General features: G+C 33.6%; 12 protein-coding genes, 1 long non-coding RNA gene and 2 pseudogenes across 16 annotated transcripts; 8 read left to right on the top strand and 7 right to left on the bottom strand.

Moving 5' to 3' along the window:
• Positions 1-344: 344 nt before the first annotated feature.
• Positions 345-8336, bottom strand: LOC111210995. Of its 2 annotated transcripts, none has more exons than XM_048750990.1 (2): positions 7923-8336; positions 345-6327 (listed from the first exon to the last, which is right to left on the bottom strand). In XM_048750990.1, the coding sequence occupies exon 2, from the start codon at positions 2551-2553 to the stop codon at positions 1528-1530; it is 1026 nt and encodes a 341-aa protein (XP_048606947.1). In that variant the 5' UTR covers positions 2554-6327; positions 7923-8336; the 3' UTR covers positions 345-1527. The 2 variants fall into 2 exon arrangements, with proteins under 2 accessions (XP_048606947.1, XP_048606946.1); XM_048750989.1 differs by having other exon boundaries at positions 7923-8306.
• Positions 8337-12197: 3861 nt separating this feature from the next.
• Positions 12198-12890, top strand: LOC125583665 (lipid transfer protein EARLI 1-like). Its single transcript, XM_048750993.1, has one exon. The coding sequence runs from the start codon at positions 12304-12306 to the stop codon at positions 12703-12705; it is 402 nt and encodes a 133-aa protein (XP_048606950.1). The 5' UTR covers positions 12198-12303; the 3' UTR covers positions 12706-12890.
• Positions 12891-16598: 3708 nt separating this feature from the next.
• LOC125583664 (lipid transfer protein EARLI 1-like) lies at positions 16599-17427 on the top strand. The gene has a single exon (XM_048750992.1). The coding sequence runs from the start codon at positions 16724-16726 to the stop codon at positions 17222-17224; it is 501 nt and encodes a 166-aa protein (XP_048606949.1). The 5' UTR covers positions 16599-16723; the 3' UTR covers positions 17225-17427.
• A 26028-nt stretch (positions 17428-43455) lies between these two features.
• On the bottom strand, positions 43456-48726 carry LOC106388587 (oxysterol-binding protein-related protein 2B). 3 transcript variants are annotated; one of them, XM_048750986.1, is made up of 10 exons: positions 48190-48726; positions 46631-46996; positions 46072-46168; positions 45579-45904; positions 45243-45398; positions 44868-45035; positions 44420-44770; positions 44216-44329; positions 43947-44123; positions 43456-43806 (listed from the first exon to the last, which is right to left on the bottom strand). In XM_048750986.1, the coding sequence occupies exons 1-9, from the start codon at positions 48526-48528 to the stop codon at positions 43953-43955; spliced, it is 2088 nt and encodes a 695-aa protein (XP_048606943.1). In that variant the 5' UTR covers positions 48529-48726; the 3' UTR covers positions 43456-43806; positions 43947-43952. The 3 variants fall into 3 exon arrangements, with proteins under 3 accessions (XP_048606943.1, XP_048606944.1, XP_048606945.1); XM_048750987.1 differs by having other exon boundaries at positions 46631-46993; XM_048750988.1 differs by lacking the exon at positions 48190-48726 and having other exon boundaries at positions 45579-45897; positions 46631-46993.
• Positions 47509-48868, top strand: LOC125583663. The gene is made up of 2 exons (XR_007320700.1): positions 47509-47827; positions 48057-48868. It is a non-coding gene; the product is annotated as an uncharacterized LOC125583663 (long non-coding RNA).
• Positions 48869-55552: 6684 nt separating this feature from the next.
• Positions 55553-56428, bottom strand: LOC111203649 (sodium/proton antiporter 1-like). Its single transcript, XM_048750985.1, has 2 exons — positions 56071-56428; positions 55553-55867 (listed from the first exon to the last, which is right to left on the bottom strand). Exons 1-2 carry the CDS (start codon positions 56115-56117, stop codon positions 55672-55674), a joined length of 243 nt encoding a protein of 80 aa, XP_048606942.1. The 5' UTR covers positions 56118-56428; the 3' UTR covers positions 55553-55671.
• Positions 56429-70266: 13838 nt separating this feature from the next.
• LOC106388585 (monocopper oxidase-like protein SKU5) lies at positions 70267-73505 on the top strand. The gene is made up of 8 exons (XM_013828690.3): positions 70267-70562; positions 71228-71337; positions 71407-71677; positions 71748-71886; positions 71978-72710; positions 72788-72866; positions 72952-73151; positions 73233-73505. The coding sequence occupies exons 1-8, from the start codon at positions 70431-70433 to the stop codon at positions 73324-73326; spliced, it is 1758 nt and encodes a 585-aa protein (XP_013684144.1). The 5' UTR covers positions 70267-70430; the 3' UTR covers positions 73327-73505.
• Positions 73506-74531: 1026 nt separating this feature from the next.
• On the top strand, positions 74532-76082 carry LOC106384102. Its single transcript, XM_013824119.2, has one exon. The coding sequence runs from the start codon at positions 74532-74534 to the stop codon at positions 76080-76082; it is 1551 nt and encodes a 516-aa protein (XP_013679573.2).
• Positions 76083-102463: 26381 nt separating this feature from the next.
• Positions 102464-104394, top strand: LOC106385728 (auxin-responsive protein SAUR36-like). Its single transcript, XM_013825626.3, has one exon. It carries the CDS (start codon positions 103711-103713, stop codon positions 104206-104208), a length of 498 nt encoding a protein of 165 aa, XP_013681080.1. The 5' UTR covers positions 102464-103710; the 3' UTR covers positions 104209-104394.
• A 3421-nt stretch (positions 104395-107815) lies between these two features.
• Positions 107816-111797, bottom strand: LOC106384100 (F-box protein At4g00893-like). The gene has a single exon (XM_013824116.2). It carries the CDS (start codon positions 109170-109172, stop codon positions 108024-108026), a length of 1149 nt encoding a protein of 382 aa, XP_013679570.2. The 5' UTR covers positions 109173-111797; the 3' UTR covers positions 107816-108023.
• A 111-nt stretch (positions 111798-111908) lies between these two features.
• Positions 111909-113187, bottom strand: LOC125583662 (annotated as a pseudogene).
• A 4892-nt stretch (positions 113188-118079) lies between these two features.
• On the top strand, positions 118080-120907 carry LOC106388580 (flavonoid 3'-monooxygenase CYP75B137-like). Its single transcript, XM_048750984.1, has 3 exons — positions 118080-118315; positions 118490-119298; positions 120180-120907. The coding sequence occupies exons 1-3, from the start codon at positions 118198-118200 to the stop codon at positions 120801-120803; spliced, it is 1551 nt and encodes a 516-aa protein (XP_048606941.1). The 5' UTR covers positions 118080-118197; the 3' UTR covers positions 120804-120907.
• A 990-nt stretch (positions 120908-121897) lies between these two features.
• Positions 121898-124030, top strand: LOC106388578 (annotated as a pseudogene).
• A 319-nt stretch (positions 124031-124349) lies between these two features.
• On the bottom strand, positions 124350-126204 carry LOC106388579. Its single transcript, XM_013828683.3, has one exon. The coding sequence runs from the start codon at positions 126018-126020 to the stop codon at positions 124944-124946; it is 1077 nt and encodes a 358-aa protein (XP_013684137.2). The 5' UTR covers positions 126021-126204; the 3' UTR covers positions 124350-124943.
• A 604-nt stretch (positions 126205-126808) lies between these two features.
• Positions 126809-129559, bottom strand: LOC106388575 (maspardin). The gene is made up of 8 exons (XM_013828680.3): positions 129360-129559; positions 128652-128777; positions 128377-128475; positions 128145-128287; positions 127938-128046; positions 127712-127819; positions 127494-127634; positions 126809-127403 (listed from the first exon to the last, which is right to left on the bottom strand). The coding sequence occupies exons 1-8, from the start codon at positions 129429-129431 to the stop codon at positions 127029-127031; spliced, it is 1173 nt and encodes a 390-aa protein (XP_013684134.2). The 5' UTR covers positions 129432-129559; the 3' UTR covers positions 126809-127028.
• Positions 129560-134667: the final 5108 nt, after the last annotated feature.

The raw sequence follows: 134667 nt of genomic DNA, 5'->3' as shown, positions 1-134667 counted from the left end.
AAGACGGCAACAGAACCCACCTACGGTTTGCCACTTCCAGATGAATTAGTATTGAGTTGCTTAGCCCGCGCCTCGAGATTGCACTACCCTATTCTCACACTCGTCTCCAAGACCTTTGGATCACTCACTGCTTCACCGGAGCTTTACCAGAATCGATCTCTCTTAAACCGCAGCGAGAAGTGTCTCTATGTGTGCTTACAGTTCCCTACTGAACCCAACCTTCGTTGGTTCACTCTCTGTCGGAAACCAGACAAAACCGTTAACAAGACAGAGTCATTAAGTGGTAATATTTTGGTTCCTGATTCGCTACTCTCCTCCCATAGAATTGTCCAATCTCGTAGCTGTTGATCATAAACTCTACGCCATCAACAAAGAAGATGACGTCACCTCCTGCTCGTCTAACGTATTCTTCCTCGACTGCCGAACGCACACGTGGGTGGTCGAAGGACTTGTTGATTCAGCGTCTGGTAGGAGTGTTTTCCTTACAAAGGACTTGGTAGAGTTTGGTAGTGCTTGTTTGATAGAGAAAATATACTATTGTTATGGATCTACTGGAGAGTTTCTTTGGTCTAACAATAGCGCCGAGGTAGATGGTTGGAAGAAAGTTGAAGGTTTGGAAGGACTGTCTAAGCTTGCCCGTTATAGCAATGTTAATTTGGTTGATTGTAGTGGTAAGATGGTGGTGTTTTGGGATAAGTATGTGCCTGCTGGGAATAAGGAGAAGATGATTTGGTGTGCTGAGATTTCTCTGGAAATGCGCAGCAGCGGTGAACAGGTTTGGGGGAAGGTCGAGTGGTTCGATGCTCTGCTTAAAGTACCCAAGTCTTACAAATTCGTGTATTCCATTGCTGCTACCGTTTGATTAACGACTCACGATGCGTGCGTTTGTCTTGTGTGTGAATATGATGTGTGCGTTTGTCTTGTGTTTTTAGGGGACAATGGTTCCCTTATAGACATATGTATTCACTAGCTTGCTTACTCTGTGTCTTTGAAAACACTTTTTGTTTGTGTTGATGTTGCATTAGTTGCTACGGTTCTCTTTACAACCATGCGAATAGTCCAAAGCCTATGAAACTTTTTATAAGAACTTTTTTTTTTTAATATTATTAACCTATTACAAGCCATGACCGTAGTCATACAGTGTTTTGACAAGTGATAACAAGAAAATGGAACATATGATGAACCAGAAACAATCAAAGATCGATCTTGGACTGACTTAAAATACTATGAAGGAGATACTTCTAGCCACGTCCACCTCGATCCACGACCTCGGTTTCCCCTTCCACGAACCGTTGACTGCAAATGCATCTCTTTAGCTTTTATGGATGGTTTAACCGGTCTCTCTCTGAGAATCCTCTTTCCTAAAGGTGTCAAATCATTCATCGGATCAATCTCTTTGTCTGAATCTGATGAGTCTTCTTCTTCCTCAAGAGTAATCAATGAGGCAAACTTGTTGGAACCAAGGTCGGCTCATCTATTCTACTACTTTCCCTCTGGACCATAGAGGTTGCATGAGCAATATGAGTGTCAATAACTGGTAAAATCTGGGCAGACTCCACAACTGGACTCAATGGTTTCTTTGATGTTGGTTAGTGCAGACTGAGCTGTTATGGAAACATACATGTCTTCAAGAACAGAGATTGTAGCTAGTGGTATGAGATTGTCAACTTTGGCAACAGTATTTGAATCAACCAAGTTGGATTCATTGTGTACATCCAGAAGAATGTCAGGAGATACAACAATCTCTGAAACTGGAACTAAAGTAGTGTTAGGTTGAGGAGATTCAAAGGCAGTGACAGAAGTGGTCGTAACCACATCACTAATGTTGGAGGCCATCTCAATATCCTTGGGAGCAGCAATATGGGACTCATCGACCTTTTGCAAGCAACGCTTGACCTTATGCCCAAGCTGACCACATCTACTACATTTCGAAGGCAACCAAGCATATTCTACATCAACCATGGAAATGAAACCATTTTCATCATTAGCAGCGATTTTTGAAGGAAATGCTTTGCTTAACTTTACCTCAACCAAAATCTTAGCTTCACCCATTAAAATGGGATCTAACCGGGGTTTGTGAGTTGCCATCGGAGCACATAAACCAGAAGCTATATGACTTATTCCAGGAATAGAGTAGAAGATGTTAGGAATTTTCTTCAAAGTTACCCACACCGGAACAGTTTTGATCTCCGGGATAGCTAAAGATGCTTCCGGTTTCCATGGAGCAACAAACATTAAGCAGTCATCAACATGCCAAAGCCCTCTTTGAAGAACCCACATTCTAGTCGATTCATCGGGAATATGGAACAAGTAATTAGATTCCCCAAGCTTCATTATAGTGATTCTACATTTCCTTCCCCATAACTTATTGAAAACTGCATAGATTAAACCACCAGGCGGAGGCAAGCATCTATAGAACTGAACCAAGATATATTCTTTTTGATTCTCTAATCCTTGTAAGAGAACATGCCTTGGTATATCTAACTTAGGAGTACCATCTTCCAGGTACTCAGGTTCTGTTGCTCGGTAAAGATTCCTAGAAGCAGGATTCATCTTTGCTGCCCATGGAAATCAAATAGCATCTTCTTTCCTGTTTAGCGAATTTTGAGCTTGTGCCACTGCTGGGAAAGATTTAGTGACTGAGGAGCCTTAAATATTTCCCCTCTCATTTGACCCTTCTGAGATTCCTGTACAGACGGCCAGAGTTCAATTTTTATAAGAACTTTATTTGTTAACCAAGTAAAATGATCAAAAAGAAATCAGTTACCGGTCCTACAATGTGATTCGGTTCAAATATACTAATAAGAATCATCATTTCAAAAAAGTATGTTGAGATTCCATATTTAATATTTATAGAAAAACAAAACTAATATATAAATTTTTGTGTCAATATCCCCTTTTGTAAGTTTATGTTGGAGGTCAATAAAACTTGCGAAGGTATGTGATTTTTCCGTACCGACTAATCTCTAGGGCCTGCCCATCAATGCCATCAAAATCATGTTTCTCGCAGTGAGAATTAGATATCTATTTCACCTGACTACACAAACAAACATATCTGAAATGATAGGGTTTCGAACCAGGAGTCCTTAACATCTTTCCAATCTCACCGTACCACTCGACCATATTTGTATTGTAGATTTTTCCTTTAGCTTCCGTCAGATCTGCTACGGTTTACATTCATTTTAAAATCGGAATTAATGAGAATTGTTGAACATTTTAGCACTAATGATATTATGATCAAGACAGTTACAATAAAACACGAAGTACAAGCCAATACACATATGAAAAGCCAGACTGTGGGTCATAAAATTCCAAATTACCAATCTTCAAAGATAATCGCCAGCGCCAGCTACATATAGGAATCGAGTGATTATCAACACCTGTGCATGGATTCCAATTTAAATCTTGTTTTTGGGAAGTTTTACCTTTAACCATTTAATTTTAAAAGTATATATAATTTAATAATATTATTTGTGAATTAAAATTTTAAAGACAATAATAGCATTAAGTTTTACAAAAACAATTTTTCTCTTTAGAAATAAAAACTAATATCTAATTATTACTATTAGTAAAAAATTACCATATTGAAATAAAAAACGATTTATCTTAACTATTTAATAAAATAACGATCCACTTTTAGTAAAAAAAAACGGCCAGGATCAACGAGTTATCCTTCAATAAAATTGACATATTCAAACTACGACAGCACAACAGTGTGTTGATATTTATATATCCTTCAGTTTTTCACTACTAAATAAGAGCCATGATTGTCAGTTAAAAATATAATAATAATAAGAGCCATGATTGTACACATTTCTGAATGATATGAAAAAAAACGATTTATTGTAACCACTTAATAAAACAATGTTCTACTCTCACTAAAATATCAAAGAAGTTAATAATTGCTCAAAATGATTTAGTAAGACAGCTTTATTTAACTGTCCAAACCCTTGAAATCCTAATATATATACACACATCCTCTCTTCATTTTACTTCACCACTCTCTAGAGCAACACTTCCATCTTAAGATTGCTCAATTTGAAGTATATCTTTGGAAAGATGGCTTCAAAAATCTCAGCCTCCCTTATCATTTTCCTCACATTCAACATTCTCTTTTTCACGCTAACTACTGCTTGTGGCGGTGGCTGCGGTTCTATTCCCAAACCTAAACCCAAGCCCACCCCAACTCCATATATCCTCCTCAAGAAGTTGCCCTAGAAAAACTCTCAAACTTGGAGTTTGTGCCAAAATCCTCAAGGATCTTCTCAAAATCGAATTGGGCACGCCACCAGTTAAGCCTTGTTGTTCACTCCTTAGAGCACCTCCATCCATAAGAACTTGGGTTCTTTAGATTAATTTAAGAGTTAAAAAGGTGATTTAACAGGTTAAGAACTTTGGTTAGTGCTAATTAATATTTAGATCTCCATTGGGAGAACCTCATAGGGGTTCTTATTTTTTTTTTTTTTAATTAGAATGATTTAAATAAAAACATACATAAAAGTTTTAATAAAAATGACATAAAAGCATATTACAAATACAAATACAAATCGTAAATGAAAAAAAACCGATTAGTTGAAATCTTGATTTGTTCCAAATTTTTGCCATATATGCTCAACCAAATCGGCTTTCAACTGTTGATGTATTTTATTATCACGAACTCGATTCCGAATGCTCATCATATTGCCGAGATTTGAAGGCATATCAGTAGAATACGTGAAATACACTTGTGAACTTCGGTTTGATTCCGGTTGTGCAAAAACTGATACATCAAACTGAGTGTACCCATCTCGTTCGTCTTCTACGATCATATTGTGTAGATTGATACATGCTCTCATTATCTTTCCAATTTTTATTTTATCCCACAAAAGAGCGGGATTTTTGACTATGGCAAATCGAGCTTGCAAGACCCCAAAAGCATGCTCGACATCTTTACGTACATCCTCTTGATGTGTAGCGAATAAGGATGCTTTCGGACCTTGCGGAAGTGGAATAGATTGGACAAAAGCAGCCCATTTTGGATATATATCATCTGTGAGATAGTAAGCCAAATGGTACTCGTGTCCGTTGACACTGTAATTAACTTTTGGAGCTCGACCTTGTAAGATATCATCAAAAACCGGTGATCGATCAAGAACATTGATATCGTTTAATGTACCTGGAGGTCCGAGAAACGCATGCCATATCCAGAGATCTTGTGAAGCTACAGCCTCTAAAACAATGGTTGGCTTTCCTGATCCACGTGTATATTGACCTTTCCATGCGGTCGGACAATTCTTCCACTCCCAATGCATACAATCAATGCTCCCTATCATCCCGGGAAATCCGCGTATCTCTCCAATATTGAGTAGTCGTTGAAGATCTTCTGGCGTGGGTCTTCTTAGATACTCATCTCCAAATAGATTTATGATTGCTTCAACAAAATGTTCTAAGCATAAAAGCGCGGTGGTCTCACCAAGTCGGAGGTATTCGTCGACTGCATCAGCTGGGCAACGATATGCCATCATACGAATTGATGTAGTTGCCTTTTGTAACAGAGAGTGACCGAACCTTCCAGTAGCATCTCTTCTTTGTTGAAAGTATGAGATTTCAGCGGATAGTCGATCAACAATACGCATGAACAAGGGCTTGTTCATTCGAAACCGGCGTCGAAACATGTGAGAAGGATATGTTGCATCTTCACTAAAATAATCGTTCCATAACTGCATGTGTCCTTGTTCTCGTTGTCTTTCAATGTAGGCTCGTTTCTTTTTTGACCTTGATGGTTCTTGGCGATTTTCGTGATGAATGAGGAGCTTTTCGAATTGTTGATCGAAAATTTGATCGAATTTTTCATCTATTTCATCATCGAAATTAGTAGAAGAAGAAGATGCCATTAAAAGGATTTGATTATTTGGAAAGAAATGTGAAAAGGATTTGATTATTTAGAAACAAAGAAATGTGAAACGGATTTGATTATTTGGAAAGAAATGTGAAAAGGATTTGATAAGAAAGAAGGTAGATGTTCGAAAATAAGAAGGAAGCTATGCGATTGTGTTGGAAATAAGGAAGAAGGTAGATGTTGGAAAATAAGAAAGAAGGTAGATCGAAAGAAGCTATGCGATTGTGTTTCAACAATTTATAAAGAAACATATACATAAAGGTACAACTCATAATGGTGATTGTTGTGTCACCAGATACAACTCATAAAGATACAACACAAGGTCACGAGATACAACTCATAATACAATAACAATTTTTTCTTTATTACTACAACATGTCTTGTTGTGTCACGAGAACTCCAATACACAAGGTTACTGTCTTGTTGTGTCACGAGATATACCACACCACCTGCAATAAAGCCAAAAACACAACAGAAACATCAACAAGACAAAGACACAACAGAAACAGCAACAAGACAATAACAAGTGAGCTTCATTACTAGAGTTTCAAGGACTGAAAGCATTACATAGTGATCACACGAGACAACAAACTTGAGACCCGACTCGATACCAAACTAGAAACCAAACTAGAAACCAAACTACAGACCCGACTCGAGACCAAACTAACTTGTCAACTAGACTCGAAATTAAGTTGCAATACTAACTTGACAACATGTCAGTTATTAGTTTATTCTTCAAAGCGATTTCAAGCTCACTTAGAGGCTCTGACTTGGCAATTAAGCTATCAAGCAATTTTTGCTTGTTAAGCTTCTCCTTCAAGACAAAGTCATTTTGCCTTATCTCCCACATGGTCTGAAGCTCCACTGCCTCTTCCGAAGTCTTTCCCTTGCTTTTTCCTTTGGCCTTAGCTGCTTTTACACCAATCGGCCGAGCCATAGCTTCATCTTCTCCAAGGCAACCTTGCACAGAGGTCGATGATTGTGCAGTCTGGTCATCCAGCTTTCTTCTTTTGGAGCTTACCTTGTCTTTGGTTGAACAAGCACCACACCATTTTTGATCATGGCTAAGCTCCAACCAGGCATGCTCGAGTGTAAATTTTAGCTTGTAGTCATTGAAGAATATCTCATGCGCCATCTTCAAAACATCATCCTCATTCATCCCACTGGATTTAGCTTTAGTTGCAGCTTCATAACACCCAACAAACTTACATACACCCTCGTTGATCTTCCCCCACCTTTGTTTACAGTACTTGGCTCCCTCTTTTGCAAAGCAGAAAGCTTTGGGCTTGATGCAACATAGGATGCAATCTGTTTCCGAAATGCGATTGCCTTCTGCTCATTCGCCACCACGGGATCCTTGGAGGTGTTCAACCAAGCACTGATGAGAATGAGATCTTCAGTTGGTGACCACTTCCTCCTTTCTTTACGGTTAGAGACGACGTGTTTTTCGTTTGCATCGTCAGCCCATTGTGTACCGAAGACAGAGGCATCTGATGAAGAGAGTTCTATACTAGGAATGACAAAGGAGAAAGAGGTGTTTGGTTGTTGACTGTTTAAGAGGTTTTGAAAACTACCAGCTTGACTAAATGGATCCATAGCGAAGAAGAAGTACATATGAATTACAGAGGAAGAAGGAGATACGAAGAAGGATGTCTTACAGAAGAAGGAGATACGAAGAAGAAGGAGAAGGAGATAAGAAGTTGTATCTTCTTATCAAAGGAGAAGGAGATACAGAGGAAGAAGGAGATACAGAGGAAAAAGAGATACAGAGGAAGAAGGAGATACGAAGAAGAAGGAGATACAGAGGAAGAAGGAGTTGTTCGGTTTTAAATGCAACGTTAAGCTTGAGTTTAGTAGGTGTTAGTTATAAATGGCAATCAATATATCTACCTAAAACTAAAACAACCAAGACAGACAATGTATTTACCTAAAACTAAACCAACCCACAAACGAAAGTTCATTTACCTAAAAATAAACCAATCAATGCTCGGTTCTTTCAACTCAACTAACAAGTACAATGATATTAAAAGGATTGTATATTTACCTCTTCCCAACTGAAATGACAGACGGCTGCATTGATGATGCAACTTCAATGCTACCATCTACACCCAAACTCTCCAGGACAGGAGCTGGAACACCTTCCCCTTCATGAGCTTTCCAACAGAAGATGCTATGTCCCGATGTAGTTATGTCCTCAAAGTCAAAGAAGAACAACATATCAATTTTGATAAATAATCAACAAACCTATGGCAAGAGAACGAGACAAAGAGTTATCATTATGGATAAACAGAGAGACTTTGGTAATTAATCAACTTTTGTTTCTTATCAGAGAGTTATAATTATGGATAAATAGAGAGACTTTGATAATTAAACAGAGAGAACGAGACAAAGAGTTATCATTTTTGATTTTTTAGTCCGGATATTCGGATCCATAAGTTTTACTAATAACTATTTCAAAATAGTAATATCTATATATAAAAACTAATTTTATTTATTATATTTTCATTTTTATAATAGTATATATAAATTTTATGTAAATTATTGTTAATATTTTATATATATTAGTATTATTATTTTTATATATTTTAAGGATCTAGATCGGAATCCGGATATCCGCCGGATATTACAATTTTTAGAAAGATATCCGACGCCTGGATATCCGAGAACCCCGGATCCGGATAAGGATAGTACAATTATGGATCTGGATCCGGATATCTTAAAATTGCTCGGATACCCGATCCGTCTCACGCCTAGTAATGATATTATGATCAGGACAGCTACAATAAAACAAGAAGTATAAGCCAATACACATATGAAAACCCAGACTGTGTGGTCATAAACTTCCAAATTACCAATCTACAAACACAATTGCCAGACGCCAGCTACAATACGAGTGATTATTCTACACATGTGCAGGGATTCCAATTTAAATCTAGTTTTTTTTTTGAACTAAAAGAAAAACAGTTAGGCCACAAGGAATTCCAATTTGTTTACTAAATCTAGTTTTTGGCAAGCAAGTTTAACTGTGACACAAAATACCGTTTTACCTTTAACCATTTAATATTAATATATATATTATTTGGGAAGTCAAATTTTTTTAAAAAAAATATTAGCATTAATTTTTTACAAAATAAAATAATTTTTTTTAAAAAATAAAAAGCTATAATATCTATTTATTACCAGGAAAAATTTTTTGTTTACCACTTTCATGGTACCACTTTTCATATTTACCAGTACCACCACTAAAGGAACATTTTCAAAAATATATTCTTCATTAAGTGGCAAAAGACTCTTACACACTTGTTATCTATATATATATATAATAAATCATTATTTAAATAAATAAATAAATAAATTATGTTTTCGAATTATACTTTTTCAAATTTGAACTTTTTTATAATTTTTTTTTTTAATTTTTTTTCAAAATTTTGTTTTTTTTTTCAAAATTTTGTTTTTTTTTTCAAAATTTCTTTTTGAAAATCGAAAATTATGTTTGAAACTATTTTTTATTTTTTTAAAAAAATTTTAAGTATTTATTTATATATTTATTAGAATCCTAAATTTCACATTCCAAAAACCCTAACCCACCCCTCAACTCTAAACCCCAAGCCTAGATTAGTTAAAGGGGTATAAGTGTCTTTTACCATTCATTAAAAGTGATGGTGAAAGTGATTAGTGTAAACATGAAAAGTGGTACTATGAATGTGGTATTTGTGGTAATTTCCCTTATTACTATTAATAAAAATAAACATATCTTTTTAATATTATTTGAGAAATCAGTTTCTTATGTGTTGCTCTCACGTTGATTCTTATTATTTAATTAAAATGATAATATTAATGAAGTAAGTTTATTATTAAAATGTCATTACTAATTTTTTTATTTAACCTTTTTTAAAAAAATTATTTCCCAATCCCCTTATTATAGAAAAAGCATTATCTTTAGTATACATATATGTTTTTTATATTTAAAACATGTAATTTAATAAACAATATTATTTATAATTTTTTCACGTTCATTAGAAACATAATTTACTATTTAATTTTATATTAATCAATTTTTAATATCTAAATAAAAAATAAAAATTTACAATCTTAATAATATATGAATGTTCATATCTCTACATAAATACAAATTATTTTTCAAGTTTGAACTACCAAGAAAAGTATTTCAATATATAAATTCTACTTTATTCATAAAAAGTTGTATTTTCTCCATAAAAAAATCACAATCATTATTTTTTTAAAGAAATTCATTCATCTTTGAATACATGAAATATCAAAATGAATATCATAAAGTCAATTTATAATGGAAGAATACTTCAAATCATTCAGCTGGCTACACATTTTATCGAGACAATGATTATAACATGTAATAGAATTAGTTAAAAAGTTTTAATACCTATCATGTTTGCTACTCTGCTAGAAGCAAGATTTTAATTTAGAATGCGGCACATTTTATTTTTACTTAGTGTTGACTTCACATTAGAAAACTAATTCTGTTGTTTACTAGAAAGATTTCTAAAATTAATTAGTTTTAATTGAATTCTGTGTTTTTAAAAATAACATCTGAATGTTTTAAACCACCAATTTTGAATAAAATGATAAATCTTAACTTCAATTAATAAAATTTTAATGTGATGTTATATTTTAAATAATGCAATTTTAAACTGGTCTTAAGCCATATTTTCATTTTTGAAATTTTGTTAGTTTGAAATTTTAAACTGGTCTTAAACCATTTTTTTAATTTTGTTTATAAGTTATTTGTGATTTTTCATAATTCACAAACTCCAGTGATAAAACAAAATAAATAAAATACAAATTTAAAATTAATATAACCATACAAATAATACGAAACTAACTACACTAGATTAAAATTAGATTAAATTTGTTTAAAAATCAAACTAGAATTTTAGAAACAAATATCATAGGAAAGTTGAATATTCTGAAAAATCAAGTCATTAAAACATCACAACTCAATAACTCATAAATAACTGTCTTATCTAAAATAATATAAAATATCAAACTAAACGAAACACAAATAAAGTTTAATAACTAAATTTAGTTTTTTCGTAAATATTCATTCCTGCGTATAGAGGCGGATAACTCACCTAATTGAAATTAAAAAAAAAGATTTACATTAACCACTTAATAAAAAAAGATTCACTTTTTGTAAAACAACGATCTACCAGTTAAAACTTCAATAAAATCAATATTATTAAAACAGAAGTACAAAGTTGGATCCAACTTGCTTCTATGTAAAATATTTTTAAAATACTATACCCTATAATTAATTCCACTAAATCAATTTTAATGGTAAGATTCTAAACAATTGAAAAGAAATATTCGATGGATAAGGAAGTCTTACACAATAACAAAAGCCACCTCTGCTTCTCAAAACCAAAAAGGAATATTCAATATAAAGCTAAACAATTCTATCTCAACAAATTTCACAAACAAATAAATTAAACAAACAAACATTCGTTAATGACCATTAGTTTTATACACCATAGTTTAGTTTATATGATTATATCTTTATATATTAATCGTATTGCTTATGATAGATATCTTATGTGATTTTGTTATTGTGTATAATTTTTCAAAGGTTTCCAAATGTTAATCTAATTATGAAATAACTAAGTCTAGGTTCAATTTCTAAACAAGTTGGAGTTAAAAGAGATATAATAAAAATACAATAATATTAAAACTAATAGTTATTTAAATATCTAATGCAAATTTTAAAATTAACTTTCAAATTTTAAATTCTACAATTCAAATCAAATTGAATTTACATATTGGTCACCAATCGGTTCAACCGGTTAGCCTCAAGATTTACCGGGGTTTTACGAATTTTATTGGGTTTTAAATAAAAGATATTTCATAAAACTAAAATCGTATTACATATCGGATTACTGGCTTACCGGTTTGACTATGGATCCGGGTCGAGTTTAGAGACGATGATTTAAATAAAATAATGTTTTAAATAGACATAATTCTTACAAATTAACAAAATATTTATAATATTGTTTATTAAAGTTATATCATAAAATATTCTGCGCTTTGAAAGCATGGATCAAAATCTAGTTAGTTGACATATTAAAACTACTACAGCATTGATCAAAAAAAAAAAAAACTACTACAGCATAACATCACACTACTAAACCAGTTCCATGATTGTGCACATTTCTGAATGATATATAAAAAGCGAATTATTGTAACCACTTAATAAAACAATGTTCACTGTCACTAAAATATCAAAGAAGTTAATAATTGCTCAAGATGATTTATTAAGACAGCTTTTTTTAACTGTCCAAACCCTTGCAATCCTAATATATATACATACATCCACTCTTCATTTTACTTCACCATCCTCTAAAGCAACACTTCCATCTTAGAACTTGCTCAATTTGAAATTTATCTTTGGAAAGATGGCTTCCAAAAACTCAGCCTCCCTTATCATTTTCCTCACATTCAACATCCTCTTTTTCACGCTAACTACGGCTTGTGGCGGTGGCTGCGGTTCCATTCCCAAACCTAAACCTAAGCCCACCCCAACTCCATTTTCCTCAGGAAGCTGCCCTAGAAAAACTCTCAAACTTGGCGTTTGTGCCAATGTCCTAAAGGATCTTCTCAAAATTGAACTGGGCTCGCCACCGGTCAAGCCTTGTTGTTCACTCCTTAAGGGTTTGGTTGATCTTGAGGCTGCTGCTTGTCTCTGTACCGCCTTAAAGGCAAATGTTCTAGGAATTAAGCTTAATGTTCCCGTCTCTCTCAGTCTTCTTCTTAATGCTTGTGGCAGGAAGACCCCTCGTGGATTCATATGCGCTTGATCTACTATCAATGCTTCGATTGGAGAATATATATCCTCTCTTTTTCATATTCATCTCTCTTTATATCGTTCATTGAAATTACCTATTTTCAGTTTTTAATCCAATAAATGCTACTTCTATTTCTGTTATTGTATTCGCTTTAAAAAGTGTGTCCATGCATAATAAAAGTAATTAATCGGCTTCCAGTTTCCGCATTAGTTATAGAAAAATTATTCATGTAATAATTTTACTATGCAGATTAAAAAACAAATAAATTTATGTTGACCTGATATATCCGTTAAAATATATCGATTAGACTAAGAAAAACTCGAGATGTTTGTAAGAACTGCAAAACATAAGAAATTTACAATTTTATTAAAATATAGGAGATTTTAATTAGTATTAAAATATAAAAACACAACAATAATCCCAGAAACTAATCATACATACGAAATAAAACCAATCGAATCTTATTCTACAACTAAATAAAGAGGATTCCATTGTTTTTGATTGATCACTCAGCAATATGGATTTATTGAGAGTTGCCTGCACTGAAACCATAATGTATACACAAAACATTGTTCAGTAGAATTAAATCTGATAAACCTATTCTATCACGATATGTCCCGTATAATGATTACGCATATGTTGCCAACACAGTGTTGGTACATATATAGTATGGATCCCCAACAAATAAGCATTATAAGTAAATTATTGAACGTAGCAATACAACATACAGTGTTGGTACATTTAAACTAATAATCTTACTAATACAATAACAGTATTAGTATACAACATATCTTTAAAACATAGAACAACACGTAAGTCTACAGTTAGTGAAATATAGTCCATATAAAAATTGAATTACATTATATCTGTTTCTAATTTAAGGTATCTGAACAATTTTTAGATTCTAAAGAATATTGATAGAGTGTGAATTAATAGAACCAAACTGTTTCAATGCATCAGTGAGCTTCGAAAACCAGCATATATCTCGGGGCTTTTCAACCCATAATCGCCTTATCTAGTATGCAGACCTTGTTAGGATCAGCGTGTTGAAAGCCTTGAGGATGCTTCATATAGATTTTTTCAGTGGGATCACTATGCAAAAAAGCATTGTGAACATCTATCTGATGCATAATCCATCCCTTTCCTGCAATAACTTGCAGAGACTCCTCACCGTTGTCATTTTAGCTACCGGTGCGAAAGTTTCTTTGAAATCTTTTCTTTTGACTTGCATGTTCCCTATGGCAACCAACCTAGATTTATGCCTTTCAACAGTACCATCTGTATTATATTTGATCTTGTACACCCACATATTACCAATGGCCTTCTTACCAGGAAGTAAAACCGCAATACTGAATGTCTTGTTCACTTCAAAAGCGACAATGTCATCTTTCATAGAGTTTCACCATATTTCATGTTGAACCGCCTCTTTGTAACTCTTTGGTTCTACTCCACTTGTTATCGGAGCCAAGAAGGCTTTGTGAGCTGGAGAAAACCGTTTGTCAGAAATATAATTGACAAGAGGATATGATGTTTTACCTTGGACTGACGAGGACTCTGATTGTGTATTGGGCGCAGTGTGATTGTGATGGGGTTCTTCTTTGATACAGCGTGCATTGTAGTTAACATAATCACGCAATTTTAGGAGGGAATCTTCTCTTTGTGTCCTCTACCTAGCTCAGGTTCTGCTTCAATATTATTCAAGTAATTCAATTTTTCTAGAAAATTCAAATCATACAAATATAATCCCTTTAAACCTATGATTGTACTCATAAATCTTAACTAAAAAATAGAATCATTTATATAAAATTTGAATTATAGTTACATAAAACCATGTTTATCGCAGATTTTAAAAAATATAAAGTATTTTATTTTTTTAAATAATGAATGTAAGGTATCAAAATGTTGTCAGAAGATATTGTTATGCGTAAACAACCAATAACACAGTAAATTACTTACAAAATCATAAACCCTATTATATTATAATATTGTTGATCAATAAATATGAACAACATTTTATTGAGTTACAATATATATATATAAATGTAAACAATTCTTCAAAATATTTATTGCAAAATCAAAAGTAAACACATATAGAATTAAAATAAATGTTCTGTGAGACAAACAAAAACGTTTTAAATAACAATTGAGTTACATTCTATATCAATTTGGTTGTTTGAATATCGAAAGGAAATAGGAGCTAGCCACCAACGTATACAAAAACATTTTAAAGGATAACCATGTATTGAAACTAATCAATACAAATACAAATAAAAATTGGTTGTTCTATTTCGGTCTGATTCTCCAGACCACCTCAAGTTTGAGTAATAGATCAGCCGTTTGATGTCAAAAAAAAAAATCAATACAAATGAAAAAAATATTCGCGTGATTGTGCAGATCAAAATCTAGTGTTATTTTATATTGGTTAGACAATATTTTATTATCTTAAAAGTAGATAATCTCCAACCAAAACGATTATGGAATCAATCAATAGCACTCTTATTTGTATTTATATTTTTATTTATTATATTTTGAGAACTTCTCTAATTAAGGTCCTAATTTTTGGTCAAAAAACCGGAAAATATAATTACACAGATAAGTAATTAGAATAAGATGGATAGTACAAAGCGCAGACGACTTCCAGCAAATTCATCACTGGAATAGATTGATGTCCTATGTATTAATGATACGTTCCCTATCTAGTACGTTTCTTAAAAGCATTAGTTTTATCTCTCTACTTCTAGAAATACAGCCCAAGTTTTGCCGACGACAATGTATGAAAGTGCTTGATTCCGGATTCCCCTTACTTTTAGATATGATATGAGAAAGATGATATGTCAATAAGGAGCGGTTTTGACTTTTGAGGTATGATTATGTCCGATTCGAAAAATAAAAGGGACTAAGACATATATTTCTACCCAGCAATACTTTTTTTTTTTGAACATATACCCAGCAATACTTGCTTTCTGCTTTCAAAAAAAAAAAAAAAACTTGCTTTCTGCAGGCTAACTTACTTTAGATCCCAACCATATTAATTTGGGATGATGATATTTTGGCCAACTAAAATTTTGTTTGTTTAATGTTGAGAGATCGACTGATACTGATTTCAGTTCGTTGTTTCGGTCACTTACCCGCCCAAAATTATCAATGGTTTTTTTTTTTTAAATACATATTCTGTTTAGTATGTTTCATGCTTTAAGTTGGAGTCGGTTTAAACCAACGCTTAATACGTTTTAATTGTATGATGAAAATAATTCAGATAAAAATATATATATATACTGAACGAAATAATTAGAATGAGAAAAGAATACATACAAGTTTTTTTGGACCCGGCACAAGACTATGACTCATGATCCTCCGATTGACATAAAAAAAAAAGCTTCCAAGGCTTTTAGTTTTCTTTTGTCGATCTAATACTTGTATATCCAAAAATTAATACATATATAGCATATGAAGCACTCTGTGACAAATGAGATTCAAGCCCAACCCGAACCATTGATGTCCTCCAAATTAATAACATAAGATGATTATAAATATTCTTTTTTTAAAAAAAAGATGATTATAAATTTTATATTAAAATATATAGAGCATTTTGTATTGGCTGGGATTTTATCTACACATGTAAAGTTATAGAAGCTCTCATGTAATATGGCAATAGACTCTGAATAAATGTGCAATGGGGTCTTGAATTATAATCATGGTAGTGATAATAACAGCAGTTACAATTCAATAATACTATCATGAACGCACAAATGGAATTATTTATTTATAATTTTACAAAACCAACGTTCGGTTCTACGAATCTACACAACGGTGGTGGAGGGAACAAGTAATATTTGGTATATATGCTTTTGTAGAATGACAAATATATATAATATATAATCGATTATACTAAAACAAGTTGGTACTCTATTTTCACACCCTTGTAAAACCCTATAAATACCCACAACTTCTCTTCATTTCTCTTCATCTCTGTCTTAAACACACTTGACAATCCTTATAACTCTGAGTCTCTCATATTTTGAGAAAGAGAATGGCTTCAAGGAACTCGTCCTCTGTTGCTCTTTTCTTCGCCCTCAACATCCTCTTTTTCACCTTAACCGTTGCAACTGATTGTGGTTGCAGCCCAAGTCCCAAACCCAAGCCGGTCCCAAGTCCTAAGCCCCCCAAGCATGTCCCAAGTCCTTCAGTCCCAAGTCCCTCTGTCCCAAGTCCATCGGTCCCACACCCTAATCCTAGGCCGGCCACACCTCCGAGGACCCCTGGCTCATCAGGAAACTGTCCAATAGATGCTCTCAAGCTCGGTGTATGTGGAAATGTCCTAAGCGGCCTACTCAACATACAATTGGGTCAGCCATCAGCTCAACGATGCTGCTCGGTTATCCAAGGTTTGGTTGACCTCGAGGCTGCGGTTTGTCTCTGCACTGCTCTTAGGGCTAACGTTCTTGGGATCAACCTTAACGTTCCTATATCTCTCAGCGTTCTTCTCAACAAGTGTAACAAGAAGGTTCCGTCTGGTTTTGAATGCACTTGAATCAGCTATGCATACGACGCACACACAGTTTCCTCTGCGAAATATTTAAGTTTGAATAAATACATGCTATACAGTCTAATATTTAAATCTTAATTTTGTTTAAGTGATATAATAAATGTGTAAGAGTTTTATATATTCTCTTAAACGTTCCTCGTCGTTGGTTCTTGTATGTTTTTCTAGCCATCTATACCTATTTTCAAATACTTAACACTTGCATTCGGATTATTGTTACAATCTTCAGACTGACATAATACCACATTATGAAATCACCAAACGATTAAATATCTCGTTTAAAAATGTAATTGTTAAACACTAAACGATGATTAGACCCTTCTCGAGAATTGTGGTGTAGTTGAACATGATAGTATGTTCAGCTGAGAATAAAGGTTGCTAATTCAAATTAAAGTAGGATCAGTAAGACTTATGTATGTGGCCATTTTATTTTTGTGTCTCCGTAAGAAATGCGGTTGGATTACTAGTGTTTGATGCGTGATCATGTGTATTAAGGTTGAATGATATATATGCGATTTCATTACCTCACGACCCAGAGACATGGCCGCAGAATATGTGTGTTTATGAGTCTATGAGACCTTAATGGAAAGTTTATGTGATGATATTGAAATCTATTAAGGGTATGCTGAGAAGCCTTATTTCTTGGCAGAAGAAGTAATACCTTGCATGAAAATTTAATTTCCAAAACCACTTATTTCTCAAAAAAAAATTTCAAAACCACTCACTTTAAAAATGTTCCACTAATAATACAGTAATGTTTATGTGCTTTCAAGTGTAGTTTATTAAACTGAAAAGTATCAAAACCATAGGCTAGATGTCAGAAAATAATTGAAACCCTTGGAACGAAAAAAAAAATACTATATGGAATATTTTGGCTCTGGACCTGAAAAAGTTACAGTTTTCAGCCTAAAAATTCTTAGTCATAAAAGATAGTACAATTAATTAGTAATATAAATAACTACGTTTATATGCCAATAAAGAAATATTAACTCAAATTTGAAATAGGATTACCCAAATATAATTTAAATTTACTTAGGATAAAAATATGTTTATACTTATTTATTCTACTTTTTGAATAAGAACTAACTCTTACGATATTTTAGTCATTTCTCAAATTTAACAACTATAATTGCATTTGTTCAAAAAAAACAACCACTATAATTGCATAGCTTGAATGTTATAATAATTTTTTTTTGTTTTCTTTTTGGATCAAAAACATACAGTATCACTACAAGAAAACATCAAGGATTCTGAGGGAAAAAATCGTCGGAATTTCGTCGGAATATCGTTATTCCGACGACATACCGACGAAACACGTCGTCGGAAATAATTCCTCGGAACTTCTTTTTTCCTCGGAAATCCCTCGGAATTTTCCGACGGAATTCCGAGGAAATAAATTTCCGAGGAAATTCCGAGGATCACTAGTTTGTTGGAAATGTCCTCGGAATATACCGAGGGAGAACTTCGTCGGTATAATTCCTCGGAAGTTCATCGATCGATGCGTGTTTGGACATATATACATCGATCGATAGGAGTATACCGACGGACCTTTCCCTCGGAATTTCCTCGAAATATTCCGAGGAAATACCGAGGAACTAATGTTTGGGGTTTCAAAACATCAATTTTTTTTGCCGTATTTCATTTTTTATACAATTGTAATGCATACCATTGAGGATTCTTTGTATAGATGAGCATAAACCATGAAATAAAAAATTTCAAAACTAATTGAAAGTATTCCCTTTACCGTTCATTAAAAGGTATAAGTGTTTGTCTTATGTTGCGAGATTTCGTTCATACAATCGGAAAAGTGTTAATTATACGGTAAGGAACAAATTTTTGACTTCATAATGAACGTAAGACACTTAATAAGGGTTATATAGGTGTTATTCAAACGGCAAAACGTTATTTTCAGTTTAAAAACCCTATTTCCTCGGAATTTCCTCGGATTATTCCGAGGGAACTCCGAGGAAACCCTCTTCTTCCTCGGAATTTCCTCAGAATATTCCGAGGAAATTCCGAGGAACTAGTGTTTGGGGTTTCAAAACGTAATTTTTTTTTAATAAACGCATCGATCGATGCGTTTTTGAATAAAAACGAATCGATCGATTACTAAGATGGACCGGGCCGTAAGATTGTGATCGATCGATGAGAGTATCCCATCGATCGATGCGTTTTTGAATAAAAACGAATCGATCGATTACTAAGATGGACCGGGCCGTAAGATTGTGATCGATCGATGAGAGTATCCCATCGATCGATCGAGAATCTCAATTGTTCCTCGGAATGTCCTCGGAAAATCTTGTATGTTTTTTTAAAAACGCATCGATCGATGCGTTTCTGAACAAAAACAAATCGATCGATTACAAAGATGGACCGGACCGTAAGATTGTGATCGATCGATGAGAGTATCCCATCGATCGATCGAGAATCTCAATTGTTCCTCGGAATGTCCTCGGAAAATCTTGTATGTTTTTTAAAAACGCATCGATCGATGCGTTATAGAACAAAAACGCATCGATCGATGCGTGTTCGGAAAACAGAATTATAAGGCAAAACCCAACCTTTTCTGGATCTAAACCTTAGAACTCTCATCCCCTCCGATTTCCCCTATAATTCGCCCCCCCTTTCTCTCTCTATAATCATCCGATTTGAACAATTTTGGGCTCCATTCCACTTGATTTTTTGAGCTCTACCTGATTCCTACACTCGTCTTCACCCTAAGACAGGTATACTCCGCGAATCTCCACATTCTGAAATCGTGTTCTTGAGCAATTTTTTGGGTTTTGTGAATTTTTTATTTCCGTGTTGATTCCTTGATCAAATATGCATGAAACAGATGTTTAAACATGGAATAGAACACAATTGTCTGTGATCAACGAGTTTGGAACAGGATACAAGGGGAAAGTAACCAATTCCAAGAGCAATGCATGTGGATTTGGTGCAGTGATTACTCGGATCCTTAGACATGTGGGTGTAGACTGCAAGAACCAGCAGGTAGCACTGGACAGATCGAACAACATTGCTTGGAACTACCTGGATGTCATTTCTCTAGTAAGTAAGGAGTTCATAGCTGGTCCCCACTCGAGGATCCATCGGGATGGTCCTTACGTCTACGTATTCCAGGACCGAACGAAGAAAACACTCTACTGCCACCTGCCTCAGATCGGTCTGACTTCTCTACTTTCAGAGGCTGCAGTTGAGTTCCTACCCCCTGCTACCGCACTAGTAGACAAGCCATTCTTCTTCACGCCAAAATATCAGACCAAAGGCAAGGGCGTGGTTGATGAAGAAGGAGAAGATGAGGCTGCACAAGTCATTCCAGATGATTCACAACCCCATCAGCTACTCCCATCAGACTCCAGCCAGTACAAGCTGCAAGAGCTTCCACCGAACGCCACTTCGCGCCAGCAACAACATTGGAGAGATCAGAGCATAAAGACAAACAACGACATGCTACACAAGATCTGGGCTGCCATTTCACGTATCAGGCCGTGTCGTTGCCAAAAGGATGATGTAGTTCATCGGGACAACTCTCCATCCAGCTCTGGTTCGGGTTAGAGTGGTACACACAGGGTAAGAAAGAGGTCCAAGAGACCCAACGATGCAGGAACATCTGGAGCAGGAGACGAGGAGTAGGAGCTATCACCGGCTATTTTATTTTCTTTTCTATTCTAACGTTTTATGGTCTTATTTTCTGTTAATTTTGAACTGAGTTTTTTTTTGGGTTTCTTAATTATGAGTTCGTATTTCTTTTACATGGTTTCTTCGTTTTATTTGGTTGTGTTCTGAGTAGTTTTTAATTCGTATTCAGCTTTGCCTTGCTAGATAAACCAAATAACTATTATCCGAAGAAAGAGGTTATATCATGTGTTCCTCGGAATTTCCTCGGTATTTCTTAAAAAAATAATAATAATAAGTTCAATGGTAGTCTGTTTCCGAGTCATCATCACCAGATGAATCTGAATCTGGATCTTGGTGAAACTCTCCAATCACTGGTTCATCCTCTACGTGAACGACGGCTTCCTCTCCAAAGTCGGTTAAATCGATTACAAGGCCAACTCCAGCTAAATCTTCTGCTGCACTTAAGTTGCCGGATGTGCTTGGTTGTAGTGGGTCTTCCAGCTCAGAACTTCCCTGAACTCGGCCTCTCGGGTTGAGTCTTGTAACAGTAACCCATGGATCATCTCTGTTCCTTACCCGGGGGTACTTGATATAACAAACCTGTAACATTTAGAAAAATTACAAATTAATACACATGATGATGAATCATTCTGAATAATTAACATTTAATTACCTGATCGGCCTGAGAAGCAAGAATGAAAGGATCATAATATTGCAGCTTTCGCCTCGAATTTACTGATGTAACACCAAATGCATCTGTTCTCACACCTCGATCTGGGGTGTTGTCGTGCCAATCACAATAGAAAACAGTACAGCGCAATCCAACCATGCCCAAATACTTAATTTCCAAAATCTCATGTATGTGTCCGTAGTATACATCATCTCCTGATGCAGAACAAACGCCAGCATCATAAGTCGTACTCGAACGTCTCCTCTTCTGAGTTGTGAATGCATATCCTCGAGTACAAAATCTCGGATATGACTTCACAACAAAGTTTGGTCCAACGACCATCTCACGTATCCAATCGTCAAATGTTTCACCTCTGGCCAAACCAGCAGACACCTATTAATAGCACATATATATATATTATATCAATAAATGTGAATTAGTATAAATATGTGATAAAATATATTTTAATTTGTTTAAAGCACTCACATAAGTAAACATCCATCCACTAAATTCTCTCTGCTTCATTTCTTCTAGTTCGTCCTCTGTGGCGTATCTATACTCGAACCGCTTTTCTGCCATGAAAATTCTGTATATGATGACAATAATGTAATTAATTAAGATTTAAATTTCAACTTGTTAAAATAAAAATTTGTAAGCTCATTTATTTTTACCTCTCATATTGAAGAACGTCTTCGCAGTTGGTGAGCAAATATGTTTGCAAATGACTGCGCTCCTGCTCAGTAAGTCGACGGTCCTTTGGTTTTCCGCTAAGTCGTCCAACATCTGTGAAAATGTTTGGAACCGTAACATGATATGCTGCCCGTTCGCCTCTATCATCATGCCGAGCAGGTCTTCTGTTTTTGGTCTGAACTTCTGCTGGAAAGTAGTACTCGGCAAAGTTTGAAGTTTCTTCATTGATCATCTGTGCGACTATAGAACCTTCCACCCTACTTAAATTTTTCACCATCTTCTTCAAATGGAACATATACCGCTCATACAGATACATCCATCTATACTGCACAGGAACACCAAGTTCCAATTCTCTTGTCAGGTGAATAACAAGATGCTCCATAACATCAAAAAATGAGGGAGGAAATATCTTCTCAAGGTTGCACTGAATCACGGCTATGTTAGTCTTCAAATTTTCAATACCTTCAAGAGTCACTGATCTCGTGCATAAATCGCGGAAGAAACCACTTATCCCTGCAATTGCTTCATGAACATTTCGTGGTAATAGTTCCTTGAAGGCGAACGGAAGGAGGCGCTGCATCATTACATGGCAATCGTGGCTTTTCAAGCCAGTAAACTTTCCTTCCTTTCTGTCGATACAGTTACGCAAATTTGATGCGTAACCGTCTGGAAATTCCACATCGTTTGAAATCCAATCAAAGAACGCATCTTTTCCCGCTGCATCAAGTCGGTATATGGGAAAAGGAGCCCTACCATTCTCATCAACATGAAGTTCTGAACGAGCACATATATCGACTAAATCCAGTCTTGACTTCAAATTATCCTTTGTTTTACCTTGAACATTAAGGATCGTGTTCATGAGATTGTCAAAAAAGTTCTTCTCAATATGCATGACATCTAAATTATGCCTTAGCAGATGATCCTCCCAGTATGGCAGATCCCAGAAAATATTTTTTTTGTGCCAGTTATGTAGTTCTCCAACAGCATCTACCGGAAAACGCTCATGTCCACCGACTTCTGGCGTCCTTTCTGCACCAAAATATCTTAGTTGTATCTTCAAATCTTTCCCACAAATTTTGGGAGGTGGACTGTCAAACACCCTCTTGTTCTTCGTAAACAAATTCCTACTCCTACGATATGGATGATCAGGTGGTAGGAATCTCCTGTGACAGTCAAACCAACACGTTTTCCTTCCGTGTTTTAGTTGGAAAGCATCAGTGTTATCTTGACAATATGGACATGATAGCCTTCCATGCGTTGTCCATCCAGACAACATACCATATGCTGGAAAATCACTTATTGTCCACATTAGTACTGCCCGCATTTGAAAGTTTTCTTTACACGAAACATCGTATGTTTAAGCACCTTGAGCCCATAGTTGTTGCAACTCATATATTAGTGGCTGAAGAAACACATCAAGTGATCTCTTAGGATGCTCTGGTCCGGGAACGAGAATCGAGAGAAACAAAAACTCTCGTCGCAAGCACAAGTTTGGGGGTAGGTTGTATGGTGTAAAAATGACGGGCCATAGAGAATACTGTCTTCCACTCTTGCCAAACGGACTGAAACCATCAGTACATAATCCAAGGTAGACATTTCTTCTCTCATACGCAAAGTCGGGATACTTTGATTGGAAATGCTTCCACGCTTTTGCATCTGAAGGATGTCTGATCTCACCATCTGTTGAGTGCTCCGCATGCCATCTCATTGGTTGCGCTGTGCGTTCAGACAGATACAACCTCTGCAACCTTTCCGTCAAAGGTAAATACCACATCCTTTTATATGGCACTGGAACTCTTCCACTCGTATCTTTATAACGAGGCTTTCCACAAAATTTGCATGTAACCCGCTGTTCATCCGCCCTCCAATAAATCATGCAGTTGTCGCTGCATACATCTATTACCTGATACGATAAACCAAGACCAGCTACGAGTTTCTGAACCTCGTAGTATGAACCAGGAGCTACATTATCCTCGGGTATAATACCTTTTACAAAATCAGCAATCGCATCCACACAGTCTTCAGCCAAATTATAATCTGTTTTAATGCCCATCAATCTTGTAGCAGATGATAAAGCTGAATGACCATCTCTGCAACCTTCGTACAATGGTTGCTTTCCAGCATCCAACATATCATAAAATCTCCTAGCTTCTGCATTGGGTAAATCTTCCCCTCTAAAATGATCATTTACCATCTGCTCAGTACCTACACCATAATCTACATCCGTTCTAATTGGTTCTTCTAATCTAACCGCTGGCTGAGGTTCGCTAGTACTACCATGTTCATAATCAGTTTCCCCATGATGATACCAAATTTTGTAACTTCGTGTAAACCCACTCAAATATAGATGAGTCCAAACATCCCACTCTTTAATAACCTTTCTATTTTTACAATTAGAGCAAGGACATCTTAACATACCTGTTTTTGTTTCCCGTTGTCGGTGAACTAACCCCATGAATTCGGTTATACCTCGTTGGTATTCTTCCGTAAGCAATCTCGTGTTCGGATCCAAATGAGGTCGATCGATCCAAGAACGAAAATAATTTGAAGAAGACATATTTTTTATGAATCAAATTCGTGTGTAAATAGAGTAAGAGAGAGGATGAAGATATGGAGTGAAAGAAGAGGAAGAGGAGTGCTTGTATTTATAGTTTAAATCCTGCCGACATACCGAGGAAATTCCGACGGAAAAGGCTAGTTCGTCGGAATTTCCTCGGAATTTTGTAAAATCCCCCAACGGCTCTCCAACGGCTATAATATTTCCTCGGAATTCATCGATTTTTTCCGAGGAACACATTGTTCCTCGGAATATTCCGACGAACTGAGGTTTCCTCGGAATTCCGTCGGTATATTCCGAGGAAATTCCGAGGAACCCCAATTTTGTGTTTCCTCGGAAATTCCTCGGTATATTCCGAGGATTTCATTTTCCGTCGGAATGTCCGTCAGAATACCGCTGTTTTCTTGTAGTGTATATTAGAATTCGAATTCATATTTTTCAAAAAATAAAATATGAATTCAAATCTAATATTGGTGATACGGTTATGGCACAAAGGACAAACACAAACCACTATGATATATATCTTTGTCTGTGGATTTTGTATTTTATGATAACCGGTTTTAACATTCATACGAATGGAAATTTCATGCATGTTCGGGTTGTACGACTCGTGATGGTGTGAATCTGAGTAATATTAAGCTCAGTGCCAGAAGTAAGTTGACTTATGTGGGGACAGTGGGATATTTGGAGCCAGTCTTGCCAAGATATATGCAATTATAGTCGCAAATAAAGACTCAAAGAAATTAAAGACAATTATAGGGTTTTTAATAGTCGACTATGAAAATAAAATAACATGATTACATTGAATATTCAAACTACAGTTAAGGAAATGATTGATACTCCCTCTGTATCGATATAAGTGGTTTTTAAGGTTTTTGCACATGAATTAAGAAAATAAAAACTTTTTTACAATTTACATTGGTTACATAAAATATCATTAAATGAAACTAGTTTAACCAATAAAAAAAAAGACACTATTTTGTAATTGGTCACAAAATTCAAATGCTATTAAATTCTATCTAGAATAGTGAGAACATCAATTATTTTGAAACAAATTCTTTTTCTTTAAACATCAGGAGTATTACTTAACGCATCCCCTTATATATTAATTTAGAAGTCACTTAATTGATTTCTGCTGATGTGTCGCTCATAGGAGATCTTTCTAATTAATTGTTATAATTTGATTGGTTGATAGTTTTACATTTTTTATTTATTTAATTAAAAATTTTAAAAGGAATCTAACCCTAGAATTACCTAATCTAATATATGTTTCTAAACATACAATTAAGCATCTTAAATATAGATAAATTAATAATTATTATAGAAACAATTAAATATCATAGATTACATTATATAAATTGATAATATACATTTAAATACATATGATACTACATAAACAATTATAAAAATGGTTTTTAATATATTTATATTAGTAGTGAATACAATAATCATAGATTCCAGAAAACGAATTAATGTAAACCTAATAATATTAATTAAACTCACTCATTCACTCTATATATATTCTTAAATGTATCAAATGAATGCAAAACAATCAAATATATAATTATAAAACATTCTCATCATTTTCCAATGACAATGTGATATCATATATAAGTTATCACTTTTAGAAATGTATACACAAGATCCATCATTTTCTAACTTATGAATATACATATTACTGAAATATATACACAAGATCCGTACAGGTAATTAGTTATATCTGAAACTGAACCAAATCTAGTTTTTGGGGTCGGTTCGGTTCTTTTGGTTCTGACTTTTTTGACAAGTCCTACTTACCACCACGGTAGAAACATAAGTATCTGAAATATCTAGAATGAAAATGGAACTGAAATATACTTACTACAAAAATTATTGAAATAGCTACCTAATCTAGAACAAAAATAAACTGCCCAATCAAACTCCACATCACCCATATATGCATATTGAGACATCCATAATCAAAATGAAACTGAAGTTTACTCGTGTAGGTATTGAATAATAAATACCTCTGGTCAGTGTTCAAAACAATTGCGGCAACTGGCATTTACTGGCGACTAGGTGGATAATTCAGGTCTAGGTGGGTCTTAATAGTTGATGAATTAATAATTTATTTTTATTTATTTTAAATTTATATTATATATTCGAGTTTTAGGTTTAATTATCAAATTATTTTTATGAATTATAAAACCTAGATATACAAAATAAAATATTTAAACCAATTTGCATTAACATCATTGGTTAATTTAAAAGATTTACACCAATTTATATGGATCTAGACTAATATATGCTATTTTATCTAATTTAGAACTGTTACACAAATTGGATTTTAAGAAAAATATTTTGATTATAAGCGTCCACGCATACCCAAGTTTATTTTAGAACAATATTGCTTATGGCTAAATACTAATCTCTACGTTTCAAATTATATGATGTTTTAGAAGGTTTATGTTGTTTCAAAATATAAGATGTTTTTAGGTTTTAAGTTTAAATTAACTTTATTAGATATTGTTTAACCAGTTAGATTTTAATGTATTTTTATAACTGATTGAATAATTTTAAAACTATATCCTTAAAATTGCTTTAAGAGAGAAATATGTTTATGTTGTAAAACAAGAGAATAGAGTCGGTATGTTTCTATCTTATTCATAAACCTAAGAAGCTCTTTATATATAGGGAATTACACCGTCATATAATAATAGAAAGATTAAAGAAAGGAAATACAAATATGGAAAGAGTACAAATCATAATCTGATAAGGAAAAGGCAAGATGCCGATTCTCTCTCTCTCTCTCTCTCTCCTCACGGCCGATTCTCTCTCTCTCTCTCTCTCTCCTCACGGCCGATTCTCTCTCTCTCTCCTCACGGCCGAGTCTCTCTCTCTCTCTCTCTCTCTCTCTCTCTCTCTCTCTCTCTCTCTCCTCACGGCTGAGTCTCTCTCTCTCTCTCTCTCCTCACGGCCGAGTCTCTCTCTCTAGCATTGGGCCGGTTATGAACCGGGCCGGTTATGAACCGGGCCGGTTATGAACCGGGCCGGTTATGGACATCCACAATATGATTTATAACACTTTCCCTTGGATGCCATAACCATACAGGAATTGTAATACGCTTTAGATGTTGCCTCATTAAAACCTTACCAGGAAAACCCAGTGGGACAAAACCATAGTGAAGAAAAAAGAGTACAACACGTATTACTCCCCCTGTTCTGAACAACTAGCGGCTGGCCTCATGAACAGCCAAGATCTCCGAATGATTTGAAGATGTGGCCGCGATCGTCTGCTTCATGGAACGCCATGATATGGCCGTTCCACCATGTGTGAAAACATAGCATGTCTGTGATCGAGCATTGTGTGGATCCGAAAGATAACATGCATCAACAAAATCAATAAAACCTTCTTTGTTTTGGTTAGTATAAAATAAACCCAAGTCTTTCGTTCCTTGCAGGTAATGAAGAACATGTTTAATCCCGTTCCAGTGCCTTTGGGTTGGACAAGAGCTTAATCTAGACAATAGATTCACGGCAAAACATATATCTGGTCGTGTGACTAGCCATATACATCAAAGCTCCTATGGCACTGAGATATGACACTTCGGGACCAAGGACATCTTTATCGTCCATCTTAGGACGGAACAAATCAGTGTCCAGGCCGAGGGACCTCACGACCATGGGGATAGATAATGGGTGAGACTCGGCCATGTTGAATCTCTTGAGTACTTTTCTGTATATGTCATTTGATGCACAAAGATTCCATCTCTTATATACTCAAGCTGTAATCCCAAACAAAACTTTGTTTTTTGAAGATCTTTCATCTCGAATTCTTTCTTAAGATATTCAACTGTTTGGGAGATTTATCCAGAGGTTCCTAGGATATTTAAATCATCAACATACACTGCTATAATCACAAAGCCCTGGCCGAATTTCTTTATAAAAATACAAGGGCTTATTGGAACATTCTTGTATCCTTCTCTCTATAGGTATTCACTTAACCTATTGTACCACATTCGGCCTGATTGTTTCAATCCATAAAGTGACTTTATTCAACTTTATACAGTGTTGTTCTCGAGTACTCGATTTGTTTTTCAACTCTATACCCTCTGGTATTTTCATATATATTTCATTATCCAGTGGACCATATACGTATGAAGTTACAACATCCATTAACTGCAAGTCTAAGTTTTCTCTTATAGCCAGACTTATCAGGAATCTACAAGTAGTAGCATCCACCACAGGGGAGTATGTCTCCTCATAATCTATTCCTGGTCTTTGTGAGAATCCTTGTGCAACAAGCCGTGCTTTATATCTAACGACAATACAATGTTCATTTCTCTTCCTCACAAAGATCCACTTTTATCCAACTGGTATAACATCATAAGGTGTCCTTATTATTGGACCGAATACATCTCTCTTCTTTAAAGAGTTCAACTCCACGTTTATAGATTCTTTCCATTTGATCCAATCTGATCGTTGAGTGCACTCTAAGATAGACATGGGTTCATGATCCTCATTATCATCTATGATTTCAAGTGCTACATTGCATGCAAATATATCATCAATGTCGACATTCTTTCTGTTCCATTGTATCCCAGACAAGACAGTTTATTGAGATCTCATTATTATCAGGACCTTCAGTACCTTGAATCTTGGCGTCCCAAGAATACATCAGGGCCGGCCGCATCTAAGCATTCATGATCGGCCGCGATCGCTATTAGGGTTTTGGGATCGGTCGCGGCTAAGTCCCAGGATTTAGGAATGGCCGCGGTTGTGTCTAAGGTTTCAACCACCTCGGTTTCATTATCTGCACCTTTCTTAGTTTTCCGAGGGTTCTTATCTTTGGAACCTATTGGTCTACCACGTTTCAAACGTTGTCTAGACTCTGTAGCAACTTGATTGTGTCTCTCTTGAACATCAATTCTTATTGGTGCATTAGCAGTTGGTATATATGACTTAGTCACTCTTTTCGGGTCAGCAAAGGAATCTGGCAATTGATTAGCTAGCTTTTGTAAATGTATTATCTTTTGAACTTCTAAATCACATTCTTGAGTCCGAGGATCTTGCCAAGATAAGGATGTTTGATTCCATGTAATTTCTTTTACCAGTTTACTGCTATCTCCCCCTAATGTTGGATGTTCGGATTCATCAAAGTGACAATCCACATACCTGGCCTTAAATAAATCACCCGTAGTTGGCTCAAGATATTTTATAATCGTGGGAGAATCATATTTAACATATATCTTCATCCTCCTTTGAGGTCTCATCTTTGTTCTCTGTGGTGGTTCAATTGACACATAGACGGCACAACCAAATGTCTTAAGATGGGATATGTCTGGCTCATGACCCGTAAGCAATTGTAATGGGGAATATCTATGTTTACTAGACGGTCTTATACGAATCAGTTTGGCCCCGTGCAAGACCGCATGTTCCCAAGCTGTGGCCGGAAGCTTAGACCTCATAAGCAATGGTCTAGCTATTAGCTGAATTCTTTTTATGAATGATTCGGCCAAGCCATTCTGTGTATGTACATGTGCCACGGAGTGTTCCACACTTACCCCCATGGACATACAGTAATCATTAAACGCTTGGGACGTGAACTCACCAGCATTGGTCTTTATCATTCCGACCTTAGTATAGTAAAAGGCTAGTAGAGAGCGCATGTATAGACTCTAGGACTTTCTTATAGCCTTGGCCGATCTCTATGATCTCAAGGAACTCTTTGTTTCCTTCGCCCTTAGTCTCAATATGAAAGCCATTCCTTTGAATGTCTTTAAAGCTTAATCATTAATAAAACAAGTTCAAAGCAATCAAAACATAGAAAACACAAAGCAAAGAACAAAAACATAGATGGCCGAAATCAACTTTGATCTTTTAAACAATCTGAAGTTTCATAATCCATGAGATCATCTCGTTCATGATTGAAATCTTCTTCACCATCTTGATAAGTCATATGAGCTTCAGGATTCTTCCCTTTCAAACTCTCTTGATAGAGGTCAACGAGATGTTTAGGAGTCCTACATGGCTTAGCCCAATGATTACCCATACCACATCTATGACACACGGATTTGGTCGAGTTTTGTGGCTTGAAAGATGTACCACGGCCTCGGCCATGACCGCGGCCTCCATAAGAGTTTCCTTGGCCACGGCCATATGAGTTTCGGCCTCGACCACCACGTCCATGCCATTTTCCACGACCACGGCCGTGTTGGCTATCACCCTGGACATGGTTTGATTCTTTCTTAGCCTCTACGGCCGTATGTGCCTCAGGTAATGAGGTTGTTCCAGGAGGTCTCAATTCACTGTTCCTCATCAACAGTTCATTGTTCTGCTCAGCGAGCAAGAGACAAGAGATCAGATTAGCATAAGTAGAGAAGCCCTTCTCACGGTACTGTTGTTGTAACAACACATTGCTTGTGTAGAAGGTGGAAAAAGTTTTCTCAAGCATATCCTTATCCGTTATATCCTCACCACATAGTTTCAATTTCGAAACAATCTTAAATAGGGTTGAGTTATACTCGTCCACGGACTTATAGTCTTGGATCCTGAGATTCTTCCAATCATACATAACCTTTGGTAAGATCACCGTTCTCTGGTGATCATATCTTGCTTTCAATTCTGTCCAAAGGTCTAGAGGACTCTCAATAGTCAAATACTGATCTTTGAGACTCTCAATAAGATGATGGCGTATAATTAATATAGGTCCATATCTATCTTTCTCACTTGCATTATTGCCCTCGGTGATACATTCACCGAGATCTTAGCATCAAGTGCCCATTGCAAATAATTATCTCTAGAGAGATTTAGGGCGGCAAAATCCAAGTTGTTGATTTTCGACATCTGAAATCATATATTTCATTCTTAAGATTTATAATGTACTTATAATGCATGCAAGACAATCAGATATATAATGCAAATTGTTCACACGACCAAACGGATATGATGCATTTAGTTCATACGATTATGCATGCATGATATGCTAACAAGCCGCACGGCCAAACAATCCGAACATGCATAATGCAAGACAAGCCGCACGGCCAAGAGTATGAACAATCTTAGCAATCGGTTTCTATATGATCCAATCGATTATTCATCTTTAGCAAGAACGATTCTAAGTGATCATGAAACCTCAATAAAACAATCAAGCAATGCATCAAGGGGTTTAGTTACTATCAACCTAACGATCATATTCAATGAGATTAATGCAATTAGGGTTTCAATATGAACAAGCCGGTCGGTTTCAAGTTTTAAACAAGATGAGAACTAATCAACTTAGGCGATTTCTATCGCAAGATAACATTCAATTAGTTCATCAATTCAATCAACCAAATTCAAGTATGAGATTAATCAATCCTAGCAATCGGTTCTATGTGATGATAATCAGATTCAAAACATTCAATCACATAAACAATCAAATCTAATTTCGATTAGGGTTTGCATGGTATGCATGCGGCTAGGCTTTAGGGAATTAGGGTTTCGATTTTAATCAAGCAATAAGATTCAATTTAGGTTATTAGGGATTGGATCTATTGCCTTAGGGTTTGGTTCTTAGGTTTTAGTTTTACCTAAACCTCAAGTCGGGTTGAATGGACCACCGAATAGAGAAGAACGCGAGCTGATCGTTGCTGTCGGGTCGCGAACGGGTTGCTGTCTGTCGCGAACGGATTGAAGCTGAGACGAGTCGCGAACGGGAGCAAGCAGCTATCGGGTCGTGAACGTGCTGGCTATCGAACGGTATCGGGTCGCGTCAAGCAGGCTGAGATCGTGTCTCGTGAACAGGCTGAGGTCGCGAGCTGGTGAACAGATCGCGAACGGGAATCGGCTGAGTATCGTGATCGTCGGTAGGGTTTATCACCGGGGAATTAGGGTTTTAGGTCTCGGGATTTTAGCTTAGGGTTCTTAGAGTAATCGTGCTGATAACGTGTTGTAAAACAAGAGAATAAAATCTGTATGTTTCTATCTTATTCATAAACATAAGGAGCTTTTTATATATAGAGAATTACATTGCCATAAAATAATAAAAAGATTAAAAAAAGGAAATACAAATATGGTTATGAACCGGCCCGGTTATGGACCGGCCCGGTTATGGACCGGCCCGGTTATGGACATTCACAATATGATTTATAACAGTTTATTAATCTTTGTGTAATAATACAAAACATTATATAATATCAAACGAAAACGAGGGAGTTAAAGGTATTAAATAGCAGGCCAATCAAAATTTGTCCGCTCCTTAATAATTATTTTCCATATGTATATTCTGTGTCCACTTGACTTTATTAGTTTTTCTAGCTATTTGTTTCTTTTGAAGAAAGTCGAGATAATATCTTTATTAACGGGTTTTAACTATTTTGTGGTCTGCATTGCTGATTTAACAAGGTATACTTCTTTGAGGACAAATGCTTTTATTGACTATGAAAAAGTAAAGCAGCTTTTGGGGAAAGACCAATAATCTGCGTTACTCTAATTGTCTAACAGAAGAGTACGTGACGACGTTCACATCATAATTTCATGTCAATAATATAAATTCTTTTGTTTGTTGTTCTTACTAAACAAATATTGCATGTTCTGATAATTCCTTATATATTAATTGAGAAGCATTATAATATTTTTTATAGCAACTTGTCATCATTAGGATGATTCTAGAAATCTTAAAAAAAAATAAGTTGGTCCATTTAAACATATAATATATATTTTATCAAACTAACTATTAAATGATGTAAAAAAAAATTAACTATTAAATTAATTAGTTGTGTACAAAAAATATACTATATTATTTCCTTAAATAAAAATTACATAATTACCAAATATGATTAACATATTTATGATAATTAATAATTATGAATTATAAAGATTTGATAACAATTTTTGTATCATCTCTCTTTTTTGTTTAAAATTAGATTTTTCTTATATGTTATATTTTGAATTTCTTAAAACGACTATAAATTACTAAAAAATTTCGAAGTCTCACATTGAAAATTTTGTGATCAATGGTTTAACCTTTTTATTATAACAAGATAGCAAGCTGACAAAAAAAGTTATAACAAGATACAAATGATCATAAATCGTATGAATATATGAAGTTTCATTTAATAAATATCATATTATATATTTATATATATATGTCTAATTTAATATCGTTTTAGTTAAACTATATACCATATAAATAGACACAAATATGTTAACTTAAGAATTTGCATTGAAAACGTATTGAGACATTAATATTTGATTTTGAAATTTGCATCTAAAAAATCTCACTTTGAAAATCTTGTGATTAATGGTTTAAATTTTTTGTTACAACAAATATACAAATATTAATAAAATCATATGAGTAGGAAGTCTCAATAATAAATATTTGTATTAAAATATAATATATCTCTATCTCAATATCATTGAAATTTAATTATATACCATATAAAATAAATAAAATGACTGTTTTGATTTACTTACCAAAAACATAATGTCAATAAACAAGAGATATTATTTTTATTTATGTGCTTGCTCTAATTTAAATACGTATATGATACGTAAATGAACACAATATAAATTTTAATATTTAAAAATCATTTTTATACATAATCTCATCCCGTGCATAGTGCGGATTTTAACCTAGTATAAATATATTACACAACATATGTCCCATTAATTAGTTGTAAACTACTATTAATAACATGGATTAAGCTGCATTATTGCAGTGGTAAACTGGTAAAGAGGCGTTTGAGCCTAGTAAAAAAAGTTGGCACCGGGATTTGTATACTGGCGATTTATTTCGATGGTGATTGTGTTTAAAATATGAGGGTTTTTTAGTTTAAAAAGTAAAATTTTGGTAAAACTGAAATTGCTCCTAAAGCCTTGATTATTTGAGCAGATAATAAATCAGTAGCAGTATACTATATAAGCAATATGCTGCGACAGAAGTTGTATATTTTTACTAATCTATTTAATAGAATGATTGGTAAAACAGTATGAATATGTTATTTAAAATTATTATATAATATATTTATTTCTAATGAATATATTCCTAATATATTTTTTTTATCATCAACATTACAGACTCATACTGACTATGTAAACCAAACCCGGTGATCTGCATCCATGTGAACGACGAAAGACGATTGCTTTCTAGCACTGCGTGCTAGACTACCCGCCTTTGAATTTTGCGTCTGTGGTATATAGATAATCTCTGATCGGGTGAAACTCTCTTTCAGGATCTTGATATCTTCCAAATAATTTGCAAAAGCTGGTCATTCCTCTGGTTCCGAAACCATCTTCACCAATTGAGAACAATCTGTTGCAAACGTAACCTGAAATTAACGTAAATTCCTCATGCATTCCATTGCCCATAGTAGCGCTTCCATCTCCGCATGAAGAGGCGAGAGACATGCCCTAACATTCCTCGCCCCCAACAAGCCATCGAAACCTTCCAAAGTACTGAGCCAACTTTGTCCTGAAAAAATAACACCCTCTTTCCACGAGCCATCTGTAAAACACCATCTTCCTGGGATCGACGGCAATATCGTATCTATTATTGGTGGTGGCATCCTCTGGTCATTCACTACTTGTGCCTCAGCCCACAAAGTTGATTTTGTTTCAGCCAATTTAAGCGTATTCATAGGATCCATATCCAAATTACTGAAAACTTTATTATTCCTAGTTTTCCAGATGTACCATAGTATTCATGCAAACTGGTGATCCTCCATCTGCGGGAAAACTCTACAGAATAGATGATCCATGTCTGTGAAGAGTGAACTTGTTGGAAAAATAGCTGATTTGATGGTATCTTCGAAAGAGCCCAGACCTGAAGAGCTGGAAGACATTCAAAAAACACATGATTTATCGATTCCTCAGGAGCTCCACATCTTGCACAACAAATATCCCCTTGAATCCCCCTTGCTTGTAAATTCTTTTGCACTGCTATACACCCTGTCACTAATTGCCATATGAAATGTTTTAGCTTTGGTGGGCACCGTATTTTCCAGCAGTAAGCCTTCAAAACATCAACTGTGGGACCAATCAGTAATGGTGGTCTTTCTCTATCTGGATAAATTCGCTCTACCTGATATCCTGATTTGACCGTATATTTTCCATTTTTTGTAAAGTGCCATCCATCTCTATCCACCCGCTGAGTCCTGCTTAGTGGAATACTTTCTATAAGTTTCGCATCCTGAGGATCCACGAAAGCCCGAATTGCCTCTGAATTCCAAGTACGCGAGGTAGAGTCAATGAGGGACTCTACTGTAAGGTCCGGGTATAAATTGTGTTGATTTTTATTAGCTGGTCTCGGGCGAGTGGTTGGGAGCCAAGGGTCATTCCATACAGATATAGAAGACCCTGATCCCACCCTTTTGATTTGTCTTTTGCTAACCAGAGATCTAGCAGAAACAATGCTCCGCCAGCCGTATGACGGAGAATATGAACGAATCGGTTCCAAGGGTGAAGCATTCGTAAAATACCGACCTTTGAAAACTCGAGAAAATAAAGTGTTTGGCTTCTCTATCAGACGCCATAACTGTTTACCAAGCATCGTTGTGTTGAAATCAGTGATATCTGTAAACCCCAAACCTCCTTCCTCCTTATCTACACATATCTTGTCTCATGATTTCCAGTGCATGCCTCTTGTACTTCCCCCTAGACTCCACCAAAATCGTGATACCACGCTTGTCAGTTTTTTCACCGTTGCTTTAGACAAGCGATAACAGGACATCGTATGATTTGGTAATGCCGTAATCACTGACTTAATGATCACTTCCTTTCCACCTTCTCTGAAAAACTTGAAACTCCACCCATTAACTCTATTATTTAAACGATCCTGTACAAAGCTAAAAACTTGGATCTTTGATCCCCCAGATTTTCTGGTAGACCGAGGTATGATTTCATTCCTCCAAGATTCTGAATACCCAAAATATCTTTTAATTCCTGTCTGACAGATTTTTCGATCTTATATCCAAATTGAACGGAAGACTTATCGATTTTATATTCAATCTTATATTCCTAATATATATATTACTTCTCAATCTTTTTATTACGTGTATGATTTCCAAATTGTGCGATTCGGAGTAATTCAGTCGTTGTCATGTTGACTTTAACAGGAGCCACTAATAAAATCAGTAGAATAAAGATTCCTGCTTCCATTTAAACCACACAGCATCGATTCGCAGAAATGTAGAAATATAAGCCTACGAAATATTTACGTGAATTATTGTAAAAGAAAACAAAATTTTGGTCATCAACGTCTACATAAGAAGATCATTGTTGACAAATTAAAAGAAGACAATCCTTTAATATCAAGAAGATATGGACCTTTTCTTCAAAACAAAAGAGAAGATATGGACCAGTAAGCTTGAGATGGCCATTTACTTATTTTATATAAATGAAATATCGTATTTAGACATTAGCAAAAAAACAAAAAAAAAAAAGAAATATCGCATTTTGGATTTTACCAAAAAAATAATATCGTATTTTGGCCGACGACGTCTTTTTAATTAGGAAGAATTTAAACCTTAGTCTCTAATTTTTTTCCTAGCCTGAAATCAGTAGTATTTGTTAATATTAATGACGCGACCTAAAATATTTTTCCATTGAAATTTGAACTAAGAACACAACATGACTAATCCATGCGTTTAACTACTAGTTTTTTTTTCTAAAACTTATTTAACTACTAGTTTACACACCGGTTGTAACTTGTAACTAACAAGTCTTTGCGTTGAGCCAAAACGAAACACACGGCTTCAATTGAAAATCAAAGATATGCATAGAAAAAAACTAATAAGTCTTTGCGTTAAGCCAAAACGAAACACACGGCTTCAATTGAAAATCAAAGATATGCATAGAAAAAAGGACCGAATCAGAGTTGTAATATGTTGACTTTATTGTAAAGTAGTTATACAAGTCGATATAACTAGAACCGTGAGACACCAGATAATAGTGAGTCAACGCGTTGGAACATTTTATCTTTATTACACAATCCGTTCCCGAAAAAAAGATTTTATAGAGTTTATTCTTATTCCAAATAAAGAGATTTTCTATATTTTTTAGTACTTTTGTATTCTTTTGAAAAACATTAATTGTGAATATTTGAATTGATTAAATTTCATTGGTGAATAGTTATTGAAAAGTGTATTAAAAATAATTTTTAAATTAAATTGTAAACATTTATTGTATTCTTAATAAACGTGAAAACTCTAAAAAAATTTACTTTCGGAAACGAATTTCGGGAACGGAGGGAGTAAGAATCACTTGAACAAGTCCTTCAAACTTGTTTGTTAGATTTAAACACCGTCAAAGTAGCTCTTTGATTCCTCTCTGATCACTCTCTAACTCTACCAAAACTCCCCTTTTCCGACGATCAATGTTTCTTCTCCTCAAAACGGCCAACCCTAGCTAGGCGTAGGAGTAGCCATTGAATTTATTGCAGCCATGGGAAAACTATTTTATCTTAGAATAAATTTTTCAAAATTCAAAAGATGTGACTTGCGTAAATTATCTAGACTAGGCGGACTATCCAACTAATACAAAGAGAGACCAGAGATTTATAAGCTTTTTGTTGGAGAAAATGAGATATCATAGTTGTCATAACATCCCTAATTTTGTATTTGAAGCAATGTGGTTAACCACAATGAGTTAGTCTACCAGTTAAAACGTTAGATTATCTAATAAATATTTGGAGTTCATAAATTAATTAAAGTGTTTTTGGAAGGGTCATGCTTTCTAAACAATAATACAATTACCTACATAATTCAGACTTTGTCCTATGAAGATGTAAGGATCCAAGGGAGAAGCTATATTTCAGACTATGGGTGCACGTGACTATGGGTGCACGTGCACCCATTATTATTTAGATATCGGAATTTTTAAATTAGATATGCAATGTGGAAGTGGCTTAATTGGTTAAAGTGTACCAAGAATTTCTAAATAACCATATTTGTACTCTTATTTTAACATATACTAGAGATTTACCCGCACAGGTGTGCGGATGTTAGTTTTTACTTTTTTTTGAAATTGATATTTTTTTTTTCATAATTATTGTTATATATTTTATATGTATCATTATATAATTAATTGTATAAATATTTGAATATTTTTAGATTCCTATACATGAAAATCAAATCCAGATCAAATCGGGTAATATGGTTGTTTTTTATTTGGTTATTTTAAAGTTATTTTTAGTTTGAATTCAAGATACCCGAACCGAATCAGTTAATATGGTTACTTTTGATACAAATATCTGAACATGTTTTAGATACATTAGTTTTTGGAAATTTTAAAGTTTTTATACATCAAAAGCTAGTCCATCCGGACTTCGGAGGACCCGAATTTAAAACTCACACGAAAATTTATATTACCTGAATGAAGCCTAATTTCAAAACTCAAAAAAAAACGGGTACCTCAAAGAAATAACTTGTAGCTGAACAGGTATCTGAATGTCTATGCATAACTGATTATGTAACCAAATTAAAAATACTCTTTATTAACCATTTTGAATTTTTGTCACAAATAGAGTAATTTTATTCAAACATATCGAATTATTATGATATACACAATGAATGATGTCTAAATATTATTAGTAAAAACTATTATCGAAGTAGTTAAAAAGAGTGAGAAAAATAACGTAAAAGATAAAATAAAAAAGTTGAAAATAAATAGTTATGTTTTGTACTTCTGTAATACTTCTGTAATAAATGATGTTGAATTATTTAGAAAGGGTAATTGATAAAAAAATTATAATGAATGAATATAAGGTAAGAAAATATGTAATAGATCTGCTGAAAATATGAGTAGTTCTAATTGTACTTAAATTTTAATAATATAGATTATTATCTTTAGTTATTATTTCATTTATATGCACCCAGTAAAAATATGTCTGCCTTCGTCCCTAAGAGCATCTCCAAAAGAAGCTCTATAACTTCAAATATAGAATTTTTTCTTTCCAAAACGGAACTTCAAAACTTCAAATTTGAAGTTTCACTAATCAAAACTTCAAATTTGAAGTTCATATTTTTATTTGCATTTTGGTCCTTATAACTAATTACACATCACATTTATGATTTTTAAGTATTTTCTCATTTATCGTTTTAATCTTTATAATTTTTGTATATCACAAATATTTCAAAAAAATTTTTTATAAATTTAAATTTTACACATAAAATTAAAAAAAAAATTAAATAAGATTTATAATATGTTAAAGCTAGAATTAGACAACAAGAATATTACAAAAGAAATTAAAAAAAAAATATTTAAAAAAGATACATGAAGACATAATTATTACACAAATTTAAATATCACAACAACACTAATAGTCTAGTAAATTTTCTCTGGAACCTCCTAAATCTCTAAAATATTGTCCAAAAAAAATTGTGTAACCAAAGGTTGAGCATTACAGAAATAATTTTATGGAATAATGTAGTTTTTTGCTTGTAGTTTAATATTTAATTATTTATTTCTATTTATAATTTTATATTTTTGTATAAAATTTTATTAATATTACTGTAATATTTTTATATGTGTGCTTGTTATCTATAAAAGTTTTATGAATTTATATTAAGTATGAAAAATATAAGGGCCATAAGGTACAACACAAATAATTTTGAACACAAATAATTTTGAAATTAAATTTGAAGTTTTGTTTTTGGAGATTAACACCTTGAAATTTCAAATATAAAGTTTTGTAAACTATAAAGTAGAAATTTTTTTTGGAAATGCTCTGATGGATCTATCCTATTTTTTTTTTCCTACTGGATCTCTACTATCTTTTTTTTTCCTACTGGATCTATACTATCTTAGAACCTCTAACTTTATAAAGAAAAGTAACACATGATTATGACCTTCACGAACTCAAATGCCCCATCTCCCAAGCAACAACCTTATTTTATCACGGTAACATCAATGCAGTGTAAGTTAGCAAAAAACAAACATCAATGCAGTGTACCTCTTTCTGTGCGAAGGGCCGACTAATAAGAGGAAGAGGTATCGTGACGGCATTGGCCCCAACCTCGTATCCACTGTCTAATAATTAAGACCATAATTTATATATATATATATATATATATATAATCAAAATAGTAAAATATTTAAAATATATTGAATAAAATCTATAACTTTATATTTTTTTGTCAGCATCTATAACGCTATATAATATATATATCTTGAAAAATGTATAAAATATTTCTTATAAATTTTAAGAACAAATTTAGTAACCACCTTTATAGTATAAACATTAAGGATTAAAGACAAGCATGCATCGAGTTGACTGTCTTTTTATATTTTTTAGTCGAATATTTATAGTGCACTTAGGAAGAATTTTCGTGATTTTCATGATTTTAGTTTTTTCCTCGTTTATAAAATTCAAGGTCTATAATTGACAAATATGATACATGCAACGTGTATATTAATGCATATATCGAGTTTTACGAGAGCAAGCAGTTGCGATTTGAAATACTATAAAACCATTTATACGATTTATGTAACCGGCACCGCTGAAAGCCTGAAACGTATATATTTTCAGAGATATTTAAAACTGGTAATAATATAAAAATAAATAAATAAACAATATAAATATATTATATATCTATTTGAAAATCCAAACTCATATTAATCTTATCATCCCAAATTTATATTAAAATAATCACACTAGAGCTTGACAGGGCGGGAATTCATTTTTAACATTTTTAAAAATGTTTATCTATATAATTGATAATATATTTTAAAAATTTATCCGTATTAAATAATATTTATAAATGCAATAATTTTATAATTTATAATAAATATTTTATTTTATTTTTGATCTTCAACTGTATCTTCCACATTTTAAAAATATGATTCGTGCGTTCGTGAAAATTTAGTTTTATAGATCAAAATTTAAATATAAAATAAAATTGTTATCTACGGTTATATTTGATTTATACAATCAATAATTCAATATAGTATTTATAATTTTGTGTTTTATATTATGTATATTTATACCACTTACTTGTGTCTTTTCCGACATAGTAAATATACCAAAAAAAAACCAACCTGTAATATTGGAAATCTTGTTACAATTTTTTGGAAGTATTAATTTATTGTTTAGCTTGATTATAAGAAGTATTTCTTAAATCAACCGTACATAATTTGTTGTACTTTATTTTAAGAAAATGCATTAATAAAACACGAAACACAAAAATACTAAAAGGTAGGTTAATTAATTAAGGAAAATTATCAAAAATACCACATTCAAAATACCATTTTCATGTTTACACTAACTACTTTTACTCTCACTTTTAATGAAGGGTAAAAAAACATTATAACCCTAGGGTTAACTAATCTAGACATAGGGTTTAGAGTTGAGGAGTAGGGTAGGATTTTTGGAATGTGAAATTTATGATTTTAATAAATATATAAATAAATACTTAAAAATATAAAAGAATTAAAAAAATAATTTCAAAATAATTTTTGAAAAAAATTCAAAAAAAAATTATAAAAAAGTTTGAATTTGAAAAAGTATAATTCGAAAACATAAAAAAATTGTTTTTTTTTAAACTTTATTTATTTAAAAATTGCTTATTATATATATAGAACAAGAATATTAGAGTTTTTTGCTGTTTAATTAATCCAGTGATATTTTACTGTAAATAAGTGGAAAAACTGAGTGTTATTTCTTATTTGTACTTCTCTTTTAATAAGATAGATAGATATATATATGAAAATCATTAATTCAATATAATTAGTAATGAAGAACGAGTATGTAATATTAACATTTATTGTTAGTTTTCTTTAATTTAGATAAGCTTATGATTTTTGTGAGAAATTATTTCTTCTGTGGATATTAATGTTAGATTTATAAATATTTATTTTGTTAAATTAATTAATACCTATGTGTGTGTTAGTGATCTATACTATTATTTGAGAAGTGATTTTGTCATTTCTTCCATGATTTTAGCATAAATCATTAGTCCAATTAATTATTATTTTAATAAATAGATATTAACCAATTCTACCGATCTAAATATACTATTATCTGAATATTATATATATATATATATATATATATATATCTATATATATATTTATTTTTCTCATGATAATTGGATTGTTCATGAATGCGGTTTCCGGAATAGGATTTCAAATTTAAAAAAAAATATTAAAAATTTAAAATAAAAAATAGATATTTTGATCATTTTTCTTATTGAGTATTATTTTTGTGACAAAAAATTTTAAAAGCTATTTGAGAAAATTGCCCTCAAATGTATTCATGTTTTTCATAATAATGAAATTTTAATATTAACTTATTAGATATTTGAGTTTAAAACAAAAAAAAAAATATTTGTCTAATTATTCATCCACAACTGTGAAATTTTAGGGTTCGGCTAATGACCATTTTGGAAATAAGAGGAATAAATAGGAAAGGAACGTAACAGAATAAAATTGCAGAAATGAAAAGGAATGGTTGTTTCACCTTAAATTTAACAAAGAATAGTTTTGTTCTTTATTTCTCTACAAATAAAAAAATGGTAGGGTATGAAAATAAAAAAATCATTCCTTGTGAATGATAATATTTTTTAGAAACGTTAGGAAATGCATTATTCCTCGTCGTTCTCTGATCATTATTCGTACCCTTAATATTTAAACGTTTTCAGTTTATTCATTAAATTTTTAATGGTAAAATATCATATATCCTTGAATCCAAGAACATGGTCCGGTCCGATCTACCTAACCAAACAATGCAAAGTAAATTCCTTAATTTTGAGTGACCATGGGTTATTTCAATCAATCCCTTTGTATTGAACTAAATACAAATAGATCAAGACGAATATTTGCCCAAATGTTGGAACCAACACTCATTTTTCCCACTGACCTTTACAGTGAGTTTCTTCTATAAACTCTTTTTTCTTAAAAAGAAACTCTTTCTTTCAGGACACTCCAAGATATAACAAACACCATTACCAAAAAAAAAAAAGAAACCATTTTTCATTTGCCTCTTTCCATCTCCTGAGTTTAGAAAAACAGAAAGAGAGCTCTGTCCATTACCGAATAGAGACCATCTCTGGTGCACGGAAGAACGCCTCCTTAGCCCTGAACCAAAACAATATTAGATCCCAAATGTATCACTAGTTATAATTATATTCACAAACTGTTTTGAGTGAATTAGAATCTATCATTTCAACAAATATCAACAATAGAAGAACATAAGAAGTTTGAATACATCTTAATACCTCAGCTTAAGCACAATCTGCAATCTCCTCGGTGAACTCTCCAAATATGTTAGGGCAATCATCCCATCTCCTCTCATTTCGTGCTTCCCAATAACCGCCTGTATATTTGTAGCTTTCACTCTCTCCTTGTGGCTCGAACCATCTCGGCCGCCACCCGCTTTCCTGAATCTTCCGTGACTGCATAATCAAAACAGCAATAAAAAGGCTCAAGAGGAGAAAGAATCACGAGTCCAACGACCAGAGAATCAATGTGGAGATACTCATTATACCATTCTTTGTCTTCTCTCTAATCTCTGTTTCTCCTCATTTGCCTTCTCATATTCACCCTTCTCCAGGTGCCGTTGATCTGGTCGGAGCCTAGAATCTGTCGGTGGTAGCTTCTCCTTAAACCGAAATGAAACTAAATTTTAGCACAACAAAAATTTAAAGACCAAGTTCATAAATAACACCGAAAGCAGCACGCTGTAACATACCTCCAAACCAGGTGTCAATTCATTTAGAGTAATTGCGAATGATGTTAAGTTGTATCTAGTCACATTAGGTGGTGGCTTTGTCGATTTCCACAGCAACGAGGCACTTGCTTTGTTAAAGGCATCACCAGAAACATAGTGAAGGCTATCATTCCATTTACCAAATACCGTTGCAGCTTTTTTCCCAGTTACATCTTCTACAAAACCATTAACCTGGTGGGGGTTTCTATCGAGAATCGATTGCTCCTTGAACTTGAGCGTAGAAGAATATTGGCGGTTCCCACGGATTTGCATTGTCCCATGGTGGTCACAGTACAGTTTACCAAGTAGGATATTGTATATAGTTGTTGTTACCTAAGAACAAAGATACGCATAGAGTTACTATCAATCTCACTGTGAGAAATAAAATGTGGAAAAAGGAAAAGAGGTTTGTGGTTTATGTTATACACACTTTGCTCCACTGGAAAGTCTCTCCATCATCAAACTCAAGTGTCAAGACTCCAACGGGTTCAAGTTGAATCGATCTCCCCCAAAACTTCGACCTCAGGTTTGTGTCTCCCCAGAACTTCCACCCTTTACCTTCGCAATGGCAGGCGATAACTGTTGGATGGTGGCTGACCTATTATGAGAGCACAATAACAAACGTCTTAGGAAAAGATTCCATGTATTCTTTTCTCCATATGTTTCAATTCTGAGTGTTAATTACATGAAAATTAACATGTTTAGAGTACAAAGAGATGCTCCTAGACGAATCACCATTGTGTGTGTGTTGACCATTTATGTTCATCTCATAAAATTCATTTTAAGAAAGAGTGTGTGAGATTACCTTTTCAGAGAAGAAACGAATTCCTTTTTCTGGAAAGTCGGCTTCATAAGTTTCTCCCAGCAAGGGGTTGAAAGGTTTACAGTGCCGGCCTTCAGTGGAAGCATAACCAGAGACCGCAAACGCAGCAACATACAAGGCTCTAAGGAGACTGTTCCCCTGATGATGAACAACACTGTTAATCTAACAAGCTGAGAGGTCAACTCAAGAAGATTCAAAGGGATGTACTCAAGTCTAGAGTAGAGAAAACGTTTGCATTTCCAGAAGGAAGTAAATAACACGTAACAATAAGTAAAATATTCTACATATTTCAAAGTGTTTTTTTTTTAAATCACTTACGGATTTTCCGTATTCATATGCTTGGTCCAAGAGGTAAGAGTACTCCAAGTCTTCGAAACACTTTTGTAGAGATGATATTGGTTCATTGAAATAAACAGGAAGACAAACTCGTGAGAGATCCTTTCCAACGTTGTCCTTAATCATAGACCAGAGACTAACACCTTTCTCTTTCTCTGCTGGATCAGGAAGCCTTGTTCGTCTTTTGAAATGCATGTTCTCGGAACCAGCATCAGGTTCGCTAAAACACTCAATAGTGTCATGGAAGGAAGGCTCATCTTCCTCGGAGATATCCTCAAACACATCAGATGAAGCACTTGTACTGCATTCTAGAAACTAAACAATGTCAAGCAAAACAACACAATACAAGAACCTCTAGAATTGCTGAAGAAGGGAGCACTAAGGAAGCAGATTATCGTAACAAACATTACTATTATATTATGTGGTTAAAGAGATCTTAGAGAACAGAAAGGCAATTAAGCAGCAGGGTGTGTACCACTATATTTTCCACTTCTTAAGCTGGAATAGTTATGATTTGGTAACTGGTAGACACTTTCATGGATCCCTGAGGCTTCAGCTTCAAGGTTAGCCATCTGTAAACAAAGAAACTCCGACTTCAGAATTGCCAGCATGGATATAACCGTATACATGTGATATAAAGCATCTTTACTAAATTTTGAAAGGCAGTGGGAGATCTTTCCAAGATTCACAGATATCATCACATGACCATAAAGTTTTTGATACATGATACATGATACTTGGCATAGATTTATGAAGTTCAGAAATTATCAACTCAGTGGAAAACATATCCTGATGAAGGGCGATGAGAGAATGTAAACCTAACATTCAAATAACTTTTCAAACAGCAAAATACATGACAAAAATGCACTTAGCATGGTTTGTGGATATGCTCAGGTGTGACCAATGCAAATGTGCCGTAAAGGATGTTAAATAGTATGGTATTTAGTGAAGGGGAACAATGTGCAAGACTAACATTGAACAACTCAACCAAACCAAAACAATCATAAAGGAAAATCAAGTATCCAGTATTTTACCTCTAGTTGCTTGAGTGCATCAAGTAACTTTGTACGTTCTTCGTGGAGAAGTTTAATTTGTTCTTGAACTTCGGAGAACTCTGAATCCACGATCTCTTCACACTCTTTTACGAGATTCTCGTTTATTCCGTTTTCACGCAACCGTTTCTTTAGCCTCTCAGTAGATATGGATAAATCCGTTGGTGATACGAAGGAAAAATCCCCACTAATTGACTGAAGAGGTAAGATACGTCTGGTAGATGCTAAAGCTTGTAACCATGCTGCTCTATCACTCCGTGAATCAGTCCTCAAATGAAGAGTCTTGTTTGCCGTAAATATATAAAACTTTTTGTTATCAGATTTGCTTTCCCGGTAAGATGAAACCTGCTGGAAAATAAAAGAATGTAATGATATTCATCTCTAAAGGCTCTAGACCTCAGTCCAGAAAGTTGTATCGAAACTATAAAAACAAGCAGACAAGAATCTGATTACCTGTAAAAAGAAAACTTAACGCGTATCTCTGGATAAGATTTTAAGTTTTGGATTATGCAAAAATAACTCAGACAAGTTAACAAAAAAAGGGAAATACCCAAGAGGTGGGTATGAAGTTCACACACAGTCGCATTTCATTTTTTTTTACTACCGACTAGTCATACCTAATTATCCATGGAATGTACCATACACATCAGTTATTGGGCTAAAGATAAGATAGCAAGCAAGCAAACAAAGATAGATAGATTTTTAGTAATGTGACGAAAGATGACACATATCTACACTTGTTGCGTTTTCCTACGATGGAAACCAAACTTTAACGGATGGAAATTATGCAAAAGAGTTAATGGTGTTCAACGAATGGGGACCCTAGTCCTGCTGCAGTACTAGATTTGTAGTAGCACCAGTAAAACAAAAGAGTTTTTTGTATTTTGGTCATTTGGTTCTTCTGCAGTGAACTTCTGAACTTCGACACCAGATAAAACATGTTGTTTGTGGCCCACTACAGATAAGCAGTAACTTCAAAAAAGCTTTTATAAAAACCAAAGCAGGCTCTCTTAAGCAGATAACGGAAATAAGAATTGAAATGCATAAAGACAAACCACAGAAGTACAAAGCAAAGGAGTGATGAAGAAGAAGAAGACGATAATATTTGTGTCAGATTATCACATTTTGAAGTTCTAGTCTGTTTCACTAACAAACACAACTATAGAGATGGGCATTCAGGTACTTTCTTCGGTATTTTTTATTTAAAATACTCACTAAATACCCAATGTTACCTAAACTCGAATCCAAATAAATAAAATTTAACAAACAATATATAAACTTAAACAATATATAGCCAAATTACCAAATTAAAAAAAAAAACATGAAATTGAGTATTTGAATAACTGAATATTCATTTCAGCAACTAACTAATTCTGATCTTATTTTATTTTATTTGGTTTATTTATAGATCGAATTGGGTTTGAATTTGGAGTTTAATTTGGATCGCATCTCGGATTATCAACAAGTTATTTGCTCTATTCAAATCCCCAGAAAATCAACAAATCAAGATTTGAATTGGGAGAAACCGTGAATGCGTATACCTTGAGATGAACAATGCCGATGGTTTTGTGGTGTTTCCTGCGGCCACGGCCACTACAGCTATACATCCTCGATAAACGATCAGTAGAATTATCTCCGATTAGCCTCACATCGTCGGAAGGAGACAGCAGATTCACATTCTCCGGCCGGCGGATCTTGGAGTAAGACAAGATTCCGTCGCGGAGGAGGAACCACCTGGATCTCCACCCTTTCCCGTAGTTAGTCCACTTGTGGAGGATCCCGGCGACCGATCTCCCCGATGATAGATTCTGCCGATCGGATCCACCGTTCTCCGCTATCGCATCCGTTGATGGGAGACTCTTCGATCTAGTCAAAGGCATCGCCGATTCGGGAGGAGTCTCGCAATATTTTAACAAAATCGCGATACGAAGCGCATTGATTTTTGAGATTATGCTTCGAGATCGGAGATAGAGTGGTAATCCGATTGACGAAGGCGACCGATTCTGTAAACTTCAGATTTTTCGCAGAGATTCGTGGAAATTGAACGAGTGAGATTGCGTAGGACTTGAAAGAAACTTGACTGAGACCTTTATATATGGTCTTATGCGAATATATACATACATTTACACTTTTAATTATGATAACTGGATTTAATTAGTGTTTTATTTACATTATTATGTATAATTCTTAATGGAAATAATTTGAAGAAATGTTGAAAGATTCGACAACTGTTTTTTTATAGTTATAGTACTCAGTGCCGGCCAGTGCTTTTGGAAGGCTTAAACTTAAAGCACAAATTTAAAAGTGGATTTCTGTTAAAAACAGTTGATTTTATACAAATAGGAGAGTTTAATGATTTCATACAAATAGGAGAGTTTAATATGATTTTTTTTAGTTAAACCACTCTAAATTTTAATTTAAAATCATCAGATTTAAATTTTTTTAAAAATTAAAAACTTCATTCAAACTTCTTAAAATCACTTATAACTTTAAAACCCCACAACTTTGTATATTTTCAATGACAATCGATTTCAACGTATTTAATGAAATGTCAAATTTAATAACAATGAATTTTAAATTCAACTTTTAAATTTATATTTAAATAGCAAGATATTTATTATTTTAATATAAATCATTTTAAACTCTCAATTAAATACATTTTCTAAAGCTATTTTTATCAAAAGTTTTAACTGCAGTCTTGACAAATTATATTATTAGTTGATTAAAATACTTCTCAAATTTTTGAAAAAAAAATTAGTTATCAACATAATTTATGTTCATATTTTGAAAACTTTAGAAAAAAAATCAATATGGATGCCCTAATAACAATAAACTCACTTAAGTTAGGGCTTGATTGGTAAAGCATTAGCATAATCATTATGCTCGTCATTATCCAATCAATATTTATCAGAGAAGCATTTAGAAAAGCATTTACAAGATACTAATGCTATCCAAATGCTCTTTGCTCAATGCTCTCATTTGGAGCTTTTGGTAGAGCATTTGCATTTAGAATATATAAAAAAATTTAAAAATTATATATAATTAATTTATTTTTATTTAATATTATAAAAAATATGTTTATAATAAAAAACATAATTTGCTTTTTTTAAAAAAAGTTGCAATTAAATATTTTTAACTTTTTTAAAAGAACATTAATATTTCACACTTAAAATATAATATAGTTTAAATAATTACACATATCATTCATTATTTTTAATAACAAAACATAACATAATATATATTTATACATTACATATTATAAAACAAAAACATCTATATTATTTAGAAATAAGTAAATTATATATCATATATTAATTTTTATGATAATATTATATATGAATCATTTACTGCTCTACTAATAAATAAATAATGATAATTTATATATAATTTATTTGTTTTGAATAAATTTTATATTTTTAAATAAATTTTAAATTTTTTAAGATAATAATAATTCACATTTAAAATTTAATTTATATAATTAAATAAGATTTATTATTTTTAATAACAAATATATTATTAATATATATTATAATTTAATGTATATTATTTCAAAATAAATATATTATATATTAACTTTTGTGGTAATTTTAAAATTGTATATGTTTCTGCTCTACCAATTAGTTTATTAAAAACTTTAATAAAAACATACAGTTTCTGCAGCATATAGCTTATACAGCATAGTGTTACTGCTTTATCATCAGCCGTACGAATCGAGACCTTAGAGAGAAAGGATAATGATTTGGGCAACAACAGTCCTGTGAAATCCAATTTTTCTTAGCTCGCACATAATTAAAGCAATTGATTTGATATCACTTTTATATATTCTTCAATGTGGTGGCCCTTCTTATAGCTTAATCATTGTTAGTATCAGTCACATGTCTAATCTTTTTCTAATATCATTTTGGGTAAATATTTGTTTTTTGAACAGCAACAACAAAAAGTGTCAATAACTCGTTGAAAAAAGGGTCACGCTTTGATAAAGTTATAAACATATATTAAAATCAAAGCAGACGCTCTAGCAACAACCAAAAAAATAATCAACCCCCCCTATCTATTTATTTAGGGAGACATATTAGATAGAGAGTTTGAAATTATTTATATTCAAATAATTAATCTACTGTTATTTAAACAGAAATTTTAAAATTTCATTAAAATTTAGTATTATTGGATTTGATATTTTATAAAATACTTCTGAATCAATTGTTATTGAAAATATTTTAAGTCGTGAGTTTTAAAAATTTTCTACTGATTTCAGAATGATTGGATGGAGTTTTTTTTTTTTAAGTCAAATTTCATAGTTTTAAGTAAGATTCTAAATTAATTTAAGAAAAATCATATTAAATTTATCAATTCATCTAAAACTCATTAAAAAATAAATCAGATTGAATACATCCCCTTAGTATCCCATTTTATGTCACACCTTCCATGAGAATTTTATATCTTCTTAATATTCAAATGAAATTCAGGCATTAAACAAAACATATATTAAACCATTTGTATAAACCACCAATTTATTAGTCTAGAGAAAAATACTATTTTTCTTTTTTTTGATCGAGAGAAAAATACTACTTTTCTTTTTTTGATCGAGAGAAAAATACTACTTTTCTTTTTTTTGATCGAGAGAAAAATACTACTAAACTCTTTAACACCGAAATAGATCATCTTTTAAACATGTATAAACTATTTATTCACTTTAAAATGATAACGCTTATTTCATTGATCTCAGTATATCTAAGATAAAGATTGACATGGTTAATTTTTGGGTTGGATCGATTATAGAGCAAGTTTGGCAGTACATTGGACATTACTACTATACTAAGTTATATGGATGTTTTCAATTTAAAACTAATTACTAACGTTTGTGTTCAAACGATGAACACGAGAACGAACAGAAAATTTTATGAAAAGATTTAAGCTGATCTATGCTCCGATACCATGTAAGATTGGATATCAAACTGACTTATTTATTCACGTTCAATGTCAAACTGTATATATACAACATATGAAGTCGGCTAGACGTATCTAAAGCCCTAACAAACCGAGATATCTTCATCCTTATCACAATGGAAGAGATATCACAAACATTATATAACTAGGAAATACAATCATTATCTCTAACTATATATTTCCGTAATATAACTAATTACGAAAAAGTGGATTGGCCCATATTATTTATATACTACCAATTTTTTTTTGATAATTTCAGATGTAAGGTTTTACTTCCTAATAGTATATTCCTATATATTTTAACGATTGTTGGAAGTCGTGCTAATGGCTATTGCATGAAGTTGCATAAACCGCTTCTTGATGACACAAGAAGTAAGACATGATACTAATATTTTGTGTATGTGTATTGATTTTCAGGATGATTCATGAAGATATGATTGGCACGATAGAAAATACTAGTTGGAGCCGAAGCACAATGGAAAAAGATTTTTGAAGATATTCAGAAGATATAATAGGATAACGAAATATTGTCTGCTGATGATAAGTCGAGAAGAAATATTTCTTTTTGTAATACGATAGTCGTTAGCTTTGCAAATTGGCATTGTAGGTATTTAATTATCCTTCAAGTATAAAATCTCTAGACTAAAAAAAGTCGTTCGACTAAAAAAGTCTTTATACGTGATAGATTCATAAACTATTGATAGTTGTTTGGCATCTTTCTGAGAAAAATGTGAAAGCTTTTCACAACATGAGAGTTTTTTTTTTTGACGGGATGTGGTAGCTCGTTTGGTAAGAACTTTGGGGGCCAATTGTCATGCTCCCGGGTTCGACGCCAGACGGAGAGGAACTGCCCATCCTGTCATCAAATGCGGTACTGGATGTTGGGTCTTGTCCCCAGCCCAGGTTTAAGCCCTTCCGGGTGAAGTGGACCGCTGCCTAACCGGACCCAGGGAATGACCCACGTAAGTGGGGAACCCTGGATTATCAAAAAAAAAAAAAAAAAAAAAAAAAACATGAGAGTTTTTGGTGTTGATTAATGTTGCTGCTCTTAGAAATTTCATAGTGAATATTAAGAATAGATCAAAGACAAAAATAAAATAAAAAGAACTTAAGATTATGTTAATATGATACTGAATATTAACTGTAATTGTATTCAAGAAGTATTCTTAAGAAAACATATAAGGATTAAGCATATGTTGCCAAACTTCGACGTTTTTATGATGGTATGCACACAGTGTAATGTTGAAATAAATAGAGAATTTTGCTAAAATAAAAAAAATTGATATATTGTCTCAATAGAATGTACGGTATGCACACAGTGTAATGTTGCCCAACACAAACCTAAATTCTATCGACCAGTTTTCTCCTTCAACGATTTCATCAAGTAGTCATCTTCCCTCTCTCACCTTGATCCGCATCTGCTCAGTTATGGCCTTTTTATTTATTTCATTTATCCACTGAATCTGAAAGCATACCGAAGAAACCGGCGAGAAGTATTTGGATAATCAATAACACAAACTTACTGACATGCCCAGCAAATTATAACTTCCAAAAACAGAAAAATGATGTTTTATGAGATTTGAACTCTACATCTTTATAATAGTACTTAGAAAAAAAAATACTCTATCCTACTTCTATGTTTATTCTTCTAGAAATTATTATTTTCCCTCTATTTATGGAGGAAGAAGTAACGTTCTTATATTTTTACTCTATGTAGAGATTGCGATCTTAGAGAAATAATTTGGGCAAATCACATCTCTATTATATAAATCCTTTATTTTAGAGAAAAAATATCAAAATACATTGAAGATGGTCTACGAACATCTCCAAAAAATACTCTATAACTTCAAATACGAAGTTTTTTTGTTCTCCAAAAAAAAATTTCAAAACTTCAAATTTGAATTTTCGTATTTTATTTTTATTTTACTCCTTACTAAACATCACATTTATGATTCTTAAATATTTTAGCTTTTATCGTTTTGACCCTTAAAAATTATATCTCATAATTATTTCAAACTTGTTTGGTAAATTTAAACTATACACATAAAATTAAATAATAACTTTAAGATAATATTTATATATCGGAGAATTACAGAATAATTTCATGGAACAATATGGTATTTTCTTGTAATTTATCATTTAATTATGTATTTTGTGTAAATTTTTATATTTTAGTTTATCATTTTATTAATTAATATTGCTGTAATATTTTTATATGTGTGCTAGTTATTTATAAATTTTTTTATGGATTTAAATTAATTATGAAAAAAATAAATACCATAGTATAAAATATAGATACTTTGAAATTTTTCATTTAGAAAAAATTCTTTTAAACTTCAAATATGAATTTTTGCAAATTTTAAAATACAGTATCTTTTTTAAGATGCTCTAAGTCAGTTGTAAAAGGATTAACTAGCACTATTTTTAACTTTCTGAAATTGACATTTTCTAAATACATAGTACTTTTTTATCTAAAACCATTGTTTTGTGGGTTTAGTCCAAGGTTTGCCATGTTTACTAAAAGCAAAAAAAAAGAAAAAAAAAAAAAAGAGATCAACTTTTGGTTGATATTTGTGTGTGTGTGTTTTTTTCCTTTTGTTGTTCATTAGTTTTCAAGAAACCATCACTTGATGGAGCTTTCACCAACTAGCAGTTATAAGAAGACAAAGAAGAGGTGGTTGCCATAGACAAACTAGTTAGATATGCATTGAAGCACTGTTTTAGGGGTTTTTTGGTTCTTTTTTTTTGCTTGTTATAAATGGATTAAGAATCAAACCACATTTCCACTGTTCTCAGAGATCATACACCACCAGCTAAAAACAAATCAAAGACTTGGTGGTGGATCATCATCCAAATTGACATCTAATTATGATAGATTCATGACGAGTCCATGGAAGAAACCTGCAAAACTCGGTGACGTTAGATCCAATGATTGTTAGACTTAGATGTAAAACCACGTAAGAAGTTAGTTAAAGGTTTCAGTGTCGAGGTTGCTCCAGAATATGATTTTTCTCAACGTGCTTGGACCCTAAATTATAAACAGTAATTAAACTTTAAAATTGATACAGTTTTTAGTTAATATTCATGTTTATCAGTTAGTAGGCTTAACTGAACTTTATTACGCGGTTAGTCATGTAAAGAACATAATGACTTTCTTCTGATCAACCCAACTGTTTCAAATCGACCGACCAACAGGTGAAAATTCATGATCCATTAGCTCTGTGTTGTTAAAGTGATGATCAAGGCAACTGTTTTTTGGTTTGTTTTCTCAACACATTTTGTTGGCGTTTATTAGGGCAAATAAGTGAATTTGTTTCAGCCCGCTAGAGAATTCATATCAATAATCGACGACGGTTATAAAATCCTTTTAGGGAAAATGAAAGATATCAAAGGTGCAAAAGTAGAAAATCAAAAGTTTGGTGCATTACCGTAATGTTGATGACAAGGTAACAAAAACAAAACCTCTTCAATATTTCTCTTCGAATCTGATGGATTTGAAATTTTGAAACATGAACATTTGTCCGTGCTTTAGTATTGGCTGGTCATTGCTCAACGCCTTTATGGCCACTTGAAACAATACCCTCCTTTGCGTCTAACTCATGGGGGAAAGGTGTGGGATATAGTTTTTTTTTTGATAAGTATGTTAGAGCAACATTATTGCTGGGACAAAATTTTGAGTTCTTAGCTTTTTTTATTTTTTTTTTTATACTAAGAGATAATGTTAAGAAACAATAGCAAAAGTGTAAATTATTGGTAGAACTTTATGTTGTCTCTTAGTAAATATTTTCCTTGATCTAAAATGCAGAGAGGTTTAGATGGCAAAAGCTCAAAGACAATGGAAGCCATGGACAAGGAGGAAGAAGGACTAGAGGAAAAAGAAGAGGATGAAGAGGAACACGGTACTCTTCAATACATGCAATACCTGTTGACAGGGCTTAGATGAAACAACCTAGCAAAGAAACTTTGAAAAAGATCAGAGACATTTCTGCAATTGAAGAGTTTGGTTCCCTCAAACTAGTCTTACACTTTCCAGACAACACATAAAAACTCGAAATGCATAAATCTTACTGGATAATTCATTCTATACTAGTGAAGGATAAGGCTTGAGGTATTTTGAGCTTTTGTCTTTCTGATTCACCGTAGTGGATGGCGTCTGTCAAGACCCAGAGAACTCCAAGACCATGAATCCATAGCATAGTTGTCGTAACATCACCAATTGGAGTCCATGCTCCTCCTGCATTTGCTGCCATCACCACAACAGCTCCTAGAAGTCTGCCATTGGTTATTTAACATTAAAACTAAGTCAATGTGATATAAAATACTGAAACACAAAACAGATTATCTCAGCAACGGGTAAAACATGTTTCTTTCAGAATCTTAAGGTGTATATATACAGAGCTAAAACGTTTCTCAATGTGAACAACATAACAAAGAAACTAACTAATATGAGCATAAGGAAAAAAAGTTTTTCATACTTGCGGTACTCTGATTGAGGAACCAGTTTCCTGAGTAAAGAAACCATGACAATGGTAGAGCTCAGGTTGTCTAGAATCGAACTGAGGAAAAAAGTCACAAACCCCACCTACGACACCACAAGTCAACTGAAGAGTAAACCCTTTGAAGAAGGAGATAGCTTTCAAGCTAGAGAGATACTGATGGGGTGAACAGGCAGAGCAGTACGGTTCGAGACGGTGGTGTGACGGCTGAGGAAGATGACTTCGTCAACAGCTTCTCCGGTCGCTTCTTCCCACCGTGAATCCAGATCGTCTTCCGTCGAGAGAGAAAGATGTGAAGAGAAAAAAGCTAAACTCCCTTCAATGAGAGACACGTGTCTTTAGGAGACGTCTTTTTTTGTCCTTAACTAAGAAACGTTTTTTCTAATAACAGCCATTTTTTATTTATTTTTAATCCTAATTATGTTAAGAACCCTAGCTAAGGACAGCGATAATCATTATAAATGAAGCATCTTGAGCAATAAAAAAGGTTAAGCTAGTGGCTGTTTCTCGTACAAAAAGAATAAAAAATAAGAAAGCGCCTAAGAAGAATCAAATTAAACGGGTACGATCATTCGTGTCTCAGCCACACCTGCATTAAGGTGGTGAAGTTCTTCCTTGCCTTCTTAGCAAGGATTGTGTCTCTGATTTGTTTGTCGATGGACTTGAACAGCACCTGAGGGGACGTCGAAATGGAATTGTGAAGCCTGTTATTATTCCGACCACAGCTTAGAAACAGTGGCTTGAACAACAAGACATTTAAGAGTTGAGGAGCAAGACCAGTGCTTCATCCTAACGGTTGGAAGCCCAGCCTGTGAATTACCATCCACCAAACATGTTCGCTACAATCGCACAGGTTTGGTCGATGGTATATACTTTTAACTGTCATTTTCCAATTTAAACTTTGACTTCATTCATATAAATTATAATTTGGGTGGTATAGGTTTTAGAGATTCGTCCTGTGATAGACTGGAACAAAGGAAGAGCGGTCGAGTTGCTATTATAAACTCTTGGTATCAGAGCTGCTTCTGAAATTTTGGATGTTCTATTTTCAAAATAAAAATATTTACAAATTATTTAACTTTTGTTTGAAATCTTGCAAATAATATTTTTGTATTTTAATCAAATATATTTTAGGGTTAAGCAACAAAGATGATTTGCTTCTTTACATTAGAGATGACATAACTGATGAAGATCATTCAAGGGATTATGATATACATATTGTTTCCATAATATCCCGGTTTGTGGTATATACAAAGGTTTAATACAATTAATTTAGTTACATATGTCACCAAAGCGCGCTTACCTTTTTGGGCACACATATGTTTAGAACTCTAGAGTTAAGCTTACTTGAAATAGAAAAGTAAAAATATGAGTTATTTATCAGGAAGTGATTTGCGGTATCGTGCGAGTGAAACCAAAGCAAAAAAAAATGTCATGTGGAGATTCCAGGAATTAGTAAACATGACTGATAAGTCTCCGAAAAATTAATGCACCACCCATCGTATAAAATGGGGCCCACAGGCCGAGAGAACGGATGTGGGATGCTCATTAGCCGTGGACAGGTGGGGTGTTACAAATGATATCAGAGCCGAAACCAGACGAGTGTGGAGTCAGTGAAGGCTCACAGTAACACGGGTAACGATCTTGGAGCACAACAAGGACGTTGCATTATGTGAGAAGGGGTGAATTGTAACATCCCGGTTTGTGATATATGGAAACGTTTAATATAATTAATTTGGCTACATATGTCATCGAAGTGCGTTTATCTTTTCGGGCACACATATATTTATAACTCCAGAGTTAAGCGTGTGCTTGACCTGAAGTAATACAATGATGGGTGACTTATTGGAAAGTGAATCGCGATATCGCGCGAGTGAAGCCAAAGTATGGAGAAAGATCATGTGGTGATAGTATGGTCGTAAACATGACTAATAAATCTCCAAAAAATAAAGCACAGCCGGTTGTAAAGAATGGGACTCATGGACCGAGAGAGCGGACGTGGGAGGCCCATTAGCTGTGGACGGTCAGGACGTTACAGTTTTGATGATTGATTACCATTTACGAATTGGTTAATCGAAATAACTGAACGATAAACATGATGAATCTATCATGCAGGTACTTCGAGATGGAAGTAGGTTTAGGCATTTTGGTATCTTATATCCTACCTATTAGTCATCATTCTGGTCTATCCCCTATATATTATTTGTGAAACATTACAACTTGTTTTTATAGACACATGTCATCACTAGGATGATTCTTAGAATTATTAGACAAATAGGTTGGTCCATCTAATTATATAATAAACATTTTATTAAACTAACCATAAATTCATTATTAATATCATTTATTATTTCCTTAAATAAAGATTACGGAATTACCTAATGTGGGTAAAGTATATATGACAATTAATGATTTTGAATAATAAAGATCTGATAAAAAAAAGAATATCTTCTATCAAATTTGTTTACTTTAAAACTATTAAAATAATTTTTTAAAAAACAAAATAACCATATTATAAAAATTTAGATTTTTCTGTATATTTTATATTTTGAATTTTAAAAAATGACTATAAATTACTAAAACTGTTAAAAGTCTCACATTCAAATTTTGCGATTCATGGTTTAAAATTTTTGTTATGACAAAATACAAATGATTACAAAATCATATGAGTAAAAGTTTAATTTAATTAATCATTAAGATTTAAAATATATATGTATATATATCATTCTAAATTAAACTATAAACCATATTGAATAAATAAATATTTTAGTTTCAAAATTTACTTTGAATAATTTTTTTTGATAAAATTTTTGAACTAACATTGATAAATTTTTTAAAATTATCAATTACTAAAATTATTAATTCCACAATGAAAATTTTATTATCAGTAATTTAAAGTTTTTCCTATTAACGATACACATGATCAAAAAAACATATGAGTAGAAAGTATCATTTAAAAAAAATAGACATTAATATTAAAAATATACTATGTATGTTAATCTCATTTAAATTTAATTACATATCCTATCAAATTTTTTTAAAAAATTGTTTGGATTAATAAAATTAATTTATACGTTCGCACCAATTTAATTATATATGTAATAGTTACTGATTTTTAATTATTCAATATATATTTATTATTTCATAATATGTAAGAACATATAATACATAAAATAATTTATATATATAATGTTTATCCCGAGCAAGGCGCGGATCTTAATCTAGTAGTTTATGTATTTCACCTAAATAAATAAAAAGTGGAAGTTATCATATTTCAGTTATTATCTTTCCAAATCCATTCTAGATCTACATTAAATCTCGCACAATATTTTCTCTCTCACGATCTTTCTCTCCCACGACCTTTCTCTCTTTCGTTTCTCTCTTTCGTTGTTGGTTTATCTTTCTTCTTCATCCATCTCACCATCTCCTCACTCTATCCACACAAAATGGTTTTTATCTGTGTTCTCATCTTACAGTCAGTAACACACCTCTTATAGGTTTTAATATTTTATCTATTAACAGTAACACCAAACAACAACATATTATATCTTCTTACAGTCAGTAACACCAAACCACAACACTACAACATTCTTTGAGGAGAATTAATTTTTCTTGTGTATTGTGTACTCTGCTCCATCTGTGGATTAGTCAGTTTCTTGCAAACGCAGACGCAACACCAGAGGGGACGACCACTATGGCATCGTTTAGAGAAAGACGTAATAGCCTGATGATCATAGTTTTTTTTCAAAAACAAACCTGTAACTTTTTTCATTAGAACCATTTCTTCCGTATATTAAGTAAGAACATGTAGGCCTCTTGGTAAGCTATTGAAAAAAAGAAAATGGATCTTAAAAGGTTGCCATCATACAAAGTCAATATTTAAATGATTGGCGACTGAAAAGAAAAAGTAGGAAGAAGAGCGAAAAAAAAATAGAGACGGAATATGGTAGAGAAACAGCTAGGAACATGCTAAGATTCTTAACAAATGTGAAATCACCAGAAAAACTTTAGCTAAGAAGAAGACGAGAAAAGAAACAAAAATTAAGGTAAACCTTGTTTTTACCTTTTACATTTTTGTTTTTTTAGTTTAAAATTTAACTAACAAATATTATATATTTTAATTATATTTAATTTGATTAATCAAAGGGCTAGATGATATTAACATTAATGTAAATCGATTTCTCAATTAATCATGACAAAGTCCTAAAGAGACAAACTCAAGTTCAATATGTCTTATTTATCCAATTATCTTTTTTTTTTCTTTTAACAAAGAAATGGATTTTAATATACAACTTCATATGATAAATGATGTGATATATTCTGTTTGTATGTTGTTTATTGTTTGATTGTTTGATTTGTGTTAACTCGTGGTTTGCAGGTGAAGAAGTCTCTAAAGACTTTAGTGGAATTCTACTGGTTTTTGATTATATTATAGTGGAAACCTGATGAAAGTCTATTCAAAATTTTTTCTTCTGTTTTCTTCACCCTTATACTTTAGTTAGAGCTTAATTAAAGCTATATGTAACTTAATGTGTAACAAATTCTCCTAATGGCCGTTTTCTTGGAACTGAACTGTTATGATTTCAAAATTCTAACCAAATAACATTTGTAACACGAAAAAAAAATCATATGACGTTTCATGCTACGCTAATATATATATAGGGTTGATAAAAAAAAATATATATATATATACTTACCAGTTTTTATAGTTACCAGTTACCAGTTACCACTTACCAGATATGAAATATTTGAAAATGATACGTTGCGACAAGTCATTTGTTTTGAAACATCTTCTCTTTTTTTAGGTGATGGAGATTAAAACATCTTCTCTTTTTTTTTGCTAAAAGAGATTAAAACATCTTGACCACTAGTTTTATAAGTTAACTAATTCTATTTATGTGGGTTTTCCACAGTTGTAATTCTGTTATTGAAAAAGTATATTCTACACTACTTAATTCTTTTATATACTCCACAAAATAGTCGAACCAGTAGCTATCTAATTCATTTTGTTCATATATCTGATTCTAAAGTTTTGAATGGTTGCATCACCGAAGGCCAATTAATTCAACAGACGAAAAGATTTAATTTTGGTTGCATTATCATTTTGGCTGGCAGCCACATGGTACTCCCATAGTAGCCCACCATTAATATTAAATCTTATCTCTTTCTCAGATGGCCTTGGTCAAACGGTCAAATACAATCTTCACTTAACGTTTTTAATTTCTTTCGTATAAACTCGGTGATGTATCTGTAAAGTTACCAATTTATTTTTCCCAACAAGATACCACGCGAGCAGCATGTGATTATTGCGCGTACATAATGCTCATATAACCGACAAATTATTATTAATTATTTTTTTTTGAAAAAAAGGCATTCATAACCGACAAATTATTAAAGGGAGATTTGCCAAATATAATCTACAAATTGATATGGAATGCAAAAATAGACCTCATATTTAATCACAAAACTAATTTAAGAGATAACGAAATTAATATTTACCCCTTATGACAAAAAAAAACAAAAAACTATTTTATAATTTTATCTTTCAGAAATCTATATTTAATAGAAAAAAAAACTACAAAGCGTAGACTTCCTAATAAATTTATATAGTCGACAAAATTTACGTCGTAATTTGACCTAAAATTTTATCTTAAAAATGTATAAAAAATAATTTGTGTAAAATTATTATAAATCATCAATATAAGAACCAATATAAGGTATACAAATTAAAATTTATTCAGTTGAAATTTTTTTAAAAGAATATATATTAGTTTGGTAACTATGAGTTGGATAATGTTTATGGCCTGACAACAAAAGGTTCAAAGATGTAACTACTTTTACGATTAAATTCTTCAGGGTATTTTAGATTTTGATTCTTTTTGTTTTATTAAATTGAATTAAATTTACATATCAATAAATTTACACATCAATATTCAGTAGTTTATATATTACATATTTTGATATTTGATACAATGATTAATTATGATTTTTTTGATTATCAAGTGGACATTTAGAATTTACGGTTTGTGATTTAGGATCCGGTAAACCTCAATAAAGTCTACTCGATTTGATGGTAAGTATACTTCTTCTACAGTCTACTAAAATTTGATATTACAAAAATCAAAATAATTTTGATTAATTTTAGTTTTTTCTATGAATAAATTAAAATGTTAATCTTCAAACTCATATTCAAAAAGCGTGAGATCATTTATTAAAATCACTAAAACAATAAAGAATATACAACAACTATGAAATTATCATAAAATAATTCGAAAAAGTCTACTAAGTAGACTTATAACAAATTCTATTAGATTTTAAAAGAAGTTTACGGTTCTACGGTGTCGTAAACTTTAACCTAGTTTTAATTTTTTCTCTTTATATAAATAAAATTTACACACGCTCTCTCTCTAAAATGGTTGCACAAGTTTCTAAGACTCTCTCATTTTTTTCAAAAATTTTTCTCTCTCACTAAAACTCTCCAATTTCTCACTAAAACTCTCCCATTTCTCCCTAAACTCTTTAAATTTGTAGAAATTTTTTTGTTTAATTTGTTAATTTTCCTCATGTCCTTTTCACAACATATTCTTATTTTGTAGGTATTATCATTTATGGTTTTCATCTTCCTCTCTAAAAATGTAAGATCTAGATCTATAGAATTTAAATATGTATTTTTATGTTTATATTCGAATAGTTATAGATTCAAACTTTGTGTCTTTACTTTGATTTTATTTTATCTTATAAATTCTATTTTGAAGTTTTTTTTCATATTTAAAGTTATTTTTCATGTTTCTAAATGCATATATTTTTTCAGATCTGAAAATTATTCGATAGAGTAAACCTCTAATGAAGTCTGCTTAAAAGTTATTTGAATTCTACTAAGCCATAACTTTAAAGCATACTTCATTACAAAATATATCTTTAATTTTTTTTTAAAAAAAAAATTTCATAATTTTTTTTTATTTTTAAAGTATTCTCTTCCATAGTTTTCAAATCATCTTCCAAAAAATGTAAGATTTACATCTATAGATTTAAAATCTGTTATTTTGTGTTTCTATTGAAATTTATTATAGATTCAAACTCTATGTTTTTGCTTTGTTACTATTTAGCGTAAAAATTATATTTTCAAAATCTCCTCCGGAACTAAAACTGTTTTGAAATTTTCTAAATGTATATATTTTTAGATGTAAAAATTTTCCATTACTGTAGACTTCTAATAAAATCTGCTTAAAATTTAAGGCTAGTATACTTCAAATAAAGTCTATTAAACCATAAACTTTAAATAGATTTCTACTAAAATATATTTTAGAAATTTTATCTTATATTTTGCTCATAATTTTGTCTTATTTTGTATGTACTCTTTTCCAAGACTTCATTTGAGCCATCCAAATAATGAATAATCAAATAAAATATAGAAATGTTTTGATAATTTTTTGTAATAATTTATCTTTATAAAACATTCATTTGTAAATTAACTATTTTGTTGCATAATCTTTAAAATAATATTCATTTTTAGTTTGTTTCACTTGTATAATATTATTAATTTTATTTTGTTAGCTATATAATTTATCAAACAAGTAAACCCAACGTAAGTTAAAACAATAATTAACACTCATATGAGGATAAAAAATTCTCAAAAAGTTTCAATAGTAAAACTAATCACACAAACTTTCCAACTCTCAAGTGTATATTTCAAACAGTAAAAACAGATGCAAACTTCTAAGTAAGTTTAACGCTTATTAGTTAACATCCTAATTAAACAAGAATTTTGTTAGTTTCATATTTATAGTACATTAACTTTTGAAATCATTTTTTTTTCAACAACTTTTGAAATCATTTAAGACCACTAAGATTCATTAACACACACTATAAAACAATAAAATTATAAAAATGATGAGTAATACACATATGCAGTTTTAATAGAATTTTTGACATAGACTTCAAGTTTCAACCGCAGTCTACACTTATTAGCTAACAACATAGTAAAAAAAATTGATAGTTCCATAATTATAACATATTATATTCTGAAATTCACTCAAGACCATTAGAATTAACTAACAAACAAACAATAAATTTGTGAATTTTTTTAATGAATAATACACAAAACATACAAGTTTGTTAAATTGCAAAACTAACATGTGCATTGACAAACAAACTGCATAACAAGTCTACATATAAGCATAGATATACAAAACAGTATATTATCATGACACATATCTGAATAGTGATGAGAACTATGTAAATAGTTATCTTTTTCGTTGTAAGCTCGTTCCAAACTTTTCCATTGCCCAAACTCCGGATATGAACAAAATGAAGATGTTTTATGATTCTTTGTGAACAATCACAAAATATGATACTTGTGTTTATGAAAATGAAAGTTATGAGAGATTTTTAGATGAAACGGAGAGAAGATTTGTTGGTGTAGAACGAGAAAAAGGTATATGGAAATTGAATGGTTGAGCTTTAAGAGCTTCAAAATGGTTGTTCAGGGCGGTTGGAGAAAATGATGATGATGATGACGACATTGTTGTAAATAAAAAAAACTGTTTAGGATGTTTTTGGTTTTTTTGTCATTTTTGAAAAGAAAAATAAATTAAATAATAATGGTATTTTTGTAAATATTAGGAAATCTAAAGAGGATAAGGGGAGATTATGGCAAAATAGTGTTGACAAACAAAAGCGGTTAGTTTTTCATTTGACTTCAGTTCGCTAGACTTTTTTTTTTTTGCAAAACTCCTTTTATTCGTTGGTATTTCAAACTTGGTTAAGAGTTAAGGCTTCGAATGTTTACAACCGCCCCGCCCGCACCGCAGTTAACAATAACAAAAATCTCTACATATACCATATATCTATACGTTTTTATAACTGTTAAAATCATACCGCAGTTGAACCGCTTGTCCCGCACCGCTCAAACCGCAGTCACCATTCGGAGCCTAAGTACTTTTGGGTTCAAGTATAACCCAAACTAAAATCCAAACTAGAATGCGGAAATATCCAAATTAGTTAAATCTATTAAATTTTTACATATTATAAGGTAATTTAGATCTTTAAAATATTTTAGTGATTGTTGTAATTTGTTTTTTTTTGTTATTTTAAATATTTTTTTATTAGTTTGGATAGTTAACTAATTTTAGTTAGTTTTTTCAAGAATTTATATATTTTGAGTTATTCTTGTTAATTTCACTAGTTCTTTTGTAAATATTTGAATGATTTAAGACATTAGTTATAATGCGATTCAAATCAATCCTCCGAATGAATCGAATCAAACCGAACTCAATACAAAAATTAGTAAAATCCGAATGAAATTTATGGATATTAAACAGAAAATTCAAAAATTCAAATCAACCAAACCAGTCTTGAACGGGAAAGCACCCAAGCCTGCCCTATATAATATTAGCAGAATGCATCATTATTTCATAACAATAATTCCCTACCATCAGTTCAAATTAAAATTAGTCCCTACCATCATTATTACTGAAATGCATCACATTATCTAGGCCAGGGCAAATAATCCGGACCCGATAACCCGAACCGAACCCGGTCCGATTGAGCCGGTTCAGGTCGGGTTCGGATCTTGTTCAAAAACCGAATGGGTTTGATTTTTTGGTATAATGGGTTTCGGGTCGGGTCGGGTTTAAACCGAGAACCCGAATGGTTATAACCGAGACCCGATCTTATCTAACCTTGTTTCACTCATCCTTCGATATTTTATTTCCCTATTCGGATAAAGAGAGATTCTTTGCGTGATCTCAACAATTCAATCCGTGAAATCTCTCAGTCCCTAAATATTTTCACCCATATCGTTTCCTTAATCCGATTAGCTGCATATTCTCTTTGATTCTCTTTTGATTTCGAATTTGAAGACCTAATTTGTAGCTCTTATAAATGTCTCTTCAATTTCTTAAACTCGACAACGCAATCTCCCTACTATCATCTTCTCCTTCGTCAGATAATTCAAGCAGCAGCCAGAGGTACTCGTTTTTCACTTTCGGGTTTTCGGGTTTGGGAAATCTCACTGTGTCTCCGGTTAAATACTTTAGTTTTATTGTGTTTAATCTGTTTCTGTGAATAGTTATCGAGTTAAACATGTTTAAATATGCTTTAAGGAAACTCTTTTAATCGGTTTTACATTCACTGTATACGAGTCGTTGTTTTACATGCACTGTATATGAGTCATTGTTTGATGCTAATCTATTTCGATTTTTAAAACTGTATATCATGCTAGTTGAATACGTTTGCTGAGAAATGATTTAATTTTCTTCGAAAGAGTATTAATGTATTCGTTATGAGTTGTTTTGTCAAAACACTTCTGCAATAAGGTAAAACATTGTATATTTGTATTCTAAATGATTTTGTCTATCTCTGAAACTAATAATACCTTTTCTATGTATATCAAGGTTAATTTTTACAAACCCCACTCAAGAAGAACCGCTACTAGGGACATTGTGGAGATGTTTGTGAAGAAGAAAGAGGCCCTGAAAAGATGGTTGTACACCGATCATCAGAGAGTTTCTCTTACCACTGATATTTGGGTATCTCAAGTAACAGGTAACGTTTTTTTTTTCTTTAAGTGATGTCATTTATTTGTTGATACCAATATCATTTTCAGTTTACTTATATCATTTTTTACGTTGTTGGCAGGTGCAAGTTACATGGTTGTAACTGCACATTTTGTTGACCCAACTTGGCAGCTGAAGAAACTCATTCTAGGATTCAAATTCGTTATGGATCATAAAGGTTAGACCATTTCTAATGTTCTTCTAGAGTGTCTAGCTGATTGGGGAATTCAGAAATTGTTTTCTATCACAGTAGACAATGCCACTGCTAATACCTCAGCTATTAAGAAATTTCATAGGGAGTTCAATTTAGTCTCGCCTGATGCTTTCGTATTAGATGGAAACTTTCTTCATATGAGGTGTTGTGCACACATTATCAACTTGATAGCTAAGGAGGGTCTAGGGGATTTAGGCTAAAATGTGATGGCTATCCGTAATGCAGTCCAATATGTCCGGTCTTCTACCAATAGGCTAAATGCATTTGATCAAAGGGTTACTACTGGGAAGATGACCCGAGGAAGTCTGCCTATGGATGTTAAGACTAGGTGGAACTCAACTTTTCTCATGTTGTCTAGAGCATTACAGTTTAGAGTAGCTTTTGATAAAATGGAAGCTGAGGATAGACTGTACAATGACTACTTCTTAGAAGTAGAAAATGGGGCTAAGAGGTGTGGACTGCCTGCTATTAGTGATTGGAACGCTGTGGAAAAGCTAAAGCGGTTCCTAATCATATTTTATAATAGTACCTTGGTCGTCTCTGCTTCCTCGACAGTGAATTCCTACAAATGCTATGGTGAGATAGTCACAATTGAGAGGAATCTCACCACATTGGCCAACAACTTGGACCCAGACTTGAAGTTGAAGGCTGAAGATATGCTGTGCAAGTTTTTGAAGTATTGGGATGGCATAAAAAACGTGAATATGATGTTAATTATTGCGACAATAATTGATCCGAGGAAGAAGAAGATGTATGCAAACTTTTGCTTTGAGCAACTTTATGGAGAGGATAGTTTGGAGTCCAAAGAAATGGGTGAATCTGTGCTTGATCTCCTTAGAAGCATGTTTAAAGAGTATGCTAGCCGGTTCGGTGGAGATGCTACACGATCATCACAGTCGAAGAAAACATCATCAGTTAGTGTTCAGGAGACTCAAGAGCAAATGGGCAGGCTGGCGTTAGTTGTTGAAGATTTTGGTTATGAGAGGATGGATAACAAGTACACAGAACTTGTTGCTGAAAAAGAAGATGAAACAAGGGACGAACTGGAAGCTTACTTGAAGGCACCTCTTGAGAATCAAAGGCTTATGATGGGATTTGAGTTTGATATACTCGCTTGGTGGAAGATGCATCAAACCAAGTTTCCAGTATTGGCTGAAATGGCTAGGGACCTATTAGCAATGCAGGTCTCCTCTGTGGCATCAGAAAGCGCTTTTAGCACCAGTGGCCGAATCTTAGAACCATACCGAAGCTGTCTAACTCACTACATGATAGAGGTTCTGATGTGTAGTGAGCAGTGGATGAAAGCTGATATCAAATTCTCTGAAAAAGTCCAAACAAATGAGCAGCTTCTGGCTGAAGTTGAAATGCTAGACAAGCTTGAGAAGGGTATGTTTTCTATAAGTTATTTTAATATTTCATCTGTTTGTTCGTGTACTTATATATTGTTTTGTTTGTCTTTTCAGAATTTGAGAGTGTAAGAATTGAAGACTGAAGAAAGAAGATTGCTGCTGAAGTCTGAAGTCTTTTTTTTATTTGGTGTTGGTGTTGGTTTTGATTTTGATTTTCAGTACTCGTTTTTCATTTGAATTATTTTGTTCTTTGCTTTTCAAGGAGGTTTAATATGAACAAGTTGGATTTATTTTGAAGTTTAATAAAGACTCTCACGTTTGGAGTATTTGATTTTCATTATTGCAAACTACTTTTGTTCTTGTTATTTCTTTGTTCACGTTCTGGTTGAAGTAACCGTAAGGTTATGTCATGAAACAAAACATGTACTTCGGGTAAAAAAGGGAATATGGATAACCGAAACCCGGTTTAGAACCGAACCCGAAAACTAAATGGGTTCAACCGGGTTTAGGATGTTTTACTAAATCCGAACCGAACCCGACAAAACCCGAACCGAGACCGACCCGAACTTTTATAATACCCGAATGGGGCTGATTTTTGTAAACCCGAAAATCCGAAACCCGATTAGAACCTAACCGAATCCGAATGGTCACCCGATTGCTCAGGCCTAATATTATCTATTAACAATTATTCCTCACAATCAGTGAATTTTTTTATTGTCAATAAGAAATACGCGTCGGAAGACATGTCGCATATCTTTCAAAGAGAATTTTGGTATATGTGATGAAACATTTCAGCTCATTTTGATGAATAAATAAAATAAAATAAATATCTTCGGTGGAAAATAAAGTATATAAAATTGTCAACCATATGGGAGCCATTCTTTCTTGCTGTCATGCAGTATTATTATCATTATGTCAGTTGGCTTATTTTTTCAATTATATAATAAAGTAAGGTTAGACAAATTCCCATACCGGAAGAACTGAATCAAAACTGGAACTAAAAAGTTATACTGAACCAAAGCTTGCAAGCTATCTAAACGAGCAAAACTTTGGTATCTACAAAACCGGATCCAACGTACTGAAAATTTGTGCGTACCTAAGAACATCCAATTACAATTATATAGTTAAATATATTACTTAGTTTTTAAATTTAATGCACATAAAATATCAAGATACTCAAAAATATTCAATTTTTTTAAGATATACTTAAAAAAATCCAAAGACAACGAAAAGTAAAATATTTACAATATAAAAAAAAAAATCAAAACATCAAAAACATCCTAGATACCTAGTAATTTTCTATTCAAATATCCAAACTTACCTAATTTTATGTCAATTTTAGACTTTTAGCATACATTATTTAAATTTATATGTCTTATATTTTTTATTTTTGAATTTGAGGCTTTTAAGGTTTATTTATTTTTGAATTTGTTTACACAATTTAAACAGGTATTGGAATCCAAATCATATCCGCAAAGATCCAAATCGTACCACACCGAAATTTTTAAATATCTAAATGAATAAATCTGTAACTCCAAAAACCTATAATTCAAATACACTTAAACCAAATTCGAACAAATATTCGAATACCCACTCCTACACAAGTATCATATATTATTTATAAAGAAATTGATATCTTTTCTACCAACTATTTTTTTTCTTTTAAACTATCTTAAATACAAGTTAATATATTAAATGATGTTCGATGACAAAAAAAAATATAATTTTCAGATAGAAAAGGAGATTAGAGCTCTGTAATGAAATGACAAATATCTATAAATTCAGTAATTTTGTTTATATCAAGATTTAAAAAGTATGAATAATGTTATTCGGGTATATGATTCTAAATGAATAAAGTAATAATACTAACTATTTCATTAAACAAAAGAAAATGCTGATTAACTCTTTGATTTACTATTCGTTTAATTTTTACTCATATTATGCAAAAATTATAGGCGCGTTGCGCGGCTTTTTCTGGTAAAATCACAGTTAATAATTACCGAAAATAATAATAATTAATTAATTAGGTAACCTAGAATTATAGCCGTTTTCTTCTGTCTCTATCTCTCTCTGGGTTGTCTCTTTCCTTTATAGCTTCTACTTTCTTCCACTCCGTACTCCCTTTTCCTGAATCTGATAATGTAAATTCACACAATACAGATTTAACAATCTAAACCTACATTGTTCGTTAACGCTGAAGAAAAGAAAAGAAAGTTCGAAATGGATGTGTTCAAGATCCTGCTTCTTATGTTCTTCGTGAACTCAAGATTCTGCTCTCCTGCAGATCCATATTCTTTCTATAACTTCGAAGTTTCTTACATTACCGCTTCTCCACTTGGTGTTCCTCAACAGGTTTGGTTTCTTCATTCTTTTTCTAGATCTTTGATTTCTGCTACTGTTTCTTTGAATTTAAAATCTAGGATTTGAGATTCTGAAGTTGTTTAATCAATGCCTCAGCCTTTTGGATTTGCTTATAGATTTATCCACATTTTGAAAAGTCCCTAATTCTTGAGATTTACTGTAACTCCAATTATCTAAAGATCTAACTTTTACTTTACCATTAAACTTGCAAGAAATTGGTAAACATATTCACAAGAAATTGGGTTTCTTTCACATTTTGATAAATATTGTATCAGAGTTTAGACTTTCTGGTTATTTAATTGTAGATTTATCCACATTTTGAGAAAGGTTTATTTTTTCACTTTCAGATCTAACTTTTAGTTTGCCATCAACAGTAAAAGAGGTTTTAGCAACATTTTTTAAAAATTGGGATTTTTTGTCACATTTTCATGATGTTTGAAAGCTTTTTTAAGCTTTGAAAGAAATTCAGATAACTCAAAATTTTCAATCTTCTTTCTTTTTATTTTCGCTTCAAGGAAATAACTATTATTAATTCTTTTTAATTGTCAAAGGGTTTCTAGTTTACTTAGTTTCCAACCGAATGAATGAAAAAAGTTTGTTTTTAACACTGTTTTTTTGTTGAACATCCTAATTTTCTTTCTTGATTCGCTTGTCAGGTCATTGCTATAAATGGAAAGTTTCCTGGTCCTACAATCAATGTCACGACCAATGAAAACCTGGTCGTGAATGTGAGAAACAAATTAGACGAGGGGCTTCTTCTTCACTGGTAAGAGATTCACAAACATTTGTCTTTTAATAGACTTTATGTCTGAATATGTTCCGAATTTTGGAACAGGTCTGGAATCCAACAGAGACGTGTCTCCTGGCAAGATGGACTTGCAGGAACCAACTGTCCAATCCCACCAAAGTGGAACTGGACTTATGAGTTCCAAGTTAAAGACCAGATTGGTAGTTTCTTCTACTTCCCATCTCTCCATTTCCAAAGAGCTTCCGGTGGTTTTGGCTCCTTCATTGTCAACCCTAGATCCGTTATTCCAGTCCCTTTCTCCACTCCAGACGGCGATATCACCATTGCCATTGGTGATTGGTACACAAGAAACCACACGGTCAGTAGTTTTTTCGCCATTTTCTTTACCTTGCAACACAAGCAATGACATTGTTTATGGAAAAATGTAGGCTTTGAGGAAGGCTTTAGATGATGGTAAAGATCTTGGAATGCCTGATGGAGTTCTCATTAACGGCAAAGGACCTTACCAATACAATAAGACTCTTGTTCCCGATGGAATCGATTTCGAAACCATCACAGTCCATCCTGGTTAGTATGTTCATTACCTCTTTTGAATCAAAGAGTCTTTGTTTTGTTTAGGTTTTTAACAAATGTTGTTGTTCTCTTGTCACATCAACAGGAAGGACTTACAGACTTCGAGTGTCCAATGTTGGAATCTCAACAAGTTTAAACTTTAGGATCCAAGGTCATAACTTAGTTCTTGCGGAATCAGAAGGATCCTACACAGTTCAACAAAACTACACAAGCTTGGATATTCATGTTGGACAATCTTACTCCTTCCTGGTTACTATGGACCAAAACGCAAGCTCTGATTACTACATTGTCGCAAGTGCTCGGATTGTTAATGAAACCATATGGAGAAGAGTCACTGGAGTTGGAATCTTACACTATACCAACTCTAAAGGTAAAGCAACAGGTCACTTACCACCTGGACCACAAGACGAATTCGACAAAACTTTCTCCATGAATCAAGCAAGATCCATCAGATGGAATGTTTCAGCAAGTGGAGCACGTCCTAACCCACAAGGCTCGTTTAAATACGGTTCAATCAATGTAACCGAAGTCTACGTTCTGAGGAACATGCCTCCTGTGAAGATCAATGGGAAAAGAAGGACAACGCTTAGTGGCATATCGTTTGTGAACCCTTCTACGCCTATTAGACTAGCTGATAAGCATAATGTGAAAGGAGTTTACAAGCTTGATTTCCCAAAGAGACCTTTAACTGGACCACCTAGAAGAGAGACTTCCATTATCAATGGCACTTACCGAGGTTTCATGGAAGTCATTCTTCAGAACAATGACACTAAGATGCAAAGTTATCACATGAGTGGCTACGCCTTCTTCGCTGTCGGGTGAGTTAGTTAGTTTGTTACCTTCACTGTGTCTGAAAATCTCTGCCTTTCTCTTACTGAGATTGTTTTGATTGCAGAATGGACTATGGAGAGTGGACAGAGAACAGTAGAGGAACTTACAACAAATGGGACGGTATTGCCCGCTCAACTATTCAGGTAATAACTCAATATCTTACACAAGAAAAGACAGCTTTGGTTCAGACACAAGAGTTCTGAATGCATTGTGTTTTTGTTTTTGTAGGTGTATCCAGGGGCGTGGTCAGCGATCTTGATATCTTTGGACAATCCTGGAGCTTGGAATCTAAGAACAGAGAATCTTGATTCTTGGTATCTTGGACAAGAAACATATGTTAGAGTTGTTAATCCAGATGAAAACAACAAAACCGAGTTCGGGGCGCCTGCTAATGTCCTTTACTGTGGTGCTCTCAGCAAGTTACAAAAGTAAGAAACTTCAAGAACTACCGCTTTTCTTCTTCTTGAAGTTAGCTTTTTGATTTATTGTTGATTTTCTTGTTGTTTCAGGCCACAAAAGATATCATCATCGGCGACAAGGAGCATTGAATTCACGAAGGTTTCAATGGTAGTGATGGCTTTGGTGATGATGCTTCTGCTTTGAAGTGTAATTTGAGGGGTTGTTTGTATTTTTCTAGGATGATGATTCTTGTTTTTACGTTTTTCCATAGTTCCATTTCTGACTTGTTTTGTATTTTTTTATCCTATCTGTTGTTTTGTTCTTTTTCTGGGATTCGGAGAAGAACTCAAATTATTCATGAAAATGTTGAAATTTTTATACGCTTTGGTTGTTGTTATTTATGTTTCATACCAAAATTCACAATTTCAAATAATATCTTTATTGAACAGAAAAAAAAAAGAAATGAAAGGATATGAGGTCCCCTAGATGATGAAGACTGAGGTGGAAAGAATATAGTTTATCTTTTTTTTTTTTTGGTTGGATCTCAGCTTTCTCTCTGACAATCCCAGCTGGTTTCTTTCTGTATTTTGCTTTTCTTTTCTTTGTCCCCGCATTTTTTTTTCTCCTCTTGCTAATTTTGAAAATGTACATGATAAAAACAAGGGAAAATTGGGAAAAATAGACTATTTCAACTTTTGTTTGTCAAAATAGAATTTTTGATATTTTTGGTCATTTTGGACAGATTTTACCCTTCTGTAATGAAAAAAATAGTAAACTAAATTTTAAAAATATAAAAAAATATGTAAATCGTTGGAAACATTAGTATGACTATTTATATGTTTAAATTTTATTTTTAACAATAGTGGAATCATGTATTTTTTATGTTCAAGGAGAGATATAATATTCTTTCTAGCCATCTACTTAGTCTAGAAATCGGATAGTAAGTATTACACACATATTTATCCTGGGTACATAATACAAATAAAACTTTCTTCAATATTATATGCTAGCTAGATTTCGCCAGGTAATATTCTAACAAGATATCTTTACTCTACTTATAGTTTTTTTACAAGTTCTAACCTCGACTCTGTGAAATACCTTTTTTTATGTGTCATAACCTTTTCTGCCATTTACGTTATCAAATGCGTAAGGAAGAATAAACCTTCCACCCTCTCTTCAGCGCTCTGATATACATATATTACATATTATAGGTAAATCACGAAAAATATGGAAACTTCCATATTTCAATAAGTATCTTTCCTAAATCTAAACCAAATCTACCCTAAATCTCTCATAGTATCTTCTCTCCCACGTTTTTCTCCTCCCACCCCACGATCTTTCTCTCATTCGTTCTTTGTTTCTCTCTCTTGTTCATCGACATAACCATCTCTTCTATCTATCAATACAACATGGTTCTAATCTATGTTAAATCTGGTGAATGGATCTCAAGTTGCGGTGATCAATGGAGTTTCTTGGCAGACAAAACAAGGGGTGGTCGAATGGTAACATTAGAAACTACTACTTTGTTGAAGCAGCTCAAGATCATCGTGTGTGAGGATTATGGGGTCGACTATATGCTCGTTAATGCCGAGTTCAGTTATGAGATGGTGAATCAAAGAGGGAATCCTCCCATTATTATTAGCAATGATCGACAAGTATCTAATTTTGTGAGCTACACGAAGAAGAGTTCGTCTACAACCTTGTTTGTCACGTTGTCTGCTACTGGTGCAAAAGAAAAGGAACGAGTCAATATCGATTTGAATAAGGAGCCGTTTGACTCAAGCAATTTTGAGGATGAAGAAGTTCCCGAAACAAATCAAGGAGACTTTGCCATACCGTCAAAAGAGTCGACTCATAAAATGAAGAATCATGTCGCTACAGATGGTTTCGGTGATGCTGGTTTAAGGAGTGAAAACAATGGAAGCATAGATTTCGTGAAGAAGGATCAAATTTTCAGAAGTAAACGTGTTTTGAAGGAAACAATGGAAATTTGGGCAATGAAGAATAATTATGATTACATTGTTCTCAAATCAACGAGAAAGTGGTGGTATATTCGATGTAAGGATAAACTGTGCAACTGGACTCTGCATGCGGAATGTTTGGATGGGTTTACATACTTCATGATCAACAAGTGGGTGGGAATACATTCATGTGCTCCTTCGAAGAAAAGAAAATTCGAAAAAACGGCATCGGCAAGAACAGTTGGGAAGCTGATACAACATCGATTTGATGATGCCAATGATGGCCCAAAAGCAAATGACATCATTCAGTTCATGAGACTGGAACATAATTGCGAGATTACTTATTGGCAAGCTTGGGAAGTTCGTGAGCATGCAATTGCAGCGGCTCGAGGTATACCAAATGAAAGTTATGCTAAAATACCAAAATATTTGCAAATGATTAAAGAAACTAATCCTGGTACCCACACGCACTATGAAACAACTGAGGATGGGAGATTCATGTATCTATTTATGTCGTTTGGGCAATCAGTTCGAGGATTCTACAATGCAATGCGTAGGGTGATTGTTGTTGATGGAACTTTTCTGAAAAATAAATACAAAGGAGTGCTACTTGTTGCTACAGCTGTAGATGGTAACTCCAATTTGTATCCGATTGCTTTTGGAGTTGTTGATTCAGAGACTGAGGTTTCATGGGAGTGGTTCTTAAGACAGTTGAAAGTGGTTATTGCTGATAGTAAAGACTTAGCTTTTGTATCAGATAGGGCTGCGTCAATAGCTAAAGCGCTTGGAACTGTTTACCCTCGTTCAAGACATGGAATTTGCGTTCACCACTTGTTGACCAATGTGGTAAAAAATTTCAAGACAAAGGGGTTGTCCGCCTTGGTCGAGAAGGCTTCGCGGGCATATAGGTTCTCTGAATTTCAGGAACGTTTCACTGAAATTGTTGAAATGTGTCATGCGCTTGGAAGATATCTACAGGAGGCTGATGTGAGAAAATGAGCTCGTTCTATCTTCCCTGGAGCCAGGTATGACATTAGGACCAATAACCCTGTAGAGTCCATAAATTCAGTTCTGAGATCACCTAGACAATATCCAGTTATTCCTTTGCTGGATAGTATAAGAGAAATGTTGACCCGATGGTTCTATGAGCGTCGCATGTTAAGCTCGAAGCATATTGATCCTTTAACTGTTAAGGTGGAGAAAAAGATTGATAGGAGAATTGTGAAGGCAAAAGGGTTTCAGGTTTACAAGGTTGACAACTACAGATCACTTGTTAAAGGAGACAAATATGATTGTCATGTTGATTTGGAAAGAAGAACATGCACATGTGGAAAGTACGAGTTAGGAAAAATACCATGCAGACACGCCATTCCTGCAATTTATTCACGAGGTATGGAAGTATACTTAGATGATCTTGGTGCCTAATTTTATTTGGGTATTTTGGCAGCATATAGACATTACTCTGTGTCCGGTTTTTTTGACACAGGTATGGAAGTACACAGATTTACTGATGGCGTCTACACCACTGCAACGTGGAGAACTGTCTATGCCGAATCCATTAATCCAATAGCAGTTCCAAAAGTTGATTGGAATGTCCCAGTTGAGGTTAAGCTTGCGAAGGTCCTACCACCAGAGGCAAGAAAGAGTTCCGGTAGACCAGTAAAGAGAAGGTATGAAACAGTAGAAGACAAGATCAGATCTTCTCAAGAATAAAAAAAGAACAAAAAGCACAAGTGCAGCCGCTGTGGTACCGAAGGACACAAGAGAGGAACATGTGATTTACCTATTTAGTATGTTATGTGTGTTCTCTGTTGTCTTTATTTTCTTATTACTCTATTGGTATTCTTGAGACAAATCGAACTTGGTATTTGACAGTTTGGTTTTTTCAAAACTTTTTGGATTTTTTTTTAAACGCTTTGTAACTTCTTCATAACATAAAACTGAAGCAAAAGTGAACGTGAAAACAGTAGAAGATGGTAGGTACCAAGAACAAGAAACATATTCTTACACTTATTTGAGAAACCAAAAACAACTGATTGAGTTACACAATGGTCATCATGCATAGATAAGGTACATGCAGACCATCACCAAACAAAACACAAACAAAGCTTTTATGAACCTTAGTTCCCTAATGCATTCGATGATCTTCTCTTCACAACGTCCAATCACATCTTCCATTTCTTCAATTCTACTCGCCTGGCGATTCAGCATGGTCTCACAAGCTGTCAATGAATTCTGAAACTGGGAATTGTCAATGAGTAGCACGTCAACCAGTTCCTGGAAGTCTTCAATTTCCTCAACAACTGGCCGAGCAGTCCATTTGAACAAGTGGGTTTTGTCCTTCATCATTATCATCAGACAAACGGTTAGAGTGAAACAAATGAAAGGTTATATGATTACACGACTAACCTTCTCAGATCCCATCAGACAAGAATGAAATAATCTTCCCGGATTTTTAACTGTTTTTGAAGTGAAAAGAGCCGCTGCCTCACCGAAATTACATCTTGTGGGAATTCCGCGTTATTTGGTGATTCCATCTCTTGATCCGGACGAAGAATTGACCGAAGACATGATTGAATTGGTCGCCAAGTTTTCTCCCCTGGGTTTCTCTCCGTCGTGAAAGAATGAGGAACAAAGGAGAGTAGGTCAAAACATAAACAAAAACGACGTCGTTTCAATAATTAGATTACATGTATTCTACCTAAAGTAGATCGATAAAATGTGCCAAATAAGCCACGCAAACCTACTACTAACGTTGGTGCTTATCACCCCTAATCCTCTAAATTACTGTAAATACATGAAGCAAAAAAAAAAAATTGTACATAATTGGTGAATCTCAATACATTGTCATCACCAATGATAAGAGTTTAGAGTATAAGGATCTTTTATGAAGGCTTTCGTTAGGGTTCGTTTATGGTTTAGTGAGGTTTCGTTTAGGGTTTAGTTAGGGTTCGTTTAGGGTTTAGTGAGGTTTCGTTTAGGGTTTAGGTAGGGTTCGTTTAGGGTTTAGTGAGGGTTCGTTATTTCTCAATTTGATTAAAGCAACTCTTTCATGCAAAAGCAAACCACAAATTGATAAAAAAAAAAACAAGTGTTTTGTCACATAATTCCTAGAAAACCAATCAAGAGTTTTGTCACACAAATCCTAGTAATACAAAGACAAACACACATAATCAGTCTTCTTCGATTTCAAAGACATTAGAAGTCTCATACTCTGAAGGCACATGTTTTGCCATAAGCTGAATTAACATGGAATCTTGTGCAGCCTCCCATATATCCAGAGCAATCTTCTGGCGGCAACCCTGCATGATCTCATAATCTACTAAACTGAGGTCGAGACCAAGCAGCAGACATTCCAAGTGTATCAATGCGTATACCCCACAATCGGCACAAGACTTGTTCAATCTGGACTTCATAGGTACATCTACGATAGAATATGGTGAGAAGAGTAGTTGCTTCTTGCTTTCAGGTGGTGCAACGGCCTTCACTATCCTAGGAATCATAGCAGCAAACTTCTCTACGTATTGCCTATTCCTTCCCCGTTGGCAATCAAAGGCTTCCACTTTCTTTTCAATGATGTTGACACAGACAGAAATCCAATGATTACCTACGTGTGATATTACTAAATTAGTAAATAGAGATACATAACTGTGGAGACGTGTATAAGAGAAGCAAGGATTCTTACCATTTACAAACAGAGGAAAGTAGAGACGATCAATATCAACACCCCAAAATTTATCAGTTCGGCCATGAGACGGAAGCTCTCCTCTCCCGTAAGCAAGAAAAAGATCCAGCAATTAGTAGGCTTCTTTGTTAGGATGAAATTTACGGTATGCATTGTCGAGCTGGAGGCAGAAAAGGGCGCTCATGAAAGCAACACGTTTTATATTCCAACGCCTCAAAGTTTTGTTCTCTCTCCACATATACATCATCGCATCCATTTCCTGAATATTGACAAGGACCAACGTCACAATCAAAGATATGTTAAGAACCTACGACCACTGAAATTTTATTAGAAATATATACCTCATTTCCCAGCCACTTCCCATGAGTTAATATCCTCTGAGCAACAGTCAAATTAAAGGTTGTATGACCAATCCTTAAAGGTGTTGGATTCAAAGCCCATTGCGTAAATCTATTCCATGATTCTTCATTGAAGTAATACAATAAGGACTGCGGAGAACCATCGTCAGCCATTGGTGAATCACTAAGCTCAAGTTTCTTGCTTGGTCCTTTACACCATATCTCCCACTTAGTCAGTGATGGAGCTGTGGTTTCTTCCATTGGTTCAACTTTTGGTAGTTTTCGGACAGTAGTCATTGGAGTCCACCAATCACGTGCTTCGTTGTCCTTATTGGTCTGCGATGGATCAAAGCCGGGCACATACGAAAACTGAGAAAGCCCTTCAAGGCCTTGGGTACCTATATCTTCGTCCATATCATCTGCTTGACTCAAATTCACATCCTGTTAATTCAAAAATACACAAGCAACACATAAAAAAACTGATACAATAACATCCATTCCATGCATATCTTATACAAAGTTCACATAACAAACCACACTTCCAAAATGAGACTACATTAAACACACAACATTTCACGCCGATACATAGATGAAATTATCACAAACATACATGCAAACTAAACAAGTCAAAACAACATTGACGAGAGTGGTGAAGACTAGGGGTTCTTTACCAAGCGTTTGGACCTCTTTGGAGATGGAATGCTCGGTGGTGGCTTGCTCGACGATGACTTTCTCGGCGATGGCTTGATAGGCGATGGCTTGCTAGGTGATGGCTTGCTCGTCGATGGCTCTATATCGTCAACTTCAACCCTTGCATCCTTAAGTGAACCTTTAAGCTCAGACTGCATTTTCTCAAATCTTTCACCCATATGTTTTTGTAGCCTCTCTTCCATTGCAGAAAAATTCTGCTCAAACAACTGCGCAATAAAGCTCTTCATATATTCATTAAAAGGCGTCTGTTGTGGTCTAGAAGAGAGAATCTTTTGCTTCCTTTTTTCCATTCCACGATCCGGGAGCCTCTTCTTTCCCTTTCTAGCTCCGGAGACTCTGTTCGATGATCCTCTTGGAGTTCGAAAGTCTTCATCACTCCCATCTTCTTCATCATTCTTGGGAGTTTCTTCATCATTCTCAGCTACCTCATCATCCTCTCCTTGTTTGTCATGAAGCCCCCAAGAAAACTCTGGTGTCTCTTCGAACTCCCAAACATGGTCACTGAAGTCATGCTTAGTATGTATCATCTTCATGAGAACCTTGATTCTATCTTCCTCCACCTCATCAGCTCTGCGAAAAGCAGCATTCACAACCACTTCATAATTCCCACTCCACGAGATGTATGAATAGATGTCATCCTACACATAAAACGTAAACAAGGTTAGATTTAAACACTCATTAAAACCGGATGCAATCACCTTAAATTAGAATATTTACCTCGGATGTAAAGATGTTCTCCAACCTATTGAACTCCCTGTATGAAATCTTTGCAGCTCTCATCCAGTTTACGCATCTAGGACCGTTCATAAAACCCTTGTCCAATTTTTTTCCACAGAGCTTTCCAATCTTTGGTACCGCTTCCATTGTCCAAATCTGCAAGGCGTAGGAGAAGCTATCTAACACGTAACTAGTAGTCTTTTCCTTCAGTTTGTCCCGTGTTTTAGCTATTGACTCGCAGAGAAGGTCAAAAGAGGCAACTCCCCAGGGATACTTTCGAACATTCTCAAGATCCATGACCAACTTGATATACTTGAAGGGGATATTATCCTTCTCACCTCTCGCCCAAACCATAGTCACAATGATGCACAGATACACCAGTCTTAGTTAATCATCATTACTCCACTTCTTAACAGCTTCATGGTGATTCTTCCAAAGGTCCAAGATAGTTACTCCCTCTTTTCTCCTCACCACTGTGCTCCAGAAACCACCATCATCCTCGAAGTCAACCAACTCCTTACGTGATAGACTAGTATCGCACTGAAGGCCGGTAACTGCGTGGTACTCTACCAAAGAAAATCGAAGTGGTCTCCTCGCAAACGCAAACTAGAGCTCATAGTTTTTGTAAGTCACCAGCTCCCTACACAAGAAGCTGTGTATCACTCTCGCCGAGTAACCCAAACCATTCTTGTATAGCTTAAAAGTTGGAGCAAAAACCCGATCTTTCTTCACTTCTTTCAACTCCTTTGGCAGCCATTCCTCCAACCTTTCCATATAACATACCATTCTGCAGTTGTTATTGATCTGAGTCACTTGGGTCTCCTCACCATCCTTAATAAGCCGCTTTGGTAACTCCCCAGACATACCTACAATCAAAGATAAAAGATTGAAATGAGAGCAGAAACAAAAGATAAGAACTAAAATATACTTTCACTTCTACAATCTACGTACTTTAAAACACATGTTCCACCTATATCTAACTTTTCACAGAACAACAACCATTACATACATACATCAACGAATCTAATTGTGTAACATTATAATCGAAAGACAACTAGTATAATATTCCGAGACACAAAAATTTCCCCTTTCCAAAAACCTAAATCAATACTCTTTACAAATCAAAAACAGTAACATGCATGGCAAATCGGTTTTAAGATGATTAATCAACCCATAAAACTAAGGGAACTAACTTAGTTGAAGAAAGATGACAAATCGGTCTTAGTCAAATCTTGGGTTTAGACAAGGGATCTATTAAGAGAATCAATAGAAGAAATCACATACTTAGTGTGAAGAAACGTGAGATTTTGATGAAATTGACGGAAGAACACTTCGATTTTGCAAAGAACCGTCGGACGAAACTCGTTGAGGAAGAAGACTTCGATTTCGTTGGATGTAGTGTTTGAGAACGAAGAGGAAATTGACGAAAACGAGGTTAGAGAACGAGGTTAGAGAGGAAAGGATTCACAGAACCATGATGAAGAACTTTTAACCCTAAATCGCCACAGAAGGAGTGAAGAGAAACGACAGAGAAGACGAGATAAAAAAGGGTTATTAGATTTACCTTAAACTCTTTAACCGTATTTCTTTTTCCCTTGTTTATACTTGTTTTTTTTTACTTTTTTAATTAATATTAAATCAATTACGAAAATTATAATTTATATTTAAAATTCATATTATTTGGTTAATTACAAGGGCATTATGGTATTAACAAGAAATAAAATCCTAGTTTCCCAAAAAATCTTCAAAAAATCTTATTGAGACAAATCAAACTTGAAAGTGTCTTTTTTTCCCAATTTTCCCTAAAAACAATTGTCTATGATAATTTTCTGGTGGTTTTTGTACATGACAAGTAAGAAACATGCAACCCATATAATATGACAAACTGTGATATCTAAGGTCAAGGCTAAATATACTAAGCAAATGAATAGGACCATAAGTAATTTGGTTGTATATGTATAATAGTAACTAATACGTATGTCTACTAAATGAATTTTTATAGCAAGTAAATTTAATATATTAAATTCTGAAAATTAGATGGTTCAGTTATTATTTACATAATTTTTATTCATATAAAGAGTGTAAATAGATTTACAATTTCTCTTTATAGAGTTGAGTTTAATAGTATATCTTTATTTTTAAACATGACACTGTATATTTATATACTGATTAAATTAGGTTTATGTATACACAAAATTTAACAGTTCGACACTGCCAATTTATAACAGGATAATATTTTACTTATTTTTGAAACATGATACTGTATATTTATATATTATTTAAATTGGGTATATGTATACAAAAAATTTACACTTTAATATTTATAATATGTAAAAGAAGAAAAATAAATTAAATTATCTGTCAAACTAAATAAAATGAAATTACCTTCCATTTAAATAATATCCAAATATTTATTTGATTCTCTTATTTTCTACTTTAATTTATATTTCACATATTTTTATAAATTTATATTTAAAATTTCTATTTGAAATATTTTTTCTTTTAAATAAACATATATATTTTTTTTTTAACTTTGACGAATTAACTTTTTAGTCATGCTCTTTTTACTCTTTTTAAAGAAATTCAGATGGTTCTTCCTTTGCTTTAGGCTTTAGCGTGTGGCCTTCAACTTCCCAGCAAGCTAAAATGTAGTTGCCTTAAAGCATTTTCTTCTAAGTTTCCGTTTGCTTATAAAGAGGGGTTTGTCCCTGACACAAGTTCTCGTTTCACCTGGGCGTTGGATCCCTCAGCTGTTGGCTATTGTCTCCACTTATCCTAATAACATACCTCGGGTTAAAGTTTCACATATGTATTTGAAAGAGTAGGACGAATCCACTACAATCATACAGTAAGTATCTTGTATGGAAGATTGCCTTCATATATATATGAAAAGAATTATAACTTATAAAACAAAGCTACAAAATATGGGTTTGAATTGGTTTTACCTCTACTATCTGCAAAACGATGTGTTTGTTGCGGTTGTTAGCATTTTATAGCAATCACAACATATATTGTTAGGGCTGGGCATAATATCTATGATCCGAAATTCAAACCAGAACCAGACACAAACTAAAAAATCCGATTTTAGTGATCCAATACGTAAAAATATCTGAATGAATCTTGTATGGTGTTACAAATAACCCGAAATGTTAATGACCGAACCCAAACGAGTAACCCAAAAATTCCAAAGTAATAGTTTAATAGAAATATTTGAAACATATATAAGTAACTCAGATACTCAATTCAATTTTTATTTTTATATGATATATAAAATAAGTATTAAAAATTAAACAAATACTTTAAAGTATGAAGTTATCTATAAATAAGTAATTTATAATTTGCTTTTTGAAATAACAAATCAACTCTATCTATAAATAATGGATATTGTTTACAAATAATTTTTTTTTGTTTTCATACTTGATTTAACACTTTGTTGTTATTTTATCAACTTGATATGTGGTGGATTATTTTCTATTCAGTCTAACTATTTTCTTATGTTTTGTTTAATTGTTTTTTATTTTAGATATATTCCAATCGAATTGATATAACCCGAATCCTAATGATATATGGTTACTTTATGGGTTTTATGATGTATTACAAATTAAAACTGATCCGAAGAGTTATTATTCAACCTGACCCCTTCTTAAAAAATATTAGAACTGATCGTAGGAAGATTAAACCTAAAGTCCGAAATACCTGACCCAAAACGGATACATGAACATCTATGCTTAAATATTGTTAATATATCGTTTAAGATTAAATTCTCAAAATCAAAATTTGATTTTTCTATCATTTTCAGTTGCGGTCAAGTAAATAAAAAAAATTATTACACTAACGAGTATCATAATTTATATTTGTAAGAATTTGAACCAAAATATTTTCTATAAAATTTTATGTAACCACTTATATATATACATAGAGAGATCAACAAAAGAATTTTTAAAAATACAATATAATCTTCATACAAGGAATAATTTTTATTAGAAGTTATTAATTGTCTCCAAACTAAAACTAGATAAAATGCATAGTACTATTAATTATATTAAATTAATAATTTTATATTTATTATAATATTATGATTTTGATACTTTTATAAGTAAATATTAGTTTACTACTGTTAATTTATTATTAAACTTCTGAATTTGATTGTTAACCAATCATATGTGAATAGTTTCACCATTTCTCATTCTTATGTCATTTGTGCAAATAGCTTATTAATGTTTAAAACTCCAATCACCCATCTATTAACTTTTGCACTTGTATTTGTAACAATTGCGAATCAGACTCTAAGTATAAGAATAAAATCTTTATCAAAGCTTTTTTGTTACATGTTATACTTTGTCAAGCTTAATGAGGTAAAAACACCAAATTGATGTTTTTTATATTGTTGAAACTATAATCTCCAAAACATGGTGAGGCACAAGAAATCAATCTAAACCAACCAACTATAAAGAATATGAAACCACACTTATTTATAAAATTGAGGTAAAGGACGGTACTATAGGAATGCCTCACCCATAGAACCGATCCGTTCATACTTCCCGTCGTATGGTTGGAAGAATATTATATCTGCTAGATTTCTGGTTTGCAAAAGACTAATCAAAAAGGTGGGAACGGGGTCCTCTATCTCTGTATGGAGTGATCCATGGCTCCCAACCACTCGTCCGAAACCAGCAAACAAAAATCATCATGACACTTATCAGGACCTCACAGTGGACTCTTTGATAGATCTAATTTCACGAACTTGGAAGTCGCAAGTAATTCGGAATTTGGTGGATCCCCAGGATGCTCAAATTATTGAAAGTATTCCTTTGAGTAAGACTCAGATGGTGGATAGGAATGAATGAAACTTCACAAATAATGGGAAATATTCGGTTAAATCAGGACATCAGTTAGAACGGGTCTATCCGGACAAGGCAAAACAACCAGTGTTTTATGGTCCCACAGTGTATATTCTAAAAGCGTTCTACTGGGAGGTGAGATGCCCTTCGAAGATTAAGCACTTTTTATGGAAAATGTTATCCGAATGTATAGCTGTTAAGAAGAATTTGCAAGCAAGAGGAATGAAGGGAGATATCTGTTGTGTTAGATGTGGAGTTGAGGAGAAATCAATAAACCATGTGTTTTTTGAGTGTCCTCCTGCGCGTCAAGTTTGGGCTTTGTCAAAGATACCGTCTAACCCAGTCTACTTCCTCACTAGTTCTCTATTTATGAACATGGATCATCTTTTCTGGAGGTTACTCCCGAAGATGGAAGATCATCATTTTGCATGGATATTGTGGTATATTTGAAAAAGAAGGAATAATAAGGTCTTTAGTAATTTGGATATTGACCCAAGAGATATACTTACGCTTGCAGAAACTGAATCAACACTTTGGGCTGAGGCTCAGGTGATGAAGACTAAGCAAGCACCACAACAGACTGAGGTTTTGAATCGTCAGCCGAGGGTCGATCGTTGGTGCTTTATAGATGGTTCCTGGAAAGATAAAGAACCTTATTCAGGTCAAGGATGGTATAGCATACTCGAGGGTTTTCAGGGATTGATGGGTGCAAGGAATACTAGGGCATTTCTTTCACCTCTTCATGCAGAGATGGAAGCGTTGATATGGGCAATGAAATGTATGAGGAATTTACATCAGTTTCAAGTTACTTTTGCTACGGATTGTTCTCAATTGGTGAAGATGGTTTCGGAACCAGAAGAATGACCGGCGTTTTAGAGTTATCTGCACGACATAAAGTTACTGAAGACACGTTTTACTAGCTCAGAGATCATTCATGTACCTCGGACGGAAAATCAAAAGGCGGATAGTCTAGCACGATGTGCTAGAAAACAATCGTCTTTCGTCATTCACATGGATGCGGAGTTACCGGATTGGTTCACAGAGTCTATATGAGTCTGTTTGTTGATGACAAAAAAAAGAGGTAAAGAGAAATCGAAGAACCATATTTTGCATCTAGAATAACAGTTTAACAAAAAAAGTCTGAAGAAAAAACTAAAAACACGGACCGTGACCTTTTGGTCGAGTGGTAATGTGACGGATTTAAGGTGCCAACACGTTTTAGATTCAGTTCACTTGGTGCACGAAACTAAGTCATGTTGTTTCTGAACATCTACACGGATATTGACCTCTTCTTACAGTCCATCTGCAAATCCGAAAAAGGGTCTATGCTTGGTTGCTCCTCTCCTTGGAATTAGTTTTGACTTCTCAATTGGTATAGAATACCTCCAAATAGAGCCGAAAGCACGAAATAGGTAAGAGAGGACAACAGGACCAAATCTGAAGGAAAAATTGCCATTTAAACACCAAAAGTATATTGTGTCTGACCAGCACAAATGGAAACAACACTAGCAAATGCCTAAATCAAAACACTCCAACTGCATCCAGATTCTTTAACACCAACCAACCACGTATCTACAAAAGAATTAGACACTAATATTTGAAGAAAACGAAAACCTAAAATAAAATAATATAAGCAAAAATCTAGCAGAAAGTAAAACAAAGCTAAAAGTGAAAAAGCATAAAACTAATAAAAAAGCACAATGTCAAGATTAAAAGTTACATGTTTACCAAAAAAAAAGGATTAAAAGTTACTGAACATAGGTCGGATTTAGTATCTATTTTGTTTTCGTTACCTTTTAAGTCCTACCTTTCAAAAATTTGCTCCACATGATTTTTTCTCTTCTTATTTGATTCCATTTTTGATTCTTTAATAATGCTTATAAAATTAAACCAAGCAAATCATATTAAAAGTATTTGTGTAATTGACATTTACTAAAAGCGTCTCCACAATTTCATGACGGTCATGTAAATGAAAATAATTAATTAATCCCGTGATGACTAATCAATAAGTAATACTACACAATATCAAATAATTAATATGTGGCAGGAAAACATTAAGATCCATATATGATTGGTGGATTAAGAACAAAATTACTTATTTGTTTATATTTTGTCTTCTTGCCTGCAAACACCTCTGGTTCTGACTTTCTTTAGTTGTTCCTTGTCTTTGTACTACGATGATACAGTAACGCGCGTCTAATTGTTCACTAGCCACATGAGTTTGGCTCGAGTCGCCTTCATCGCGTTACTACTGTTGCGTTATTGATTTCTATTTTATATTATTATTACTAAAAAAAAAATTGAACTTTATTATTACCCGTTTTTTTAACTGAAAATCAGGAACTAGATATATATAGTTCCTGATTGATGTCACTTATGATTTTATCCATTTTTATAGATATGAAACTTGGGCTTTATAATGTATATATTCAAAAATAAATCTAATTTTTATTTTGTAAGCATAAGCTAAGGTTTTTTATTTCACGAGAGCAAATCGGGAACTAGATATATCTGTTAACGCTGACATCAATCTCTCCATCATATGATAATCTTGCTTGATTATCCTCTAATCATCGTGTTCCAAACGATAATTTTCAGCAGCAATCTTCATCTGCGTCTGATTACCATCATAAAAAAAGACTATGATAGCTCTCCACCAACACTCACTTTTATTCAGACGAACACCATTTTCACTGTCTCAAGCTCTGTTTTGATATGGATTCTCTCTCTTTTCTTTTTCTAGATATTTTTTTCATCTTTTTAACCAGTTGCTCATACAATAACATAAAGGCGATCTGGTCAGAATTTCAACAGATATATAACATATCATAGCACTTGTATCATATAATTAGTTTTTTTTTAACTTTTAAAATTTTAGATTATACGTTCCCGTTTCCCTTTAAACTTTAGTTGTCATGTCACATGTGTCTCTTACATTGGTAAACTGGTTAGAACTACGGGTGCGATCATCGATTTGATAGTTAGGACATTTGTGTACATAGATTCTTAACTAGAATTTCTCAACGGAAATAATATTATTTTGATGCGAATGGCTTTATGCTGATTTTTATTTCCTTTGCTGGTGGTAAATTTATGTTTTCATTTTGATAAATAGTCACTGGAATTTGTTTCAAATTTATTTATATATTATTAAGGTAGATGTCCGCAAATTTGCGGATATAAATTTGGAGAATTTAAATATAATATTATATTTTGCATTCAAATTTATAAGATGAAATATGTTTTTCAACATCCATATTGGTCTAGGTTTTTTCAAAATATCAATTTAATATTGCATAGTTTTTTTAAATGGTGGTATATGTTTGTAAATAAAAGACGTATAAATATTTGTTTATTAGTTTGGTAGTTTTCTAGTTATGCTATATTTTTAATCATCTATTTTTTTAAAAAAAATACTAATAAGATATTACGTGAATTTCTTAATGGTAAATCCTACTAAAAATACAATATAAATGTAGGACTTATTGAAAATACTATGGGTGTGATTGGTAATGGTTGTGGATGTTGTCCAACCCCATTTATTTCTACAATACTAAATTCACATCAATCAAGCTTTAATAAAAATTTCAAAATGATAGCTTTTGAAATAACCTACAGTTGTACAAGTGATCTATAGAACCAAAAATCCAAAGCATTTTTTTGGAGCTTTCCATAAAATTGTAAAGCAATAAAATCTAAAGCCATAACAAAAAGTTTTGATATGACTTTTTATAATTTGAAGTTCTTCAAATATAGTAATACTTTTCTATAAATTTTTATTATATCAAATTTGTACTTTGTTTTTAAGATGATTATTTTTTGTAATTTTCAAAGATCATCTAATATGTTCGAAAGAGATCTTTTATTTTTATTACAAAAAGTTATTTTTATTACTAGGTGTGTTTGATAACAAATTTATAATAAATTTCGGAATATGACCTTTATTCCTTATATTATTTATATAACTACAAAAAGGATCATATTACATCACATAAATGGTATCATAAAAGTAAATGATTTTTTTTTCAAACTACTCATTGATAAATGATACAAATAATATGTGTTTAACATCAGTTATAATAACTGACGTTGTTGTCAAATTATTAGCATCAATTCAATAAAATTGATATAAATCTATACTAAGTTACATCACTTTTTAAAAATTGATATAAATATGAGTTTACATCAGTTATATAACTGATACATTTTCTAGTTTTCATTAACATTACTTACAAAATTAATACAAGTTGATATTATTTAAATAAATGAGGAAATTATTTGACATCATTAATAAAATGATACTAATTTAAGTTTAGTTTTTTTCAAAAAACTTATTTTTAGTTAAAAGTTGTTTACTTGTTCGTGTTCGTCACCCTATATTTTGGATATTTCCCCATTTTTTTTTCAAAATTTAGCAAATTAGTTTTTTAATCACGGATATATTACAAAAAAAATAAGAATGGATTGTACGCTAAATATATATATAACATTACAGTATTTTATATAGTCTGAGGCTGATCAGTTACAATCCCCAAAACAGAGGAACCACTATCAAAATTAACAAGCCACTTGAACCAATATGTTTTTAAAAGTAAATAAACTACACACCAAAAAAGAGAATTATCGTAGGAAATATTTTGGTGGTTTAAATTTTTTTTTTGCTTTAATTTAACTGGCCCATGTTTTTATATAACCGTTTCACTTCGATAAACTAAGACATAATATTCTTTATTTTTTGTTAAGATCTTCATCGTTGATCTTCATCGTTGATCTCCCTCTCACCCGTTAGTAAACATGAATATTTGAAATCCATAATTATCACCAAATAAGTTATGAATTTCATCAAGGAGCTCCAATATTAACTGATATACATGAGTTAATAAGAAAATATTAAAAAAATTATTTTAATTATAGAGAAAATGAAAGTTTATTAAACATTGACGTAGAAGACTTTTACGAAAAAAGACTTCTTTGGAAGTCTTCCATTTATGTCGTCATTTTTTGCAATTGTAAAGTTACAAAAGAAGACTTTTAGAGAAGTCTACTCTACAACAGAAATCTTGAGAAATCCTCTTTTGTAAATATTGGCTTAATTTTGAATTTGACAAATCTTCCAAAATACTAGAGAAGGCTTTCATATATTTGAATTTTTTTTGGAAGACTTCTAGAGAAGTGTTCTCCAAGAAGACTTCTAGAGAAGTCTTTTCACGTTCACATGAAATCTTTTCGCTGTCGCAAGAAATCTGCGTAGGTTACTTTTGCAATCGATTTTATTTGACTTTTTCAAAAAAAAAAATCTTTAGAAGTCGTCTCTCGTAACAAAAGGTTTGACCAAATATTCGGAATAAAATTCGAGAAGTCTTCTCATTAATACTAAAATTTTTACTATTAGTTGTCAATTGCAGACTTCTTGCGATAGTGAAAAGACTTCATCTAACAGTAAAGAAGATTTCTCGGGAAGTCTTCTATAAAAAGTCAATTTTCTGACTTTGGTCAATTTCAAAATTAACTTTCTTATCCAAAAATACTTCTTAAGAAGTCTTCTCGTTTATTTTTTGTTGACCAAGAAAAGTTAGAAGATTTCTAGAGAAGTCTTATTTAAAACACACACAAAAGGTTAATTGCAAAACTAATCTATGCATTGACCAGAAGACTTTTTTAGAACTCTTCTTCGCGAACAGATCTGAAAAAAAATCAAATATTATTTTTTGATCAGGTAAAATTCATGTTTAGCTTTACAAGCACACATGACTTATAACTTCTTAATGGAAGTTACTTTCTTGACCATGAATCATGAACTTGAGTAACTATAATAAATTTAAAGTTTTTGAAATAAAAAAGAAGTTATAATTTTTTGGATGAAATAAGAGATATGTTAAAGGGAAATGGTTTGTGTGTGTTAAAAATGAGTATACGAAGATGTATATGTTAATTTTATGTGCATTTAGAGCTTGAAATTGGTTGTTCATTGTGGTTGGTGTTTTGATAACAATAACAATGTTGTAAATAAATGAGGAAGATGATGATGAATGAGTAATATATTCATTTTTGAAAAAAGTTAAAAAATAAATAATAATTGTATTTTCGTGAATAGCTCGAACTTCTAGCGTGAATATGGCAAATGAAAGTTAAAAAAAAAAAACATGGATCATTTTTGTGTGTTAACTTCAAATTTTGAGTCATATTTGAAAAAATCTAAATTTCTTTTTGGTGCAATTTGTTCAAAAAACTCCCCACTATGTTTATTTGGATTAGGGGCGCTCTCCATCCGCCCCTGTTGGATTCTTTGATGATGTAATATTGTCATGTGTATGAATAAGCTTTAAATATTTATTGAAAATGATATTTAAATAACATCAGAAAGATAAGAAGAAATGACAAATGTATATGCATGGTTCAGTGTTAGGTAAACATAACTACATAAGTACATAAAACTGTTAGTTTCTACTTCCATAAAGGTTTGGAAGTTCTTTCTTCTTTTTCCCTTTTCTACCTCCAACTAAATTAACACGTTTTCAATTGTTATAAAATGTAAATCGTAGCAACTGGATTATATCTCTTTGTCTTTTGAAATAGTGGATGGGCAAAAGAGAGGAGAATCTAAAAGAGTGTGTGACGAAAGAATAAGAAAGAGTTACAACTTACAAAACGTGTGTCGTTTATCGTAACGCCTTGAAAATATATTATTCTCTACGCATTATATTCCGATAGATATATCGAACGTTACACGTTCTAAATTTTTGTTTTTTTTAGAAAAAGAATTTGGGTTTGGAAAAAGGAACAAATGCAAGAAGAGAGACGAAAGAATTTTAAAATATGTTCTGTGAGATAACGATGGTTACTAATTTGAGTTAAGAGTTAATGTTCTAGCAAAATTTTGAGAAAAGTTCGTTCGTTCGTTCTATTTTTGCAAAGCTTTTTCATAAACAGTGAGAATGAGAAAAAGAAAGCAGAATTAATAAATGGCTAATCAGTACACGACTTTGTAAGATTTACACATGTACAATCGCAATATTACTATATAGGGAGAATTGCCAAGTGTGACTCAAAACTTGGAGTAAAACCCAAAACAATACCCCAACTTGGGTCAAAGGCAAAAGTAACCTAAAAGGCTATTGAAATTACAACTATCCCCTTGTGACCAAACAAAAAAACGGAATTCTTTTTACGTTTCTACCCCTCGCAAGTCGTCTGTTTAGACGACTTGAAAATAAGTCGTCCAGACGACTTAACTTAAAGTCGTCTGGACAGTTAGTCTTAAACATAATTTAAAAATTTTGTAAAAAATATTTTGATAAGTGAAAAATGGGAATTATGTAATTAACATATGTCTTAGGAGGTATAAATTAAGATATAACAAATTTCAATTGTTTTCAGCATAGATGAGTGAAAGTAGTGAGTCATGATATTCTTAAGTTTATGTTTCATCAACATATGTTGTAGTATTGTATGTGTTCTTAGGGTTAGATTTTGGAAAGCATTAAAACCGTTTTTGAAAATTTTTAAAATTACTTATGCGTGTTCATTTCTGTGTATAGTAAACACTATTTAAGTATAATTTGATTATATAACGTGGTTAGTTAGTTAATCTAGTCATTTTAGTTTAGGGGTTCATTTTAGGGTCTAGGACGACTTAATATTTTGTCGTCTGAAAACAGACGACTAAATATTAAGTCGTCTGTTGTACATTATCAGCCAGAATAAGTCGTCTAAACCGGACCAAACCTTAAAGTTTACCAATGTAATTTTAAAGCTAACCGGATTATTTACCCAATATATAAGGTGATTTTTTTTTTTTGTTTCATTTTTCGCGATATTCAGAAACCCTAACAGTTCTCTCTCAAAGGCGATTTCGAATTCCCACGATTTCCGAACAAACCATCGTTCTCAACATCGGCTATCTATCTCACTTCATTCTCACCGTTGTCGCCGCAGCTTCTTCTAACCCTAGCGCCGCCGATTCCTCTAAACCCTAGCGCCGCCGATTCCTCTAAACCCTAGCGCCGCCGCTTCCACTATTTCCGAACAAACCGTCGCCCTCGCCACCGTGGTCACCAACGTTCTAAACACTAGCGCCGCCGCTTCTTCTAAACCCTAGCGCCGCCGCTTCTTCTCTGTAAACCTTAGCGCCGTTTCTCTGTAAACCCTAACGCCGCTAAGTCATCAATCTCGAGGAAAAGATGAACATAAAACGTTGTCTCTATCAATTTACTCATTCTCACCGTTTCACGTTTATTTTTTCAGATCTATAACCGCAATGACGAGTACTCCAACTCCTTCTGCGACTGGAAGACTTGTAAGTAATTTAAGTCGTCTGGAAAGTCTTCCAACTGGACGACTTAGTAGATGACTTAAATATAAGTCGTCCATTTGGAAGACTTTCCAGACGACTTAATTATAAGTCGTCTACTAAGTCGTCTGGACTTATATCGTTGTCTTTGATTATTTTGCAGACAAAAAGGATGGATATTCCAGAACTCCCCCGTAGGTTATACACATCAGGGGAAGAACCAGAAGCCCACAATAGCATTTCGTATCATACGGATAACAGCAAGTTGCATACTGCTCTTAGGAAAGCTCTTACTGATGACGAATTTGAAGAGCTCAAGGAGTCGAGTTTGGGAGTTTTCATCAAGTTCAAGGAGCAGGGATTTGGTTGGGCTTCAAGGCTGGTTCACTACATGCTCAGTTTCAAGCTGGACATTAAGAAGAAGTATGAGATGTGGTCTCTCGTTGGTCCAGAACCTTTGAGGTTTTCACTGTTAGAGTTTGAAAACCTCACTGGTCTAAACTGCGAGTACATCGAGGACCTTGAGACACCAAAATGTGATGTTACCCCAGAGATGGTTTCTTTCTGGGGGATGCTGGGAGTTCATCTGGAAGCTGGGCCAACTACTGATCAGATAATAGCAGCACTGCAGAGATGCGGGGATTGGTCCAGGGAAGATCGCAAGCGGCTCGCGTACCTCTCCATCTTCACTGGATTCATTGAAGGGAGAAAGTTTTCAACCGCTACACGATCTACTCTGGCAAGGCTAGTGATGGATTTAGAACGGTTTGAGAATTATCCATGGGGGAGAGTCGCATTTAAGGTGCTGATGGACTCTTTGTGGAACAAAGAAATTGCTGGCTGTTACACCGTGGATGGGTTTATACAAGTTCTTCAGGTCTGGACGTACACAGCTATGCCGGAATTGGGTGCTAGTATTGGTGGTCCCAGAGCAGACAGTCCGTCTCCACCGATACTGGCTTACGAGGGCAGCAGAGGCCGCAGATCAATGAAAGCTGCTATCTTGAGTCAGGTATTTACTTCAATCCAAAAGTCTGCGCAGACGACTTATTATAAGTCGTCTGGAAGGTCGTCCAGCTGGACGACTTATCGGACGACTTAATTAAGTCGTCTGGAAAGTCTTCCATCTGGACGACTTATTAGACGACTTATTATAAGTCGTCTGGAAAGTCTTCCATCTGGACGACTTATTAGACGACTTATTATAAGTCGTCTGGAAGGTCTTCCAGCTGGACGACATAGTAGACGACTTATAATTAAGTCGTCTATTTAGTATTTTTTTTCAAATATCTAACTCGATTCTTCTATTTACTGCAGACCCGCGTGATCAACTTTGTTGAGAAGGACATTAGTGAAATGTGGCCAAAATGGGACTCTGAGGTTGAGGACCTGCCCGCGGAGAACATCATTAAAGTCATGTATGAGCGGAGACCGTGGAAGTGGACCATGGATTGCTGGGAAGTCACTGGTACTAAGGTCAATACAAAACCTAAGGTTGTGACTCCATCAAAGAAGGCCAAAGAGATGGTTGTGTTGGAGGAGGAGGAGGAGGAGGAGGAAGACAATCCAAGACCTCGGAAGAAAGCTCGTAAAGAGGCTCCTAAAGTGGCTAGTGAAGAGGCTAGAGAAGAGGCTAGAGGGGTGACCAGAGAGGAGTTGGAAATTATGTTCAAGGGCGTAGCTGACTGCATGAAAAAAGGGTTTAATAAGTGCATGAGGGAGTTTAGGAAGTTGTCCGATAGATTGGAAGCTGTGGAGAAGAAGGTTGGTGTCACCAATCAGGCTACCCCTCAAGATAAACAGCCTACCCCTCTTGCCAAAGAAACCGGGGGTAGAAACAAACAGGCTACCCCTCAAGATAAACAACCTACCCCTCATGCCAAAGAAACCGTGGTTAGTAACCAGCCTCCTCCTCATCAAACCAAACAGCAGCCTCCTCCTCCTCAAAAGAAACAGCCTCCTCCTCAAAAGAAACAGCCTCCTCCTCAAAAGAAACAGCCTCCTCAAATCAAAGAGGTTAGTATCAAATCCAGGGTTAACTAGTTGTCCAGACGACTGTAAAAGTTGTCTGGACGACTAGTTGACCCTGGACGACTTAAACGTAAGTTGTCTGGACGACTAGTTGACCACGGAAGACTTAATTTTAAGTCGTCCAGGTCCAACTAGTCGTCCAGACAACTTTTGTTTAAGTCGTCCAGAGTTAACTTGTGTGCAACTTTTATTGCAGAGATGGTTGCCGGAGGATACAGCAACCGAGGCATTCTCGGTAAATAAGACCTCCAAAGAGATTGTTGCTGTCACTTCCACCGATCACCAACCGAGCCTCGCTTCCACCGATCAACAACTGAGCCTCGCTTCCACCGAGCCAAGCGATCCAGTTTCAGAACCGAGCCTGGTTGTATTGGACAAGCGTGCAAAGAGTAAAAGAGCGAAGAAACCTGCTCCCACTGTGAGATCTCCTTATACGGCAGAGAAAAAAAAAGATAAAGTGGGAGCCTATAATCCATTTCCGCCAGTAAACAAAGATCGGTTGAAGGAACTCGCTGATTGGTTGAAAACTGATCCGTAAGTGATTGCTTTACCCATAATAGCTTGATTTAGTCGTCCAAAACTGATTGCTTTTTTTGTTTGCAGTCATTATTTAACTAAGACCGAGGACAAACCACGTACATCACCAACAAGGTGGTACCACTTCCTCCGGACAGCCAGAGGATGGCTGGAAGACTGCGTAAGTCTTCTGCACACGATTTAAGTCGTCTACAAAGTCGTCCAAGTAGACTACTTTCCAGACGACTTATTATAAGTCGTCTGGAAAGTCGTCTACTTGGACGACCACGTAGACGACTTATATTTAAGTCGTCTGGTAACTTCTAACTTGTTATATTTAATATGCAGCATATAGATGCTTGGATTAATGTGCTAAGGCAGAGGTATCAGGAGAACCCACAAGCTTTCAGGAGCGAGCGAATGTGCTTCCTGGATCACAACTTTTCCCAGTCTTGGAGAGAGCAGTATCACCTCTTCAAAACATCGGAACCTGATCACAAAGGTTTAGGAAGAGTTCTACCTGGTGGGGCGTCGTATTTTTATGACGGATCAATACCTTCATTTTGCCAATCAAACAAGAAGTGGGGGGAGGACATTGATGATATCTATGCGCCAGTGAACTTGGACGACAAGCATTGGGTTGCTATTTGGATATCGATCCCTAAGAGGCACATAGTCGTCTGGGACAGCATACCTTCATCTAGTGTACCAGACGCATGGGATGCGATAATGGAGCCTTTTCTCCAGATGGTCCCTTATCTGCTTGTTGAGTGCGCAGCCACCGACGAAATACGGGTCAAATACGGGTTGGAGCCATACACATATGAGAGACCGCTGAAAGGTGTACCCACGGCCAACAATGGTGATTGTGGCGTGTACACTTTAAAGTACATTGAATGTCATGCTCTCGGTGTCTCCTTTGACCCTAAAGACTTTGCTAGGTGCAACGCAAAGAAAATGAGGGATAATATGGCGGTGGATATATGGAAGGAGCTTGTTGATCAGCATCTAAAAGATAATGTGGATGGTGATAGGTTCGTGGGCTTGTATGATTAGATTAGTGTTTGTATTTGAACTTGTCTTTGTATTTGAATATATAAGTTGAACTTGTAAATATATAAGTTGTAAATATATAAGTTGTCTGGAAGATTAGTGTTTGTATTTGAACTTGTAAATATATAAGTTGTCTGGAAGAAATAAGTCGTCTGGAAGGTTTTCCAACTGGACGACTTACAAATAAGTCGTCTAGAAGGTTTGGACGACTTATTATAAGTCGTCTGGAAGGTTTTCCAACTGGAGGACTTACAAATAAGTCATCTAGAAGGTTTGGACGACTTGAAGGGATACTTGAAGGGACAGTAGAAGGTCGTCTAAAAATAAAATACACTGGACGACTTAGTAGAAGGTCGTCTAAAAATAAAATACACTGGACGACTTAGTAGAAGGTCGTCTAAAAATAAAATACACTGGACGACTTAGTAGAAGGTCGTCTAAAAATAAAATACACTGGACGACTAAAAATTTAGTCGTCTGGACGGGTAATCAAGACGGGACGACTTAAAAATTTTGTGTACATTGTGGTTTCGTATGGCCAGTTTCCTTGCAGTTTGAGCATCTCCGTGCCCTGTGTTTCTTCCTGGGTTTGTGTCCTCTCATCCTAGATAGCTCCAACCAAGATTGCCATCTTGATTTCTTCGGTCTCCCCCGACCACGCTTTAGTTCTGGAGGAAAGCATTCTCGTTCCTCAATATGTTGTGACACGATAGGATATATATTCTCTGAGTATCCTGCATACAGATAATTCTTTGAGTACAGTGGACATACAAGTGTGGAGATATGCAAACCAGCATGTATTCCAGCAGCTATAGCATGAGAGCAAGGTATTTTCTCCACTCCATAGACACCACAATCACACTTTGCATGTTCCAAATCAACCACACAGTCCATTTTGCCACCTTTGACAAAGAAATGCCATCCATCAATTGGTTCGACCGTCATCGTACCCGCTATCTCTTCTCGAACAGCAAGCAAGTATTCAACACCCCCGCTATGTTCAGTTGTGAGACTCAAAGCATCTTGTCTCCTTTTCCAATACCATTTTCCTAACTTCTGCCTTATGAACTCCAGCAGGAACGTAATCGGAAATCCTCTTGCTCGCTTCAGTGCGGAATTAATAGATTCAGCAATGTTGCTTGTTTTTATGTTGAACCTGTTCCCCTTACAATAAACCCTTGACCATAGCCTGACGTCGGCTTTCTCCAAATACGTTGCAAGTTCCGGGTTTGCACTCCGTATCTCAGCCATGTACCGGTCAAAATCGTAAACCGTGTGAGCATAAGCAGCCCCTTTCACCAAGTACATGAGATGTTTCCCTTTAAACTTTTTGACAATGTTATCTTGAAGGTGATAATAACATATTCCTCGGGTTGCCCAAGGAAACACCTTATCACACGCACTTTTAATGGCCTTGTGCCGGTCGGAGACTATCACCAGAGGCTTGTCATGAGATATACAACTAGCCAATTTTGTGAAAAACCATTCCCAAGAAGGTATATCTTCCTCATCCACGATCCCAAAAGCCAATGGGAATATCTGAAAATTGCCATCTTGTGCGGCTGCAACTAACATAGTTCCTCCATACTTTCCACTTAGGTGAGTTCCATCCACCACAATGACCCTTCTCTGATACTTAAAACCTTTGATAGAAGCTCCAAAAGAGAGAAATAGATACTTAAATCTTTTCATAGAATCAAGTTCTATCGCCGTGATAGAATCAGGATTTGCAATGGAGATTTGCTCGAGATATGATGCCAGACGCGAATACCCTTCTTCTGCTGATCCTCTCACCAATCTTTGTGCATATAACAGTGCTCTGTATGAAGTGGTGTAATCAAGCGCCATGCCAAACATGTTCCTCATTGCATCAGTGATATGCTGCGGAGTTATCCCATCAATGATTCCAACACGATCAATGAAAAGACTACCTACATACTTCGGAGTACAGTGTCTCCGCTGAGCGATTCGGTCTCCCGCTGAGCATAAATGTTTTTCCACATACTTTGTTACCCAAAACGTGTTTGTCCCATGTTTGACACTCGCTCTGACCTTCCATCCACAATAGCTAACCGGACATGTTGCCACAACGAGAGTTTTCGTTGATTTGTATAATTTGAAAGAAAACTTACCCCTCACTGCTGCCAACCGCAGCTCTGAAAGCAGAGCACCCTTGCTAACAAAACTCTGGTTGACATAGATACTGGTACCATTCGATTTTCCTCCTTCAATAGCATTTGTCTTAGCATATGTCTTTTGGATTTCTTCAAAACAAATATTATCATCATCTTCCTCGTCCTCATCTGGAACCTTTCCATAAAGACTGTAATCCCCACCATTCTGATCCGTTTCACCAACAATAGAATTATCAGCATCCTCCTCCCCATTTTCCTCCTCCCCATCTTCTTCCCATTCACCAGCTTCATCATTATCACCAACATCTTCTTCCCATTCACCAGCTTCATCATTATCACCAACATCTTTTTCCCATTCACCAGCTTCATCAATATCCCTTTTCTCTGAAACCGTTTCGACCTTGCTGCGGCTTGATACACAAAGACATACTCTATGGGTTTTGAGTATCTCCAGCAAGTTTCGAACTTGTCTATCACTTGTAACATGAATGGGAAGACTGCCTGGAGCCATCATCATTTCTGCTGGTAATGAGTAGCTAATCTCCACACTCACTGTTCTCATGTCCAGGTTATAATCTTCTTGAGCCATTGCAACAAGTTCAGCATGTGTTGAATCTTCATTCAATAAAAACAATCTTCCTCCTTTGAGATCATCAACCACAAAATCCCAACGGAAATCTCTCAACAACCATTCTCCATACACTGCATGTAACTGAAAAATCATCTGCAAATATTCAAAATAAAACACATTAGTAAACATAGAGAAAAGGGAAATGAAGAAGTTCAATAAACATTGCCGCAGACGACTTAGCATTAAGTCGTCCAGAAGACTTAAAGGTAAGTCGTCTAAAGAGGTCACTTTTGCAATTGAAAAAGTCGTCTAAAGTCGTCAAGCTTTGTTTGTTAAAAAAAAAACTTCAGACGACTTATATATAAGTCGTCTACGAGAAACGGGCTAGTTTTGCATTTGACCGAATCGTGTCAGATCTTTGACTATTTCTGGACGACTTATAATTCAGTCGTCTCTGGGAAAGTTAAAATTTCAATATTTTATGAAAACTTGACGACTTACACGTAAGTCGTCCTAGGTTAGTTTTGTAATTGAAAAATAAAACTTGAAATTTAACTTTCTCCAGACGACTTAGATGAAAGTCGTCCAGCTAAACGACTTAATTTAAGGTCGTCCGGGATAAGCAAGGTTTGACCAGAAAATTGGGAAAAATTCTGGACGACTTTGCTTTCCCCGGACGACTTTAAATTAAGTCTTCTAGAGGGACGACTTTATATTAAGTCGTCTGGTTAAAGTTAAATTATGAAGTTTTATTTTTCAATTACAAAACTAACCTAGGACGACTTACACGTAAGTCGTCAAGTTTTCATAAAATATTGAAATTTTAACTTCCCCAGAGACGACTGAATTATAAGTCGTCCAGAAATAGTCAAAGATCTGACACGATTCGGTCAAATGCAAAACTAGCCCGTTTCTCGTAGACGACGTATATATAAGTCGTCTGGAGTGTTTTTTTTTAACAAACAAAGCTGGACGACTTAATTTAAGTCGTCCGTTTGACCAGAAGACTCATCAGTAAGTCTTCTACATACAGATGACTTACTAGTAAGTCTTCTACGCGAACAGATCTTGAAAAAAATTCAAATTCGTACCTTAAACTAGGTGAGATGACTTCGTTTGCACACAGGGTCTTCTCCAACCACCCAGAACCTCAAACGAAAGCAACCGTAAGTCAAAACGAAAGAAATATGGCTCTGTCAAAAGCTTGAGTTTTTTGGATGAATATAGAGAGAAAGTGAAAGAAATGTTGTTTTTAGTTCATAACAATTGAAACAGAGAGAGTGTAAAGAGATTTACGTGCATTAAAGGGCATTAAAAGCTCCAAACAGTTCGTACAAGGTTGTTGCCACTATTCATTGCAGTGGCAGTATTGTAAATACTTGAAGAAGATGAGGTTGAGACAGTAAAGAAGCAATTTTCGAAAAAAAAAAAAAAAATGTTAATGGCATTTTCGTAGATAAAGTGCAGGTGTGGGGTTAAAATCTCAAAAAAAAAAGGAGTCAAAAGAAAAGGTTAGTTTTCTGTTTGACTCCAAGTTTTGAGTCACTTTTGCAAAAAGCCCTACTATATATGCATGAGTTCAAGAAAAATATTTATGAGCTAAAGTATTGTTTTGGCCAACTCACGTTAAAACTCATCATATAGAGAAGAAAATGTAACATCAAAAGAGAAGTTTTTAATTAACTTGGAGGAATTCTATAACTATGGAAGAACCCTGACTAATCCAAAGAGAAATGCAGTCACATATATACCATCTCTCCAGATATATATACAAACAAACGGTAAGCAGAAGTTCATATCCGTGTAGCTATCCCAAAAATAATGAAATTTAGTTTTGCGCAACAGATATATCGAAGTTGAAACATGGTGATGTCTCAATTTCGTCTTCTTATCACTTGACCACAAGATCCCAAACATCAAAGTAATTTTTGGCTATTACAAACAAGAAATCGAGTCGACTGATTACTTAACGTATCAATCGAAAAATATTGGCAGTGCGCCAACTCAAACTTTCTTTAGAGAAGAGTGTATGGCATCAATTATGCTTATATATTTGGAAATAAATGCATGTTTTGCATGGCTTTTACATTTTAAAACTTTTAAATAAAGTAACTAGAATGATTTTTGTATAATAAACAACAACAACAATAATAAAAATAATAATAGTAATAATAATAAAATAATAATAATAATAATAATAATTCTCAAACAGATATAAGCACTTGTAGTGAATCGGGGCATGTTACAAAGATCGCACGGCCGTGTCGACCGCCGACCAGATCCCACTCTATGTCCGTCCCACACACTTGTATGTCTTTTGTCTTCATCAACCTCTTCTATATTTTTATAGTGTTAATTGAAGCTTTCATTTGTATTATTTAAAATCCCACCTTATGCAATCTCCATATCTGAACTATAACTCTATTTTATAGATGCGTTGTTCCAAGTTGTCTTATCAAAACCATTATTAAATCTGACTTAACTATGATAAACAAAGCAAACAAATCTTATTTAATACCTACTAAGTTTATATACATGGATACACATATATATATGCTATGTATTATTCAAAGAAACGACATACTAAACGTATAATAGAGTATATTATAAGAAATCAAATCATATCATTCTAGATGCCACAACAAGAAACATGTTATTACTACTTTACATGAAATTTATTTAATCAGAAGATTAATCAACTAGTGGTTACGTAACAATGATCAAAATAACTAACTTATCAGTAAGAATAAATAACTATTTTTTACAAATGCTAAGTATATATATTAATGTAATTGTCAACTTAATTGATGTGGTGGAGATGAAAAATTCTTGTCCTTTTTCTTCTTATGTTCAGGTCCTGAGTTCTCGTCCCAAATGGAAATATAATCCTTTTTTAGTGGAAATACAATTGTATATGAAAGTTGATGAAAATATTGTAATTTGGAGCTAGAATTTTCATAATTGTATTTTTTTTACAACAAACGGATATTCTATTAATCAAACTTAAGGTGGTCTGGTAAATAATAAATATAATGGATCTATATATTTGTTTTAAGTCAACTATTTCGAAATTCCGTAATTTGAAAAGCAAGCTCAAATAAACATGCTACCTACGTAGTTTAGTTAGGTTAAATTCTTGAATAATTATACTCCAATTAAATCAAAATGTAAAATATCTTAGGTTAATATGCACATCTATGAAAAAATAATTTTATATAAAAATATCATTAAAATATAAATTATTTAATTAATTACAAAATAGACTACAAATATCCTTAACTCCACAATTTTAAAGAAATTTATACCATTTTTATGATAAGTATGATATGTTCATTTTTTTAGGTTTTCATTCTTTTGTTTTGACAAAAAAACATGTTCTCACTGGGGGAATGAAAAGTGAAAACAAGTGCTCTATCCCCCTTTTTCTCCCTCACAAACTCTTTTCTTAACTTAAAAGAATAAAAAGCACATCTAAAATTACATCTAAAATTAAAACTCAGAAAAAGTATTTAAAATATTGAATTTAGTTTACCGAAAAAATGTTGAATTTGGAAAACTATCCATCATGCACATGTAAAAAACACACGTACATCACATATTACCATCCAACGGTCACAGCTCAAACCCCTATATAAAGAGGTTGCTTCCTTCCCATACACAAAACAGTCTTTCTTCAGCTGTAAACACAAATACAGAGAGAGAGCAAACCCATTTCTTGAAATTCGATTTCAGACAAAGCATGAAGAGAGTCAGAGGTTTCAAGATTGGACATAGATTCGTCAAGATCTTTAGATGGATCCGATCCAAAAGAACTCAAACAATGAAACGTCAATGTCCGACCCGAATAACAAACCCGATCGCCGGAATCCGCTCACTAGCACGATCTCTAAGCCGTAGAGCCAAGAGACTGTGTGGTGGCAAGAAGAATTCGGGCCAGAGTCAGATCCGACTGGGTAAGGATCCGAGAACGTCTGCTTCGATAAAGGTTGTTCCGAAGGGACATTTGGTGGTTCACGTCGGCGAATCAGACGGCGACACGCGGCGGGTTGTAGTTCCGGTGATCTATTTTAATCACCCATTGTTCGGAGAATTGTTGGAGCAAGCGGAGCGGGTTCACGGGTTTGATCAACCGGGTCGGATCACGATTCCATGTCGTGTTTCTGATTTTGAGAAAGTTCAGATGAGGATCGCTGCATGGGATCACTGTCGCAGGAAGAGTAATTACAAGATTCTGTAATTTGACACATTCTTGTCTTAATTTAAAAAGAAAATAGAGGCCTTTTGTAAATATATTGGTTTTTTCCTTGTTTTATACACACCGTATGCCGTGTACATAAGTGTAAAACGACAAATAAAGTGAAACGGAGAAAGTAGTAGAAAACATATTAAATAAGTAATACTAGATGATTTATGTGGTTTTTAATTCTACCGAAATATTTGAAGAGTCTGTGATGGGTAATTCCACATTTTAGTGGTCCAAATCTTTCGCTTTAATAAGTACACTAATCATGAAATGGTTAAAAGTACACTAATAAGTATCCTGAACTTTAAAAATTCCTTTAGTAACAAAACATTCAACACTAAAAATATTTTATTCAAAAAGTTAATCAACACTACTATTTACGAAGGATATTAAAAGATAACGACAAGTGAACATCGTCACATACAACTACAGAGTATGATAATGAATCACCACGAAATTTCTACCACATTATTTGAGAAATAATTTTTCCAATTTGCTTATGTCACCATTATATTCATTGCTAATAGAAGAATTATTTTATCATATATTAATGTTTTTTAAACTAGTAAATAAATTAAATTAATAAATTTTATTGATATCAAATTCAAACAGTTCAAAATAGGGAAAATGTATATTTCGACCTGAACAATTTCTGTCGTGCTAAATACGCTCCAAACAATTGATTAGTGCCAAATACGACCCAAACTTAATAAAAATTCAAATTTTCTATCCGAACTTGTTTCTTTGACTCAAAAACTACCTTGACTAACATATTGTTAGTCAACCGTTAAAATTAATAAAAAAAACGTTGTTTTGTCTTTGGAATAAAATTGAAAAAAAAAAGTAAAGGTGACATTCGAGAAAGCTACCAAGTCTCAATTAAGGAACATTTTGATATGTAATTCTTACATGTTCATTTGCTCATAAATATTTGCACTATGGAATCATTTTGTGTATATACATCAACTAAATAACCCATATTCTTTTGGGATATTAAGTTGATGTACATATACAAAGGAAAATGTGAAAAAATAACCCATATTATGAATATAAAGAGAAATACATTAGGCACCATTAAAGAAAATGAGGGGATAAAATACCAAAATACGCATGTTTGGTTCAATAATATACCACAATTCAAAATTTGTGTTGTTGGTGATTCACTATGACCTTCATATTACCCAATCAAAGTTATGTAATTTTATTTTTACTTTTAGTTGAAGAAACCTAAGCTATTTAATAAAGTTGGAAAATCAATTTAATTTCCCCAGTGTTTAAGAGTATGAAAATTCAAAGGTATTTGCACTCCATACCCAAGCTTTTTAGTGTATGTATACACAAAACTATTATGTCCCACTATTTGGTAAATGTGTTTTGGCTCTGCTACCCCTAAATGTTATTATAACTCACTATTTGGTGAATGCTATTAAACCAAATAAAGACAGTTTTGACATTTTCATTAAGTCCCACATAATTTGTGTCATAGGTAGTTTTTTTAATTTCCAACTTCTTTTATGATTTTCACCTAATTCACTCAAAATTAAATAGTTATTGGGTAATTGTATTAAACTGAAAGTAATCATACTGGTACAAAAAAAAAGAATATTATGTTAAGTCACTTTTAATAAAACTTTAGAAATTACTGCATGTTGGATATATATATATATATATATATATATTTATTAAAAATTATAGCATATTAATTATAAGTTCAATGCCTTAATTTTGAAAAATACAACCAAAATCATAAGATTCAAAATCGATAACAAAAATCACTGTATTCATTTCAATTAACTCTATCAAATAAACCCACATTAAAATATATATAGTGAAAATATTGATAAACAAACTAAATTTTTTAAAATAAATTACAAGCTCAAAAATCAATGTATTCATTTCAATTAACTCTATTAAATAAACCCACATTAAACTCTATATTTTGAAAATAAAGATAAGCAAGCTCAAAATTTTGAAATAATATTACTCAGCTAATAAAATAAGTTTTCAAACTTCTTAAAATAAAAAGTGTAAAATAATTTTATTTTTCTATTTACTTACGCTAATATATTTCCACAATGGAAATGAAAGTTTTCAAATGATTTTTTTACATCAGTTTTCAATTGATTTAAGAGGTCTTTTGAAAGCATTTTAGATATGAGTTTCTCAAAACAACTGATTCTGATTTTATTTCTAATTAAAATGAGAAGTTGACCTCCAATAAAACTTATGTGGTACCTAATTCACAATTATTGTTTTGTAAAATGCTACCCTAAACCTAAAGAGTGTGATATACAAACATCTCAGATTTGCGTGTTCATTTTCTTTTGAATTTGAATGATAAAAATATTATTAGGGGATCTCCATTCAACAAAAAAAAAAGTTAAATCAAATCAATCACTTGCAAAATAATCTGAAAGTTTAAACCATAATAATAAACTAGACCCTGACTCGCGCACCAGCGCGGGTATGAATTTTCAGTTTTTAATTATTTATTTTATTAAATGATGTATTTGTAATATTCGTTCATATTATATTCATTAAGTAAATATTTTTTATTTTCATCTTAAACTATCTATATTTTTACGAATGTGTGATATCATATAAAAAAAATGAGTATAGAGTTAATTAGATAATTTTAAAAACATAAATTTTTCTTTCGTGTGCGATATCATATAAATAATGATCCGTTCAGTTAACAAAATTCATGATTATTTTATGTGTAATTTTTTTTTATTTTGACCATTTCCTCAAAACTATATTAAATTTTACATATTTTAATTAGAATATTTTTAATATTTTTACCTTTTTATTTGAAATGCAACTCAATATTTTTTTAACAATTATAACTAAATATTTAAAAAATATTTTTAGAATTTGTTTGAAAAATATGAAAATTACATTTTAAATTAAAATTATCCTAAAATATGATAAGTTTTGATGTAAACGAAAACTCAAATTATGTCAAAAATAATGATATTCAATGATAATAACAATTTTAATTGATTATTTTTTAAAAAATATATTTACAAAAATATTGTTTGAAAGAAAATTCATTTATCTTTCAAATATAAAATGAAAATATTATAATTAAATAATAAAAAATATAAATAAAAACCATAAATTTAGCAAATGACAACTGAGTTATATTATGCTAAAATTTTCTTTCTAATAATTTATCAAATGACAAATGAGTTATGAGCAAATAATACCATATAATTTTTAAAAACATAACCATTCTTAAATATTTTTTGAATAAATAATTATTTTTAAATTTAATCAACTGAAAATAATATCCGTACAATTGTGTGAGTCAAATTCTAGTTTTATTGATGCATGTTATATATTAGTGCTGCATGTTTTAGATAACATTTTAATGATGCACGTTTTTTAAAATATCCTTTATTAAAATTATGCACGTAAGGATAACTCATGAGTTTTTTTGGTTGATTAAATGACATTATGTCCAAATTTATTTAAGGATATTTCATTAAGGTAACTGAAAAAGAGAAACAATAAAATAGAAAATTTAAATTCATTTAACCATATTTTATTAATGTAACTGAAAAGACAAGTAATAAATTAAGCAGTTTTATTCGTTTTAGGATATTTCATAAATACAACTGAAAAAAACAAGCAAAAAAAAGGAGTTTAATTAATGAAGTAATAACATTTTCAAATGGGTACTTCTCTTTTAATAATATAGATTTCCCACAATCTCATAGTTTAAAACTCAAGTCTACAAGTTTTGTCAGATGCGACGATTGATGCATATATAAATATATAAAACAAACCCTCAAAGCGCACTCAAGTTACCTTAGAAATGGTGGTGGGTCGATCCAAAGACTATCAACAGGGCATAGTAATCGTCGTTCCGGCTGACCCGGATAGTACCTGGCATCATTATATGAGTAGGATACACATTGCATGTTGTTACGTAAGCCATACTTTGGGAAGTACACGCTGTTCTTCATCCCTAAAACATCCATTCTGGTCTCCGAGGAATACATACTTGCAAAGATTGTCAAGCCGTCTAGTGTACTACTCATCTCTTCCCATTTTGAAGAGACCAACTTATACATCACTGGTTTCTCAGCGCCATATGTATACATGAGAATTAGCTCTCCTTTCTGCTCCATCAAGTACAGTTCCTTTGGCAGATACGACCATTCATTGTTATGAATTTCTGGGAATCTAACATCATCCCATGCTTGATGACTCAATGTGCGAGAAGCTGGATCAAATTCAAATAAAACACCTCCTGAGGTGAAGCAGTAGAAGCGATCATTAACACATACAAGGTTGCTATGGACATTGGGGCCAAAAGCAAGATAGAAATGAAACTTTTTGGTTATCCACTCAGTTGCTCCAGGATAGCAAGTGCTGATGGCCACAATACATTCTGAAATACGGTTTAATGTGACCAAAGTACAAGTTTCTGATGTAGGGGCAGAAGAGAAAGCAATTGCCTGATATGGCAATTCATTGTCTGGCAAGCTTATGAGCTCCCGAGAGTAGGGGTTGAAGAAGAAGAATTCCACAAAGGATGATCTGCGCATAAGCAACCATCCGTCTTTTGAGTAAGCAACATCAGTTACACCTTTCTCGGGCAGATTCAGTGTGTACTTCTTCCTCTCCAATGGATCGAAAAGATTAATAGAGTTTCCAAATGTAGGAATGGAGACAAACCATTGATGCTTATGAAAAACCCTAACAGATTTAGCGGCTTCACGCCATTTCTTGCAGACGGTAGATGCACGAATTTTATCTTTTAACATAAGCAGTGACATTATTACTCCCAAGAGGCATGATGGAAGGTCAAAACTGAAAATGTTTTCTCTCTCAGGCCTATTGTTGGTTTTGTTGACATCTTTGTTGGACCTATAAATAGTTAGATCAACAAAATTAAAACATGCATGAATTATCATTATATTAAAAAGATGTTTCAAACTGGAAGTCATAATTTTTGAGAGAGAGAGAGAGCAATTATTATTGTTTCATAGTGGAAAAGTTATGATTGTTAAGGTAAAGATTGACCACAAACTCCAATACAACGCATCAGATAAAAAATCATATTAAACTCTTCACAGAATGCGATATATGTTTCAGGAAATCCAGATAAATGATTGTGACATACAAAAAAACATCACTAAGCCACATATATATGTCTAATAACCCCTACATATTCTGATTTGCCTACACAGATTATAATTCACATCAAACCGCATTTAACAGATGAGACAAAAACCATACTATATCATAATCCAATATGGAGATCATTTTGACGTTTTAAAAGCCATAAATTATTTCAAACTGGCAGATCAAAATCTGTACATAATTCATGAGCCACAAACTCCATTTAAGAGATAAGATCGTGGATAGGTAACAAAATTCCTGAATCTTTTGATATCTTTAGATCTTGTACTTTTGCAGAATCGTGAACTGGATTAATAAAATTAAATTCCAGAGTCAATTGAACATAACCGAAGAAAAAAAAATCTAATTAAATCCTCAAATCATGCAAATACTATGTGAGATTATTATAAGTTAAATTAGAAGATAATGATCTACCAATAACGTCAAATGAACCTTTGATTTTTTTAAAATCCTCTTTGAACCTGTGATTATTGAGAGAGATAGAGAAAGAAAGAGAGAGATAACTCACAAGATAAGCTTTCTTCTCTTATCAGTCATTTTGATTTAAGTCCAAAACTTAAAAATGTTTTATGACAAGTAAAAACTATATATAAGAGAAAAACATTATAGCAAGTAATTAAATATCTGAATGTATGCTAGTCAAACAAAAGAATATGGTATTCTCTTTAAAGTTAAAATTAAATATCTTTATTTTAAGGAAAGAAATATATGTCTGAAACAGGTGGAGAGGAATATGTCAAGGAAAACCATGTCTCCAAATTGAAATCATGTATAGAAACAATAAGCTTTGTTCTGTCTATCTAGTTTGAACATGATTTTAATTCAAAAGCCAAAATATTTGAAAACATGTGTGTGATAAGAAAAATGTTATTTAAGGCTGAGATCTATCACTTAGGCAAATAAGTTAGCTGTCTAAAAAATCTTACCAACTTTCACATTTTATGAGTCAATTGGACGAGGTGATTAAAAATGATCCTTGTAGTATGCGTTCTTATGACTCTTGACTCTTGAATGTGGAAATAATGAACTAAATACAAAGAGAGTATGACTGCATTTATGTAAAAATATATTTGTGAAAGAGCACTATTTTGTTTGTGGTAATAGATGTGGTCTCTGCTAGCTGAGCACCAGATTACTTGACTGAACAATTGAATGCATTAATCTTAGTAGATTTGGATTCATCTGTTTCGAGTCCTTTGTTACTGATAAAACGACGTCATTTTATCTTTGGAATAAAATTGGAAAAAAAAGTAAAGGTGACATTCGAGAAAGCTCCCAAGTCTCAATTAAGGAACATTTGATATGTAACTTCTTACATGTTCATTTGCTCATAAATATTTGAACTATGAAATCATTTTGTGTATGTACATCAACTAAATAACCCATATTTTTTTGGGGTTATTTAGTTGATGTACATACACAAAGGAAAAGGTGAAAAAAATATCCCATATTATGAATATAAAGAGAAATACATTAGGCACTATTTAAAGAAAATGTGAAATACTTCATGGAGGGGATAAAATACAAAAATACGCATGTTTTGTTGAATAATGTACCACAATTCAAAATTTGTGTTGTTGTTGATTCACAATGACCTTCATATTACCCAGTCAAAGTTATGTACTTTTATTTTTACTTTTAGTTGAAGGAACCAAAGCTATTTAGTAAAGCTGGAAAATAAATTTCCTCTGGTGTTTATAAGTATGAAAATTCTATAGTTATTGGGTAATTGTATTAAACTGAAAGTAATCATGCTGGTACAAAAAAGGAGAATATTTTGTTTAGTCACTTTTAATAAAATTTTAGAAATTAGATGCATGTTGGAAATATATTAATTATAAGTTCAATGCCTTAATTTTGAAATACAACCAAAATCATAAGATTCAAAATCGATAACAAAAATCATTTTATTCATTTCAATTAACTCTATCAAATAAACCCACATTAAAATCTATATTGTGAGAATAATGATAAACAAGCAAATTTTTTGAAATAAATTACAAGCTCAAAAATCACTGTAATTCATTTCAATTAACTCTATTAAATAAACCCACATTAAAATCTATATTGTGAAAATAAAGATAAGCAAGCTCAAAATTTGAAATAATATTACTCAGCTAATAAAATAAGTTTTCAAACTTCTTAGAATAAAAAGTGTAAAATAATTTTATTTTTCTATTTACTTACGCTAATATATTTCCAAAATGGAAATGAAAGTTTTCAAATGATTTTTTTTTTACATCAGTTTTCAATTGATTTAAGAGGTCTTTTGAAAGCATTTTATATTCGAGTTTCCCAAAACAACTGATTCTGATTTTATTTCTAATTAAAATGAGAAGTTGACCTCCAATAAAACTTATGTGGTACCTAATTCGCAATTATTGTTTTGTAAAATGCTACCTAAACCTAAAACGTATGATATACAAACATCTCATATTTTTATGTTCATTTTCTTTTGAATTTGGATGATAAAAATATTATTAGGGGATCTCCATTCAACAAAAAAAAAAGAAGTTAAATCAAATCAATCACATGCAAAATAATCTGAAAGTTTAAACCATAATAATAAATTTCGCACAATCTCATAGTTTAAAACTCAAGTCTACAAGTTTTGTCAGATACGACGATTGATGCATATATAAATATATAAAAAAAACCCTCAAAGCGCACTCAAGTTACATTAGAAATGGTGGTGGGTCGATCCAAAGACTATCAACAGGGCATAGTAATCGTCGTTCCGGCTGATCCGGATAGTACCTGGCATCATTATATGAGTAGGATACACATTGCATGTTGTTACGTAAGCCATACTTTGGGAAGTACACGCTGTTCTTCATCCCTAAAACATCCATTCTGGTCTCCGAGGAATACATACTTGCAAAGATTGTCAAGCCGTCTAGTGTACTACTCATCTCTTCCCATTTTGAAGAGACCAACTTATACATCACTGGTTTCTCAGCGCCATATGTATACATGAGAATTAGCTCTCCTTTCTGCTCCATCAAGTAAAGTTCCTTTGGCAGATACGACCATTCATTGTTATGAATTTCTGGGAATCTAACATCATCCCATGCTTGATGACTCAATGTGCGAGAAGCTGGATCAAATTCAAATAAAACACCTCCTGAGGTGAAGCAGTAGAAGCTATCATTAACACATACAAGGTTGCTATGGACATTGGGGCCAAAAGCGCAATGAAACTTTTTGGTTATCCACTCAGTTGCTCCAGGATAGCAAGTGCTGATGGCCACAATACATTCTGAAATACGGTTTAATGTGACCAAAGTACAAGTTTCTGATGTAGGGGCAGAAGAGAAAGCAATTGCCTGATATGGCAATTCATTGTCTGGCAAGCTTATGAGCTCCCGAGAGTAGGGGTTGAAGAAGAAGAATTCCACAAAGGATGATCTGCGCATAAGCAACCATCCGTCTTTTGAGTAAGCAACATCAGTTACACCTTTCTCGGGCAGATTCAGTGTGTACTTCTTCCTCTCCAATGGATCGAAAAGATTAATAGAGTTTCCAAATGTAGGAATGGAGGCAAACCATTGATGCTTATGAACAACCCTAACAGATTTAGCGGCTTCACACCATTTCTTGCAGACGGTAGATGCACGAATTTTATCTTTTAACATAAGCAGTGACATTATTACTCCCAAGAGGCATGATGGAAGGTCAAAACTGAAAATGTTTTCTCTCTCAGGCCTATTGTTGTCGTTGTTGACATCTCTGTTCGACCTACAAATAGTTAGATCAACAAAATTAAAACATGCATGAATAATCAGTATATTAAAAAAGATGTCTCAAACTGGAAGTCATAATTTTTGAGAGAGAGAGAGACCACAAATTCGATTACAAGGCATCAGGTAAAATATCATATTAGGTTCTTCACTGAATACAATATATGTTTCAGGAAAACCAGGTAAATGATTGTAACAAAAAAGAACATCACTAAGACACATATATATGTCTTATAACCCCTACATATTCTGATTCGCCTACACAGATTATAATTCACATTCAAACCGCATTTATCAGAAGAGACAAAAAACATACTATCATCATAATCTAATATGGAGATCATTTTTACATTTTAAAAGCCATAAATTGTTCCAAACTGTAAGATCAAAATCTGTACACAATTATGGGTCACGAACTCCACGTAAGAGATAATATCGTGGATAGGTCACAAAATTCCAGAATTTTATGATTTCTATAGATCATGTACTTTTGCAGAAACAAAAATCTAATTAAATCCTCAAATCATGCAAATACTATGTGAGATTATTATGAGCTTGATTAGAAGATAATGATCTACCAATAATATGAAAGGAGCCTTTGATTTTGTTTTTAAATTTTCATTTAACCTTCGATTATTGAGAGAGATTGAGAATGAAAGAGACAGATAACTCACAAAATAAGATTTCTTCTCGTATCAATCATTTTGATTTAAATCCAAAAGTTAAAAATGTTTTATGACAAGTAAAAACTATATATAAGATAAAAATATTATAGCAAGTAATTAAATATCTGATAATGTATACTAGTCAAACAAAAGAATATGGTATTTTCTTTAAAGTTAAAAGATCTTTTATTAAGGAAAGAAATATATGTGTGAAATAGGTGGAAGAATATGTCAAGGAAAACTATATATAAGATAAAAATATTATAGAAAGTAATTAAATATGTGAAAATGTATACTAGTCAAACAAAAGAATATGGTATTTTCTTGAAAGTTAAAAAATATATTTTATTAAGGAAAGAAATAGGGCAATTCTCCAAAATAGACTATTTTCAAGTTTTGATCACAAAAATAGACCACAAGGAGGAAAATGACCAAAATATTTTATTTAATAAGTAAAATGACCCTAATACCCTAGATATATAAAAAATAAAATAAAAATTAAAAATAATAAAAAATTTAAAAGTTTTAGATTATATGTTTTCAAATTCTAACTTTTTTATAATTTTTTTTTTAATTTTTTGATTTTTTCGGAATTTTTTTTATTTTTTTTCAAATTTTCTTTTTGTAATTTGAAAATACTTTTTGAAACTAATTTTAAAATTTTTATTTTCAAATTTTTAATATTTATTTTTTATTTTATAAAATTTTAAATTTCAATCTCAAATTTCCACCCGTTAACTCTAAACCCTAAGGTTTGGATTAGTTAACCCTAGGGTATAAGTGTATATTTACTTTTTTAATGAAGCATTTTGGTCATTTTGATCCTTATAGTCTATATTTGTGACATAAATTTTTTTAGTGATATCTTAGGATATTTCCCAAAGAAATATATGTCTGAAACAGGTGGAAGAATATGTCAAGGAAAACCATACGTCTCCAAACTGAAAGCATGCATAAAAAACGATAAGCTTTGTTCTGTTTATCTGGTTTGAACAAGATTTTAATTCAAAAAGCCAAAGTGTTTGGAAACATGTGTGTGATAAGAAAAATGTTATCTAAAACTATCTACAATGGTTTATTGAATAAATAATTCAGTAGTTGAAAGAGTACAATGGTCTACTGAAAAACAAGTTGAATCCTAGGTGTATTAAACATGGTTGAAAGAATTCAACAATGTGAATCCATAAAGTGGAGTCCTTAATGACCATTTGTCATTAAATTATTGGCATAGAGATTTTTGATTTATTTTTTCATTTGAATTATTTGAGATAAATTATATCATAAATTTTTTATTTTCTAAAATTTTTTATTACATCAAATTTTATCATTTTTAAAATTCTATAAATAGAGACTTGATTCATTTGATTTGGACACATAAAAAAATTGTCTATTTGTACTATAAATTTTCTGTTAGACTCCATTAAACTCTTGCCTTTATATTTCTTTTTTCTAATGAAATAAATCCCAATTATTGACTATTGTTATTTAACTTTAATCAATAGTTCTAATTCTTAATTATTTCATTTTAATTTTAATCCATAAGTTTCAATATGTAATGAAAAAAAACATATAAGAAAGCAAAATTGTGAAAGAAAAAAAATTATAAGAAAAGGTATTGAATTTTTCTCAACAAACCATTGTAGAATAGAAAAATTTAGTGGTTGTTGAATTAGTTGGTAAAAAGAAGAGAAGATGATGTGGAAGAGACAGGAAATGAAGTGGAGGATGCGTAGAAAAACCATTGTTGATGGTCTAAGGCTGAGATCTATCACTTAGGCAAATAAGGTTAGCTGTCTAAAAAATTGTATCAACTTTCACATTTTATGAGTCAATTGGACATATAAAATGATCCTTGTAGTCTGCGTTCATATGACTCTTGACTCTTGAATGTGGAAATAATGACATAAATACAAAGAGAGTATGACTGCAATTATGTAAAAAAGAGATTTGTGAAAGAGCACTATTTTCTTTGTGGTAATACATGTGGTCTCTGCTAGATGAGCACCAGATTACTTGATTGAACAAGTGAATGCATTAATCTTAGGATAGATTTGGATTCATCTGTTTCGAGTCCTTTGCTACTCATAGAAGACAGCAGCACATGCAGAACAGTGCATGGTGTATAATTTAAAGATTTGAATCAGGTATCTAGTCCATGTTCATTCTACTAAGAGAGGTATAGAGATTAATCAGAACAAAAAAACGCTCAAATCGGGATAAGCCGACGCGTCGAGACCAAACAGACCTCCATCGAATCCGAGTACTGGTGTTTATTTGCAGCAGCTTGTTTTTTCAAGACGATGCAGGAGATTAAGAAGAACCCTAATACTCTGAATATATCTATGAAGATTCGAGAGAGTGTTGCAGGCGTTAGGGTTTTTTTTTTTTTTTTGAACTTCCTTCTCTTAATGTTTTAAATTCACTCAACTGCAGTGAAGTGCTATTTCTTATTCTTATACTGATTATTTTGTTCTCTTTTCTTGTTCAAGAACAAAGTTTTTCAACACCTTTTCAGGTTTCTCAAAACCATTATCATTCCTTCTGGCGTACCTTTTACAACAGATCTTTTGTAAAATGTTTATAGTACCCATTCTTGTCTTGTTGGTGAAGAAAAGTAACAATGATGCTTATTTGCCATTCTTGTCGTGTGGGATCTGTGGGAATTAAGAATAGCATCAAACCTATCCACTCCAAACATACCGAGATAATGTGAAAGTTCCTACATTAAACACACATGCGTTTTAACTCTACACACTGCTCATGCGTGTATAGCTATTACTAAAGAAGAGTGCCAGAGTTGTATATTCACGAGATTGCAACTGCGTGCTTATAGCTTTATGTGATTGCGGAATCTATGCACTGGTTTTTAGTGCACATACTGAAATAAGTAGTTGTTTAAACGAAGGTTAACACCTAAATGAATTTATACCCTAGAATAAATATGAAACAGAAATTCCCTAACTAAAATGATACCTTAACCAGGAGGTGCTACCTCTACTAGTAAAGCCTTTTTCCCAAAAGGTAGAAATGCCAGGTTTGTATCTCAGCAGTTGGGGGAATGGGACTAAACATCCAGTTCTTGTCTCTGTCCAAAGAGATTATGAGCTTAAGATCAGAACTTCTTGAATTCAAAAAGAAAAAGAAAAATGATACCCTAAACACAATAGCTGACCAAAGTTCTTGTACTTTCTGTTTGAGTTCGGGTTTGGGCTTTAATAATAAAATATATACTCTGGTGTTACTTATTTTATTACAAAGTCATGATCATAACCAGTTACGTAAACATCATATTCACCTCTCAAGATATTTTCTTTACGGAAGATGTGTTTGAAACTATTCAACAGAGTTGAAAAATAGCTGCATTACAACGAATATTTTAATTCTTCAAGATTTTTTATGTACCTAGGACACTGAATGAAATTAATAATTTATTAAGTAAAACTGTAGTCTTTTCATAAGAATTTTTTTATGTTAATTTTTTGATTCTGTTATATTTTTCAGACTAGAATAAGTTTTTGATATGAAAAAAAAAAAAAAAAAAACTATTTGACTGCCTTGTATTTAGGGGAATCCTATCATTCTGCAAGAACTCTGAGCATCTGAGTTCGATTTATCGACCACTGAAAATTTGAGGATAAATATATTAAAGTCTAAAAATATTTGTACATGTAGCATAATAAATAGTATTTCACGATGTAGACAAAGATATATTATTTTACGTTTGTTTTTTAGTTCCTTAAGATCATGTTATCGTCTAGCAATCATTCTACTACACAAACTCTCTTTTCATTTTTCATGTCTGGGTCGAAGAAGATATGGTTTTGGTGGCTTCAAAAGTTTTCAAAATTTGGATCACCTATTTATTTTTTGGTCACAAAGTATTTTTTTTTTGTTTTTTAATACGAAAGAGTAAGTTCCATAAAAACAATAAAAAGTATTATACCCCGTCAAATGTTAAAAACATACAAAACAGTAGAGATACTCATTATAAATTTTTGATGGTAAAATATAATTCTTTTAATAATTTAGTTTCTATTAAAAAATAAATAAATAAAGTATGTACTTATAACTTTTCACGGGCTTTCCCATGGTTTTTCTTTAACAACTCTTTTAAGCCAAAAAAAAAAAAAAAAAAAAAAAACAACTCTTTTGTTTCGTTTTTTATTCTTATTTTTATTTTAAATAAATAAAATATTCATTAAATAAATTATTTCTTTTTGTCGTTGAGTTTCTTATCACCTTCACTCGATATAGGTTTTCCAGATGTCCACAAAAGAAAATTGGCTTTTCCTATTATTTATTTTTATATGACATTTTCTCTATATATATTGGGAAACTGAAGCTAAAATGATGACGTACTTAAAAAAAAACACTACACAACAACATTTGTCAATCTCAGCGTTTCTACAAACAGCTGTAAAAACATGTCTCCGATCTCAAACCTCTTCACCGACAACACAATGAACGTTCCTCCTTACGCAATTCTCGTTCTCACTACTATCATTACAGTTTTTTGGTTCCTTCTCAAACGCTCGCCGCAACCAGGGGCGGAGGGAGTGTATGGGGAGTGGGGTCAGCTGACCCCACTATTTTTTAATTTTTTTTTGTTTTTGTTAAAGAAAAATTATTTTGACCCCATTTAATAATAAATTTTGACCCCGTAAAATTATTTTTACCCCAGTGTAAATTGATCCGGGCTCCGCTACTGGCCGCAACCGCCTCTACCACCTGGACCCCGAGGGCTACCTATCGTCGGAAACCTCCCGTTTCTTAAGCCAGACCTTCACACCTACTTCAGAGACCTAGCTCAAGAATACGGTCCAATCTTCAAACTCAACCTTGGCTCAAAACTAACTGTCGTGGTCAACACTCCGTCGCTAGGTCGAGAGATCTTGAAAGAACAAGACATCAATTTCTCAAACCGTGACGTCCCTCTCACGGCTCGAGCCATTACCTATGGTGGTCTCGAACTTGTTTGGTTACCGTACAGTGCGGAGTGGAGAACGCTTAGAAAAGTTTGTGTTCTCAAACTACTTAACCGCAAAACGTTGGATTCAATTTACGAGCTAAGGCGCAAAGAGATCCGAGAGAGAACGAGGTTTTTATACGAGAAAAGTCAAGAAGAGGCGGCGGTTAACGTTGGTGATCAGTTGTTCGTGACGATGATGAATCTAACGATTAATATGTTGTGGGGAGGTTCGGTGAAAGCCGAGGAGATGGAGAGTGTTGGAACAGAGTTTAAAGTAGTGGTTTCTGAGATAACTAGGCTTTTGGGTGAGCCTAATATTTCGGATTTCTTTCCGTGGCTAGCGAGATTCGATCTTCAAGGGCTCGTGAAGCAGATGCGCGTGTGTGCTCGTGAGCTCGATGCCATATTCGACGGAGCCATTGAGAAGATGCCAAAACTAGAAAGTAAGGATGATGGTGAGTGCAAAGACTTTTTGCAACAGTTGATGAAGCTAAAGGACCAAGAAGCCAACTCGGAGGTTCCCATTACGGTTAACCATGTCAAAGCTGTTCTCACGGTAATTAATTGTTGAGAAATATAGTAGTACTAAAAAGTTTTTATAACAAAAATAGTTTTCAAAATCAAAATAACTAAAATAGATTTTACTGAAGAGTAAAAGACCATTTATACCTCCAAGAGTTAAATTTAAACTTGGAGTTTAATTTTGGGTTGTTTTGGTTTTTTTGGAGAGAAAAAATTAGAATATTTGTTTTTAAAATAAAAAATTCAGTTTATTGCGAAAATCTCTTTTAAAAATATTTAAGTAGAAATATAATTGTTATTTACAAAAGAGAAAAAGACAAAAATAGCACTAAATCAAGTTTATGTTCCCAAACTAGCACTCAAGGTCAAAAGTCACAAAAATAGCACTGAATGTTTTATCAAAAGTCACAAACTTAGGGTTTAGAGTTAAAGGGTGGGGTTTAGGATTTAGGGTTTAGGGTTTAGAGTTTAGGGTTTAGGGTTTAGATTTTAGGATTTAGGGTTTAGATTTTAGGGTTTAGGGTTTAGAGTTTAGGGTTTAGGGTTTAGGGTTTAGAGTTTAGGGTTTATGGTTTAGAGTTGAGAAATGAAGTTTTGGGGATAAGATATCAAATTTTGAAAAATAAAAAAAATTAAAATTTTCAAATGATAAAGTTAGAAAGGTGCTATTTTGGTCATTTTAGTTTTTGAGTGCTATTTTTGTGATATAAACTTAGAAAGTTGCTATTTTGGAGATTTGCCCTTTACAAAAAGAAACATATTTAATTTAGTCAGTTTTTTCTGTGTTCTTTTGGTCATAAAAACAATCTTTATGTTCTCTTTAGAGATTTGCCCTTAATTGTTTCATAACATGTCTCTTAGCTCATGAGAATGATTCTGATTCATGTTTGTTATATACGTACTGTATATGCGAAGGATATGGTGATTGGTGGTACTGATACATCTACAAACACGATAGAGTTTGCGATGGCCGAGCTTATAAAGAACCCAGAGTCGATGAAGAGAGCGCAACAAGAGCTAGACGAAGTTGTAGGAAAGGATAACATTGTTGAAGAATCACACATCACTAGACTACCTTACATAGTAGCCATTATGAAAGAAACACTTAGGCTTTACCCGACCGTTCCTTTGTTAGTCCCTCACCGTCCAGCTGAAACAGCTGTGGTCGGCGGTTACACCGTCCCTAAGGACACTAAAATCTTCATCAATGTTTGGTCTATTCAAAGAGACCCAAATGTGTGGGAAAACCCGAACGAATTTCGTCCCGAGAGGTTTCTTGATAAGAAGTCTTGTGATTTCCATGGAACTGACTATAGCTTTCTTCCTTTTGGATCTGGCCGGAGAATTTGCGCCGGTGTAGCACTCGCAGAGAGGATGGTTCAGTACACTCTTGCAACGCTGTTGCATTCATTCGATTGGAAGATTCCAGAAGGCCATGAGTTAAATGTGGAAGATAAGTTTGGTATTGTCTTGAAGCTCAAAAACCCTCTTATTGCCATGCCCGTTCCGAGGTTGTCTGATCCTAATCTTTATCTGTAGAAACTAAGATCTTTGTATTAATGAAGTTTTCGAACGTCATGTATGTTTGTGTACTAAAAATAATCATCAATTTGGTTTTAAAAAAAAACAAATTATTGAACTAAGAGCATTTGTTTACCTTACAATCATTGCTTTTTGATATTAGTTTCATATCTGTCCAAAATTCCTTTTTTTGGGTCAAATTTCTTTAATATAACTAAAATAGAAAAATAATAATAATAAACTAGCTTGGGACTTTGATGCATATACACTCTGTAGTAATTCAATCTATTTTGTGAATCCAAAACTATCTATGCAATGTACCTTGTTCTCTAGCCTGACTAAACACTTGATAAACCATATGATGGTTTGGAAGAGCAGATTGAATCACCGCCTATAGAATCTCAAAGAACTAGAGACAGAATGAGGGGATTTAAAATCTGGTTCAAAAAATCATGCCGTTTTGACACCAATCGTGATGATTTTAAATATATCATGTCGTTTATCTGCTTAAATGAAACGTTGTGTTTCAATTTACCATGTCTTTGTTCAGAATAGAAGACACCATTGACGGAGGGTTACATGCATTTACGTTTCAATAGTTGAGAGTTTACAAACATAAACTTTTAGTTGGAGGTTTTTTCATCTGATCTAAAAATAGTTGGGGGTTTAAATCACTAAAACCCAGAAAAAAAGTTTTAAACATCTTGTGTCGTTTCTGTGATTAAATAAAATCCCGCGATTCAATTTAACAGAAATCCGTTCAGAAAAGACGACTTTGTCGACGGAGGGTTAACGTCATTAACAGTTTAATAGTTAAGGGTTTTAAAACGTAAAGTTTTAGTTGAAAGTTTTTCATCCGAAGTAAAAATATAGTTGCACTAAAAACCCATATTTTAAAGGAATAAGTATTCATTAATAAATTATTTTTTGTTGGCAAGTTTCTTATCACCTTCACAGGATATATATTTCCAGATGTCCACAAAAAAAGTTTGGTTTTTACTATAATTTTATTTTTTTTATGACATTTTTTCAATATATTGGGAAACGTCTGAAGCTGAAATGATGATGTGCAAAAACACCATAAAACCACATTTATCTCAAAGTTTCTACAAACAGACATAAAAGATATGTCTCCGTTTTCAAATCTCTTTACCGACAACACAATGGACGTTCCTCCTTACGAATTATTCTAGTTCTCACTACTATCATTACAGTTCTCTGGTTCCTTCTCAAATGCTCGCCGCAACCGCCTCTACCACCTGGACCCTGAGGGCTACGTATCGTCGGAAACCTCCCGTTTCTTAAACCGGACCTTCACACCTACTTCAGAGACCTCGCTCAAGAATACGGTCCAATCTTCAGACTCAACCTTGGCTCAAAACTAACCGTCGTGGTCAACACTCCGTCGCTAGCCCGAGAGATCTTGAAAGAACAAGACATAAACTTCTCAAACCGTGACGTCCCTCTCACGGCTCGAGCCATTAGCTATGGTGGTCTCGACATTGTTTGGTTACCGTACAGGGCGGAGTGGAGAATGCTTAGAAAAGTTTGTGTTCTCAAACTACTTAACCGCAAAATTTTGGATTCATTCTACGCGCTACGGCGCAAAGAGATCCGAGAGAGAACGAGGTTTTTATACGAGAAAAGTCAAGAAAAATCGGCGGTGAACGTTGGTGATCAGTTGTTTGTGACGATGATGAACCTAATGACGAATATGTTATGGGGAAGTTCGGTGAAAGCCGAGGAGATGAAGAGTGTTGGAACAGAGTTTAAAGGATTGGTCTCTGATATAACTAGGCTTTTGGGTGAGCCTAATGTTTCAGATTTTTTTCCGTGGCTAGCGAATCTTCAAGGGCTCGTGAAGCAGATGCGCCACGCTCGTGAGCTCGATGCCATATTCGACGGAGCCATTGAGAAGATGCCAAATCTAGGAAGTAAGGATGATGGTGAGTGCAAAGACTTTTTGCAACAGTTGAGGAAGCTAAAGGACCAAGAAGCCAACTCGGAGGTTCCCATTACGATTAACCATGTGTCCATGTCAAAGCCGTACTCGCGGTAAGTAATTGTTGAGATATATCTTACCACTAAAAAAAATTATCATAAAAATAAAGTCTTCAAACGTCAAAATAACCAAAATAGATTTTATCAAACAGGTAAAAGACATTTATATCTTAAAAGTTAATTAATTTAAATTTAAAGTTTAATTTTTGGTAGTTTTAAGAAAAAAGTTCAAATATTTTCTTCGAAAACAAAAATTCAGTTTTTTTGCAAAAATATCTTTTAAAATATTTATTTATTATTATATATCTATAGTCAGAATATAATTATCATCTACAATTGACACAAACATATTTTGGTCATTGTATTCTATGTGTATTCTTTTAGTCATAAGAACATTTTATGTTCTTTTCGAAGATTTGCCCTTAATTGTTTCATAATATGTTTCTTAGCTCATGAAAATTATTTTGATTCATGTGTTTGTTATATACTTCATATGCGAAGGATATGGTGATTGGTGGTACTGATACATCTACAAACACGATAGAGTTTGCTATGGCGGAGCTTATAAAGAACCAAAAGTCGATGAAGAGAGCGCAACATGAGCTAGACGAAGTTGTAGGAAAAGATAACATTGTTGAAGAATCACACATCACTAAACTTCCTTACATAGTAGCAATTATGAAAGAAACACTTAGGCTTTATCCGACCGTTCCTTTGTTAGTCCCTCACCGTCCAGCAGAAACAACTGTGGTCGGCGGTTACACAGTCCCTAAGGACACTAAGATCTTCATCAATGTCTGGTCTATTCAGAGAGATCCAAACGTGTGGGAAAATCCGAATGAGTTTCATCCTGAGAGGTTTCTTGATAAGAAGTCTTGTGATTTCCATGGAACTGACTATAGCTTTCTTCCTTTTGGATCTGGCCGGAGGATTTGCGCCGGTTTAGCACTAGCAGAGAGGATGGTTCAGTACACTCTTGCCACGCTGTTACATTCATTTGATTTGAAGATTCCAGAAGGCCATGTGTTCAATGTGGAAGACAAGTTTGGTATTGTCTTAAAGCTCAAAAACCCTCTTATTGCCATGCCTGTTTCAAGGTTGTCTGATCCTAACCTATGTTTGGTAGAAGCTAAGATCGTTGTGTTTATGTAGTTTTCGGACGTCATCTATGTTTTTTGTCATAAAAATAATCACCAGTTTCGGTTAAAAATAACAAAATTATTGAATAAGGAGCATTTGTTTAACTTGCATGCTTTGATATTAGCTTCATATCAGTCCACACTTCTTTAATATAAATTTTGATAGCTTACAATTACATGATTTTGGTTCGGATTTAGATCCTATCAATTGCACAAACAGATACTATAATTTATATAACTTATAAATATTAACAATTTTCTATTTTAAAATAATCAAATATTTTAAAAATAAAATAGACCAAATTATCCGAATATTTTTTGTCCAAAATATATCAAATTATCCGAAATATACGAGTTTTTATCCGAAAAGCTAAAAATCTGATATTTAATCTAAAAACCTGAATTTTCTTGTTTAACACCCGCATTAACTCAAAAAACTGGAACCGAATCGGAACCGAATTGGATTCGAAATTATCTCGGGTATTAGCCGATTCCCATTTGTATTACACGAACCGAACCAAAAATCTAACTGGATTTCCTAAAGACCCAAAAGGATCCTATATTTCTAGAACAAAAACAATAAAAAAAACAAAAACTATAATAAACCGAACCGATGCTAGGGTGGACAGTGTAGTTCTTCTACCTTATTTACCAAAAACAGAAAAAAATTAAAATAAACTAGCTAGGGACTTTGATGCATATACACTCTGTAGTAATTCAATCTATTCTGTAAATCCAAAACTTTCTATGCACCGTATCCTGTTCTCTATCCTGACTAACCATTTGATGGTTTGGAAAAACAAATTGAATCGCTGCCTATAGAATCTCAGACAACTAGAGACAATGAATGAAGAACATAAACTTTCAAAGAGAGCTTACTAGAGTGAAGAATTTTCAATCTCTCCCACTCAGTTTTCTTCTTTCTTCTCTTTTGCTACTGCCAACCATGTAATACGACAATAGCTTCACAAGATCGTACTGATTTATCCTCGATCTGTACAACCAATGCTATGGAGGTTCATCGACAGGGTCTCGAAGATCCAGCACCATCTTCATCATCCATCTCCCACCAATCACCACCATCTCCCATCTCAGCTCCATTCTCAACCTCATCATCATCACCATCAGAATCAAACCCATAATCCCAATCCCCGCAACAAAAACCTCTCTCCTTCTCCAAAACAGGATCATAACTCCACTCCAACTTCTTCAACACATCTCCATCCCTCCACTTCCCAACAACCTTCTCAACTTCTTTCTTCGCCTTCCCCATCACAACCTCCTTCCACGAATACGCCACGTCAGCCACCCTCTTCAGCTTCCCTTCACTCAAATCCCCAATCACCACCGTCCTCAAACACCTCTCCTTCGCCTCCCACAAAACCTCAGCGAAACCAGAGTCATCAGACACGAGAACCAAACACTCAGCCTCCCTCCTATCCATCACATCAACCATATGCTCCTTCAACGCTCTATCCGCCGCCTCGGGCTTATCACTCACCATCTTAACCCAAAACCCGCCACGCTTCAGCTCATCAGCTAAACCGTAACCTTCCTTAGGAGTCAAAACGTTCCTCGCAGCTCGTTTGTACTTCTCCATCTTCATCGAGTACTTGGCCACAAGCCTCACTCTCTGATGCCCCTTAGCAGCCTCGATCTGCCTCACGCGCTTCTGATTCTCCGTCTCGTGGATCTGGCGGAAATGAGCGATGAGCTTCTCGTTGGCGTAGAATCTCCGGTCGCAGACGCCGCAGAAGTACGGCTCGGCCGGTTTAGCTAAACCGGTTTTCTCCAGTTGGTTAAGGAGTTTACGATCTTTCCTCTCCTCTCGGACTTGCGCGGGGACGTAGCTGAAGGCGTGGCGGTTCGCGTAGGCCACCATTAGTTTCACGGAGCCGAAGGATGACGCGGCGGTTCGGAGCTTTACGGCGGCGTCGTGGGGAGGGTGGGAGGCGGGTGCTTTGTTGTCTAGGTCCCAGAAGACGGCGACTCGGGTTGGGGGTTTAGGGTTGAGCGAGGTGAAAGGTTTGATTGAATTGAGAGACGTGATTGGGGTTTTTGAACTTCGGATCCTGTGAAGGAATCGAGAAAACATTGCCGGAGTATTCAAACTGACGGAGGGAAGGATGGAAATCAAACCCGTACCCGACCTGAATCGGATTTATAGAATTTGGTTTTGTAGATTTTGCCGAGGAGTAGTTCAGACTGTTATGCCCCAAGTCGAACTAAGAAACAACAACAGAAGTTTGGATAAAAACATAACTATACCAAGAACCCTATTTTCGAAATGTTTATAGTTTTTTTCCTTAAGTTCTATATGGAAAAAAAAACATCTAGAAATGTGTATTCATCTAGTTTTTTTTTTCTTATGTTTTTAATGAGTTTAAGATGGTTTAGTTGAATTAAAAATATTATAATGAAATTAAAATATCTTAAAGCCAGTCCAAAATAATTTTTTCATTTTTATGTTTTGTTCAAGAATTACAACAAAATACACTAATGTTACGATCAATCTTTATAAATCACCTGTTTAAAATATTTTTCAGATTGTAAACTTAAAACACACATATTTTCATTTATAAAATATATATATATATATATATTTCAATGATAATTGTTTATAATTTTAATTAAAATCACTTTAAACACTTCATACCTGCTCGATATCATTCTCTTTTCTTTAATTTTCGAGAAAAAATATTTCAAGGCCAGATAACATAGTAGTTTTTTTTGAAAAAAGGTTTTCAGATAACATAGTAGTTTCCGGCATAAAGTTATCAACAGCCCATCACCATTCACGCTGTTGTAGAGTGGTAGGAAAATAAATGTCTTAAAGCAGACCAAAACAGGGGCTGTAAATAAAAGAGAGCAAAACTGGGAATCTTGAAAGCCACACTGGTTTAATCCCAACCCCAAACTTTTCTCTCAAAAGTGTAGTTACTTGAAACATCATACAAAGAAACACAGAACTCTTGCTTCGTCTGTCAACTTACACAACATACAAGAGAAACCGAAAAAAAGATCAAGAGATCCACCCAAGCTTAAAAAGGAAAACAAACAAAGATTTTAACAGCAGAACAGGGTAATAAATAACAAAGAAACACTAAACTGACTGTCTTGAGATGAAACCACCGTGAACCAAAACCAATGTACAGTAACACAACATGAAAACCACACACGACTTATAAACTTCACCAGTGATCAGTTGCATTACTAGGAGGTTGTCCATAGACACAGGATTGATAGAGTCTGTCGGCAAAGGTGGATCATTTGAGCTTCCGGAACTTTCTGGGAATGTTGGTGATTGATCTGAAGTTGAGCTTCCAGAGCCTTGGTGCGTATTGTTGCTACGGTCTTCCTTATCCTCATCAGTTTTCTTCTTGCTCTGGCTATTACTATCTGTGCCATCTGTACCGTCTTTCGATATGGACTTAACCACTTCAGGCCGTGGTTCTACACCTACCCGCCTTAGGTGCAGCTACACACATGGAAGTAATGTGTTAGTGCAACAACATGATGTTTCTGTAAGTACTTGGGATTGTGTAGATGCAGAGTACACATATGTTACCTGTAGATGCAGATTGACTTCATCAGGCCGTGACAGGAACGGAAAATCTCCTCCAGTCTTTAAGTATGCTCTCCTTGCTTCGGGATATCTCTCTGCAAGTTCATCTTTCAGAACTTGCGGAATTGCGCAGTAATCATTGGTCTGATTTACAATGAAAGACAGCATCGTGAGAAAATAAAACTATCTTGCATTAAAGATAAGAGTTAGTGGAAACCTACATCCATTATAGTGATGAATGAATCAGAGTGTGGTAGAGACCCCACAGAAGCAGCCTCTACTGTTAACGTTAACCGAGAAGCCAAATCATCTTTTGACAATGTCTCAACCTAAAATCAGAGTAAAACAAAGGAACCAGGCTGGTAAGCCCATCTCCAAAAACCTTTTCACATGTTACTTAAAGCCTTTTTAAGAAAATCTCGAAGAGACATTTAGCAGGGGAACCACCTGAGAGACAGCAAAGTCGACAGAGTCAGCGATAAAGGGTTCGTGAGGTCCGTCACGTATTCCTGTTAAGACGTATCGTTTCAGCAAAAAGGAAGGCGACCAACTTACACTGCACATTGCATCACAAAAGGGGTAGAGAGTCAGTACAGATACCTTAGACACAAACAAGAAAAATAAAGAGGGAACAATTCTAAAAGAGGGACATACAAAGGAGCCCATGGCATTGCAGCAGCAAAACTGCGAGTATCCAAATATGTATTTGATAGAACCAATGATTTAACCCTTCTTGGTCGGTGATGAGCAAAGAGTTGCGCTAAGAAGCCTCCAAGAGAAGTACCGTAGAGATGCACCTGTGTAACAATGGTCAAGTACAATCATTTGCATTGCTATAACATTTCAGAGTCACAGATGGTAATTTGTAACACAAAGAGGATCTTACATGATGAACATCAATGGTGTCAAGGAATTTCTCAAATGCTTGAATCCACTCATGATAACTCCAAACCCGTGGAATGTCTACTGAAATTACCCGATAACCCTGGGAATTGCAGATATAACAACATTCAAGGTAACAAGTACAACACTATACGAGATATATAAATAAGTCATAAAGAAGACAGAAACACATAAGCATCTCAGTTGCACAAGCCTAACAATTGTTTAAAGTTGCCAAAAAAAAAAGAAGATTTTGAAGACTAGGTCGGGTTGAGAAACCTTCATAGACAATGCCATGATCTGTTTATAGTAAACATCAGCAGTTCCAGCGATGCCAGGAATACAAATGAGGGGAGGAACAGTCTTTGGACCATAGTCATAGTAACGCCATTGCTTTGTTCCAATCTGCGGTTAAGATGCACAATAAGATAAAGATGCAAAACCGTTTATTCTCTGAGAAAAACAAATAGAAATCATCGACTCTGATGCCTGAAATAAGAGCAATAGAGATGCACACAAGCTCAACAAAAACATGTCTTTACAAACTGGAAACAACCAAAACTCGATAGAATGACACACTTATAGAACCATCCGATCCAATGAAACAAGAATCTCAAAACCCATGATTGATAGATCATCTCAGTCTACTCTCTCATAAGATCAAATAGAAAACATCCCCAGAGAAGCTATCACTAAACTAAACACTAACAAGTTCCCTGCTGTTAAATTTGGCTTATAACAAAGTGAACCCAGAAAGAAGAAACCTAATCAAATGGTTCTATCAAAATTCACACCCAAATCAGATGAAATTTCAGCTGCATACGTATGATGAAGAGAAACGATTGAACTACTCAACATACATAATTCTCCTAAACAAAAATGAATAAAACAATAAATAAATTTAATCGAAAACCAACATTTACAGAGCTCGAGATTAACCTAGAAAATGCAAAAATCGAAAGTCCAGGAGAGGAAGAGGAAGCTTACGGGAATCTTGTGAAGAGGAACCTGAGATTTGAAGTGGACGTAATCTCCAGGCGCTGACGAGACGCCCTTCATCGCCGATCCGAGATTCTCCACATCCGAATCGATCAAAATTAATTGATTTTACGTATTTAGTTTTTTTTTCTTTTCGCACTTCGATGGAAATATTTGACGGCGAGATGATAACAGCGTTTTACGATATGAAGTTATCAACCCCCCGTCAACGTTAACGCCGTCATTGGGCCGTGACTGCTGTAGTCATTATCATCTAAATGGTCATCATGACTCAGCAATTTCACATGTTTGATTCGTTTTCGGTTATTCCTAGGATAATTCCCCCAAAATATACGTCACAGTAATATTTTCAACTTTGTAATTTTTTTACTGAATTATTTTAATATATTAGTGGTTGATTACAATCAATGTTCTATAATTCGCTGGGCGGTTAGTGGGGCTTTATAGAAGACTATCAACTAGGCGGATTATTCTGAGCCTAGACGAGGTCTAGACGTTAGCAAATTATTGATTTATTTTATTTATATTATACATTTTATATGACATATTTTAGTTTTTATGTTCAATTATAAAATTATTATAAAAAATTATGAAAATTAGATATACAAAACATAAGAAATTAGACAAATTTGTAGATTTGTAATAATATTATTGCTTAATTTCACATATTTAGACAAATTTAAATCGATTTAACCGATTTAAACCGATTTTAATCGATTTATGATAGTTTAAACCAATTTGAATCGTATAAATCGGTATAAATCGGACTTTAAGAAAATTGTTTCGGATAGAACCGAGTTGCCGCTTAGGCGCCGCCTAGACCGATTTTTAGAACCTTGATTACAACACAAATATCAAAATACATTAAATTATTGATACTATAAAGGATGGACATTTGTGTATCCATTCAGATTTGATTATGATTTATTCGGTTTTCGAATCGGGTATTTATAAATTTTGGTTCGGATTCGGTTTGGACCTTTGCGGTTTTGGTTCGGATACGGATAACCCATTTAGATTATTTTTTAAAATTTTAAAATATATATATATATGTTTTAAATTTTTCAAAATCTAAAAATAAAAATAATATATAACATGTAAAGTTGAATAATGTATGCCAAACACACATAAACTTTAAATAAAATCGGCTTAACTTGAATATTTGAATGATGAATCCTTAGATATTTTAAGTATTTTTGGTGTTGTGAGTATTGTGTAGCAATTTTAGATATTTACATTTGACTATTAATATATATTTCAAGTATTTTGGACAATTTCAAAATATCTTATATATTTAGATATTTTAGATATTAAATATAAAATAACTTATACATTTAACTATATAATTTGATTCAGATATATTCGAATATCCGAAATATTTTGGTTCTGATCGGGTTTGATTCAGGTTCTCTAGATACTAATTTTTTTAACCCGTTTGGATATTCAACCAGTTTCGGTTCAAGTTCGGTACTAGTTTTTAGAATCGGATTCTTTCGGTTTTCTGGATTGGGGGTTTTTGGGCAGCCCTACTATATATGATTGACATCGATCATTCCTCAGTGTTCTTATGTTAACGCTTCTATCATTCATCATGCATGGTGTGATAGGAGACTCCCACTCCTCTTTCACATTCACGAACCTGTCCAAATTATCCAACATGTTTACGGCAAAGATATGAGACTTGTCCAACTTGTAGTCATGACTTACCCTAACATAAGTCAGCTCCCACGGTCCCACCCACCATGAGAAGGACCAAGCTCATTATCTTACCCTAACATAATTTTTGTTAAAAATTATTTAGGCCTCATGCTTAAAAAAACTTAAGTGAGTGTTGTCGTTAAACCATTCCCTTTTGACTCAGATGATCAAATTCTGTATGCCAAAAGTTGATTTGATTTTAGTTTTTTCAGTGTGATTTATTTCAATCTTTAGAAATATAGATTTTCTTATCTTAATTCCTTCCATGAGTGGACTTCTGAAGCCATGTTCAATCTTCAACCCACAAGTTTCAGAAAGCTTCCAATTTAATTTTAAGATAAAAGGAAATTTGGTTTCTTGCATAAAAGAGAAAAAAAAAAGAAGAGGAAAATGTCTGAAAAAGGAAATTTAAAGGTTACGAATCTTTGTACAAGTTTCTCTATAAATATAGATCTCTTCACACAACTTCTTTCAAACATTTTTAAATATTCATATTTTCATTCTAAACAATAATGTATTACGTTGAGGTTTTCAAAAGGATGGACAAGAACAAAGATGGGAAAATTTCACTGGACGAATTCTCCGAGGGGATCCGTGCTTTCTCTTCTTCAATAACGTCAGAACAAATCGATGAGCTGTTCAAAGATCTTGACGTTGATGGTGACGGTCAAATCGATGTTAAAGAATTTGCTATGTGCTTTGTGGTTGGGTGCGACTGAAGAAAAGGCAGCTTCTAAGAAGCTGAGATACTAAGTGTTCAAAGATCGTTTTTGTAACTATATATATGAAACTATATTTTATGAACAAAACAGAATCGTGCAGTCTCTTTTTAAAACGAAAAACTGAGTTATCAAATATTTGATTTTATTTTGATACCAAATAAGATTTGATAAAAATTTAAAAACAAAAACCAAACCAAACTAAATCATGATTTTGATCATAATACGCACAGATAATTGGTAATAACGCCCAAACGAACTAGTAAAAAAAACCGTGAGAATATAAGCTTCCACATCTGAGAACTTCACTGGGACATAAGTAATTTACTAAGGATTATGACTTATAAATTATGACCAAACCCAATTTAATCAAAAAGGAAATTAATTATATTCCTTCCACTTGGAGTTACAATAAAGTGCATCAATGTCGTCGACTGAAAATACAATAAGAAGAAAAAAAAGGGAACTTTTAAACAGAACTGAAAGAAATAGGAATCTGATCGTTTTTCTCTGTTTTGGTACTAATGTTAATAGCATAAAAAGGAAACTGGTCGCTAAAACTAAACTCGAAAAAAGATATCCCAAATGCAAGCACGTGACTAATCTTCTTCATAATTCCTCTGTTTCAATAGTTTCAACCTCCCACACACTTCAACTCTGTATCACTGCATGACTGCATCAGCTCATTCAACTTGTTTTGCTTCTTTCTTCTAGTTGTGTAAGAAAAAAAATTATCCTGTACAAGTAGAGATTAGATTGATTTGATGAAAACATAGAAAATGTATTTTATAATTTTTTATTATTCTCTTATAACTCTTTCGTATACATTTAACGATTTTTAGTACTAAACTTATGAAGAACCTTTTGGCGGGGTGTTCCAATCTGCATTCATCACTAAGGTCTTAGAAGACTAACTATCTATCCCTGATGTCGACTCCCAAATCAACTAGGTTCATGCTTGTAAACCATCAGTGGGATCTAGTGAGGGAACCTTAGCAATGCCTTTAGCATTTTTAAAATAATTGAAAGGAGTAGCAGTTTCTGACAGGTTGATATTTGAGAATATTTTCTTGTGAGCAGAAATCATAATTGTCCTCGACCAGATCAATATATATATAAACACAGTAGCGGCCCTGAGTACAAGTGGTGGAAGCATGTGCTTCCGGTCATGATTTAAATATGTACTATTTCAGCCTTAAAATTCTTGAAATCTCCTATAGCTTAGTTGGTTTATGTTTATATTAATGGGAAGTTTACTAAATCATAACTGATTTTAGGACAATTGAACGTGCCTTGTGACTTTCCATATATATATGTTTTTCTCCTTTAGTTACTATAAATAATAGGCCAAAATTTTGTTTTTGCTTCCGGTCCTATATTTTTCCAGGCCGGGCCTGTATAAACAAAAGCACTTTTAAGGGTTTAATAATTAAAATAAATATTAGTTATCCGTTCCACCTCAAAATATTATTACTTCTATATGTAAAAAAATTTGGACTAGAAAAAAGGAAACTTTTAACAAAACAGGAATAAAAAAGGAAAGTAATCGTTAAAACACAAAACAGAAAAAAAAGGAAAGTCCCAAATGACAAAGCTTATATATATCCCGTTTACATAACCCTAAGAAGCTTCACAATACATTCTCTGCTTATCTCGATCTCTCCCTGAATATTCTCCTTATGAATTTTCCAAACATGATTCGTCCCGATGTCGACTATCACATCAAACATTTGGATATACGTCCTCCTCCTTCATCAGGTAACTCAATCTTCATCAACGTCGATACATTATCCGATGGCGACATTCAACTTGTCCCAAGTGTTCTCATCCACATCAGTCTCCGTAGTTTAAGTCTCCCTTACATCCGAGACCTTATCCTGTAGAGAATAAGTATAGAAGGGTCTTTTAGTAAATATGTAATCCCTAGTATATACCTCTTGTATACAGTATAAATATTGTGGTATACATTCTAATAAACTTAATTCAGTCAATACATCTATATGGTATCAGAGCAGTGATACCTAGGGATCTTTTATTTTCACGCCGTCAAAGAATTTTTTTTTTTTTTTTTCTCTACTGTTCATCGTCTTCTTCACGTCTCCTACGATGTCAAGCTCTCCGGCGACTTCCTCTGAAACAATTCAGCTGTCTGATTCCCCTCACCTGCTCAACATTAACATGACAAACGTCACCAAGCTTACGGCCTCCAATTTCCTCATGTGGAGCCGTCAAGTCCACGCCCTACTCGACGGTTACGATCTCGCCGGACACATCGATGGCTCGACGATACAACCGCCTCCGACAGTCACCACCGATGGTGAACTCTCCACGAATCCAGAATACACTCTCTGGAAGAGACAGGACAAGCTGATCTACAGCTCATTGCTTGGAGCCATTACGGTCTCCATTCAACCAATCCTCTCGACGACGACAACATCGGCTCAGATTTGGGAAACCTTGTCTGCGACCTATGCAAAGCCGAGCCGTGCTCATATCAAACAACTTCGACAGCAAGTTAAGGCTTGGACCAAGGGAACCATGTCCATCGATGAGTATGTTCAAGGTTTCACAACACGCTTTGATCAGCTGGCTCTACTAGGGAAGCCATTTGACATTGAGGATCAGATCGAATACGTTCTTGATGGTCTTTCCGAAGAATACCAACAGATTGTGGACCAGATCGAAAGCAGAGAGACGCCTCCATCTCTTACGGAAATTCATGAAAAGCTTCTCAATCATGAAGTTAAGCTGAAGACCAAGAACACTACCTCTACAGATCAGCCGATAACAGCTAATGCAGCTCAGGTCCGGAACTTCTCTTCCAACAACAATCGCAGGAACTCTCACAACTCGAACCGGAACAATAACAGAGGACAGCA

This window comes from Brassica napus, chromosome C3 (assembly GCF_020379485.1).
Source record: "Brassica napus cultivar Da-Ae chromosome C3, Da-Ae, whole genome shotgun sequence".
Classification (NCBI taxonomy): domain Eukaryota; kingdom Viridiplantae; phylum Streptophyta; class Magnoliopsida; order Brassicales; family Brassicaceae; genus Brassica; species Brassica napus.
Note: the sequence above shows the minus strand (reverse complement) of the source record. Positions and strands in the feature narration are given on the sequence as shown.

Bases quoted from the DNA above. Each gene is read 5' to 3' on its own strand.
- LOC111210995 (XM_048750989.1), bottom strand. From the start codon at position 5,873: ATGGCATCTTCTTCTTCTACTAATTTCGATGATGAAATAGATGAAAAA.
- LOC125583664 (XM_048750992.1), top strand. From the start codon at position 16,724: ATGGCTTCAAGGAACTCGTCCTCTGTTGCTCTTTTCTTCGCCCTCAAC.
- LOC106384100 (XM_013824116.2), bottom strand. From the start codon at position 109,172: ATGACTTCCAGTTTGAAACATCTTTTTAATATAATGATAATTCATGCA.
- LOC106388579 (XM_013828683.3), bottom strand. From the start codon at position 126,020: ATGTTTTCTCGATTCCTTCACAGGATCCGAAGTTCAAAAACCCCAATC.
- LOC106388585 (XM_013828690.3), top strand. From the start codon at position 70,431: ATGGATGTGTTCAAGATCCTGCTTCTTATGTTCTTCGTGAACTCAAGA. The intron at 72,867-72,951 runs GTAATAACTCAA...TTGTTTTTGTAG, and splicing joins TTGCCCGCTCAACTATTCAG to GTGTATCCAGGGGCGTGGTC. The intron at 73,152-73,232 runs GTAAGAAACTTC...TTGTTGTTTCAG, and splicing joins GCTCTCAGCAAGTTACAAAA to GCCACAAAAGATATCATCAT.
- LOC106388587 (XM_048750986.1), bottom strand. From the start codon at position 48,528: ATGCCTTTGACTAGATCGAAGAGTCTCCCATCAACGGATGCGATAGCG. The intron at 44,771-44,867 runs GTGTGTATAACA...CTTTGTTCTTAG, and splicing joins AGACTTTCCAGTGGAGCAAA to GTAACAACAACTATATACAA. The intron at 44,330-44,419 runs GTATGTTACAGC...TTTCGGTTTAAG, and splicing joins AATTGACACCTGGTTTGGAG to GAGAAGCTACCACCGACAGA.
- LOC125583665 (XM_048750993.1), top strand. From the start codon at position 12,304: ATGGCTTCCAAAAACTCAGCCTCCCTTATCATTTTCCTCACATTCAAC.
- LOC106388580 (XM_048750984.1), top strand. From the start codon at position 118,198: ATGTCTCCGATCTCAAACCTCTTCACCGACAACACAATGAACGTTCCT. The intron at 118,316-118,489 runs CAGGGGCGGAGG...ACTGGCCGCAAC, and splicing joins TCTCAAACGCTCGCCGCAAC to CGCCTCTACCACCTGGACCC. The intron at 119,299-120,179 runs GTAATTAATTGT...GTATATGCGAAG, and splicing joins ATGTCAAAGCTGTTCTCACG to GATATGGTGATTGGTGGTAC.
- LOC106388575 (XM_013828680.3), bottom strand. From the start codon at position 129,431: ATGAAGGGCGTCTCGTCAGCGCCTGGAGATTACGTCCACTTCAAATCT. The intron at 128,778-129,359 runs GTAAGCTTCCTC...TCTTAACCGCAG, and splicing joins TTCCTCTTCACAAGATTCCC to ATTGGAACAAAGCAATGGCG. The intron at 127,635-127,711 runs GTAGGTTTCCAC...ATTGTAAATCAG, and splicing joins CATTCATCACTATAATGGAT to ACCAATGATTACTGCGCAAT.
- LOC106384102 (XM_013824119.2), top strand. From the start codon at position 74,532: ATGGTTCTAATCTATGTTAAATCTGGTGAATGGATCTCAAGTTGCGGT.
- LOC111203649 (XM_048750985.1), bottom strand. From the start codon at position 56,117: ATGGTTTCTTTACTCAGGAAACTGGTTCCTCAATCAGAGTACCGCAA. The intron at 55,868-56,070 runs GTATGAAAAACT...AACCAATGGCAG, and splicing joins CCTCAATCAGAGTACCGCAA to ACTTCTAGGAGCTGTTGTGG.
- LOC106385728 (XM_013825626.3), top strand. From the start codon at position 103,711: ATGAAGAGAGTCAGAGGTTTCAAGATTGGACATAGATTCGTCAAGATC.